Source organism: Rattus norvegicus, chromosome 20, assembly GCF_021556685.1.
Source record: "Rattus norvegicus strain SHRSP/BbbUtx chromosome 20, alternate assembly SHRSP_T2T, whole genome shotgun sequence".
NCBI classification, from domain to species: Eukaryota; Metazoa; Chordata; class Mammalia; order Rodentia; family Muridae; genus Rattus; species Rattus norvegicus.
In genome coordinates, this window is record NC_141553.1 from 6,236,380 (window position 1) to 6,378,611 (window position 142,232).

The 142,232-nt window shown below is 54.7% G+C and overlaps 2 protein-coding genes across 16 annotated transcripts in view; both read right to left on the reverse strand.

Annotated features, from left to right (window-relative positions):
- Positions 1 to 30,124: 30,124 nt before the first annotated feature.
- Positions 30,125 to 119,159, reverse strand: Grm4 (glutamate metabotropic receptor 4). Of its 3 annotated transcripts, none has more exons than XM_087596828.1 (11): positions 118,517 to 119,159; positions 108,361 to 109,230; positions 76,805 to 77,021; positions 59,778 to 59,913; positions 57,422 to 57,576; positions 55,567 to 55,707; positions 43,050 to 43,250; positions 42,723 to 42,859; positions 38,772 to 39,707; positions 35,382 to 35,628; positions 30,125 to 31,074 (listed from the first exon to the last, which is right to left on the reverse strand). In XM_087596828.1, exons 2-11 carry the CDS (start codon positions 108,877 to 108,879, stop codon positions 31,025 to 31,027), a joined length of 2,739 nt encoding a protein of 912 aa, XP_087452954.1. In that variant the 5' UTR covers positions 108,880 to 109,230; positions 118,517 to 119,159; the 3' UTR covers positions 30,125 to 31,024.
- A 14,400-nt stretch (positions 119,160 to 133,559) lies between these two features.
- LOC120098859 (uncharacterized) overlaps positions 133,560 to 142,232 on the reverse strand; it is a 14,359-nt gene continuing 5,686 nt past the window's right edge. For 8 of the 13 annotated variants that reach the window (XR_015645604.1, XR_015645601.1, XR_015645603.1 and 5 more), the window contains exons 4-5: positions 138,298 to 138,400; positions 133,560 to 136,185 (exon numbers count right to left, since the gene is read on the reverse strand). Coding sequence is in view for 4 of the 13 variants with exons in the window: in XM_087598678.1 (XP_087454804.1) it covers positions 136,124 to 136,185; positions 138,298 to 138,400 (165 nt within the window). In the remaining 9 variants the exon portion in view is untranslated. Of the gene's footprint in view, positions 136,233 to 138,297; positions 138,401 to 142,232 lie in introns of all 13 variants that reach the window. The other 5 variants (XR_015645606.1, XR_015645605.1, XR_015645599.1 and 2 more) reach the window with 1 other exon arrangement.

The window sequence follows — 142,232 nt, forward strand, 5'->3', positions numbered from 1 at the left end:
AGAGGCTCAGCGGGTAGTGGCGCTTGCTGCTGCCAGGTTTAATCCCTGGGCCCGTGTGGTGGAATGAGAGAGCCTCAGGCTGTCCTCTGACCTCCACACTCTCACTGTGGTACACGTACAACTAGATAGAGAATGTAATTTTAAAAAATTTAAATGCCTGGTGCTGGAGCTGGCTCAAAAGTGCACTGCTCACACACGGTTGGTAGGAAGCAAACTGCTCGGTCCCTCTGGGTATAGTATCCTGGTTTTCTTTCAATAGTTATTGGTTGGTTAGTTGGTTAGTTAGTTGGTTAGTTAGTTAGTTGGTTAGTTAGTCTCTCTCACCCTGTAGCCTGTGCTGTCCTGGAACTCATATAGACCAGCCTGGCTGTGAACTCACAGAGATCCACCTGCCTCTGCTCCCTGAGTGCTGGGACTTCCAGGGTAAGCCACCATGCCCAGCTCCACTTTCCTGTAAAGTAAAAAGTATGTATCTGCAAACCCTCTCCAGGTGTTGACCCCGGAGAAAGGAGAGTATGTGTTCTGTGTGGTTGGGGGAAAAAAAAAACCCACCCACCTACAGACAAAGATGTCAACAGCAGCTCTATCCGGGATCAGCCACACTCGGGGAAATCAGCAGGAAGCACTCGCTGTGGAACACTGCTCAGCCACAAAGAGGGAGCTCCGACACATCGACCTTCATGACTCTCTTTTTTTTTTTTTCCGGAGCTGGGGACCGAACCCAGGGCCTTGCGCTTCCTAGGTAAGCGCTCTACCACTGAGCTAAATCCCCAGCCCCATGACCTTCATGACTCTCAAAGGCGCGCCGAGAGATGGGAGCCGATCTCAAAATGTTTTAGACCTCACGGTTTCCTTCGCGTTGCATTCTGAGAAAGGCTTTTGAGAACGGATTTTTGGTTCCCCAGGATGAGTGTGGGAGACAGAGTATAAATGACCTGCAACAGGGGACTCCCTGGGCAGCTCGAGGCAGCATCGTCTCCTGGGGCAGGGATTGGGCAGTCACGTGACCATCTCATCAAGGTCACTGGCTGCTTCCCCGGCTTTGGAAACAGACCGAGAAGCTAAGTCGCAGGCTCGAAAAGTATGGGGGAGTGACATCCTCACCCAGGGCTGTGGTTCCTGGGGACTCTTGCTGACGCCCCACACCTAAATCCCAGGAGCCTACCCAATCATGGACCCTAGTCACCCCTGGGGTCATGCGTGACTACACTCAAGCGACACTGTGGGGAAGAGGAGAGAATGCTACCTACCGGTGATCTTCAGTCCCAGGGTCCCTCACGTGACCCTGCCCTGACCCCATCTTGCTGGTCAGAGGGCAGAGGCTGCCAAGGTGTCCCTTCTCATTCAGCTAATCAGGGTAGCGGACCTAGGGTCCTCAGGTCACTGTCAAGGTCCCCAGATTTTTCAACCTTACCATGGGCCACCGCCACTGACCCTGTGGGAAACCCAGGAGAGGCAGTCGGAAGGCGGTGGCATTTATTAATATCCTACCGATGTGTGTCTGCAGCCCCAAGCGGGGCCCTAGAGTCTCAGTCCAGTGTATTAAACAATGCTGTCTGGGAAAGGGCTGGCATGCGCGGTGATGGGGCTTTAAAATTTAATTCCTGCCAAACAAGATTACAGCGGGGAGGTGGGCAGGTGGAGCGGGAGTGGGGACTGAGGGGGGAACTGCTGTCACTGAGCCAGGGAGGAGGTAGAGAGTGAAACCCTGTCAGCCATAGAGCACACAGCCTGAGCAGCCCTCACGGGGGCCAGGCTCCCAGAGGCCTCTGCGCCTCTCACCAGCAACTCCTCCCTATACCAGCGCGGCCTCCTAAGACCTTCAGGTACAACCCGCCGCCATCCTCAATTGAAGCCCCAGGAACAGAAAATCAGACATCACCACGGCTGGGTAGGATTCTCAGATGGCATCTCCCGCACTGTTCTGAGACGCGTGCAACCCTGGTTAGCCTTCCACTTGTAGCCACTCTCCTGCCCTCGAGTGCTGGGGTTGTAGGTGTATGCTCCCAGGCCCCCAAACCTTTTGCAGGCAGGAGAAATCTCTTATAGATTATTCCCTTCCCAACAAAATAACTAATCCGGACCTCCAGTTCAGCAAGGAGCCACTGTCTGCAGAGACGGGCTGAGAGGATCACACAGGCAGTGGGCAGAGTCAGGTCTGCGTTCTCTCCTGCTTTGGTTCTCACTCATGACCCCCACCCCCTTCAGTCTGGCTTCAAACAAACAAACAAACAAACAGAAAAACAAACAGAAAAACCAACCAGGATCAGTCTCCAGGTTCTTCAGGCCTCCCACACACTTGGGCCCCTCTGCCTCCTTCCCCCTCCTCGTGGCTTTCTCTGTGTCCTGTTCAGGGTCCATTGCTACCCTTAAAACTAAGCCTGGCCACTGCTTGCTGCTCTAGTTGGCAGTATGAACCTGGCAGAGTAGGGCCTTAAAAATTTTTTAATTTAATTTAATTCAAAATAAACAAACAAACAAACAAACAAAAAGAAAAAAAACCCAGACCGATTACAGTCTCACCGAAACAGCCAACTTTAGCCAAAGTGGCAGACGGTTTGTACACTCTGAGGGTTAAGACTCATTAAGCAAAGTACCCATTCACGAGGTAAAGATGCGTGTGGCAGGCAAATAGCACGTGGCAAAAACGTGTTTTTCCTCAGAGGCGTGTGAGCAAATGACAGCCCGCCGTAACCGATAATCCGAAGTAAACTCACTCCCGTCTGCTACACCTGGGAGAGCACGGAAGCACATCGCAAAGACAGCTCTGTGGTTTTGAAGAAATGGAGGCCACGAGACTCTTGTCTTGTTTCCTCACAAGCACTCAGAGTTCCCCTCACATGGATCCCCTCTTGGACTGTGTTAGGGCAGCCCTTCTCTCCGCCAAACACCGTGGAAAGACATTCACGCTTCCAAACAAACCCCAGATCCCACTAATCTCTGTGGAGACCCCGCTACGTGCAGGTATGGCGCTAGGGACAGCGGACACAGCAAAGAGGACAAGGTCCGTTTCCTCCGGTTGTTATTTTGGATGTGAAGGGGCAAACAGTATGGTCCGTGGGCAGAGACGAGAACCCTGGAGGGGTAGGGTCACTGGCCAAGGTTGTTCAAGGGAGTGACACCTGAGGCTAAGACTGGTGCCTGCCGCTGTGCCTGAGGAGATGTTCCAATAAAGGTCTTAGCATGGTGTGCAAACGCAGGAAGTACCCGGCTAGCTGGAGAGGCTTGCAGAGGCTTGAGAGATGGCTGAGTGACAGGAACTATGCCTGGCATTCTGACCCCTTAACCCTTTGGCCCAGGCAGGGTCAGCCCTAGGCCAGTTGGAGGAGGGCTCTTGAGTTTGCTGGGGGTTGGGGGGCCAGACAGATTCTTTCAGTGTCAAGCTAACAGACACCTTCACAGCCCAGAAATTGCCTTAGCTGCCCTGCACCCTGGTGGTAGGGAAGGTTCAGGTCCCAGGTCACACTTAGCCTCTGGGTCACTTTGTCAGGGCATAGGACAAGACCGCAGTCCCATTCTGGAGACTGGCGCATCTGCCCATTTAATCCCAGGGTTGACCAAATGAGCCCTTCAGGGCCTCGGTCTTTATTCTGTTACATGAGTGGCTTCCTGGGTCTGGGGCCATAGCTGGCCTTGGTGGACCACTGGCCATCCCCATCATGGAGGAGTCATGAGCTCCTGTCTCCTGCTCCTCTACTGGAGGAAGAGTGGGGCCTCTCCAGCCATGAACTACAAACTGGACCTGAGTGTGAAGACCGAATGCTGTGAACGCCGCCAATCTCTCCCTATTCCCCCTCCCCACTTCCTTAGAAGAAGCCTAGGGGTGGCAACCTGGATCACCCACCATGGTGGTGTCTGACACCCTCAACTTGAGCTCTCTCACAAAGAAAATCCAAAGAGAGGCGCATGCGGTGCGCGCCACGAATCAAAGCCACGTTCCTCGAGGACGGATGCCCTTGGCATGTTCACGCGTGTGCCGCGTCCTTCTTATAATGGGCGAGAGCAATTACGAACACATCAGATAAGATGGGGACAGGGCTGCTTCGGGGAATATAAAACAGAAACACAGATTAGCGGAGACAGCTCCCTCCCACGTTCCCTGCAGTCTCCATGCTTCTACTCTACATCTGTGCTGGGCATCGCAGCTCACTCGTGTAGATAACTGCTTGCAAGCTAGAGGGGGGCTTCCCATTTCTTCGATCTATCCCTTCTCGAAACGCTTTCCAATCAAAGACAGGCGCAAGAGGGCTGCGGGTGGGGGCGGGGGCGGGGATCAGTATACTGCGCCTGCCTAGAATCTAGGAAGGAAGGGTTGGGGGCGTGGCTCAGAAGTAGGGCACCTCCTAGTGTCCCCCAGGGATCTCTGCAGTACAGCTCTGGTCTAGAATCCCCCCCCCCCCCAGTGAGGGACTGGGAGCAGGCCTCAGCACCCTGAGGCCCCTGGCTCATCTCCAGCGATGCAAAGAGAACAAAGAAAAATCAGCGATGGGATGCTCTTAGCCTGGGACCCTCCCGCTGGCCCTCGTAGCGGTTTCCAGTGCACCGAGCGCGCCATGCAGTCCCCGCGCGCTGTGCTTGTCTCAAACACCAGCGTCAACAATGAACTTGGGGCCAACAATGTGGACTCCGAGCTGCACCCAGAGGGGCCCAGGGAAGCCATATCTCACTCAGCGAGTTTCCCTTGACGACTGGGCCCTGTCACGTCTCCTGGGGCTTATTTCTGCCTCCCTGGAGACTATGGCAGACACAGAGGATGTGGCCATGCAGTTAAGCCCACCTTCTGCACAACTCTTCATTTCCCTCTGACAGCGAGCCCCTTGGCTCTGCTTGAATACCTACCGTGACCGCGCTCTCACCACCACAGGGGGCCACCCAGCCTGGTCCGTACTTGGGTGACTCCCAGACATTTATTCTCATGGTAACTAACCTAGTTTGTGGGAGACCTTGATAAGGCTGACTAAGCCAACTGTGGAGTCAAGAAGGCCTCCTACTATGCATGAAGCCCTGGGTTTGATCCCAAGAACCATAAGCCAGCAAATCTGCAATCCCAATTAGTGGGGAAAATGGGGGTTCCGTTACCAGGCTGGGGGTCACAGGTAGGGACCGTGAGGTAGAGAAAAGGGTCAGGGAAAGATGGAGAACCAGGAAATGGTGAATCCAGCACAGACAGGATGACTGGTAAGTAATTTGGGGAGTGTAGTTGGGAAACAGCCAGTCTAGTATAGAAAATAATTGTGGGGTAATCGCCCAGTTCCTGTTGTGCCGAAACTGATTATATAAATCGATAGGACTCTGCCTCAGTTATTGGGGGGCTGGTCAGCTGATAGGGTTATTAAATAGATATAGATATAGACAACTCTGTCTAATAGAGTTATTGAATAGGCAATAACCACAGGGGGTCAAGAGTTCAAGGCCACCCTCTGCTGATTCGTAAGAATCCAAAGGTGCTTGGAGAGTCAGGTCAGCAGTTAGAGCGCAGCTGCTCTCGCAGGGGACCCAGGCTTGGTTCCCAGCACCCGTGTGGTGGCTCACAATCACCAGTAACTCTAGTTCCAGGGGACCTACTGCCATCCTCTGCCCTCCACGGGCACCAGGCACGCGTTAGCACACAGACATGCATGCAGATAAAGCAGTCATACACATAAATAAAAACTTTAAGTAGTTCCAAAAAGGATGTTCAAAGTCCCCAGGCGCAGTTCAACAACGTTCAGACCCCGTCCCCAGCCCTGTGCCATGCTCTGTCCTGTCACAGGTTTCACAGAGTTTCATGCCCATGGAGTTGAACGTGAGGTGGGGGGCGTACTGTGCCTTTGTGGACAGCGCTGAGGGGAGCTTGTGTCCTTGGGTACCTGAGAGAGCTGCTGAGGAGGCAAAACTGGACCAAAGCCTTAAAGACAGACGCAGCGGGACCCAGTGAGCTCCCCCACTCCACAGTCCTCTCCCTCCCACGCCTTGGTGCCTCGCCCATCCATCTTCCCTCCTCCTCTCCTGTCACAAAGCCTGTGGAGGTGGTGAGGGGATTAAGTCCAGGCTGGCCTGCGCCCCCGCTGAGGAGCTGGGACTTCATTACGGGGCCTGCCCAGCTGTCTGCAGCCATCGATTGGCCCTGGCCCTGGTGACCTCCCGATCAATGGATAGCATGTTATTTACTGGATTCTGTCCTGAGCTGCAGAAGGGGAAGGGGCCTGGACAGCGCAATCCAGAACCGGCTCTAAAGGCCTCGCTCTTAAGGCAGAAGAGGAGGACGAGATCTGAATCCTTGAGTTGGGGGAGGGGGAAGGGGAAGGGGAGCAATGGCAGGTGGTGCTGGTCTGACCTGCACAGCTGTGGGACCTTGGCTATGGTTGCATGGCCTCAGAGCCCTCTGAAAGGTGTGTGTGTGTGTGTGTGTGTGTGTGTCTGTCTGTCTGTCTGTCTGTCTGTCTGTCTGTGTCTGTGTCTGTGTGTGTCTGTCTGTCTGTGTCTGTGTCTTTGCGTGTGTGTCTCTGTGTGTGTCTGTGTGTGTGTCTGTGTGTATGTGTGTCTTCTGTGTGTCTGTGTGTGGGTCTGTATGTGTGTGTGTCTGTCTGTGTGTGTATGTCTGTATGTATGTCTGTATGTGTGTCTGTGTGTGTCTGTATGTGTGTCTGTGTGTGTCTGTATGTCTGTATGTGTGTCTGTGTGTGTCTGTATGTGTGTCTGTACGTGTGTCTGTGTGTGTGTCTGTGTGTGTGTGTCTGTGTGTGTGTGTCTGTCTGTGTGTCTGTATGTGTGTCTGTCTCTGTGTCTGTGTATGTGTATGTGTGTGTGATTGCTACATAGGGACTGTGGTAAATGCAGAAGAGACACAGCTGGGAGGAACCCCTTGAATCTGCAGGGTCTCTCCCAAAAGACAGAAGCAGCAACCACTCCTGAATGGCTGCTACTGGAAGCTGAGGCTGGGCGGGAGTCCGAGGTGAGTGTCCATCTCCGTGTTCCATTTCCTGCCTCAGGACTTCAGTCAGCCCTTTTCTGGGCAGCCAGGGGAGTCCAGAGCCAGGCCATGCCCTGGCTGCCCACAGCCAGTGGGTCCACAGCCACAACTTCTTACTTCCGGGAGACAGTTCTGAGGTCCGTCTCCTCAGGCTCCCAGGAGACGGAGCCACAGCGCCCACAGCAGGAAGCTTAGCTCTGCACTGACTGGCTTTTCCTCTTCCTGCTCAATCTGTCCAACCCTGGACCCTGGAGTTCACCTCAGAAAGAGCAAATCCTTTCTCAACTCAGGCTCTGCTCCAAGGGACCCCAAACTATCATGCACGAGAAGCCACCCAGCATGAGGGCTGGGGCCGTTCCCCAAGAGAATGATGTTACCCATACTAGGGTGCGGGAAGATGATGTCACATCCACCAGCATCCTCTATGTTCACCTGTACCATCCCACTGCAGCGCAGGTGGGCTGTGTGGGGTAGTGGGCCATGCCACCAGACAGAAGAACTGGTAAGGTGGTTATCAGAGTTCAGAACCCTGATAAGAGTTTTAATCGATAACAGCAGGGGTTTGTACTGGCTCTGACCAGGTTCCTGTCCTGGAGCAGGTGACCATGACAACCAGTCAGGTAGCATAGAACCTAGAGTTCTCCATGCTAATAAGGTATCTAGATAGGCCCTGAGCAGTTAGCCGATAAGCCTCCCTGCTTGACCATCCCTTCCTGCAAAAGGTATTTAATCTGTAGTCCATCCTGAGTAAGTTGTATGCCTCTCCATCCACCACGAATTAAAGCAGTTTGAACAAGCAAGGACTGCCTCCTTCATCGGGGACCGTCATGGTGGGAGGCCTTTGTCGTAGAGGGCTGCTCCTTCAGCCCCACCACACTCTTGGCCCTCACCCTGAGCTAAGCTAGATTGTCCCACCCAGGCTCATCACAGGCCCCTGGGCCCCATTCCCAACTCTGCGGTCCCCAGTGGCATCTGGTTACACAGGAGGATGGGAACCTCCACTCTCAACTCTTAGCGGTTCGCACTGGCCTCTGGGTGCAACAGGAGAACTGCAGCCTCTGTCCTAGCCCCTGGCATTTCTCACCAGAGATGCACAATGGGCTGTGGGACCCAATCTTAGATAAGATTTTGCCTCCCCTGAGCCATGTGTCCATAGAGCCAGCACCCAGCAGAAAGGAAGAAACGCAGCCTAGTGCCCCTGCGTTTCACCTCAGGCAGCGTATCAGTGGTGTGCCAAGACCCCAATAGTGAGGTGGAAACGGAGACCCACCAGCTGAGCAAGATGTCCTGATATGTGTGTGGTGAGACCCAGTGATGGCCTCCAGGCCTCTGGAGGGTAGAGGTAGCCAGTGCTGTTTCCTAGGAGTACTTGAATGGCTCTCAAGAGAGTGGGGTCTTTGAGAGATGGGACGATTGCAAAGATTACTGGAAGAGCAGCCACTAGCCCCCAGCCTGTCCCAGCCCGTTGGAAGCAGGTATAGCAAGAATACCTCATGCCCTTGGTCGTGGTGATGGGCGCTGGGCAGGTACCACGAGTGACTTGAGTGATAAGGGACCCTGAGTGAGGACAGCTGGGCCCAGAATGGAGCTATGGGGCAGAGCAGGTGGGCAGGATGTGTGCCAGGCCCCTTGGAGGTTTGGAGACTAAAGGATTGACGTATCGGGCTGCTAAGAGGCCACGGAGCCCCAACTGTCTACAGTCCCGAGTCAGAGTTTTAGAGGGATGGGGCCCAGTGTGAGGAGAGGCTGCGGGGAAGGGACTAGGGGCAGAGAGGTTGACACACACCTTCTCTGAACAGGAGCCTGAGAGAGGCAGGCCTAGAGGTACAACAGAGGCACAGGGTGATGTGGGGAAGGCGGGGGTTGTTTGCGCATCAGGCAGCTGAGGGACAGGGAAATGAAGGTAGGGTTGAGCTGGAGCTTGAAGGGAAGGGGACACTGGACCAGGCCATGCAGTGTCATTTCCAGCCCCGACATGGCGGCTTGAACCAATGTAAGAGAAGTCAGCATTGGAGGGGATCCCAGGACAGAGTTCTCCAAAAGCTGTCCCCCACCCACCACCCATCTTGGGTATTAACCACACTGAGGCCTCTGGACCTGACACAAGGGACAAGGGGGACACGGCTCCTGGGACGCAGGATTTTGTCTGCCTGTTGTACAGGTTCCCATGGCCTTTGCCTCTCCTGCAGTTCCTGGGAGTCTCCCTCTTATATGGGAGGCTCTGCCGTGTGGGAGTCTCCCTGCTGCTGGGGGGTCCCCTGCTGTTGGGGGATCTTCCTGAATATGGGCGGGTCTTCCTGTGTATGGGGGGTCTCCCTGTGTATGTGGGCTCTCCCTGCTGTTGGGGGCCTCCCTGCTATTGGGGGTCTCTGCTGTATGGAGCCCTCCCTGCTGTATGAGGGTCTCCCTGTGTATGGGGGTTCTCCCTGCTGTTGAGGGTCTCTGCTGTATGGAGCCCTCCCTGCTCTATGAGGGTCTCCCTGTGTATGGGGGGTCTCCCTGTGTAGGGGAGTCTCCCTGTGTAGGGGGGTCTCTGCTATATGGAGCCCTCCCTGCTGTATGAGGGTCACCCTGTGTATGGGGGGGGTCTCCCTGCTTTTAGAGTCTTCCTGACAGTCTTTCAGACACAGTGCTAGGGACAAGCTCCTGTCAGTCATGTTTCTCGATGTTACCAGGACACCTCCTCGGGGCCAGAGGCCCTCACCTGCCTTTACCAGGCTACAATACGCCTGTTTTCTTCCTTCTCTACATGCACAGCTAGCCAGGGCGATGGACTGTGTCCCCTCCTACTGTGAGCCAACCTGGCAAATCCTCCTCCCTTAAGTTGTTTCCATCTGGGAATTTTTTTTTTCACGGCACCGAAAAAAGTGACCAACCAGCGTGCTGCACATGGCTTTAAGTTTTATAGTTTTTGTGGCGGTCGAGCGTCTGGCTTGAGAGCAGGTTCTTACCTGCTTCGACATGAACCCTCCCGCAATATGTTGTTTTGGTTGAAGGAGATTAGGAAACTCGAACCTCTCCGGCATCGGGAGCGCATCAGTGGCTGGGGCATTCGATGCCAAACCTTAACATACAGTAGACCCTGGAGGGCTGCTTAGAGCCCAAAACCTTATGAATGCAACCACGGGCTCCACACTCCATAATATCAATGTCCTCATGTGGCTCACATGTGCCATTGCTTCCTATGGTAACCATGCATGCCTGGCCACTGGTGAGAAAGGCCCAGCTGGTCCCTGAATTCAAGTGATAGCTTGAAAACTCAAACCTGTACCATTGGCTGCAAATCCTAGTGGTATTTTATTTTTACTCAAAGAAACATACTTGTTTAATTCTGTCAGGAACGGAGGTGCCAAACATCCGACATGGAGGGACTCTGTCTGTGCAGTGTCGGGGTGGGGTGGAGGCTGGGGGTACTGCAGAGGGCATAAGGTCAGAGGGCAGCTTGCTAGAGTTGTTTCTCTTTCACCACATGGGTTCCAGTGGTTATTGGGCTTGGCCACAGGTGCCCTTAATCCCTGAGTCATCTCACAGGCCCTGCCTCGTCCCTCACCCTGTGAAAATGGTGTCCACAGGGAGGGTAGTTCCATCTCCCTTCTTCTGTTCAGCGAGGGCCTCCCCATGGCCTCGTGGTTTTTAGAATTTAAAAGACCCAGCTACCAAAGGAGAGAGATTTAATCAAGTCTGTGTTTTGAGTCAGCTCATCAGAGTCATCTTTTGTAGGATTGTCCTTTCTTCCTTGCAAATGTGTTGTTGTGAGACCGCATGGCCATCAGCACTGCCTGCCCCATGCTCCCTTCATGCCAAGCCACCAGCTTTTGGGGTAAGGATGGAGTTACATGAGCTACTGACAATACTGAGAGCATCTGTTTTCCCTCGAGACGCTGTCTGAGGTGGGCACATTATGATCACACAGTCCACATATGAGGGCCTGGCCCATCTACTCTGAGAGGAAAAGTCATACTGACCCCCAGAAGGGAGGACATGCGCTGCCCCTAATCTAAGAGGTTTAAGGCGGAGAATGAGCCTTCTGGTAGCCTGTGCCCTTCTGTGGTGGTTTGAATAAAAACGGACCCCGTGGGCTCATAGGTTTGAATGCTGGGTTCCTAGCTGATGGCACTCTTTGGGAAGGATTAGGAGGCGTGGCCTTGTGGGAGGAGGTATGTCACTGAGGACAGACTTTAGGTTTCAAAAATCCCACACCATTCCCAGTTAGCTCCCTGCTTTGTGCTTGTGAATCAGATGTAAGCTCACAGCTACCGCTCCAGCACCACGTCCGACTGTCTGTCTATCTGTCTGTCTGCCTGTCTTCAGCCATGCTCCCTGCTAGGAGAGTCATGGCCCCCAACCCTTTGGAATCATGAACTGCAAATAAACTCTTCTATAAGTTGCCTTAGTCATGGTGTCTATTCACAGCAATAGAAAAGACAGACACTTGCACTGTGGTCAGAGAGACAGAAACTCAAAACGTTAGGAGCTCGGTAGGGAGAGAACCGGGATCCACTGAGTCTCGGACCCCGGAAGTCCCAGATCACTGGGGAGTAGCTGGTATTCCTAGCAGGGTTCAGCCTGGCCCTGACTTGCATGACCCTGGGGGCTAGTCACCTCTTCTGCCTTGTTCTCTCTCCTGGTACTGGTCCTTGGGCCTTGTGAAAGGGCCTCACCTGACTGGACTAGTCACTGGGTGGTGTGGTTTCTCTACTCTGTGCTAGAGAGCTCCACCCTTGTGCTGGAACCAATTCCCCTCCAGGCCCCTGCTCCCTTCCCCTTCCCAGCATCGCAGAAAACAACACTTGGGTGCAAAGCCCAGGGGTAAACAGCCTGGAATTTGCTCTGAAGTGGCTATGGTCCCACCCCCAGGCTGCGGCTGAGACAGCAGATTCCTCTGTGGTTCCTTTTTCTCCTTCCCACTTCCTAGAGGTCTGCCAGCTGCCATACCCCAGGGCAGGCAGGGTCCAGGGTACTGAAGAGGCTCCGGCCAGACTCCTGACGCAGTCAGAAGCTTCCTGAGGCCTGAAGAGAGTGGGACCAGTGCCCAGAGAAGCAAGCAGGCAGGCCTTGAGGTATACAATGGGGACAGATGTGACTAGAGCCAGCCAGTACTGGGGAGCTTCTGCCAGGAGGCGTTCCAACAGTGCCAAATCCTGCTGTCACCCCGGGTCTTGTCTTTTTACTGCACACTGTGCCCTGCAGGTCCCCTCTCTGCTGCCTGACTCTACCCAACCTCCCTGACTCTACCCACCACCACCTCAAACTACCTTGGCTGGTGCTGTCTAGGGTCCTGGAGGCCCTGGGGCAAGGCCAGGACCCAAGGGGTACAGGAAAGACTCAGGTCATAGCACTGTGGGAAAGGACTCCATGTGTCCCCATGCAGGGTGATGCAATGACCACACTGGGACACTGAACTCCAGATCTTTGAAGACTGAAGGAGTCAGGCCTCAGCTGGGCTGTGTGGTCTCAGGACCGACTAACAACCCTGAGCCTCAGTTTCTTCATCGTTTCTTCATTCTTGTGCACTGTGTATTCAGATGCAGAGTTCTGTGCCCAGAGATCTGTCTACAGTCCAGATGATGGTGTGGCCAAGCATCTCCAGTTCCCATGTCGTGTAAAAATTGTTTTCTGTCATCTCTGATTGGTCGATAAAGGCCTGACTCAGCGCATGACTCGGCGGAGCTAGGAAGGCTAGCTTCACATCCCAGCCGGGGTCTCAGGGGGAGAGAGTGAGAAAAGGACCGAGAGAAGGAGGGGGTGTGGAGAGACCATGTGGATGGGCCAGGAGGATTTACCATGAGGCCACGATGAGAGAGTAGTCATAAGGACACACAGGGACCAGAGCAAGCCAGGGTCCACGTGGTTGGGAACTAGGCAGCCTTAGAGGTTAGAATAGCTCAGAACCTGCCCAGCATAGTGCCAGCAGCTCGTTAATAAAACTACAAGGTCTCTGTGTCTGTTTTAGCTAAAATGGGCTAAATAGGGCGTAGAAACACCCTGTAGTTATGTAATGGCAAAGGAGGGAACCCCTCTGAAAATGTACATTGCCTCCAAAGCGGGGCGGGGGTGGGGGGTACACACCTGTGCTAAGATTCTAAAGGTGTGATTGTAGAGGGGGTTGGGATGTTGGAGGTTCAGAGCCTAATACCACTCGATTTTGCCTGTTATTGTCCCTTTTATAGCTATGCTACCTTAGAGCACGGTTTTCGGGTAGCATAAATCTGCGCTCCTGGGTGTGGCCACTCACATTTCCAGAATAAGCTGGCATTTACTCCCCCCACCCCCGCCACCTTGAGCTGAGAGTCGGTTTTCTGCTTTTGCAGACGCAGAGAACCGTAAGGACACCTGTCACGCAGCAGGTGCCAGAAGGCAGAAGTCCCGTGCCACAGGGACTGCCACACCGATGCCAGTGTGGTATTGGCTAGTGGCGGTCCCAAATCCAAACACCCCTGGACCCCAGTTGTGAGCAGAGGGCCACACTGGAAATGTGACAGCTGGGATCAGAGTCACCGTGGCAAACGCCCAAAGCGAGCCCAGCCTAAGAGGATTAAGACGCAGAGTGTCAAGTTGTGATTTCACCTAGGGAGTAAAAGGCCATGTGTCTCCTGCTGCAGACCCAGATAAGAGCTTGTCTCTAAATCCCCAGGTCCCCAAGGGGCCCCGAGGGCTAGAGCGGGCTGTGTGGACACAGAGATGACGACTCGCATCATGTGTGGACAGCTCTGTCTTGGGATAGAGAAAACCCTTAAGTGTTCACAGCTCAGTGCCCCCAGCCATGACCAGAGGCTGTCATTGCCCCTGACCAGTCTTAAGTGAGGCCCGGGTCCGGAATCATATTCAGAAACTGTTCACAGAACAGCCTCTGGTTGAGCTGGGAGCTGAGTGACTAAGTTGTGGCGTAGCTGGCCTGGCTCCCACGGATGTTTCAGTCACTGTTAATGTGGGTCCCCGTCATGTGGCACAGACCCTATGCCAGCCAGCAGTTCATGCCATGGTGTTACCGCAGCCCCTGGATGGTGACAGTAAGCACAAGTCCCCGCCAAGACATATTATTTTTGTTGAATCTTTTAAAACTTATATCTAGAGTGTGTGTGTGTGCACATGAGTGTGCACGTATGCTCGTGGACACTCACATGCTGCAGCAAGAACGTGGGTTCTAGGTTCTTTCCTTCCTTCACATGAGTCCATGTCCTCCTGTCCTCGGGCTGGAGCAAACTCCAGGTTCAGTGAGAGATGCTGACTCCCGAGGCAATGGGGAGCTTTTGGGATGGCTCAGTGGGTAAGGCACTTGCAGCCAAGCCTGACCTCCCCGAGTTCAATCCCCAGCACCCATGTGGTGAGAGGGGAGAGCCGACTCCCCAAGTCCTCTTACCCCTGTACATGTCCCGTGGCATGTACACACATGGATACACACATGCGAGAACACACGAGATGCACAGGAATACTTCCTTAGCAGGTGATGTGAAAGAAATTTCTAGAACATGAGTGACGTTCTGCACTTTGGCACTGGGTTATCCAGATGTGTCATTCTTCAGAGCTCCCAGAACACTCCACGTAAGTTCTGTGAATTTCACTTTGTACAAACACATCTCTAAGCAAGCACACAGAGAGCCCTGGCAACCAATCCTCGAGGTGAGGTCTGGGGCTCCGTGTGAACTTCATCAAGGAGCCAGAGCGGGAAAACCTCAAGGGACAGAAGATGGCTTCTTTAACCAGCTCATTTGGAATTATGTGGTAAAATGAGTTTGGGGGAAAGAACTCCTCTCTATTTCTCCTCTGAGCCTCTGATGTCACTGGCTGATGACATTGTTGGTATCAAAGTGTTAAAGAACAGTACACAGGCCACCTTTGTCTTCCAGGACCCATGTGGCCATGCGCTTCCTGCACTTCTTGTCCCTCCACTGAGCGAGCTCTTGATCCTACCCTCCAGGATTCCACAGTGGAGGAGCTGTCCCAGTCACTGACTGGATGGTGGCTCCACTGCCCTTCTCTCCCCTCCACTCAGCTGCCCATGAACAAGATTGGGACTGCAAGAGTTTGACCCCCAAACCCTCCCCAATGGTACGTGTGATCCCCAGACCCCAGTGCTGCTGGCAAAGAAACAGTGAGAAGTTAGAGAGGCAGGACAACCTCGAGGAGGAGATGGGGACCATAGTCCTTCCTCCTTTGCGCTGCTTCCTGCCAGCCACAATGGGAGCAGCTTCTTCTTCCACAAGCTCCCAGCATGCTCTGCTGCCCTGCCACAGAAGGACCAGCAGACTCTGAACAGACACCTACAATGTGAGTGTCCTTTTACAGTGATCTCAGGGATGCTGCTGCCCATGTTCAGGATGGGTGTTTCCAGTCCGATCCTGACACACACGTTCTGCGGGAGCACCCTCACAGACACACACGTTCTGCGGGAGCACCCTCACAGAGACCCATGTCCTGTGGGAGCGTGCGTGCACACACACACACATACACACACACACACACACACACACACACACACAGAGCAAGGTGCACTCACCAATTGTCTAGTGACTCTAAATCCAGTCATATTGACCATGAAGACAAGACATCACAGAGCACTGACTCCCCCCTCCCCCCAACACACACACCTTTGTTCCTTTTGAGTTCTCTGTCCTCGGGAGACCTCCCAGGCCACCTTTCTGGGTGGCCCTGTGGTGACCCACTCTCCACAGAAGAGGGTGCTGAGGCTCTGCTGGGGCCCTGGTGATGTCTTGAAAGATGAACTGGATCCTGAAAGCTGTGGGTGGAACCAGTGTTGGAGGCTAGGTAGCAGCTAGGAGTGGGAGGGAGCAGGCAAGCGAGGATGGGGGCCCATTTCTATTACCTCTAGCGAAACCTCCAACTCTGCTTAGAGCAGGATCCGCCTGTAATTCTTTTCTACATTAAAACCACAAATCCTGATTTTCCTGAGCTGAGGCCCCCTCAGGAACGTGGTTAGAGGAAGCCCTCAGGCTTGTGAGAGCTTTGGGCAGAGAGCCTTGGCGACAGGACAGCGCATAGGCCTGGAGACACTCCCCATTAGTCAAGGGCTCAGCACCCAACTGCTGTGTGGGAAGGGGCTCAGGGCACAGTGACATCAAAGTCTCACCCTTATGGACTGGGAAGGAGACAGACGGCTGGGGACTTGAGCAGCAGACAGGCGAGTTCAGGAGCTCTGGGAGTGTGTGCTCTCTTAAAGGGACCAGCAAAGAGGAGGAGACAAGTCTTAGACTGGAAGGGAGGGACAGGGTGAGCCACAGGGTTCCCCTCCCCCCACAAATCTCTCCCAGCACCACAGAAAAACTACTGAGTGGTGTACCCGGGACCTCCTCTTGAAGGCTCCCAACTGCAGTTTCTCTCTCTCTCTCTCTCTCTCTCTCTCTCTCTCTCTCTCTCTCTCTCTCTCTCTCATGCACACATGCATGTGCCCATACCCCATGCCAGGCCTGGCACCTTTCTACTTAGCAGGTAACCAGGCAGCCAGAACATCACTGCATTCCATAACCAAGTCCCAAAGCGAGGACTCAAAACCCGAACAATGCCAGACTTGCCTGAGCTCAGACCCAAGGTTGGGGCTGCCCTCAGTAGTGGTAGGAGAGGGCCTTGCCCACCCCTCTGCAGATGCTCTGCCCGAAGCTGCCCAAATGAGGGCCCTGCAGCCCCAGGCCACCAGCATAGCCAGGCTGCTCAGCTGGGCTCCAAGGCCCACCAGCCAGCTCTGTCGTTCTGGAGGGCCTGTCACCCCTGGTGGTCATGGTGACCTGGTTAGTGTGTGAACGAGATGAAATGCCTGACAAGCACCATCCGAATGTCTTTAAATAAAAAGGAAAGTGCTTAGTAAAGTGTGCTCTAGAGTCACTGTCGCCCCTGTAATTGTATTTAAAACGTTCACCAGGAAAGGGCCTGCCTCTTTAAGAATGACTGAGAAGAACCTGCCTCTGTCAGCACAAAGTCAAGATTGGGAGACAAAGCTGGAGTGGCCAAGGATTTAATTAGCTTGGCCAAGAAGCCTGAGCAGGCGGCTCTCTCCCCTACCCCAGGCTGGCCCTCCCAAGCTGAGGAAGTTGGTGAGGTGGGGGTGGGGTGGGGTACGGCAAGAGTTTCAGCCTTGGCCTGTCGGCATCTGACCGAACACAGTTTAGGGCACAAGTGACCAAGGTTAGAAAGCAAAAAGGGTAGAGAAAATGCCAGGCCACTGGAAGAAAGGACAGGTGAGTGCCAGCAGGGACAGTTTAAAGTCAGCAGGCGGCTAGCAAGCACAGTGGATCACACCTGTCACCCCCTGCTCAGGAGACACAGGCAAGAGAATCATGGGAGTTTGAGGCGTGGGGTACATAATGAACTCTAGACTGGCTTGGGCTACAAAACAAGAAGCCTGCTCAAAAGAAGAGGAGGAAGAGGAGGAGGAAAGGAGGAGGAGGAGGAAAGGGAAGAAGGAAGGAAGGAAGGAAGGAAGGATGGAAGGAAGGAAGGATGGATGGATAGATGGATTGGGGTGGGGCACAGGGAGACATCTCAGTAAAGGCAGGCTTGATAATGTGACCTCCATCCTCAGGCCCCACTGGGTGGAAGGAAAGAGCTAACTCTGCATGCTACCTTCCGACCCCCACATCTGGGCTGCTGCTTGAACGTGCCCACCCACCACAACCACAAAATAAATAAAAAGAATTCAAATCTTTTTGAAATGTTAGTTATGGTAGTGCATGTCTAAAATCCAAGCTTGGGTGACAGAGGGAGTGTCGGTCTCAAACGAAACCAAACAGGAAGGGAAGAGAAGAGAGGGGTCTACTCTCCTCCCAGATCACAAGAGTCAGTATCGAAAGGGCGTCAGGTCTCACCCAAATGATCCGTATGTAGCCAGATGAGGTATGAGCTCTCCACTCCTGTGACCCCCCCCCCCCCAGGACTCTGGGAGCTGAGGCAAGGGGATGGCTGCAAGTTCCAGGACAGCCAAAGCTAAGTAACAAGACCAGTGCCACAGAAACCTAGCCAGGAGAATAAGTGTCTGGAGAGTTTCCAGCAGCGGCTGAAATGACCAGCAGCACCCTGTGTCCACTGGGCAGCCTGTTTGCCGTCGGGGTAGTGTGGGCAAAGAGGTAGAGTAACTGCTTAGCATGGAGGGCGGGGGCGGCCGGGCTGCATAATCAAACCAGCCTGGAAGGGCGGCAGAGAGTCAAGACAACCGCAGAAAGGCCAGCAAGATGACTGGGCCAGCAGAGCCCCCGGGTTCCATCCCCAGCATACCACGGAAACCCATGTAACCCCAGACGTGGGGGTGGGCACCAAAAAACCCCCAGAAGTATTAAATAATCCTTGGTTACATAGAGAGTTTAGGGCCAGCCTGGGATACCTAAGAGCCTGTCAACAAACCAACAAACCCCCCAGCATGGGACAGCCCCGGCGCTCTAACACTGTATAGTCCGGCCCCTCTCACCCCAGCTTTCTGACTCTAAGTGACAGGCCCAAGCTCCCATTCCTCCTCACCTTCAGACCCCATAACAGGCAGCCCTAGGTACATCTGCCATCGGAAGTGGCTGAGGATGCTCACCCTGGGACCACAGTGACAAGCTGTACAGAACGGGGATCTGGAGTCCTGCAGTGACCTCTCTCATCCCTGACCACTGGCCCAGGGGTCTCCTTCCAAAGACTGGAATCTGTCTTCCCGCCAGGGGGCAGCTGCTAGAGCCCCCACATTGGGAATCTGCAGACACCAGGCACTCAGAGTAGGGGCTCCCAATATTGAGAGGTGGGGAAGCCACTGACTTCCATGGAAGGGATTCAGGCAAAACCCCCAGAAAAACCCCGAGCTCAAGTATCGACCTCTGCCAATTCAAACGGGACCTCCCAACCTCACCCAGTCCTGCAAGGAGGTGTCAGCATTTTGGTTAAGAGCACAGGTACAAAGATGTTGCCATGAGGGTTCGAACCCTGGCCCTACTGTCCCCCTCAACACAATTGCCAAGTATATGCTGAGCATGCGCGGAACTGCAGCAAGTCGAAGATAGATCTTAAGCCACACAATGAGCGGCACACCTACCTCGGGAGCCTGAGGTTCGTGGGCGCTTGGAAGAGGATTCATGTGGGGATGTAGATGAGCCAAGCTACGCTGTAGATGAGAGTCACTCTGTGAGCAGGGAGCGGGATCCTCCCAGGGTCGAATGGTGCTGTGAGCAGGGAGTGGGATCCTCCCAGGGTCGAACCGTGCCCTGTGGGGTCTGCCGCGAGCGGCATCGCAGTCTCCATGACTACGTGCAAGGGCGGTGGGAGCATCTGCGGATTGATCCGGCTCAGTCAGATTCAATCCCGAGCGAAAATGGATTTTTTAATGCGTCTATTAGCTGCTTTGAAAACGCAAATTGAGTTCAAGAAAAGACAGATGCCACCATCAGAAAACAATTTGGCGTCGGAAGACCCAGTGGGCCAGGGCGGCCAGCGCAGGCAACACCCCGTGAGCCTGAGGTCATCCTAGGATGGGTCAAGGAGGGTCAGTAGGCCACGCTGCGGAGTTGTGGAGCGCTCCGCTACAGAAATGAGCAAACCTCCCACCCAGAAGAAAGCAGGCTCCAGGGACAGGGCAATTCCAGAAGGCGTCCCGGAGTTGGCAAAGCCTTTGGGAAAAGACCCTCATCTCCCCTCCAAAGGGTCGGTGCAGAAAAGTTGAATCCTTGTAGTGGAGGTGCAGTCAGGCCATGGTGGCACATTGCCCTGTGTTTGGGACATCTCTTGCCCAGGGCCAATCAGACGCGGCTAAAGCCAGACACTCTAGTCCACATTTTGAGAGCCCCTTCCTCTGGAGGAACTGACTGAGGACCTCTGCAGCCCTCGAGGGAGGCTGAGGCTGGGAGGCCAGCCAGCCTCTACAGGGATGAGGTCAGATGACAGCCTTCCCTCCATTGTCACTCTCTCTGTCTGCAGCCTTCTTTGCATATGCAAATGAGTTCATCCTCCCGCAATTACACAGTAATCAGGAGCAAATTACCTTCTTGCTGTTTACTTTCAGCGTCCTTAATTAATCCGGTTATTAGACGATTAATGGAGCTTGTTTGGTGAGAAACTCGTAGCAAGAATGGAGAACAGGGTGGCATCGTGTAGCTGGTCTTAGCTACTTTGTGGGTTCTTTCTCCCACCCTTTATCCCCCAGTCTCACCCCCTATCACTAGATAGGAGAGAAAGGAGAGTGGGGTGAGGGAGAGATCCTGGAGTCTAATTTCTTTCCTCTCATTTCTTCTTTGACTGTGGCCACAGCCAACTTCTCTATCCTCACACACACACCCTGACTACTACCTACCCCAACTCTCCGGGCCCTGGCATTTATCGATCCTCTGAAAAGTTCCCAGAATTCCAAACGTCACACAGCTGAGAAACTGTCTGCAGCTGGCAAAACCACACCTCTGCTAGAGCTCGAGGCAAATTACAGTCAGCTGCCATGGACAGTCCTACACTGCCTCACATCCCACACCTGGGATTAAAATGAAAGCACGTTCTTATAATAGTTCTGTGGTTTAAAAAGACACCAAAATTGCAAAATTGTCATTAAGGAGTATGTTTGTGGCTGTGTGAGTGTGCTCATGGGAGTGTGTGTGTGTGAGTGTGTGTGCTCATGGGAGTGTATGAGTGTGAGTGTGTGTGTGTATACATGGGAGTGTGTGTGTATGTGAATGACTGTGAGTGTGCTCATGGGAGTGTGTGTGTGTGTGTGTGAATGACTGTGAGTGTGCTCATGGGAGTGTGTATGTGAGTGTGTGTGCTCATGGGAGTGTATGAGTGTGTGTGTGTGTACATGGGAGTGTGTGTGTGTGTGAATGACTGTGAGTGTGCTCATGGGAGTGTGTGTGTGTGAATGACTGTGAGTGTGCTCATGGGAGTGTATGAGTGTGAGTGTGTGTGTGTACATGGGAGTGTGTGTATGTGTGTGAATGACTGTGAGTGTGCTCATGGGAGTGTGTGTGTGAGTGTGTGTGCTCATGGGAGTGTATGAGTGTGTGTGTGTACATGGGAGTGTGTGTATGTGTGTGAATGACTGTGAGTGTGCTCATGGGAGTGTGTGTGTGAGTGTGTGTGCTCATGGGAGTGTGTGTGTGAATGACTGTGAGTGTGCTCATGGGAGTGTATGAGTGTGAGTGTGTGTACATGGGAGTGTGTGTGTGTGAATGACTGTGAGTGTGCTCATGGGAGTGTGTGTGTGAGTGTGTGTGCTCATGGGAGTGTGTGTATGTGTGTGAATGACTGTGAGTGTGCTCATGGGAGTGTATGAGTGTGTGTGCGTGTACATGGGAGTGTGTGTGTGTGAATGACTGTGAGTGTGCTCATGGGAGTGTGTGTGTGAGTGTGTGTGCTCATGGGAGTGTATAAGTGTGTGTGTGTGTACATGGGAGTGTGTTGTGTGAATGACTGTGAGTGTGCTCATGGGAGTGTATGAGTGTGTGTGCGTGTACATGGGAGTGTGTGTGTGTGAATGACTGTGAGTGTGCTCATGGGAGTGTGTGTGTGAGTGTGTGTGCTCATGGGAGTGTATAAGTGTGTGTGTGTACATGGGAGTGTGTGTGTGTGAATGACTGTGAGTGTGCTCATGGGAGTGTGTGTGTGTGTGTGTGTGTGTGTGTGTGTGTGTGTGTGTTGGGGACAGGAGACCCTGTCCATACCCAGAAGTAAGGGATTGTCCTAGGTTTTCCCCTTCTCTGTTCCCTTCTCCACCTCTCTCCTCTCCCCACCCCCATACCACCCTCTTCTCCAAACCCTTAACAGCTTTCTCCCTTATCTGTTCCTTGGAGCCTTTGAGGATCAGGCCGGAGGCCCCATGGTCCTTCAGAGTCCCTGGACAGCAGAGGTCCCAAGAGACCTCAGGTCCTGGAGTCAGACTTCCTCTGCCCACCAGAGGCTACTCTGGTACCCAGAGTGGTGTGGCAGTGCTGGGTAGGTGGCCCTGCTCTGCACAAGGCGACCAGGCCCTGTGTGCACTGACTTGAGAACTATTAACCCAGGGTGAACTTAAACTTCTGATATTCCTGTGAGGCGTGACTCGATGCCTGATTTGTCTGACTCCCCCCCCCCCCACCCCCTGAGTGCTTTTAAGATTCTCTTCGTGGGGGCCTGTGAGTTGGCTCAGTGGGTAAGAGGTGTTTACCACTAAGTCTAACAATCTTCTTTCTCAGTGTACATCATTAAATATAAACTTTCTTGATTCTCTTGGGGTCTCCTTGGAACTCCTCGTTCTCTGCCCCCATGCCTCCCCCTCATTTCTATTTCTCTCTGTGTGCTCTGTTACACCTAATCTTCGGATCTATTTTCCAGTCCACCAGCTCTCTCTCTGACTGTGTCTAATATGCAGTTTAAAACCCTTTGGCTGAGTTTTCAGTCATATTTGTTTCTGAGCCTCTTGGTTCCTTTTCGGATTTGCCTAGCATCGAAATCCACATTTATCAACCTGGGCGGGGTTTGGGATTACCTAGGAGACCTGTCTCTGAGTTTATCTGCCATGATGGCATTTCTAGAGAGGGTGAACTGAGACCCGCACCACCCCAGAAGCCAGGGTCTGAATAAATACAGACAAGGAGAGGGTGAGAAGAGCAACATTCATCTACCGCTTCTCCCTGACCACCGGGGTGCAGTGTGACCGGCCGCCCCACACCCCCTCCTCCACCAGGGGTGCAGTGTGAGCCCTGAACAGGCAGAAAAAAAATCCCCTCCTTCCACAGATTGCTTTGGTCAGTGTGGTGGCTTGAATGAGAATCCCCACCCCCGCTCCCACCCCCACCCCTGGTAAGCTCATAGGTTTTGTTTTGTTTTTTTTTTTTTTTTTCTTTTCTTTTTTTCGGAGCTGGGGACCGAACCCAGGGCCTTGTGCTTGCTAGGCAAGCGCTCTACCACTGAGCTAAATCCCCAACCCCAAGCTCATAGGTTTGAAGGCTTGGTCCGAGCTGATCTGAGAAGGATTAGGCGGTGTGGCCTTGTCAAGGAGATGTGTCGCTGAGGGTGGACTTTGAGGTTTCAAAGCCCCATACCAAGTGTAGTCTGTCTGAGTTGCTCTCAGCCCCTCCCCCACCTCGTCTCTCTGCCTAGGGGTCAGGTTGTAAAGCTCTGAGCCGCTCCAGCTCCATGCCATAATACCGAAGGCTGGCCCCCAATTAAATGCTTTCCTTGCGAGAGTTCCCTTGGTCAAGGTGTCTCTTCATAGCAATGGAGCAGTGCTAAACCAGCTGTGGTTCTTCTAACAGCGCTGTAAGAAAAGTCATTCACGCACCCAGCCATCGTTAGAGCAGGACTTATTTGTGCTTTAAACGTGGGATTTTTAAGTAAATATGCACATTATTTGGACTTGGAAGTAAATCTTCCCTCTTTTTAAAAACCTCTTAAAAGGTAGCTTATTGTCATCGTATGGGTTTTATGTTTTAGCTGCGCGTGTGTCTGCACACCACGTGCGTACCTCGTACCCTCTGAGGGCAGAGGCCCTGGAACTGGAGTTGTAAATGGTTGTGAGCTGCCATGTGGGCGCTGGGAACTGAACCTGGGTCTTCTGGAAGGGCAACCAGTGCTCATAACCACAGAGCCATCTCTCCCGCCCCCACTCATTCTTTTTTTAAATATTTATTTTATTTTTATTTGTGTGTGTGTGCGCGCGCCTGTGTGTGTGTGTGTAACTGCAGGGTTACCTGGGGAAGTCAGAAGAGGGCCTTAGGGGGCTGGGGATTTAGCTCAGTGGTAGAGCGCTTACCTAGGAAGCGCAAAGCCCTGGGTTCGGTCCCCAGCTCAAAAAAAAAAAAAAAAAAAAAAAAAAGAAGAGGGCCTTAGATCCCCCTGCAGCTGGACTTACAAGCACGTGTTCCCTGCCTGACACAGGCTCTGGGAACTGAACCCAGGACCTCTGCAAGAGCAGTCCAAGTTCTTAACTGCCGAGCCATCTCTCCAGCCTCTTGGTTCCAGGTGTTGTTGTTGTCTTGTTTTGTTTTTTTTTGCAATACGTTTCATGTAGGTAAGGACAGCCTCAAACTCACTACCTAGGAGAGGCTGGCCTTGAACCCCTGTATCTGAACACATATTACATCCATAACCAGGGACCGGATTTCTCTTCTGAGATAACTAAATAGTGGGAATATAAAATACAAGAAGCCACAGCTCCTGGGACTTTGAGACACCCACGCCAGGCATCCTTCAAAGGGATACAACTGCAGAGCTTACAGTGGTCCCACGAAGAACTCAGGGGCACTCTGGCCCTCAGAAACCCTCCTGGAGCCCAGTGAGGCCACAAGCTTGGGGAGGGAGCACAGAGGAAGGGTCCAGAGAAGGGCTAGTAGAATGGAGAGAAGCTGGCTCCCCACAAGATGAGAACACGACCTGTAGCTCCCTTGGGTCCCAGGGACTGTCCGGCATGTGGGCACAGTTGGGTACAAACGGCCCTGGTCTCCCTGCCTGCTGAACAGGAGCCTGGGCAGGCTGCTGCCCCCGGCATCTTCTGGAGCTCTGAAGGCTGACTTGAAAGCATCTGGCTGTTTCCAAGTAACCACGCAGACCCATAAAGTCAGATGACTTCTTTGTAGACAAAAATACCTGGTACTGGGAGGAGGCCATCCGCCGTGTCTGGATCTGGGGTCATGGCTGGCATCAGGAGACAAAGGCAGGGAAGGTTTGGCCGTGATGAGAGAACATCACAGTAGAGATAGCCAACAATAGCCAAACGGTCAGATTCATCACACACGTGTGCTCAGAAAGGTCGGAGATGGATCTGTAACTGGAGCCATGGAGGACATTAAAGGGACCCACCGAGCTCCTACACTGAAGCTGTTAACGTGCAGGGCGTGAATCACAGCAAACCGGGGAGCCAAAGTTAACCCAAAGGCCAGTGTCCCTGATGACGACAACAGGGACCACAAGGGAACCAGCTGTGTGATACATGTCTGAAGATGAGCAGGAGGTCATCCTTGGCTACATAGTAGGAGTCCAGCCTGGGCTAAATGAGACTGTGTCTGAAAGACAGACAGACAGACAGACAAAACACAGAAAGATAGACAAAGAATCAAGAAGATACCAGGTTTGCTCTGAGGGAGAGCAGACTCCCACAAGTTGTCCGGTCATCTTCACAAGCACATCCTCCCCAAATAAATAAAGCAATAGAAAGAAAAGATTTTAAAAAGAAACTCCACAGCATGGGGGACAGTCAGGGCCTGGGGATAGGACAGAGGTCTCCAGAACAGAGGACATGAAAGAGACCACTGAAACGTTTTTGAAGAGATAATGGCCTCAGACTTTTCAAGGATAACGGCAGCTATAAAACCCCAGAGACTGGGTTGGCAAGATGGCTTATGGGGTAAAGGAGTTTACTGTGCAAGCCGGCAACCCGAGTTTTATCCCCGGAACCACATAAAGGTGGATGGGGAAAAACTCCACAAAGCTGTCCTCTGACCTCCACACATGTGCCTGTGCACACGAGCAATATTTAAAATGTCTGAGAAGCTCAGCAAGTGCAAACGACATGAAGAACGCTGCCCCGTGAGACCAAACTGTTCAAAACTAGAGGGGACACCTCACTAGAGGGGGAGCATCGCACTAGAGGGGGAGCACCACACTAGAGGAGGGGAGCACCGCACTAGAGGAGGGGAGCACCAGGCTAGAGGAGGGGAGCACCAGGCTAGAGGAGGGGAGCACCAGGCTAGAGGAGGGGAGCACCGCACTAGAGGAGGGGAGCACCGCACTAGAGGAGCTCTGTGCAGAGTGAAGTAAAGACTGAGCACAGGGGCTGCCGACATGGTTCATCCAGTAAAGGAGCTTGCCACCAAGCTTAAGGACCTAGGTTCAATCCCCAGAACCTACACAGTGGAAGGCCCAACTTCGACAAGTTGTCTGTAGACCGCCACACATATGCTATGGCACATGTACAACCTCAGTAGATAAATAGATATTGAAAGAAAATTAAAACTTAAAAAGCAAAATCTGGGAACCCCAGTCTTATTCCTGTGTGTGATGAGCAATGGATGGGTCTAGCAGCCTGGTCCAGCTCAGCCTTCAAGGCCCTCAAGGGCAAGCAAAGCATCTCCCTGGGCAGATCTTCTCTGGGCCACATGAAACTAATCTATCCCCTTCTTCCACCCACTTCTGTGGCTCCCCCTTCCGTGGCTCCCTCTTTCGTGGCTCCCCCTTCAATGGCTCCCTCCCTCTCACTAAAAAGTCCTCTTCCTGCCTCAGCCAATCCACCACAGCTGGGGAAGAGGATGGTCTCATTTGTATATTCAGGCTCCTCCCCTGCCCCTTATTAGGGGTCACAGTTACCATAGTAACCGTCCCCCAAAACCTTTTTGGTCTCTTCCTCCGCGGAGCCTTAGTAGGAATCCTGGTGTCCTGACTCCCAGTGCATCCTGGGAAGAAGCTGGGCATTGGTGCTGCTCCATGCTTTCCCCAGCTCCCCCACCCTGAACCTGAAAGAACCCTGAGAAGGAGGGGAGGGGGTGGGAATGTCCCTGGAATGGCCTCTTTAAACAGAAGCCGTTCCCTGTCCTTACCATCCTGGCTGAGGAGGCACCATGCTGGAATCCGGCACAGTTGCCAGATGACCAGAATGATTTGGGTGAATGGTGGGGCACCTGAGACGCTGTTTGGGGGTGGGGGATGGGAGCGTCTGCTTCCAGGCAGGCAGTCCCACCAGGAGGAACCGTGGCTCTCTGTGTTAGGACAGCCCCTCACCACACAGTGAGAGAGAGAGAGAGAGAGAGAGAGAGAGAGAGAGAGAGAGAGAGAGAGAGAGAGAGAGAGAGAGAGAGAGAGAGAGAGAGAGCAAAGCCTGCCCAGAAGCAATCAGCAGGCTCCTTCCTGGGAGCAGAGTTTTCATTTAACTTTTTATCTGGAACATTCCCAACATCTGCGGAAGATGCAGGGGCTCCCACGTGACTGCTCCCAACTTAGGAGTCGTCGGTTCGGACACAGTGACTGCTCTCCCCCGGGCAGGCCATCGGGAAGGGCTAGAGGGAGTTCCCAGGGAAGCTCAGGGGGAAGTGGCCCCCCAAGAGGCAGGGAGGCCCCGACTAAGGAAGCCTAGCTCGGGTTCCTGCCCCAGCCCCGCCTCTCTCTGTTTCCTTTCCCCCTGCTTTCCCCCTTCACTTGCAATAAAAACATAATTATGGCTTTGTAAGGGGGGGAAAAAAGGCAAATTATGGTGACATGCTTTAATTATGTGCCAGCAATGGCGGGCTGAATTCCATGGGCAGGGCCTCAGAGGTTACCTAAAAATAAAGCAAGAAGGCTCATTAGATGCTAATTGCTACTTTTGCCAACTGAAGTGAGAGCCTGGCGCGTGTGCTGTTCAGCACGGAGCTGTCTGGGGAACAGGCCTGGGGATGCTCTGGGGCCCCGGGCTGAGGCTTGAGGCACGGCCTGGGTACTACAGAGAGGCTGGCAGAAGCCAGGGAGGCACTTGAGTCAACTCTGGATGCTCAGTGGACATCTGGGCTCTGAGACCCTCATGAGACTTTAAAGGGGCCCAGGCCCTTCCTTCAGATTCCTTCCGTAGGGCTCCATAGCTCCTTGGTGGTCCTGAGGGCAGAGGTGGTTCATGGACTGCTGGCATGGTGCTAATTGGCGTGCCCTCTGTCCTAGCTCTGGGATTCCTGGCCCTCTGGCCTCCAATTGCCAGGGCCTGAGAAGTGCTAAGAGGACAGAGTCAGCCCTGGAGCTGGGAGGACCAGGAGCTGGCTTCACCAGGTCCTGAAAAGGAGCAGGCGGCATGTGTCTGTTCGTGTCACCTGACAGCTCTTGGCCCTGGCCAGGGCAGGAGCAGCCATCTTGTCTGTGGGCCATAGGCAAGCTTGTAGGTGGGCACCGCTGGTCTCCCTTGCTTCACTGACCCCAAGGCTGGGTTCATAACTGACCCACAGCACCTCAGTCATCCCTGGCAGTTCTGAGAGTCGCTCAGCCTCCCCAGGCTAGGGCAGATCTATGGTCTGGGGAGTTCCTTGGTGTAAGCAAGGATAGAGAGGGTGACCTCCTCAAGACTGAGACCCCGGGGGGTTGTTTCAGGCCCTAAGGGGATTCCACCTTCCTATTTTACTGAAATATAAAATCCCAGCATCTCCAGCACCTATCCGTGTGGCTCAGTGCCCCTTATGTACTAGGGGGTGGGGTGCACACCTGTCTGTGTGGCTGGGGGTGCATGCACACCTGTCCGTTACCCCGAGTAGCTCAGTGGTAGAGTGTGTGCCTACTGTGCAAGAGGCCCGAGATCCCAATCCCCAACAGAGCAATAGGAAATGACAATAAAATTCCACTTGTAGGGCTGGAGAGATGGCTCAGTGGTTAAGAGCACCGACTGCTCTTCCAGAGGTCCTGAGTTCAAATCCCAGCAACCACATGGTGGCTCACAACCATCTGTAATGGGATCCGATGCCCTCTTCTGGTGTGTCAGAAGACAGCTACAGTGTACTCATATATAATAAATAAATAAATCTTAAAAAAAAAGAAATAAATCACAAAAGAATTGAGAATAATTCTAAAAAAAAAAAAAAAATTCCACTTGTAACTTAGGAGGGGGCTGAGGCTGCCCAGAAGACCTCCCCTCACCCTCTCAGAGCAGCTCGCTAACACCAGCGCTCCACCCACTCCAGTCTTCTAGCAGTCACCTCAGGCACTAGTCAGCCCCGACTTGCAGGTTACTTCCTGCTAGCCTTAGGGACCCGTGGGACCCCTGCTTTTCAGTACCCACATTCTGGTTCAGGGGTTCAGTGCACCCAGCCCAAGGCTCCCTACTTAGCAATATGTGATCATCACCTGCCCTCCAGAATCCGTGTTTCAGGGTTAGCATGGCTTCCCCAGGGTGGCTCTCTGGCAGCTGGGTTTTCTCAGCCTTCACCCACTCATGAAGGGGAAGACCAGGGACTGACCTACCATCCCTTCCTGAGTGCCCGAGAACAAACGTGGGGTCACCACACACAATGGGAATGGCTGCGGACCGTGGCATTATAGCTCTGGGCCAGGCCTTCCACCTGGGAAGCCTTGAGCCTCAGAGCTGAGGAGGGGCAAGGCAGGGCTCTGTAGGAATCCTCCAGAGGATGCTTTCTCCCTTGAAATCAATCCTTCCCCCCAAGCCCCCTACCCCGTATACCTATTCGCCTGGAAGCTTCCAGAAATCTTAAGATCTAGTGCTCTAGCTTTGCCTGCCTGAGCCTGGTTCTAGCACAGTGCTGGGCAAAACCTAATCAGAGAGGTCTTGGGACCATCCTACCAGACAGCCAGTAGGATGTCTTCCTAACACATCCTGGGTACCACTCAGAAACCCGGTGATGTGAGGGGCTGAGCAGAGCTGGCCCCAGGAGTAAGGGCTGGCACAGGGGGACCTCGGCACCTCATACCACACAGTGATGTCATCTGCGTCTCACACTTGGTCCCTGATGCCTCCCTGCCCAGGGTCCCTCTGTCACCTTTGGCTATGGTGTCCCACTGCTCTGTCATTTGCTGTTGGGGTAGAAGAATGAGGGGAGGGGCGGTACCAAGAACCAGGGTCAGGTCCCACTGCCAGCTGTGGCCAATCCTGACAGAGCCCAGCCTCTTAGCCACGCCCCCTGCCTACCTCCCACCTGCCGAGGGAGCCAGCTGCCAACAGCACAGGTTTGCACACCTGCCACATACACTTGGCGCTAGCTAGGACAGATGCTAGACAGATGCCCGCACACACAACAGACATACATGCACAGAGGAGTTGGATGCACATGTTAGACACACAGGCCCACAAGGAGTCATACCCCTACCGTGTCATGTGCTGACACATGGGTTCCAGGTACCCCAGCACCTGAAGATAGAGGATCAGGACTGGACTAGGGACCCTGGTGTCCTGAGCCAAATTCTGTAAGGGATGCCCTCGGCTGGAGAGATGCTGGTTTGTTTCTTTAAAGATTTATTTTTAATTATATGTGTGTGTGGGTGTGTGCACAGGTGAACACAGATACCCAAGAATCCCAGAAGAGAGAGAAGATCCCCTGGAGCTACCCCTGGAGATGCTGGGAGTCACACTTGGGTCTTCTGTAAGACACATTTAACCACCAAGCCATCTCTCCGATCCCCATGGGCACTGGAATATCCTGTGGTGTCCTGCTCACTTCCCTTGAGATACCAGCAATTCAAGTCAAAAGCCTCCACAGAGCCCCAGCCCCCAAGGAACCTTCGGAAGTTCACAGCCCTCCTGCCCCTGCGTGGGAGGGCCCTCAGTGGACACGCAGGCCAGGTGCAAAACCATGTGTTTATCTTTATTAGAAATGTTCTCGGTATAAAAACAGACATGCTACACATCAGAGACCATCACCAAACACCCAGGCACTGAACTCCGTGTCGTTAGCAGGAAGGGCAAGGCGGGCAGGCGGGCGGGCAGGACACACGGCAGACGGGTAGGGCGGGCGAGCAGGCTGCAGGCCACAGGGACACACAGGCCACCAGGAGGACGCAGCACTTCGAAACACACTCAAGATTAGTTTTTGTTTGGGCTTTTTTGTAGGGGGTGATTCCCCCCCCCTTTTTTTTTCTCTTTTGCAACGTGGTGAAAGAGTTGGTGGATGAAGCCAAGTAGGGGGAAGGCTGGTAGGAAATGAGATCGAGGGGGAACAGAAGAGAAAATGATGGCGGGGATGGGGCAGCTCAGGGAGGAGGGGCAGGGGGCAGGGCAGATGGCAGGGGAAGGCCAGGAGCAGAATGGAAAAATATGGAAGCAGAGGGCCCAAACAGACAACACATGCAGAGCAAAGACGGAAGAGAAACGTAAAGACGGGGCAGGGACCAACCGGGGTCACCCACAGGACAGACGGAGGCAGGAGGAAGGAGAGGAAGCCAGGGCTGGGCTCTGGAGACCGAGCCCCTGTGCTTTGGGGCTGGGCCCAACAGTGGTCCAGAAGGAAGACCTGTGTGTGGCATAACCTGGAACTGCCCCAGCCACTCGGCCTCCTCTGGTTGCCCACCACGGCTTGCCCAGCAGTGATGGCCGGGGTCTCTACTGTCCTCAGCACCAAGCCACATTCGTGGATGCCCGGGAGGCGGGCAGACATCGGCAGGGCCCTCGGGAACGGCCCTGGCCCAATGTGCCATCCTCAGAGGTTGTGGCTCCTTAGCCTGCTTGGCTCCGCGGCCCGGCTAGATGGCATGGTTGGTGTAGGTGACGTAGGTCTGTTTGGTAGCCAGCGCTGGAGAGAGACCAGAAGATTTGGGGAATCAGCACTACCTCCTCCAGGACCTTCCCCCCCCCCAGAGGTGCTGCACAGCACAGAACTCCATTAGGGCCCCCAGCCCAGGGTACCCCAGCTGGGTGCAGGACCCACCTCCCCGAAGCTGCCTCTCTTGCAGTCCCCAGACCCCAAGTCCCACACAGAATTCCCACCGCCACATCTTTGCTCCTGTGAAACATCACCTGAAACGTCCCTCCTCCTCTCAATGTTACCAAGATGCGACGCCCCCCCCATCTTGGAGCACCTCCCCTTGTCACCTTCTAAATCTTTCAATGCCTTAAATAGGTCTTTGGATGTACGATACAATCGTAGAATCCTAAAACACTCTCCAAGGGAAACCTTTCAGAGGTTCAACCCTGATATTTTGAAAGAGAAAGCACTCAGCATGTTAGAATGGTGACCTGGCAGAGGAGGTAATAGCATCAGCTCTCGTAGGCAAAGTGAGCTCCCCTACCCACCAGAGTGCAGACCTTCTGTACTGTAGTCCAGTAAGACCAAACGGGAGGTGCCCCCAGCTGTCAGGGATCTGAGACCAGAGTCGTGAGGAGGCTGGCCACACCCTTAGTTCTATCCCGCCTTGACAGGTTTGGGGGTCTCCCTCAGTGGCAGTGACAGGGTGGGGCATAGAGGGGTTGGATGAGGAAAAATGCTGTCCCCATCTGGAACTGCCTTGTTTCCCTTGGGGGGGGGTCCTTCAGTTCTGAAAAAGAGGCACACGCATTGGGTTGGGCCAGGGACGTGTGACCTAGAAGAGAGGAGGTGGCATGGAGGTCCACAGGCTACCTCCCTGACCCCTCCCTGTTACACTGGGCACACGGCTGCCACGTTAAAGACAACACCTCCCAGCCTCTCCTGCAGCCGAGCAGGCTCTATGGTAAATCTTGTTAATTAAATCCAAGGGAGGGATGGTGGCCTAGTTAGGGTCAGTTATCAACCTGGAGTCATTTGAAGCAGTCTCGATTGGGGGATTAGCCAGATCAGATTGGCCTGCGGTCACCTCTGTGAGGAATTGTCTTAATGAGTGATGTGGAAGGGCCCAGCCCACTGCAGGCTCCGCCATCTCCACGCAGGTGAGTCTGAGCTGTGTAGAAAAGCTAACCCATCATGAGCTGGAGAACAAGGCAGTGAGGAGCCATCCTCTGTGACTTCTGCTGTGAAATTCCGCATCTATTCCCCTACATCTATTCATCCTAACCTTTAGGATGAAACAAACACCTCCCCCACGGGCCCAAGCTGCTTTTGGCCACGGCGTTTATCTTAGCAACAGAAAGTAAAGTAGGAGAGATGCCATCCGCCACAGTCTAAGTAAGACAGTTGTTTCCCTTGCACGACACTGGAGATAGCCAGCCTCAATCCTTAGGGAATCAAAGGAGCAACTAGATGGAAGGAACCTGGGCCCATACCCCTCCCCATTCCTGTCCATCTATCATCTTCTTTGATGTTGGAGAGGGACAAATGACCATCTGATTTGAGCCTCTTGGTTTCCTTCTGGGAACTCAGGAGGTACCGAGACCAGAGTTCAGCTAAGCTAAAGAAATAACTGTCTCCTGGCCAGTGGAGGGGGTGGGCAAGGGTGGATGTTATGTGGTAGTGAGCTCCCTGTCCACAGAGGTATTCAAGGCGCAGCTGGGTGCAATGGGAAGAAGTGTGCCCTAACGTTCAGGGAAAGATAGAAACGGCAGTATCTGTCTATCCCTGCATCTCGGGTAACCGAGAGGATGGAGGAATCCTGGGCCTATAGGATGGACTGGGTGAACTCAGAAGAGGCTGGACACGGGATGGTGGGTGTGGGGGATGAGATGCATTCTCGTAGGTGGGAGTCTCCTTTTTCCTGGGTGACTTCGGGTAGCTTCCTAATTTCCTACTGGGCCTCAGTTTCCCTACCTATAGTTAGAATATGCAAGCAAGGTGACCTAGACTTCTTTCCCCAAAGGACTGCCAAAACTCTCAACACCTCCGTCAGCTAAACCCCAGCGCCTTTGCAGAGCCCTGCAGATGGCTACCCAAACTGCCACAAACCAATTCCCCAGACTCCATCATCCCCTGTGTAAACCAAGGAGAGCTGTTTCCCAGCTGCAAGACCCTCCAGTGGGTTGGGGTCAGGAAATGGAAAGAAACCTCAGTCTTGGTAAAAGCCAGCTCCCTGCAGGAGAACATCAGCCCCAGGGCCTTCTGCCTCAGGAGCTATCAGGGGACAAGAAAGAAGCACGTGGCAGGGGAATGTCTGGGTCCGGTGCCACCAGCCCAGCGGGAGCTGTTTGTTTCCTCTAAACCATCTGGAGCTCGTGGGATGGGAGTCTCGGGCCTCAGCTGTAAACCAGGAAACCCCCAAGCCTTTTGTCAAAGCCTGTGTCACCATCTGGAAAATGGGCACAACAAGCTGACTAGCACACCTGAAAGCACCAGCCAGCCAGGAGGGGGCCTGGGACTGCAATCTGTGCCTCCTCACCAGTAATCTGCTAACAGATGAGCCCTTCTCAGAACAAAGGCTCTCCCTCCCTGTAAACTGGGTGACTGCAAACACCGTTCCCCCTCCCTGTAAACAGCACAGCAGCTGGCTCTCAGCAGGCCGGAGGCAACTGAAAACCTCTGAGAAGCTGGGCAGAAAGGGGCTCGATAGGCAGGGTGGGACTTGGCATTGTTCTCTTTGTGAGTAGAGGCATGAAGATGTGGCAGAGCCCTCCCCAGGGGTTCCCAGTCACCAGCCAACCACACAGCAATTTGCGAGACAGCTTGAGGCACAAGGCTAATGGTCACCGCTTGTCGCCCCTGTGATTCCGCACCAATCCACCAATCGGCCTGCAATCAGCCCTCTAAATTATTTATTCTGTTGTTTGTTTAAAGATATGTGGCCTGAACTTGACAGGGTGAAAAATGTTTCTGTTCTACGGGAGTGACACCTCCCCACTCCTCTCTCTCACACCCCCTCCGCTGGGCTGTCCCTAGAATTGATCACCATGGAGCCCTGTCACTGAGAGAGACAGGGGACAAAGGAGCTGCCACCTCTGCCTCTGGCTGCAGGGGGTGCTGGGCCCACCCTTGCAGGAACAGGGTTGAGGACCTGTCTCCCGTTGACCTACTCCACTTCCTTTTCTGACCCTGTGATCAGTCTGAACAGGACAGAGGGACAATGTCAGTGGGGCCATAAAAACTCTGCAAAGCTCCTCACCCTGAGGTCCCCACTGGTTGATGAGTGTAATCGTAATATAGTGATAACCCTCCTGGGTTATATCATGAATACATCCTACTCTCAGCATGTGCATGTGTGTCATGAGTGTACATGTATGTGCATGTGTGTGCATGCATGTGGATATATGTCATACTCATCTATTTGTGTGTGGAACTATGTGCAGAGCTGGAATGAACACATGTCCGTAGGAAGGAACAAGGGGTCCTAGTGCTCAAGCCAGACAAATACAGCTACCCTGAAGATCCCTGACATTCGAGTGAACATGGAAGACCGAGGGGGTGTCCCATGAGGACCCTCTGCCTCTATTCATGCTAAGGCAGTACCTGAAGGAAGGGCCAGGGTTGGAGGACAGGGCTCACATGACTTTCCGGGAGGGGGAACAAGAACAGGGAAATAGATTGTGCAGGAAGCTGTTGACGGAAGGTTGAACCACGTCAGAAGTCAGACATATAGCACCCCACATAGAGGATGGGCACCCCAGGGACAGGGAAGCCATTGCACGGAGAAAGTCACCAAGTTGAAGTCAGTGCTGCCATATAATATCAGGAGGAGCCCTTGCTTCCTCTGGGTCTCAACTGGGATCCAGCCCAGGTCAAGCCTGTCCCTGCTGCCACCAACTGACTTTGGACGCCAAGTCTGCAGACTATGACGTAGGGCAAATGGTGCTCCACGGAGACATCAGCCAATGTTCCAGCCCACTCTATCCTCACCCCAGGACAGCCATGTCCTAGGGTCCCCATCTTTCAGACTCGTTAGAGACAAAGCCAAAGGTTCCTCCTGGGGTTCCTCCTACCCCAGGAACAGGGCCTCTGTGGTTGCCCCTTCCCCCAGAACTGACAGACCGGAACAGTGATATGATGGGGTCTCGACACCCTGCGGGAACCAGGTCTGAGGCACTGGCCACTCTCAGGGTCTCTGATGTTCTCTCCAGCCACCAGGAAGGGCCTAACAGGACAACTGTGGTGATCTGCAACCTACTGTCTCCTACCAGAAGTCTGGTAATGAGACCTTCAGCTGCCTATGCAAAGGGGTGGGGCGGGGCCTGGGAGACAAAGGAAAGCGGCCATGCACTCACCTGGGGTCTCCAGGTTCTCACACAGCTCTGATTTGGCTTCCCCATTGGGCCTGAAGTTGCCCTTCTGTGTGAACTTGTTGGACATGGTGGCGGCGGTGACCACGGCTTTGAGACTGCGCTTGCGCTTGGGCACGTTCTGCTCCGGGTGGAAGAGGATGATGTAGACTTTGGGCATGTAGAGCATCCCCAGGGACACTGAAGCGCTCAGACTCACGGAGACCGTCAGTGTGGTTGTCTGGATGTACAGCTGTGGGTGGCCGCAGGTGGGGGTCAGAGCCAGCTCCGCCTTCATTCCTCTCAGCTCCGCCCCATTCTGCCAGACTCCACCCACCTGGCCCTGCCCTTGTCCCCTCTGGCTCCACCCCTCTGGCCAGCCTGGCTGCTCTGGCTTCACACTGGCTCCACCCCTCTGGCTCCACCCCTCTGGCGCCACCCACCTCTGCTGAGCGAATTCTCATCCTAGAGAGCCCTAATCTATCCAGCCCCCATCTAGGAACACACACAGCTGGTACCAATCCATTCTGCACCTGATGGCTTCCAGCAGGAGGAAGTCAGAATTCCTGACACATCCTAGCATTATGAACTTGGGCAGGTCAGTCCTTGTGCCTCAGTTTCCTTATGTACAAAGCAGGCCTAAAAAAACGTCAGTACCTACCTCACAGAGTTGTGGCTAGGGACAAGTTAACAGTGTTAAGTGTACAGGAAGCACTGTCTGTGTGTGGTAGTGTCGTGGAACACCCCTCTACATCCAACCTCTGGAGAAATGTCTCCAACACAGTCCTCGGGGACCAGAGCTGACCTTCCTAGGAGCAGAATCTCTACCCCAGGCTGCTGGGAGTCACATGAGCCTCCACCGGTGCCTTGGAGCGGCTCCCAGCAGCCCCTCGTCCAGTGACTCTCTCCCCTTGTGCTTCTCACATACAGCAGGCCCCTACTGGGGACCCAAGGCACCCGGCGGAAGATGGCTGTGGCAGCAACGCTGTCAGATTCATTTCATGCTCGCTCGCCAGCACTAACGGTGACAGATGCTTAGCAAAATGGGAGCCCATTAATCTGGGTGTCGGATAATCCATTCTTCAATGGCGGAAGCCCTCTAAACAGAGCCCAGCAATTGCCAATGCTCTGCCCAGGTTCCCTCCCACCTTCTTCTTTGTGACAGGTGAGCCAGGCCCCAACTGCCCCTCTCCATTCAGCTGGGGCTCCAGGTACCGACCTGGAGGAGACAGGAAATGCCCCTAAGCCTAGGTTCCTGCCCTAGAGTGTGGCTGCCGTCCCATTATTCTAAGAAGGACCTCCTGACTCCCACTGGCATCCTGTACTTCTGTCTGCAGTGTGGGGTGGAAGTCTATGCTTCTTTCTGAAGACCCATTGGGTCCTAAAAGAGTAGAGAGAGACCATCTACCCTGGCCCGTAGTGAGATGCTGCGCAGGCCAGCTCGCCTCTTTGGGAGAGCATTAACCCAGGCAGAATGTATAGCACCTTCATCTCTCTCTCTCTCTCTCTCTCTCTCTCTCTCTCTCTCTCTCTCTCTCTTTCTCTCTCTCTCTCTCCCTCCTTCCCTCTCTCTCTCTCTCTCTCTCTCTCTCTCTCTCTCTCTCTCTCTCCACACACACACACACACACACACACACAGAGCCCTGTGTGTATCTTTGCTCCAGGTTATAAATGGTGCCCAGCGCTCAACACAGTCACTGTTTCTGGGTTTCCCTTTTACAGCCCAGAAGCCTTTCTGAAGACAGAAGGGTTAAGGGAGGCTCAGACTAGAGTTAAAGTTGCTGAAGATCAGCTCTGAAGCTCTCTGGGGTCCCTAACCACCTCGAGGTAGAAGAGTGACTGCCCACTTGGATCTTCTCCTTGGCTCAGGACTGACCCAGAGTTCCCCTCCAACTCTTTAGCTGGTCTCTGGGTCCAGCACCTCCTGGTGTCCCCTGTGTGCAGGTACGTGTGACTCCCAGGAGTGGTGAACCCTTCTAGAGAAGCCATGATCCTCTAGACCTCAGTGGCACTCCAAGGTGAGGAGTATGGGAGGGAGGGACGGAGGTCTTGGGACAGGCTGAGATTTAAGTGAGGACCAGCCTGCAATGTGACCTCACTGCCCAACCACCTGGCCTTGGGGTCAGCCCGCCACCATCCTGTTCTCAGGTAGACCACACCAGCCAGCACTGCAGCTTCTTTGTGGAGTCCTCTCTGAAGCCCTGTCAGCCATGGCCACCACTGTCCAGTAATGACTAGAGTTTGACTGGGGACAAAGCATAGAGAACAGCAGTTGTACGCATCGACCAGAGTCCCCTGCCTCTGTACCAGGGCTGTGAGAAGCCCTGGGGACCTGAGTTCCACCCACTTTGGTTTTCCCTCAGGCAGGGGCTGTGGTACAAACCCAGGAACCTCCTCTATCCTGGCTGAGCCTACAGCCACATCCTGTCCAAGGCTGGCTGAGCAGTGACCTCGCACAAAAGAGAATTACCATGTTAGATGGCTCACAGCAATACCTCGCAGCTGTTAAGCCCTGAGAATCCTGGGTAAGGCAGGAGAGCCATCGCTTGCTTTCCAGAACAGCCAGTCTGCCTCACACAACACCCAGGGGAGCCATGAGCTCCCGCTAACACCTGCACACGTGTACCTGACGTCATGCACACACCTGGCTTACATCCTGCCCTTATGCTGCTGCATACGAATACACACAGATCCATTCAGACAACTGCATGGCCACCTGTATATGCCCACCTGCACCTGAACCCCTGTGTACACACACTCACCCATGCGGGCAGCTGCGAACCCCTCAGCACACTGGTCCCTCACGTCCACTGTCCCTGTGTACCACACACATAGCTCATTTATCACTAAACGTGCACACGTGCAAAAGGCCACGTTTACATCTGTGTACACGCATGCATGCATTCATTTATATACACTCTCTCTCTAGGGAGGCTGGTGTCCCAAGTGACTCAAAACTCAATCTCTCTTCTCTGACTCCATCTGAGGCTGGGAGAGGGCTAGCACTGGGTAACAGGGCCACACATTGGTGAGGGTAGCTCGTTTTGGAGTGCGGGATTTGCCCTTACTCCTCTCTGGATTCTGAAGGGACTGTCTCCGAGGGGGATACACTTCAACAGCTCCTTCCAGTTCCCAAGGAGAGCCCCTTAGAGGGCAGGAATCTAGGTTGGGAGGGCCTCGGCTGCCATATTGTGGCCTAGCAGCTACGACCCAGATGCTCTCTAAGACACTCAGGAGGGACGCCTAAGGGTGACCCCCTGGTGAGGGCAAAAGCAATTTCTCAAGCTGCCAGCCTTTAAAGAAGGCTTCTCCTGGCTCCAGGGCCGCCACGCCCCACTCCACCACGCCCCCTGCTCCGCCACGCCCCCCGCTCCGCCACGCCCCCTGCCCACCCACCTTGTCGGCTGACTGTGAGGTGCCAAAAAAGATGGGGATGAAGGCCAGCCAGACAATGCAGGTGGTGTACATGGTGAAGCCGATGGGCTTGGCCTCGTTGAAGGTCTCGGGCACGCCTCGGGTCTTGATGGCGTACACAGTACACGTGACCATCAGCAGCATGCTGTAGCCCAGCAGGCAGATGAGGGACAGGTCCGAGATGTCGCACTTGAGCACGCCCCTGGCAAAGCGGGGGTCAAGTGTCCGTTGGTCCTGGAAGTCCACCACCGAGTGGGAGGGGTCCACCACGAACCACACGCAGATGCCGAGCAGCTGCAGGGAGATGAGGATGAAGGTGATGGCCAGCTGCGAGGCCGGGCTGATGAAACGCGGGGCACTGACCGACCGTTTGCCCTGCTCAAAGATGCGGTAAATGCGGTTGGTCTTGGTCAGCAGGGCCGCGTAGCTGATGCTCATGCCGAGCCCTAGGAAGATGCGGCGGAGCGAACAGGTCCCCAGGTCCGGCTCTGCGATCATGAGGAAGGTAGTGGCGTAGCACAGAAAGATGCCCGCCAGCAGCACGTAGCTCAGCTCCCGGCCCGAGGCCTTGACGATGGGGGTATCGTTGTAGCGCACAAACGTGACCACCACGAACAGCGTGGCGGCGATGCCCACCACGGCCAGGAAGAGGGGCAGCACGGCCCACGGCGAGTCCCACTCCAACTTGACGATGGGGATGGGCTGGCAGCTCGTGCGGTTCTCTGTGGGCCGCATGTCGTAGGGGCAGGTCTTACAGGTGTAGCGGTCCACTTGGTACTGGTACCCGGTGCAGGGCTCGCAGTGCCAGCAGCAAGCCATGCCCTTCACAGTCTTCTTTCGCTCCCCGGGCTGGCAGGGCAGACTGCAGATGGAGCGCGGCAGCTGCTGGCCACTCCCTGGCCACTGCATCCGCTCTATCTGGCAATGACAATCGCAGAGCTGACCTCAGGACAAGCCGGCAGCGCCCAGGCCTTAGTCCAGAGATCTCTCTGGCTCCACACCTGAATAGGACCGATAAGTTGGACAAAAGCCCAGCTACCTGGGCCTCACCAGAGCTGACTGACTGAGAGTTGTTATCAGACAACTTACCATGTGACCCAAACACCAGTGACCTGTGAGGATTCCGAACTCATCACTCATCTGGAGAAACTGAGTCTAGAGAACATGGAGATGACTCCTAGAGTCAAACTAACCCATGCAGAGCAAAGGCCCAGGAATCCAAACCCTGAGGCTAGAGACTGTGTCGCCAGGAGATTTAGAAATGCCCATTTCAACCGGCCTAGACCTCGCCTGTGTGAACAAACCCCTCCCGTGTGGTTCTCATGCACTAGAGTGGGAGAACCCCTCCTCACCCCACCACACACACACACACACACACACACACACACACACACACACACACACACACACACACACAGAGCTTCTGCCCAGCGACTCTGGAGTCCTGCTCTGCTGAAAGAAAGGAACAAAAATTTAATCAGAAGGCACTTAATGAGTGCCTGGGAGTTAGCATTCCTTTACATCTGGCTCAGAATGAGAGCGAGCGCTGCTCCAGGGCTCTGAAGATGCAGTTGGTGGGAGTAAAGCCGGCCGGGGAGTTATCATCACGCTCTACAGAATTCTGTACATTATGGGAACTAACCCAGTGGCCCAGAGAGCTGCAGGTGCTGGACCGGGGAGCCTGGTTAACCTGGGGAGCCCTGGTTAAGGGAGTGTGCTAAGGAAGAGTCACAAGGTAGTCAGTTTGTTCTCAAAGCAGCAAGCCTGGCCTAATGGGACAGAGTGTGTGTGTCTGTGTACCTGTGTGTGTGTATGTATGTGTGTCTGTGTACCTGTGTGTATGTATGTATGTGTGTCTGTGTACCTGTGTGTGCGTGTATGTATGTGTGTCTGTGTACCTGTGTATGTGTGTATGTGTGTCTGTGTACCCGTGTGTGCGTGTATGGTTGTGTGTCTGTGTACCTGTGTATGTGTATGGTTGTGTGTCTGTGTCTGTGTCTCTGTATGTGTATGTCTGTTTGTATCTATATGTGTATGTCTCTTTATGTTTCTCTGTGTGTGTGTCTGTACATTTCTGTGAATATCTGTTTCTAAGTCACTGTCTTTGTGTGTCTGTGTACCTGTGTGCATCTGTGTCTCTGTGTGTGTCTCTGTGTGTGTCTGTGTCTCTGTCTGTGTGTGTCTGTGTCTGTGTGTCTGTATGTCTGTGTCTATGTGTATCTGTGTGTATCTTGGTCTGTATGTAATGTCTGTGTCTATGTGAGTCCGTGTATCTCTGTATGTTTTTGTGTGTGTCTGTATGTGTACCTGTGTGTGTCTGTTTCTGTGTCTCTGTGTTGTGTCTGCCTATGTGTCTTTGTGTGTGTCTGTGTGTCTGTCTTTGTCTCTGTGTCTCTGTGTGTGTCTATGTGTTGGATTACGTGTTTCCCGAGTTCCCTCTCCTGCAGGAATGTGCCTGGCTGGTTGAAGCTGTCCAGATTGCCCCTGAACTGAGAAGAGGGGAGTAAGGAAGGATGGGGTATAGAGGGAGCCTCATGGGGAGGTTGTCTTAGGCCCTGTGTATTATGGGATGTGTCACCTTAGCAGCCAAAGGGAACAGTGGCTGTGCAGCGGTCCTGAAGGAAGATGGTGGATATTCTGGAAACCTTGCACCCCCCACCATGAAGATAGTCCAGTCCTAAAGTCACCGCTATGACTAGGGGACTTGAGAAAAAGCCTGACCTATCGAACCTCTGTTCCCCGTGTTCCAAGGGCAGCCGGTATGAAGCTACCTTGGCTCTTGTTACCACCTGTGGTTCCCACAAGGAATGCTGTAGACCTCACTAGGACAGCTTCCTTTGCTTGCAGATCCCCTCAGGTAGCCTGGTACTCTGCATCTCTCCCTCAGCTCCCGGAAGCCTGCTGAGTGGCTTCTTAGAAAACCTGTCCCTTTCTGTGCTGAGGTCTTCCACAGCACTTGTCAAAACACAGCCTATGGGTTGGGGATTTAGCTCAGTGGTAGAGTGCTTGCCTAGGAAACGCAAAGCCCTGGGTTTGGTCCCCAACTCAAAAAAAAAAAAAAAAAAAAAAAAAAAAAAAAAAAAAAAGAAGAAGAAAAAGAAAACCTAAAGTCAGTCGGTCATCCAGGGAGCAAACTGGAAGGCCCGGCCCTCACCTCACCTCACCATTGTGACTTAGTCCCTTATAGATCCGGGCTGGGGCAAGTGGGATGTGGGAACAAGGAGGGAAGAGAGAACCTTTGAAACCACACACACACCTACCCAGCCTTCAGGCCCTGCGTCTCTGAAAGCAGGACAGGACAATGTCTGCCTCACAGAGCTACCAGCCCCTCAGCAAGACAGAGGGGTGTACGCATGCTGGCCTGCAGCCCTGAACGGGCCTCTGTCTCCTGCGTGGAACGAACCCCGATCCGGCTCCCCTCCACCCAGCATCTGGAAAACCTTCTTACAAGATCAGGTTCTGTCCCTCCACGCTGTATGACCTCAGAGAGATCCCTCCCTAGGGATGGTGTCCTGGGATGTTTGCTCCACTGAGAAGGCTCTGGAACAGGGAATAAGGGGACCCATGCTGGGCAGGGCTGCTGGGGCTCCTTGCCTGGAGATGGCGCCTGAATGAGAACAGATGTCTCCCCTTCATCCTTGCAATGCAGAGACCAAGCCCCCAACGACCCACTGTGGGTGTTTTCTCTCAACAACAGCAACAAATGTCTCAACGCTTGGGGGTACTACCGAAAGAGCAGGAAGCCATGGCCTCTCTTGGGTAAGCCGGGAGGGTATGACAGGGACAAGAAACACCTGGAAAAGTGACTGTCTTCTCTAGAGAAGCCTAAGCAGCCAGAGACTCACTCTCAGCTAGCCTGGCGTCAGCCAGTGACCTCCAGCCCAGCCGGGTGTCTGAGCTGTCCCCCAGTCCCCTCCCTGCCCTCGTGCTTACTCTGAGGTGCAGGTGGTCTGTCCACGAGCCGATGACCTTGTACTCGGCCGAGCCATTGCGCAGTTGGTACTGGTAGATGTCGTAGCGCCCCGGTGCGTCTCCGTTCTCATTGAAGGTTACAGGGTTCCCCGCAATGCCTGCACGGGAGGGCTTCGCTGAGCCTTTACCCAGGCACAGGGAGGTTTACGAACCAAAGGTGGAGGCATCTCTGGGAAGATTAATACCTGTAGAGCCCACCATTCCCGCCCCAAGGGCCCAGATCTTTATACCCTGCGATTGCACTGCCCGGGGCCACCCCAGAGTTAGTGTCCTGTTCCACACCCCCACCTGAGAAGTTGACGTTCCTGATGTACTTAAGCAGCTGGGTGCCATCCACGGGGTCCATGCGAGGGCAGAGTCCTACGCGGCCGGGACACAGGTCACGGTGCATGGCGTGCAGCGCGTGGCCCATGGCGTACACAGCGTCAATCACGAACTGCACCTTCCCCTCCTGCTCATAGGCCGAGTCCTGCCCGATGCGCTCTCGGTCTGTGAGAGAACAGCACGCCGGGTACCCATGAGGCCCTCTGAGCTCAGCAGGGCAGTGTGAGCTGGAGCCTACCCCATCTAGGCACAGCCAGGTCTCCTGACTCGAAGCTCTGTGACTGCTTCACCCACCTGATGTGTTTATGGAGATGGTGAGCCCAGAGCATTAAAGGGAGAGGCCTTGGCCCTACACTATAATCCACGAGGCTCCAGAACAGCCTGGACAAGCCCCTCGGTTCGGCCACGGTCGGCAGGCAGAGACCTGCTAACATCCTTAGGACTGTGGTATCTGCCAGCCCCCTCTTGGCTGACAGGCAATCACCAAGGACACAGTTGCCCCCATAGGCTTGGGAACAGCCACAGCAGGAGCTGTGTCTCTCCCGAGGGTTGTGGTGTCCCGAAACCCTCACCATGGGTTCACCACTCCAGAATGGGACACCCTCTTCCTGGGAAACAGATGAAGAAGGCACAAAGAAGCAAAATCTGGCCTCCTGAGGCCCTCAGTGGCTTTTAGTCTCTCTCTCTCTCTCTTTTTTTTTTTAAGAGAAAGGGGGGCAGAAAGGTCTGCCTTTTAGGGCCTTGCGCTTGCTAGGCAAGTGCTCTACCACTGAGCTAAATCCCCAACCCCAGCTTTTAGTCTCTTGACGCCAGAGTTACCGCTGCTTCGGTAACAGCCTTCCCAATAGCCCAGGGTGAGTGAACTCCCCTAGTAGTCTTCTCACTACTGACTGAAGTGTCCCCCACCCCCTCCATACACCTCCTGTTGTGGGGTACTGCCCTCCCAGCAAACATCTGCCTTCGCTAACAGACCAGCTATGCCATGTGCAACAGTTGGATCCTTTCGCAGAAGGGAGGGATGCCAGGGTCACTGGACCCTCACGCGTGTTTCTAGCCACTCTTCCCAGCCACTTGGATGCACTTCTTCCCTCGTTACACGTGGCCTGTGGTTACATACAGGGAGGTTCTAGAGAATACGAACTGGGAGGACATCAATAGAAGGAGGCTCCACTGGTGTGGTCAAGGAGCAGCCATCACTCAGTCACTCTGAGCGCAGACCTTCCAGCATGGCGAAGTTTAAGGTCACCCACACTCCTGCCTGTAACCCCTCACCCACGCTCTACAACTAACGTAGTCCACCTGGTCTCCGTACGTGATCTCCCTGTCACCCCAGGGCTGTCCTTCACAGCACGGCTAATGTCCTTGGCTGAGACGCTGAGACAGAGTATTTAGAACTCACGCCGGACAAACTGCGGTGGATTCAAACGTCAGCTGGTCACTGGGACCTTATGAGGAGGCAGATGCTCGGACGTTCCAGGAAAGACTTCTTATGACACTCACCTGGATGGCCACCCGCCCCTGTTCAGCAGCCCTGTACAGGTTCCTGGGCTTCCAGGGGTCTGGGTGTCCTCAGCTGGCAAGGGTCTACCAACCCTGCTCCAAAGGTTGTGAGACTGTGGGGCGCTAAGGCACAGGTTGGTGGCCAACCAGTGTCACCTACGTACGGGTGGCCAGAATGGGGGCTTGTGAAGTGGCAGCACTAGACTGTGACATCCAGGAAGTCTCCCTGGAGGCGGCAGCTCTTGGCCGGGGTCCTATGTGATAGTGAGGATTCTTGACGTCTTCCAATATTTGCTGAGCCCCCATAAGCAAGGTACTAACCATGCCGAGCCCTGTATGTGCTGGGCTTTGCAGATCAGCTCAGTGAATTCTTTATGCCTTTTTTAAAAGATTTATTTATTTTATGTGTGTGAGTGTCTTGTCTGCATGTATGGATCGCATGGGCGTGCCAGTGGATCCGGGAAGGAATCGCATCCCCTGGAGTTAGACATGGCTGGGAGCCGCTGTGTGGGAGCTAGAAGCTGGCCTGAGTTCTCTGCAAAAGCGAGAGTTCTTAACCACTGAGATCTCTCCAGTCCTCTCAGTTCTTTTTGAATTTTTTTTTTAAGTTACATTTGTTTATTATGTGTGTGAGTTCATGTGCCAGAGCCCACATGTGGAGATGGGGGGAGGGGGACTCTTGGGGGAGTCATTTCCACCATGTGGGTCTCAGGTCTTCAGGGACTCCTTGCCTCGCCGACAGGACTAGCCAGTTCCCCTGCAGTGATGGAGAGACTACAGCACGGCACGGAAGTGCCGGGCAATGAGCAGGATCCTAGCGGGAGTTAGATGTAGGCATCCTAACCCCAGGTTATCCTCAGAGCCCAGCACAAAAAGGAAGCAGGCAAGAGGGTCAGGGGCCCAGAGGTGTCAGTAGAAGGAGGGAGAAAATGGTCAGCGCTCAATGGGGAAGCCCCAAATGCTTGCAAGCCATAGTCCTACACGCCACCTTGTTGTAAAGTGGGAACACTGGCTATGTCTCAGCCACACTCCCTGACCCCTGCCTAAGGTCATCAGCCATGTTGTGAAGGACAGTCCTAAGGTGACCTGGAGATCGCATACCAAGACCAGGTGGACTGGGTTAGCACTCAGCCCCTGCTCCTTGGGAACTCAGGAAGACAACATGTCCATCCTCCTGCTTGCCCAGGCCACCCCAGGAGCACAGCTGAGGTAGGGAGAGCTCAGTGCCCATCTCTAGTGTGTGCCCTGCTAGCCAATCCCTTCACACCGGGAAAGACACTCACGGACCCCTCGACCTGGGAGGCAGGGCTGGTAGCTGTGGCAATTGTCACTGCGAGATGCCCTGTTGGCCAGGACTATCCAGGAGATGTCAAACAGTAATATCCTGTGACTGGGCTCGACCATCTTGTCACACATACAACAACAGAGGGCAGGAGAGGGGTACTCCAGCTACACAGACATGGTAGGGCAAGCATCCCAACCGGCAGCGCTAGCCTGAACACCTCTCCCACCACACTTGGCCTGTGCTGTCTCTGAGCCTCGAGGTCTAATTTCCTAACAGCCCTGTCAGTTCTAGGTCAAGACGAAAGCAGCTGGAGCAGCAGAATGCAGATTCTCCAGTTTGCCCATCCTGTCTTGTCAGAGCCTCCGCCACGGGGCGCTGAGAGCCAAGAAGGAGAGAAGTCAGCAGAGGGGGTTGGGCTCGGTTCCCGAACAGCCTGTCCTAGATATCCCAGTCAGGACCCCCTCCTGGGATCCCCACCCAGGCCCTGAACCCTGTTCTCTCACAGTCTCCACCCCGCCTCTGTTCATGGCACATCCGACAAGAAGTAAGGGTACAGAATGAAGCCGGAAGCTGCTACAGCAGAGCCTGTGACTCAGAGGCTGACCGCCCCTGGCCTCTCCTGGCCCTCGCTTCCCACGGAATCTCTTCACAGAGCCCTGATGGAGCACGGGCTCCCAGGCCACCGGGGGCTATCAGCCACTGTGGGCTTCCACTGGGGTCCTAAGTCACTGGGGAGAGAGATGCTAAGGACGAAGACTCCTCCAGAAGCTGCCTCAGCAGGAAAACCTGTCCCTACTAGAGTGTCTGTGGAAGGGATCTAAACGCAGACTCATGCCCCACCCTCCTGACTTTCCAGCTAGCAAGTCACAAGGCTGGCCATGGAATCAACACGCTAGCCCAGGTAGAGATGACATATAGCAAGCTTCCTTACCAAGTGAGCTAGACTGGGAGTGAGCCTTCTATGTCTTTATCGTCTATATCTCTCCCTTTCTCTCTCTCCCTTCCCTTCCAGGCCTGTACCCCCAGAAGGCAATAATGACAGGCCAAAGAACCCTTCAATCAGTGGTGATCTGAACCCTAACCTCCTGCTCCAGGGGTCTCCATAATGTTCTTTCTCCTTGCCCCCAGCCCAAGACAACATTAGGGATTCCCTGTCTGCAGTTCTAAAGCAGGGAGGTGGTGGAGGGGGGATATGGGGGTCAATGTCCCCTTTCACAGGTGAGTGGAACCCCAGGCCCGGCAGAAGCCTCCCAACTCTGGGAGGAGGTGAGGCACGTGTGCTTGCGAGGAGCCTCGGGAGGAGATAAATCCCAGACGCATGGTGCAGTGACAGCAGCAACAGTTTGAAGATGTCCTAATTGTGTCCCGGGGCACCGTGAGGCAGACATGCATTTGGCTCAGCCACGGGTGACAGGCAGCTGGGAACGCAGGGAGGATTTTCTCTCTCAGCGCCCTGAGCGGTAGTTACTGCAGAGACTGCAGCCTTTGTCGCCAGGTTGTAAATTGTAACCGGAATGAGTTTTCAAGGTTGAAATAATCAGAGTCCGAAGTTCTCTCCCCTCCCCACGTGCCCCACCCCGCCACCTGAACTCCACTTCTAGAGACGCCTTCAGGATTGAGCCAGTCCCCTTGCCAGCCCCAGACATGCAGACACACACACACAAACACACACACACAGACACACATTCACACACACACAGACACACATTCACACACACAACTCACACACACATACCCATACACACACACACTCACACACACATACACACACACACTCACACAGACACACATTCACACACACATATACACATACATTCACACACACTCACACGGACACACACATACACACACATACACACACACTCTCACACACATATTCACACACACACATTCACACACACAGACACACACACACTCACACATTCACAGACACACAGACACACATTCACACACACACAACTCACACACACATACCCATACACACCCACACACACACACTCACACCCATACACACACTCACACAGACACACATTCACATACATACACACACATACACACATACACACACACATTCACACACACAGACACACACATACTTACACACACAGAGACACACATTCACACACACACAACTCACACGCACACACAACTCACATGCATACATACCCATACACACCCACACATCCACATACACACACACACACACACACACTTATATCAGCACTGCTACACACACTGCTACAAGACAGCACCTATGGGCTGACCCATCCCACATGGGGTGCTAATAAGACTCACTTCCGTGTTCCCCTCAGTCCTCCCAGGTTGACCGGGTCTCACACCTGCCCCTGTACCTGTGTTTCTGTTTGGTTAGTTGTGGGGTTTTGGGTTGGTTTTGGGGGAATAGGGTCTTACTCTAGAGCCCAAGTGCGTCTTTGAAACTAGGGTGATTGTCCTGCCTCTGTCTCTGAAGTGCTGAAATACAGAGGTTCTCCGCCAGGCCAGGCAGGTGCAGGTTTTTTCTTGTAGAGAAGGATTCCCTGAGAGGGTGAGGAAGAACTAGAGCAGGCAGGAGAGAGAGAGAGAGAGAGAGAGAGAGAGAGAGAGAGAGAGAGAGAGAGTGTGTGTGTGTGTGTGTGTGTGTGTGTGTAAGCAGGGGAGGGGTACACAAAGGCACAGCAGCTCAAAGTAAAAGTGTGGGGCCTGTCTCCCTGGAGGCCCCCCCAGGACACTGCGGGGGGCAGGGGGAGGTGCCTGCTAAAGCTGGCTGAGTTCAGTGGTTGTTGCACCCCAAGACACCCCACTTCGAGGCCACTCCCTCCCAGGGCTCCCCCCCATTCCCTCCCAGGGCTCCCCCCACTCCCTCCCAGGGCTCCCCCCCATTCCCTCCCAGGGCTCCCCCCCACTCCCTCCCAGGGCTCCCCCCTACTCCCTCCCAGGGCTCCCCCCCACTCCCTCCCAGGGGCTCCCCCCTACTCCCTCCCAGGGGCTCCCCCCCACTTCCTGACAGGGCTCCCCCCCATTCCCTCCCAGGGCTCCCCCCCACTTCCTGACAGGGCTCCCCCCCACTCCCTCCCAGGGCTCCCCCCTACTCCCTCCCAGGGCTCCCCCCCACTCCCTCCCAGGGGCTCCCCCCTACTCCCTCCCAGGGGCTCCCCCCCACTTCCTGACAGGGCTCCCCCCCACTTCCTGACAGGGCTCACCTCTCTCCTTTGCATCACCAACCATGCTCACTCCTGATGCTCAGAGCTGTCTATGCGGACCCCTCCCTGCACCTGAGCCCCGGCCCACTCCTCCTCCACCCTGCCCCTCCTAGATGAGGGGAAATCAGCCATTGGAGTTCGGGTTCCCTCTCACCTTCTTGTCCTCCTTCCCTGGCCTGAGGTCCCTCAGCAAGTTCTCCAGCCATACCAAAAGACTGCCAACAGCCTGACTCCTACATGACCCTGGCTCCACACTGACATGCCTCTGACCCAGACCCTGTCACCATCTTCCTGGGTTTCAGCCATCTCTGCCATCCGTCCAGCAGCCTCCTTCCCAGACAGCAGACAGAGGGGGCAGTTAGAGCACCAGGTGGGTCCCTCCACTCTCCTGGTCAAGGCTTTGCTAGTCACCAAGGGACCCAGGCCACCCCTCCTCACCTCTGGAGCCTCATCCCCTCCTCTTGCCCTGCCTCACACTGTGGGAGAGTCTCATGCATGGGTGGGACTTGAACCCACCTCAGGACCTTTGCACACACTGCCCCCTCCCTGGCATGGGCTTTCCAGTTCTCCACGCGGTGCCGCCCTTTCTCCCCTCCTTAGGTATGTGCCTGAGCGTCACCGCAGTCTCAGGGACAACTTCCCAGTTAAGTGTGCAACCTACCTAGTCTCCCAGAACTCCTAATTCCCTCCAAAGTCCCCTCGGGATGGACTCTCTCCTCTCAGGAGCTGTCAGGCTGCACCACTGCTCTAGCCAGGCTGCCAGGGAACTCCGAGGCAGGTCTGCTTCCAGTGGAACTAGCACAGGCCAGACGCACACTCAGCCTCTCCGTCTCCGTCTCCGTCTCCGTCTCCGTCTCCGTCTCCGTCTCCGTCTCCGTCTCCGTCTCCGTCTCCGTCTCCGTCTCCGTCTCTGTCTCCCTCTCCTCTGTTTCTCCTCTTTCCCACCCAGCATGTGTGTGTGTGTCTATGCATGTGTCTGAGTGTGTGTGTCTGTGTTTGTGTTTGTGAATGTGTGTATGTCTGTGTATCTGTGTGAGTGTCTCTGTGTGTATATCTATGTGTGTATGTGTCTGGTGTGTATTTGTGTGTATGTGTGTGTCTGTTTGTCTGTGTGTAGGCCAGCGATCAACTCCAGATGTCATCTACATTGGGAGGGTTTTTTTGTTTGTTTGTTTGTTTTAAAGATTTATTTACTATATATAAGCACACTGTAGTTATCTTCAGACACACAGAAGAGGGCATCAGATCTCATTGCAGATGGCTGTGAGCCACCATGTGGTTGCTGGGATTTGAACTCAGGACCTCTGGAAGAGCAGTCAGTGCTCTAACCACTGAGCCATCTCTCCAGCACCCGGGGGTTTTTATTATTGTTTCTGTTTTGAGATGGGGTCCCTGCTGGCCTGAGTTCACTGAGTAGACAGGCCAGGCTGACTGGTCACTGAGCACAGGACCTGCCTGCTGGTCTCCACCTCTCTAGACCTGGGGTTATGGGCACTCATCTGGCTTGTTTATATGGGTTCTAGATCAAACTCAGTTCCTCATGCTGGCAAGGCGTGGGCTTTACCAACTAAGCCATCTCCCAGCCTACACTCAGCCTCTAAATAAAAGCCATGATTTCCTGGTAGAGAAACCGAGAAAAGGATTTGGAGAAGGGACCCAGCATCCCCTGGCTACCAAAATACCTGAACAACTAGGAGTCACTAATGGGTGCAAGGCTGGTACGCAGTAGGTGCTCCCAAAATATTGAAACCCTTTTCCAGAAGGAAAACTTCCTTGGTCCCTCTATGGAGGAGATGGCAGACCTATAAGAAGGCCAAGGAAGCCCGGGGCAGGACAGCTCTAGAGCCCTGGGTCCAAATCCTAGCTCTGTCAGCTACTACCTGTATGACCTTAAGTAAAATCTTTAACCTCCTTCAGCCTCAGTTCCTCATCTGTAAAATGGGTTACCATAAAGATAAAATGCAAAATCCTAGGACAGATCTTGATAATACACAAATGAATGCAGTTCAAACTAGCTGCTGAGAGAGCTGTGGTTGTTCTAACTGCAGCCAGCACAGTGGGTAACTAGCCCTCCCTACACAGCCCCAGCCATCCCATCCTGCCCTCCCTCTCCGGACTTCCAGCCCCTGGGAGCAGCCAACAGTAAATTTTTCCTATCTCCTCATAAACCGAGCCTTCCTCCGCTCAGCCATCACCTGGCTGGCAGCGCTGTCAAAAAGACGGATGCCACATCTGCTTTGTTTATGACTTTAATTCCCAAGCCTGCTCGGCGTGCTCTTGGGGAGGGGCTGGGCGCGCAGGAGGCAGGTGGCAGGCATTGCCCTCCTGGGTCTGACAGCCTCAGAGCTGCCCCTCTCTGTGACCCTTCTCACTCCGTGTGAACAGCCCACAGGCCAACAGCAAAGCAGCTCCCGTCATCCCCAGGGAGGCCATGAGAGAGAGCCATTCCCGTCCCGGAGCTCTGGAGGCTGAGCAGGGTGGCAGGGTGCCACTTACAAATGAGGACCTGCTCAAGGTCACACTGGCAAGTGCTGGCAGCATAATGCACACCCAGGTCTCGCTCCCACAGCTGTGCCGGGAATACCAGACCACATGGCTTACTTACCTGCATCCTCACACAGCCCTGTCCCCGGCCCTGCATGCTGGCCCTCTCTGCACAGCCTTGAGGGATGGTGTCACTGAGACCTCTGAGGACCCTGCCCCTCGACCCCCACCACTTTGACAGACGCCCAGGCATTGAGGGGTGCTTCTCTCGGTCCTCCAAGTACCCAGGACTGAGCTCCACGGTTCCCAGGGAGCCTCTTCTCCATCTTATCCCAAACAAAGCTGCCCCCACCCCGAAGCCACAACGACTGGCTCGCCCGTAAGCCTCGGGACGAAGCATCCTCCAGCAGCTGTTTACCCATCATCCAGGCTGGCCAGGAAAGGAAGGACATAGACTGGACACGGCAAGAAGGGTCCACGTTCCCTGTGAGATCGGGGCAGGCCAGGCAGGGCCATGGAACCCAGGCAGGTAGAAGCTGCTGTGGGGTCCCACTTCCAGGAGCAGAGCATTGCTGGTGAGGGAGAGTGCTAGAATCCAGGCTCCAGGGCACTGGGGACACAACTCCTGCCCAGCTTCAGGCTGCCTGGGCTAGATAAAGCAGAAGAGGCCCTGGGTTAGAGGAAGAAAAGGGAGGTATGGGGGAAGATAGGGCACCTGCTTCAGCTCCAAGGCCTTGATACTCGGAGGCAAACTGCATCCTGCCAACCTTAGCACTGGGATGCTTGAGAGGGACCTCAGTTTTCTCCTCTGCAAAATGGGTGCAAGCCCTGAGACAGTTTAGATGACCCACCCTTGGGATGGCACAGCTCTCGTCCCATCTTCTACAGCAGACAAATCAGTACCGAGACTCAGACTATTCGACTATTTAAAATCCCCAGTTCTCTCCACACCCTCAGCCCTGTCAGCACCCGGCAACCTCACAGTGTTTCCATTCCTCACATGGGGATGGGCAGGGTCTTCCTGAGGTGCTACCCCACCACCATCCCGACACCCTGCCCATCTGTTTGTGCCTAAGCCAACCACTGCCACCTTCTTCCCCTCTTAGCTACGAAGTCCCAGGTGCCTGCACAGAACAACTCCCTCAGGACTCTTAGCAAGCCCTAGCGTGCTGGGTACTGTGCTTCTTTCTAGTAGTCAAGAGGCTGAGGCAGGAGGATCGCTGCAAATGTAAAGCCAGCCAGGGCTACAGAGTGAGACTTGGTCTCAAAACAAACAAACAAACAAACAAACAAAAACAAGCGAACAGCAGGCCAGACCTGTGCTACATTAGCTATAATCCTAGCACTTGAGAGGTGGAGGCAGGAGGGTCAGGAGTTCAAGGTCACCCTCTGCTACATCTAAGACCAACCCAAGCTACGAGAGCCCCTACAAATAAGATAAAAGCTTTTGTGGTAGGGTGCCAGACTGCCCTGGTAGAGTCAGTGTGAGAACTCGTGGGTTTCCCCGGTTTATTACCTGTAGACTAAACCTCAGATTCAATGCCCCACCCCCAAGTTCCCATTAAAGTCACCAAGGGAGCTTTAAAAGGCCAATCCCACCCATGATGGGGCTCTGATCAGTGATGGGGACCCTGAGCACTCCCCAGGTGGCTCTAATGCACGGCCGGGCTGGAGAGATTCCGTTTCTCAGTTCAGAAAGTGTCTTTATTAGTGACCTCACCTCCTCCTGCAGACCCCCGGGGACAGCACACATCGATCCAACTTCTCAGAGGAGCAAGCAAAGGCCAGAGGGTCACAGAGCTGGCCCAGGCTCCCGTGAGGATCTCTGCCCGCCTGCTCCAACAGACAGCCGGTTCTGGGATTCCACCTTGAGTGGCCTCAGAGGTCTCTATCCAGCCTGAAGCCAGAGTCTGAGCTGAGCCTGTGACAGGAGGTGACTCCAGAAAGCTCTGGTCCTCCCCTAGACACTGGAGCAGGACGTCCCAACTGTCCCTCTCACCCCACTTCCTGTCTCTCCCACCCACCCTGGGAACCAGCTCAGGTAAGCCAGGATCAGGGTGTTCAGACATGTCACCCCATAGGGACACAGGGAGAGCACAAGGGTGGACAGGACTCATGATCAGCCTGCCCGTGAGCGTTCAGCCTTCGTTACTAGACATTCTGTATGTCTATGTATGTGTGTGTGGGGGGGTGTGTGTTTGCGGGGAGGTACACACATGCACATGTGTGTTCAGAGGTCACAAGACAACCTCTGCGTCCTCCCACAGCTACCTTTCACCTCTTGTTTGCAACAGGGCTCCTCACTTAGCCTCTCTGAATCTCCAGGGCCTCTTTTACACTTGAATTCTAGGGTTTGCTAGAGTTGGGAGGGTGAACATACATAGTCTGAGAAACAGGCTCATGCAGGACACGTGAGCCCCCACAGAGTCCAGCTCAGGCCCACCCCTCATGCACACACACACACACACACACACACACACACACACACACACACACACACACACACACAGCTGCACTCGCTGTCCCTTGACATGCCCACAAACACACTCTGCAGCCCAGACACTCAGGGTTTGGCTTCGAGGTTGGCTGGGACCCTGGAGGACCCCACTGGCCAGTGTCTGCTAGTTCATGTGGGCTGTGGCCACCAGGGGGCGGTATATTCCTCACTCACCCAGACCCCCCCACTCCCCTACTTCATCTGGCTATCTCTTGCCCTACCTTGGGGAACCTCAATCCGCCAAAGAGTCCTTGAAGTCTCCATCCTCGCTCTGCCCAAGCTGCCCACTCCAGAAAACACAGCAAACACAGGACAGAAGTCTTCCCCTCCCCACCCCCACCCAGGGGGAGGTGCCACATGGATACAGCATTGGAGCCCGGTGACATAGAGCTTTAACACCACTGACCCAGAGCACTCAGGACCTGGGTCCCAGGACATATGAAGCAAGTGCCAGGCCGAAAGCTCGGGGGGTCCTGAAGCTCAGGCCTTAGCCCCTGGCACCTGTGGGAAAAAAGACCCCTTCTCAGACGCCCCCACCGCCGACCTGATTCTTCCTTTGGGGAGCTCGTTTTCCCCACCAGCGCACTCCGGTGGCTGGGAAGGGTTGCTGCCCCTCCCCCGCAGCACTCCATTCCTTTTCAAATGGGTTTTGTTTCTAGCGCGCATCTCCCTCTGACATATCCTATGATTTATTTATTTTGTTTATCATCTGTCTTTCCATTAGAATAAAAACTCCATGAGGATTCAGGCTCTTTTGTTCTTCATCCTCCACAAGAACAGGCCCAGGCAGTCTGTAAGCCAGCCCAGTGCCTGCTGAGGAACCGAGGGAAGCCCCTGATGGGTCAGAGCTATGCTGTTCAATCAGGAGTGGGCACCGTCCATGCAGGGTCAGTCTACCGTGGTGACCCCCAAGGCAAGTCAGAACTGGACAGCCCCTCTGGCGAGACACCAGAGCATGTTCCTCCTCCAGCTCTGCTCTCTAGAGGGAACGAGGTGCAGCGCTCCCTCCAACTCTGTTCTCCCAGGGCCACTGCGGGCTGTACCCTACGCTAGCTATCAGCTGTCCCTTCAGCCCTACAAACTCCACTCTCAGACCAAGTCCACTGCACGTCCACAAATGTGAGATCGGAATATCAGTCCTTAATTAAGCCCCTCTAGCTAGACTCTTGGCCCTTCCAGAGTTGGCCGGAGAACTGGGCTGTGGCCAGAATTGGAGGGAGTTCAGGGGCCTGCGGGAGGTGGCCCCACTACTAGCAGGCAATACCTGCACCCCCACAGCCCCACCTCCTGCAGGGTCCGCTTCACACAGGCCCCGCCCCATTGGCCCCGTTCCCTCCCACCCACACTATCTTCTGCATGCTCCGCCTCCCTAAAGCCGGACTTCGCCAGGCCCATCCCTAAAGCCCCCACTTTCTGCAGGTACCACCTCCCGTAGCTCCTCCCCACAGGCCCCACCTCCTGCAGGCCCCACCTCCTGCAGACCCCACCTCCCAGACCCCACAGGCGCATGCTCACTGGTGCACTTCTTGATGTGGCTTCCCTTCTTGAGCGCGTGGCGGCTCAACTTGCAATGGAAGTTGTCCTCCCAGAACTCGGCAAACCAGATGTTGCGCCTGTTGTTGTCCAGCGTGCGGCTGGAGAAGTATCGGTCGAACCCTGGCAGGAAGTGAGAATGTCAGAGCCTCCTCTCCTGTCCTCCCGACATGCACCCAAACATGGAGAGAACCAGGGGCCGGGAAGGGAAGGGGCATCCTCTGACCTGGGGGCCCAGGCAGTTAAAAAAAAAAAAAAGAAGAACAAAAACAGAACACGGTGTCATTTTGTGCCATGCAAAGCAAAAAGAGCCGGGTTAGGTCCCAGGGGAGCACTATTATTTAGGGTCACAGCCTACTTGGCATGGACACCCCCGTGGATCAGGCTGAGCCTGTGCACATGGAAAGGAAACCTGGCTCGAATGGCAAGGGGTCAGAGAGCAAACAGCAAGACCTAGGCCTTGCTCCCTTAGCATACAGCATCTCCATTGCAGACAAATACTGCCTGTACCTCTGTGCTCGGCCCAGCCCCCTCATGGAGGCCCCAGATGGAAACTGGGGAAATGTCTAAGCTGTAGAGAGACAGTGACATAGCAGAGACGAAGTCTGGTCTATAGAGGAGCTGGGTAACTCTTTGTTGTAGGAACTATTATGGGATGCCGAATGGCGTCCCTGGCCTCCATGCAACAGACTCTCAGGACATCCCCCACTTACTACAGCAACCAACCATATCTCCAGAGGAGAACCAGTGGCCAGGTATGATGGCCGTGCCTTTAATCCCTGCACTAGGGAGGCAGAGGCAGGTGGGTCTCTAAATTCAAGGCCAGCCTGGTCTACATAATGAGTTCCAGACAGCCAGGGCTACTTAGTGAGACCCTGTGTCAAAAACAAAAAAAAACAGCAGATGAGAACCAGTGTCCTTCAAACTCCCCCGGTGTCCCAGAGAGGAAGGGTTCTTAAGTCTTAGGTTCAAATCCCAGCTGTGCCCATGGATATAGGCATGGATATAGGATGGACCACTCAGTGGAGAGCGGCTGGGAAGCCAAATGAGGAAGCCTGGCAGGCAGGGGCGGACATCTGCCGCACCACACTGGCCAGTCAGCCGCTAGGGTCGTTTTCGTGCTCATCCCGGCTGAGGTGGCACGGAATTTTCCACTGCCGGTGCTGGCATCAAGGTGAAGAGAGGACACTCCGTGTGACCTTCGGCAAGTGACGGGAAGTAGGGATGAAAGGCTGGCTCCTGAGCTCCCTTCCCCGCCTGTCAACTCAACCAGTAGAACACAGGCAACAGGAAGGCCCTGAGAGCCGGCTCCCTCCGCCAGACTGTGATGCCTGCTGAGTCAGGCGTTACCGGGACATTGACATCGTGCCTTACACCCTGCAAGCCTCTGACCGGAGAGGTTTATTCCCACCCAAGATGACTGTGCCCTTCGCCCCAGAGGAAGGGATGTGGGGCAAGGTGGAAAGGAAGAGGAGCAGGAGAGCAGGGAGGTCCAACCCTAGCTGTCTGTCGGCCCTGAGCTGGCCACACCCAAACATACTGCCCCTCTCTCTCTGCAGCCTCTTTGGGCTCTCTCTAGGGCAAGGAAGGGTCCCAGAGAGTTGAGGGGCTGGGGTAGGACCTTTCATGACCACAGGGTTCATGCATCCCAGAATCCAAAGCGCTGAGAAGCCAGGGGGCAATTTCGGGCCTACACTCTGCCATGCTAGGGCCCTCTGCATGCAGGAGGCGGTAGACAAATGAAGAGGCAAGACATGACGAGGAACAGGGGGAGGAAACGGACCATGAATTTGAGGGGTGTTGGGGGAGGGGCGCCGCCGCCCCCTGCTGGGCCTACCTCGAACAGACATCCTCTTGGGGAGAATGGTGACTGCGCCCTCGGCCACCTCCTCAAGGCGCAGCACAGGGGCACTCTTGGAGCCCCAGCTATCAGAACCCATCCAAAAGAAGTGGCCGGTCTGGTTGGCCCTGCGAGCTGCCTCCAACACCCTCCTGTGGGGACACAGCAACCCAGCCCAGACATGTAAGGCTACCCAGCTGCCCTAGTCTGTGTGCCGATGCCCCAGGCTGTATCTGAATTCCTCTCCCCTGACTCACAAGCCTTTAATCACTTCAGCTGGTGCTCCAGGCCGGAAGCTCCCCCACTGTTTGGCCTATGCCTGTCTACGGAGGCTACAGTGACCTCTCTCATCTAAGCCTCTCTTCCATGGGTCCCTTTGCCTCTGCAAAGACTACCACGTCTCCTTAAATCTATATGTTCCCCACTTGGGTTCCAGATGCTGACAACCCCTGTCCTCTCAGAGGCATTCTCGGGGTACCAGGCCACCCCCACACCAAAGCCATCTTCACACGGGTGCCCACAGGGCACCCATCCACCTGATCCTACTCCAGAGGGCAGCCCCTTCCTCCACTGCTTCAGAGCAGGCTGGGCCCGTCAGCGCTCACCTTTCTTCCCAATGGGAGTCTTGGTCAAAGAGTGCATGCTGGGCCCACCCCATGGCAGTCTGCTGTTCTAAGACAGCACTCAAGACCCCCTCTTATGACCTGCTCCCTTGGAGGGGAAGGAGAGCTTAGAAGAGTCAGAAACTCCTAAGCGGGAGACACAGGTACCACGGGCCATTCCTGTTCTTCCCTGGTGAGGAACGGGTTCCATGGCCCCAGAGGTGCTGGGCCTAGGCAGGCAGCAGCCTAGGGGAGGGCAGGGACTAAACTTCTGGAGAGAAACTACTATCCCCGAGCCCCAGAACCTGTTTCCAGAGCCAGCCTGTGGTCGCATTGGGCCCCTGCGCTCATCTCTCCACCACCCACCTTGGGCCACCGCTAATGGTAGCTGGGGACGGCACATGGAACCACGGTCCCGTTAATGCTTCCTGCATCTGAGAAGCCAAGAGGAGCCGGGATCTCATCCCACATCCAGCCAGCCACCTGTGTTTATTTATACCTCAGTCTGCTTCTGACAACGCAGAGCATTTCCAGAAACAGCCTTCCTCCTGCCAGGCTGGCCCTGTGGCTTGAGAGTCCCATCCAGCCCCTCCCCTAGGGATAAAGACCAGGACCTTCACCCTCCCTCCCAACCCGGGGCTTATCTGAACTAGGGTACCCTCCGTAGCAGAGGGCCCAAAGTGGGATGCACGACTGGACGTGGGCCTGGCTCCAGGGGGGCTGACAGAGCAGCCAGGAGGGGATAGCTCAGAGAAGCCTAGCCACCAGCAATCATTTCCTTGAAGGCATGAAGAGCTCTGGCAGCAGCATCTGGGGGGAGCTTCGAGCTGTGAGGAGGTTCATACCATCCCTGTGCATCCCGGAGGGACTCCATAGGAGGCTGTGTCTGCTTGGAACTCCCCATCCCCCACCTCCACACTCGCCCCTTTCTCCTCTATCCCTGCAGTGTGCACCCCCCGGGGGGGGGCTCTCTGTGTTTGTTGCAACACAGGACTCCAGGGTAGGGTGTGGGAGAAAGATTAAAAGAAGGAAGAGGGGCCAGCATTGGCCTTAGAGGGCACTGGCAAGGGGTTGCCCCTGGGTTGGCTTTCCTCTGTGAAAACAGTCCCACCGGTTCTGCTCTGATGTGGGCTTCTCTCTCAAACAGAAACCCAGGGGACCTGACACTTGAGTTCCCGGAGGGTGTGTAAAGCAAGTGGAACAGAGGGAAACAGGGACTGGGCTGCAGGGATGGAGCTTGTGACCTGTGACCCCTGTGCAGGGTCTTCACGGTCCGTGCGGGGTCTGGGGTCCAGGAAAGAACCTCTCACCATGAAAACATGCCTAACCCCAGTGTCCTGAGCTCACCAAAAGCAGAGTTCAGGGCTGAGCTGGGGCCTACAGGCACTGAGCCTCACTTCGTACTCAATCCTGCTCTGCGGCTTTGAGCACCTTCCTACGCTTGGCCCTCAAACACTACGGCTCAGGAACTGTTTCGTTCTGTTAAACAGCGAAGAGCCTCAGAGAGGGCTGGATTAGAACTCGGTACCCTGCCTTAAGTCCACGAGATAGCAGCCTTTCCCCTAAAATGGCCGTCTGTGGCTGGCAGAGTGGATGTAGGAAACAGGGGCGTGAAGGAACCCCATTATAGCAGCTGGGTCTAGCCTGGGAATCCCATCACTCTGATTCACCCCTTGCCCCTCCCCCTCCCCCTAGAAAGAAAGGCAACCAGTGGGACGTGCCTGGGCTACTGTCTGACATGGCCACCCTACCTGATGTCATCCTCGTTGGCAAAGATGATGATACCCCTGGCATTGGATGTTTCCAGTAGGCGTTTGATGATCTTGTCGAACTCCCCCGTCTTGGGTTCCCGTGGAATCTTCACCGACTGGGCAATGCACACACCTCCTGTGGAGAGGCCCGGCTGATGTCAGCTCAAGCCATGAGGTCTGAGAGAGTCCCTCTCCTCCAACGCACCCCAGGAGGCTGTGACCAGGGTCTCTCGCTCGACCCCAGTGTGTCACGCCGGGATCGCAAACACCAGCCGCAGCACGGATACGGAAGACCTTAGATGTGATACTGGCTCCGTGCCTCAGTTTCCCCAGTTGAGGCTAGCAAGAGCCAGACTGTTTGAAATCTTGGTTTTTACCAGTTGTTGGGTAACCTCAGGGCAGTCACGCAAGCTTTGTGTGTCTGAAACGTCGCATTTATAACGTGGAGACAAGAGGGCGACCTAGTTCACTGGCTTCTTGAGGGATCTGCGAACAAATGCGCTGTCTGGTGCACAGCGAGGATCTGGAAGCTCTGGCTATTTTTATCAGGATTACCTCAGAAGGTTCTTTGAAGGAGTAAATCTGAGAATGGCCATCCTGGTAGCTGGTGTCCCCACACCCGTGTCCCACACCTGTGTCCCCACAACCCCCCCCAAGCTCCTGCCCCAGAGACTGCACACCAAACATCCTGGTGGAGGGCTTCATGTGTGGCTGCTGGCGTGGGCCAGGGTGAACACAGTGTCCCACAATGCACCCCGAGCAGCAGACACCGGGGAGCATTTTGAAGCCAGACAGTCCCCAGTGACTCTCGACACCATCCTCAGGTGAGTACAGGTAGAACGCTGCCGTGCGCATATATTCATAGCCCACCTGCGCCCCCTCTCACGGGACCTCTGCCCTCCTATAGGTGCCGCTCAAAAGGGCCTCCTCTCCTTGGCCCAGCCCTCTCTCAAATTGTGGTCAATTCCATAGCTGCTACCCTGGATCCCCTGGGCTTCCACCTGCTCTCTGTACATACATGCAACACTCCCAGACACCTCTGCATGGTGCCCACAGCATGTGCTGGACATGAGTCACACTGGAGGGCCAGGATGTGGCAGCTCCAGGAAGCTTCCTCAGGAGAGCACACAGCTGAGTGTGAGAGGGCAGGAGGTGGCTTGCCAGATGATGAAACATACACAGGCAAAGGCACTCACTGAGGGTGGCTCCTTCTGCCGGGGCACACATGTATATGCACACATACACACAGACCATACATGCACTCACTGAGGGTGGCTCTTTCAGCCAGGACACACATATACGTGCACACACACACACACAGCCACACATGCACACACACCACACTCATACCACATACACATGTAACATACATAACACATACACATATCACACACAACACATATACAACACACAGACACCACGCACACATACAACACACACATGCAATACACACACAATATATAGACAACAACACAAACAAAACACACAACACACACATAGCACACATATAACACACATAGCACACATAAAACATACATACAACACACACATAGCATACATAACACATACAGACACCACACACACACGACATATACACATATATCTCATACATACACACAACACACACATACAACACACAACTCATACAGACACCACACACACATATAACACATACAAAACATGCACACAACACACACATAGCACATACAACATATACAGACAACACACACACAATATATACACATATACCTCATACATACAGCACACACACACGCACACACGCATACACACAGACACACACACGGGATGGCAGTGGAGATCCTTAGGGCACACACACAGACACACACACACACACAAAACATACACATATATCTCATACATACACACACCACACACACACATACACACATACACACACACACACACACACACACACACACACGGGATGGTAGGGGAGAACCTTAGAGCACTCCTAGATACCTAGTAAATCCCAAGCACGAAGCAGCGCAGGGCCTCTAAGAACTCGTGGACCAGGGAGCCAGGCTCGGGCCTTTGGTCAGGGCCTCACCCCTGCCAGCCCCAGGCCACGGGCAGAGTGGAATGGCTTGTTGCCCTCGATGGCTGGCAGCGTTCTAACAATGGCAGTGCTCAACTCCTGCCAAGTCACCATATGGTCTCTCTCCAGTCAGAAAAACGGGCCAATGGCGACACGTTCTCGTCCCCATCTGGGAAGGCAGATGGACAAGAGGAAGAGGCTGGCCCAGGCAGTGGGGCTGGGCCACCTGGCTCATGGAGGGAAGTGGGGAGTGTGTGGTTCTCCAGCAGGGAGAGAGTGTTAGGTTAAGTCACTCCTGGGCCAGCACATGCTGTCCTGCTGTGTACCGCACGCTTCACGTGGTTCAAGAGAGGGGTAGGTGGCAGTGGCTCAGCGAGGGGGACGTTAGTCACAGGAACTGAGCGTGGTGTGTGGCCTTTAGAGGTGTGATATTTATGGAATGTCCCACGTAACAAAGGCCACGCAAAGTCACCCCTCGGAGGACTCATACCACATCCCCAGGAGACAGATGGGGAAACTGAGGCTCTCGAAGGTGGAAAGTGACTTCCCTGGGTTATGAAGAGAATTAGGTGAGGGGCTGCGGAGGCTGCAGGGCCACCTGTCAGCCCATAGTGTGCGTAGCGGAGTTGGAGGGAAGGGGTTGGCTCTGGAGATGGGGTGTCTGGGAACAGGGGTGGGTGAATGTCCCATCACGTGACTCTGAGTCACAAGGGAACCAGTGCCCCTGGCCGGCATCCTGACTTTATGACCCATAGTCACATGGCGGTTGGGAGGGTGGGGCAGGGTCTCTCTTTAGAGACATGGCTCCTGAGATGGGCATGGCTCCCTGTCACAGCCAGAGAGGACCGGGTGGCCCCTGAGGTACAGCACTGACTGGGCACCTACCCTGTGTGTGGCACTGGCTAGGCCTGGCTTCCATGAGCCCCCATACCAACTCCAGGGCAAAAAGGAACGTCCCTACCTGACAGGCATGGAAGTGGAGGCTCAGAGCTGGCAAACAGCCTCATAGAGGTCAGGGGAAGGGAGTCAAGAGCCTCCATCAGACCAAGGTCCTCTCTCCTGAAATTCTCCTGACCCAGAAAGTCCCACCCTCAACAGCTACCCCTGGGAATGAGAGGAGAGCTTCCAACTGCCAGTCTCACCCGCCTCTGTGGAATCGGGAGAGATCACACACTTGTGCACATGCTCAGGAGTGCGCACACCAGACTGTGTGTGCACAATCACATGCCCTTCCTTTGGACACACAAACACATGCACGTGGTCCCAAACTATGCTGCTACAGGGTTCCTGTGCCCAGCCCCTGCCCTGTAGTCTGCACAGCACTCTTAACCTCCCTGGGGCACTGTCTCCTCCCCATACCCCATACCCTCCTCAGCCTCTTCGTGGACCTCATCAAGAACCACTGGTCCACACTAGTATAGAGCAGTGGAAGCTGGCAGACAGACAAGAAATAACCAATTCCAGCTCCAGGCAGACCCAGGACCAGGCGGGATGGAGGAAGCTAAGGTTCTGAAGCCCGGCCAAGCCCTCCTGGGTCCCCTTTAGGGTTCATTCACAGACCCTACCCAACCTCCTAAACAAGAACCTGGCTGCCAGATCGCAGTTCAGAACTCAACTGCCCTGTGCCAGCTGCAAGCCAGGAGTCCTCTGTGCTGGCCATAGTCAGATGCCACAAACCTGTCACCAGAGATACCTCTGATTACATGCATCCCAAGGGACCCCCGAGACCCCAGTTAACACCAGAGCAGAGGGTGTGAGACCAGCGAGGGGCTTTGCCTTACACATAGCAAAACACAGGAACATAGAGTAGCAGGGGTAAGCCTGGTATCCTCTGAATGCCTAGGGCCGGGGTCCGATCTCCCACACCTGCTCAGGCTCCTCCCACACCTGCTCAGGCTTCTCCCACACCTGCTCAGGCTCCTCCCACACACCTGTTCAGGCTCCTCCCACACCTGCTCAGGCTCCTCCCACACACCTGCTCAGGCTTCTCCCACACCTGCTCAGGCTCCTCCCACACCTGCTCAGACTCCTCCCACACACCTGTTCAGGCTCCTCCCACACCTGCTCAGGCTCCTCCCACACACCTGTTCAGGCTCCTCCCCACCTGCTCAGGCTCCTCCCACGCCTGCTTAGTCTCCTCCCCAGCCTCAGAGGCTCTACCTCAATTTCTCATAGCCCAAGTAGCAGCCCGTGGGCTCTTCCTCTCCCTCTCATTTTTTCCTTTTCTGAAAAACGCTTTTAAATGTAAAAACAGAGAAAAAAAATAATGAAAAGGCAAACCCTAGGAAGTCAAGTGGAAAAACCTATATTGCTGCAGAATATGGCAGACTGCAGAGAGGAAAGCACGGGAGGGGTCCCCCAGGCCATGCTAGGCTCCCTGCAGGAAGCAAGGCAGGCAGGAGATAGTGGGGAATCACAGACGCACACGTGCGCGTACACACACACACACGCAGATACACGCGCATATTCTCACACACTTGTGCACACAGCACACACACAAATATGCAGCGCACACACACGCACATACACATGGGCGCACGTGCACACATACACACACACAGATACACACGCATGCACACAGATACACACACGTTCTTTCACACTCAGGCACGCATGCAGCACACACACATGCATGCACAGACACACATGCACCCACACACCACTTTCTCTTCCCCTCTTTCTTTTCTGAGCCAGGCTGTCAGCAACCCCAGGCTCATGCCTGCTCCCTGGAAAAGAGAAGATATCTTTTTTTTTTTTTTTGGTTCTTTTTTTCCGGAGCTGGGGACCGAACCCAGGGCCTTGCGCTTCCTAGGCAAGCGCTCTACCACTGAGCTAAATCCCCAACCCCGAGAAGATATCTCTTGAGTGGGGTGGGTAGCTCAGGGTCCTGCCATGGAGCAAAACCGTGCCTAAGTGACTAAGCTTTGATGTGAAGTTTGGGGTGGGGAAGACTTCCAGGCCCCCAAAGCAGTCTCATCTTCCCCTGAGGATGCTCCAAGGGGAGGGGTAGGGAGAGCCAGGCTTGGTTCCCTCACCCTTACCTCAAGGCCCAACACTACACAGAGCTCTGGGTCTGGCAGGCTACAGCTCATTCAGGCCTGGCTTCCACCATCACTCTACCTGTTCCTGCCCCAGACTTCCTCTCCTCTAGGCCCAGTGCAGCCTGCCTTACTCTCTCACTCTCCTTATTCATGGTGTATCCGCACTGTGTGCGCGTGTACACACACCAACACGTGTGACAACTACGTCTGCAGTTGCTACCTCAGCACCAGCCTCCCAGGATCTGCCTCTCTGATGTCTGCCCCACGAGTGGCCTTGGGCAGATTGCCCCCAGCCAGGAGAACCCTGAACCAACTAGTCAGGTTGGTTTACCCACCAGCTCTTCCCTTGCTGGGTTCTGTCCCCACTGGGGACAGACAGCTGTCCATGTTTGCTAGACACACATAGGACAGGAGTGCAAAGGGACACTGGGGTGGGCACGGGTGACAGAGTCTCCACCTGCACATGCCCTTCCTGGAGTGTCTATACCCACAGAGCCTGCAGGGACCCCTCATAGCTGCGACTATGTCCTGCACAGGCTCTGGGCACCCCGTAGTGCCTGATGTCCATTCTGTGCCGGGAACGGTCTATGCCATGCGTTCTGGACACACTCATAGAGATACGTGCCCGGGGCCATCTTTCAACCCTGCCTTCTGCTCTGTCCACTCTCTCTGCCCAGCTCTGTTCCCTTGCAGCAAGCGCTGGGGGAGCAGGTACTCAGCATGAACAGGCAAGGACAGCAAGATGATGTGACACTAGCTTGTCCCAAAGCTCAGGGAGAGACAGCTGGGCCACGCAGAGGTGCATGCCACCATCCTCCCCCTTCTTGCAAGCGACTTGAGTTCTCTTTGGGCAGTAGGTCACTGGGAAGATACTAGTCAGGTTCCAGTGGACCTGGGTTTGCCCGCATTCCCCGTGTTCTCGTCCACTTGTGACAAGGAAACACAGAGAGATAAAGGGGGCGGGCGCCTGCTGCTGCTGCCTTCCTGTGCATTTTCGGACAGGTTACTAAGCCTCTCTGACCTGCCCTCCGTGAAACAAGGAAGAACTTAAACTCTCCCCTACCCCCAGTAGGGCTGGCGGAGCCCGGGAGTGTCTGTGACGGTCTGGTGCTGCCGCTGCAGCCACTGCTCAGAGGAGCGGGCAAAGCCTTCCCTGGAAGGGCCACTAAGCTGAGATGGAAACCATTGGTCCACTGTGGCAGAACCCAAGAGCTCTTGGGGCCTCAGCTCTGCAGAGCAGGGTCTGGGCTCTGCAAAAGCTGTATCCCTGAGACTCGGTACTGGGCAGTCCCCTGGCTGCAGCTCAGAAGCACAGGGACTGTGTGAGGCGATGTGATGTCTGCCATCAGCAACCAGCACGTATGTGCCCTCAACATGCTGCTCATAGCCCTTCATTCCAGGACCCCACAGAGACACACCCACAGCTCTCCCGGCCCAAAGAAAAGCCACGAGCCCTAAGCAGCCAATCCGCAGCTGTGCAAGCTCACATGGGAACCATACAGCAATGCAAGTGCAGGTACCCCAGACATCACCTCTGCTGCAGCTGCAACACACCACACAGCTGTGCATACCACGAGGAGACCAGCTGAGCCCACCAGGACAAATGCCTATAGTGACCTCAAGTGAGTTCCCGAGCCCAGAGCCCTATTCTCACACACATACAGCAGACACAAACACTGACAACAAGCCGTCCCATAAACCATGCAGACACACACGTCCCTAACACGTCAGGCAATAAGCCTGCTAACACGGGCTATGCCCTATGTCCACAAGGTTCACAGTTTGCTCCCCCCAAAAAGCTTCCCTAGGTCTCCCACACTCCTCTCCATGCACACTCACACCCCTCTCCATGCACGCTCAGCGACCCTGGTGGACCGTCTCTTATCAGGTGCCATGCAGCCCACACACCCTAAGCAGCTATCCCTTGGCCCATCCACAGCTGTGCAAGCTGCATGCCAAGGTCTGCTGAAACCTGGGGGTCACAGCAGCTCTCTGACCCCCGCCTGCACACTCACAGACCCCAGTCTTTCCCTTTGCTGACGACTTTGCACTTAGCTGGGAGCAAAGCTGGGCTGCTACACAGAGCACCAGGGACCAAAGCAAAGCCTTCGATCTTCACTGTGCCCTCTCTTGGCCCCAAACCTGTCTCTGTGGAGCTAGGGATACACAGGGAGGCAGGAAGGAACTCAGATATTAGAGAGCAGTGGGCCTCTATGACACAGGAGACCAAGAGGCCATCGATGGTCCTGGCCCCATCTCAGCCGCCCGCTGCTGCCCACCGGCAGGCAAGTCACCCAGTGGTAAGACTGTGACACAAACCCACCCTGCCCCAGGCCAAGTGCCTAGGGTGAGGTAGGACACAGGGGCCTCAGTACCAGCCCTGCTGTCCCTGGCTATTAGAGTTTCATTAGCCACCAGGTTGGGCTCTTGAGAGGAAATTCACTGAGCGATTGCCCTAATATCTTAGCACAGATGCATTTAGGCAAAACGGCTTCAAAGCAAGGAAGCCAGAAACATATGAAAAGGGGAAGTGCTACAGGCAGGTGACAGGCGGAGGCTAAGAGGACAGGATATTGGCAAAAATAAATTAGTGGGGACCCTGTGCAACCCCATATTCTCCCTCAGTAGCCTGACTGTTGATGAAGGAAACACCCCAGATTCACTGCAGACAGAGCCAGGGTTCCCCCAAGACCCCCACATATGCACAGATGCCAAATGCATTTCCAGGCCTACTGACCAGTCCGCTGGTCTGCTGTGGAAGAGGACGGGCCCTGAGGACAAAAGGGCCCTCACTCTGTCTCCATCAGCCACACTCAAGTACGCCAACACAGAACAAGACCTCCACGCCTCTCTCCACTCTTTCTGCCTACCTCTGCCCTGAGAAACAGGCAGACATGGGGCTAGCTACGTACGGGGTCTTCTGCGCCACCCCCACCCCAGCTGTTTAACCAGGACCACTTCCTCCAAATCATGCTACCACTGTAGCCTCAAGGCTTTGTCATCATGGTCCTGAAGCAAGAAACAGCCATCCCCTGCCTGCCTGCCTAGCCCAAGAAGCCTTGGGTCTGATCCCTCCTCCTTCTCCCAAATCTTGGCGCTGCCCAGTCCTGCCCACTGCTCTCCCTAATGGCCCTGTTTGCCCTACCTTGTGCTATGTAACTTGTCTGCCTCAGGGAGAGGGCTGAGCCTGGGAGACAGGGCTCAAGGCCCAGCTACCACTTCTTAGCTGTGTAACTCCAGACAAGGTAAACCTCTCGGGATTCTGTCCGTCACAAAGTATGGAGCATGGGGTGTATAGGCGAGTGTGGTACAATCCTATCGATCAGGAGGCTGGGGCAGGAGAATCACCTTGAGTTCAAAGCCAACCTGGTGTGCGTGATGAAACTGTACCTCAAAACAAACACACAAAACGGAGCAAGCGTACATAGGTAACAGAGGGCAGTATCTGATGCTCGAACACAGCAAAACTGCCCCTACCCCCAGGTTGTCCGGTGGTCAGCGTTCATCTGTGAGAGTCCCCCAAGAGCTGTATCTTCTGCCCTTCTGACCTCCCCCAGGTCCCAGCAGATAGGGGAGCTCATTTAACATTGGTTCAACGCATCTTAATTTCCAGATGCTTTTGATGGGGCGCCAATGGTGCCAGAAGTTTCCTGGGTGGGGAGAGACTTGAGGTGCCCCTGGCCTGCTCCACCCCCCTATAGGAAGAACATTCAGGCAGGAGAGAGCAGTGGGGAGTGAGGGGATGGCCAGCAGCGGCGAGCCTGTGATTTGGCCAGAGTGCGGAGGGCCGCTGCAGACAGGGATGAAATATTTAGAAGCCCACGTCCCCGGGAAGTGGAAACTGCCAAGCAAAATGAAATGTTGAGATGTAATTACGCAGGCGGCCCAAGCATGTCTCACTGCAGGCAGCTCAGCCCCTGAGCCCATCATACCAGCCACTGGTAAAGAAGTCTTCCAGGGCCCTCCCAGCCAGCCCCACTCTCTCCACAAGCCAGACTAGGGAGGGGTAGCCACAGATGTCCAGGGACTGTGACTGACCCTGCAGTTCTCTCACTCACTGTTAGCTTCTTCCTGGCAGTAAAGGGAGCTGTTGACCCATGCCCCAGAAAGGGAACCACTAAATAGCCTGGGTATGTGGCAGTGAGGGTGACATGGGCCCAAAGTGACAGAAACCAGTCTGACCCAGTTTGGGTGGGTGGTACCATGAAACCCAGCTGCCTGGGGCTCTGGTAATAAAAACAGATAGAACAGGTCAGAAACTGATCCATCAAAGTTGTCCCAGACCCTGCCGCTGTTAGAAGGCTGGGGGTTCCAAACAGAGCCACCAGCCCCGGGGGGAAGAGGGGGAGAGGAAGACAAGCCTGGCAGGGAGGAAGGTCTTCCAAGTCAGTCCTAGAGGGGTTGGGAGAGAGGTCCTTCCTAGATGCCCATCTTGCTGGGCAGTATGGCTTAGATCCGACACTTCTTCTGGTTTAGCATGGGACTTTTCCGGTGTTAGACCAACACAAGCTATGATACAAGGGGCTTTCCCAAGTTGTGATAATCGCTGGTGTCTCTAAGAATACCAAAAGATGGGACCACCCAACCTTGAGAGCTCCTTTATGATCTAAACCAGAATCCACAGTCGGGCTTCAGTTTGCCCCAAGCTGACCAGTGTGAGCCAGGAATGCACATCTAGTGCCCAAGGTCCTCACCAGGCTGCCTCAGGAGCTCAGATAACACCCGGGCATACCCAGATAGTTGACCACATCCATATTACATCCTTCTCCCGTGGGCCCACATCGCCTTGGCTGGCCAGTCAGCCCCTCCTATTCTCCAGCCCACTGTGATCACTCTCCTCCCCAAGAGTCCAAATTCTCCTTTAGGAGGCTAGCAAGACACCCCAGCTCCCTCTTCCTGTTCCCCACCATGAGGGGAATGTCTGCTCAAGAGCCCTGCCCACATAGCTCGGTCATCCCTCAAGTGAAGCTAGACGCTGAAGAACAGGCAAGCTCAGGTCGATGGCTGACACCTGGACTGGCTGGACGGTGGTCCAAAACCCCTTCCTCCACTCCTCCTGTGCTCCCTACTCATTCACTCACTGTCCTCCTCCCTCTCCCTTTCACCTCTTCACAACCCACAGCTCTCCTCCAACAGCACCTCCCAACCAGATCACATTCTGGGTATTGTGCCTATTTCACAGATGAGGAAACTGAGGCCACTGGTGAGCCAGATCCTGTCTGGCTGCTTCTGTCACTCTGATTCAGATCCTCCCTCCTCCCCTTCCCTCCTCTTCCTCCCCTCCCTCCTCTTCCTCCTCTTCCTCCTCCCTTTTCTCCTCTTCCTCCTCCTCCCCTTCCTTCTCTCCCTCCTCCTCCCCTTCCTCCTCCTCCTCCTCTCCCTCCTACCCTCCCTTTCCCCTTCCTCCTCTTTCTCCTCCTCCCCTTCCTTCTCCCCTTCCTTCTCTCCCTCCTCCTTCTCTTCCTCCATTTCCTGTCTTCTAGGTAGCTAGTAACTCATCCTGCCCATCTCCTCCCCACATTCCTAAATCTGACACAGGGCCAGGCAGGACATTCTCTGAAGTGTCAAGGGCCTCTGGGCCTTTCCAAGCCCTCCTGGTCCCCTCCCACCCCTCTTTCCTCCCCTGCTCTCTCCTTGCCTTGCTGCTTCCTACACACAGGTTTCCCTTGGGTCCCAAGGCATCGTTAGCTTCCTTCTGGCTCGTTAAAAATTTGCATAGAATTTGCATAGAATAGCCACATGATCACTCTGTCTATAGCAAAATAGAGCCAGATGTGGTGGGTCTGGGAGGGAAGAGACCAAGAAGAGGAGACTCCCCAGTCTATGAGGCCAAGTTCTCACCCTGGGTGGGTGTGCCCAGAGGAAGTCTTTGCCCTCCAAACCTCGCTGGGTCTCCTGGAGGCTGGTTCGCCTGTTTTTATCATTTTTCCAACAACTGCTCAAAACTAGAATCACCTCCGCTTCAGAGGAAGAGCCCAAGGACCTGCAGCTCATTCACACAGGGAAGTCACCGGGAGAGCCTGGACCACACACTCTGCCCGCTCCGTCTGCCCTGCTTCTAGGAGGGACATGGCTTTCTCTGGGCAACACCATTCATTCCAGGACACCCTCTGGGCCAGACCTAATCCTAGTTCTCCCAAAGGAAGCTCTTTCCTAGCCTGGCCTCCCCATTCTGCAATCTCTCTCTCTCTCTCTCTCTCTCTCTCTCTCTCTCTGCTGATTGCTGGAGACAAGCACCTCAACCCTTTCATCTCAGCTTTCTAGCTGAGCCGGACCTGCCTGGTCACAGCAGTGTCCAGGAATAAATGTGTTTGGATAAGAAAGAAATTGGTAACAAGGCGGAGGGGAAGGGGCCCGCGTTTCACAGAGGCTGGGCTGGCTCCAGGCCGTCCAGCAGGGCCTGGGGGCTACTCTCCAAGGTGCTGAAGCTCACACAGGACTCAGCAACCTCTGCCCACGCGGGAACCCGGGGCCAAGCACTGTGAGCTCACAACAACCGGACCTGGATCCAAACCCTTACCTCACGTGTGTGTGTGTGTGTGTGTGTGTGTGTGTGTGTGTGTGTGTGTGTGATATGTGTGTGAGTCTGTGCATGTGTGAGTGTAGGTGTGAGTGTGTATTGTATGTGAGTGTGAGTATGTACGGGGGAATGTGTGTGTACAGTATGCTTGTGTGGTGTGGGGGTGTGCATGTGTGTGTATGTGGGCTTGTGTGTGTGAGGTGTATATGCATGTATGGGGGAATGTGGGTGTGTATACACATATATTGTATTGTAGTGTGTGTGGTATATGTGTGTAGGGTGGGTATGCATATGTGTGTATTTGTGTGTGTGTGGCATGTGTGTGGAGGTGTGTATGTATGTATGTGTAAGTGTGTATGGCATATATATGGGGGAATGTGGGTATGTACAGTGTGTATGTGTAGTGTGTGTGAGTGCGAGTGTGTATGGTGTATATGTTGGTATATTGTATGTGTGATATATGTATGTGTGTATGTCTGTTTGATGTGTGTGTGGTATGTGTGGGTATGTGTATGCATGCATGTGTGTGTGTGCTTGTGTGTGTGTGTAAGAGAGTGTGTGTGGTGCACACAGTCAGAGAAGCCATCAGCTGTCTTTCCCTACTCTCTCACTCACCTCACTGGGCCTGTAGTGGAGCTGGTGACCAGTGTGCCCCCAGTAAGCCTCTTGCTCCCACTCCTTTTCTCTCTCTCTTTCCCTGTCCCCCTCCCTCCCTCTTTCCCACCATACACACACACACACACACACACACACACACACACACACACACACGGCTTATACCAGGGCTAAGGCCAGGCCTGGCACCTGGGGATTTCCATTACAGCTGTCAATGACCTGTGTGTCTGGAAATGAGTGTGTGCGGGGTGGGGCTCGGGGAGTCTCAGAAGACTGGAACAGGCAGGCTGGCTGGCGGAGGGGCTAGCCAGGGCAGCAGAGTCCGCTCATGTTCAAGTGCTCTGAAAGAGAAGTCTGTAGTGGACAGAACAAGGCAGAAATGGCTTCGGTCTCCACGTGCGAACATGTGGGGGAAGACACACAGCTTCTTGCTGTTCCCACACACAAAGAACTGAAAGGTCTGGGGAGGGACATGACGAGGGTCTCACACGTGTACCCTGGGTGGTAACTGAACAAAGCTGCCCACGTGCTGCACGGTGCCAGGCCTGGGCAGGGCCCCACAGAAGCCTGGCTAAGAAACTGGCAGCAAGCTCCTCCCCGGGGAACAAGGTGGTGGCTCAGGCTTAGCCACAGCTCCAGCACAGAGGACACGGTGGGGAGCAGCCAGATAGACCAACAGACAAGGGAGAAGCCATTAATCAGACAGGTCTGAAGCTTTAGTCAGATGGACAACCAGAAACAGCTAGGAGGAACCTTCTCCATTCCAGGGGTGTCTGGGAGACGCCACCCTGTGCTTCTCAGAGGAAAAAGATGAACGCGATGACTTTGGGTTTAAAGACCTGGTGCTCACGGAACGTTTGACTTCATGAGTAACAGTGACCTGGGGTCCGGGGCCAAGGGTCACTATGGGGCCTGGCCTCCAAACACTGAGGGAGATAGAAAGTCAAGAACCCGACCACGGGCATCCAGAGGTCCCCTTCACAGCCATGAGAAAACCAAGGTTCACGCCAGCGCCCCACAGCCAGGTCTAGAACTCAGCCTGACTGAGCCAACCAACCTCCAGGACTTCTGAGGAGGGGCTGGGCATGTGCTGTCTATTCATGCTGCTCTTAGGTTAATGAGGAGACCAAGCAGCACGCATGGATTAGAGCCCAGCCTCGTGTCGTGACACTTGGGCTCTGAACCACCTAGAACTGGGTTCCAAAGGTCAAAGCCACAAAGGGACTGCAGAAGGCAAAGGGGATTCTTTGTACCCCAAACCTCTTCAGGTATGGCCCTCAGAATGTGTACATGGCTTCCTGTGGAGGACAGAAGGCAGCAAATCAAGGCAGAACAGACAGCCTGATTGTTGTCCTACTGTTGTCAAGGTATACTCTAAGAGGCTGGCAGAGGGAGACAGGGAAAGTGGCAGCATGCACACACATGCACACACACAATCATACATGAACACACATGTGTGCATACACACCTGCTCAAGCACACACACATGCACATACACACACACGCACACATGCACATACACACACACGCACACACACCTGCTGAAGTACACACACACAAACACACACATGCATGAATACACACATATGCACGTAGGCATGCACATGCACATACACAGCTGCTCAAGTGCACACACACAAACACACACAGACACTCACATGCACACATACACACATGCACATGTGTATACACATGTGTGGGGACACACATGCACACATGCACCGGTGCAAGCACATGTACACACAGACTCACACACACACACACACACTCACACACACACGCATCAGGGCCTCACGACATCTAGCCCTAGGCACTCACCAACCTGAGAGGTGTCAGCACCCTGCCACAGGCCAGAGCATCAGAGAAATCAGAGCAGACAGGCAAAGTCCCCGAGGCGGGCCGTGCAAGCATGGGAGTTCATCTTCGTCACACAGGATTGACCTGGCCATCACTAGCAGTCACATTGATGCCAGCACCTTGCCAATCCCCAGTCTGGCAAAGACACCAGCTGGGGCCTGGTGGACCTCGCCACTCAGCAGGGCCACTCATGGTGGTCCAAGGGCAGTGTCAGGCCCCAGACACTGAGTGGGAGACCTGCTGGGTCTGAGGCTCAGGGCAGCCTGTGGGGGTTTCTGGGATTGGGAAGACAGGCCATGTGATAGGGCCCCCTCTTCTCCTCAACTCTCCAGGAAGGGCACAGCAGCTAGGCCTCAGGCTACCTCCCCAAGGAGAAGGCAGCCAGTGGGGGTGGGGTATCTAAAAGCTGCTGAAGACAAAAATAGGTGGACACCCTAAGTCCCTCCTGTCTCCCCCTACTTGATGGAACCTCCCAACATTGCAGCCAGAGCTGGCTCCCAAACACTGGCATAGCCTTCCTGAACCCAAAGAGGAGGCCCTACAGTGCCCTCCGGGTGCCCACTCCTGAGCCCCTCTGGGTGCCGCTCCTGCAGCCTTCAGTCCTTCCCAAGCCTCCTCTGAGGGAGGTGGGCCTAAGGACCTTTCAGCCAGCGTCTCTGTACACTTAAACGGTGTGAGGAAGGATTTGCAATGGTGGGTGTGGGGGTGGGGGCAGGATATGACTAGCACAGGCTGGGCTCCATCAACAATGGAGCCCACCCTGAGCATGAGTTAATAGGTGAGCGTCTCACGGCCTGATGGGGGCAACAGTCGCCACAACAGGACAAAGCTCCTGTCCCAGTTCCTTCCATCTGGCTGTGCAGCCTAGGGAAAGCCACATGCCCTCTCTGGTCTGTCTCTCCTTTCTTTCTTTGAAATGGCCAAAAATCATACTCCTCTGAAGGACCCAGAGCCGTGTCTGAGTAGAGGCCTGGCAGGCTCATCACCGTGGTGAGACTTCTCAGCCTGTAAGCAAGAGCAACGCAATCCCTCCCCCCTCCATCTCCCTCCCCCACAAGCCTCCCACCACCTCCCAGGTGACTTATACTTCAGAGGACAAATCAATACAGTATGCGGCCAAAAACATCTTTAATCTTTCTCGGGGATTAGGCTATAAGGTGCTGTGGCCTCTTTCTCCCAATGTTCAATTCTGATTTCAATTTGGCTGGAGCCGTTCTCTCTGTCCCCCTCCCTCCCTCCCTCCCTTCCTCCCTCCCTCCCCCTCCTCTCCCCTTGTGTCTCTCCTGCTTCACCCACCAAGCCCTGCCTTCCAAATCAAGTCCCATTTAGCAACAAGGCTAGATTGGGGACCCAGTGTTGAGGTAGTCTCAGGCTAACTGGGAGAATCAAAGGCCATGTAGACAGCTGGACCTCAGAGGCACGCACAGGACAGAATGCAGAGGTGGCCATGTAAGGGGCTCCTTGCCAGGCAGGAGGGCGGAGGAGCCAGGGCCCATGGTTTTCCTGCTTCTTTTGAGGTCCTCTCTAAGAATCTTTGGTACCCTCTTTTTCCCAGTCCCCTACATCTGATGAGGAACCGAAAAGAGCACTGCATGACCCTGCCATCCGCTAAGCACGCCATACACCAGCTTCTCCTGTGCCTCCTGTGTGGCCACACGCACATTCTTCCACGTGTCCTGGTCACGCCCCAGCTGGCCGTGGACCCCAGCAAAGGGGACAGCGTGGACAGAAGACAAAGTAGTCGTGGAGGACGGGAAGCCAGTTGACACCATTTGCCCTGGAACTTGAGCTCAAACCCCACCCCCTGCCCCTCTGTACTGTATGACGGGGTCTGAGTTCCTAGGGGAAGCCTCTGAGGTTGGCCTGCTCATATAAATGGTGTCGCCTCCACATAAGACAGGGCCACCCAGACAGCGGGGGCAACACATGATCTGGCACCTCCAGGCCCCCTAAGCAGCACCTTGTTCTGAGCCTCAGAGAGGACAGTTTGTGCTTTTAATAGAACGCTTGTTCAGGGCAGGAACAACCCCTGAGGTTATAGGAGCCCACAGTGCAGCATGACGTCTGTCATCCCGGGAAAGGAGAGAAAGACAGGAGAGAGGCCATGGCTCCCCCGGCTCTGACAAGGTCTCAACATCACATCCCTCAAAAGTCCAGAACCCTGGAAAGTCTGCACAGCCGGGCCTCCCTCCGGCATTTGCTGCAGAGTTAGTGAGGACCCTACTTCCCGTTTTCCTAGTACAATTAAAGGGCTTATCAGAGAATTGTAAACTATGCCTGCAGGCCACCACCACCCTCAACCTCAGGCCACTCTGCAGTTTTAGGAAAAGCAATTAGAGGTCTGGGCCCTGCATGGTATAAATATATACCGGCCAAGGTCGGGAGCAGCAGTGAGCTACTTAGAGCCGGCAGGATGAGGCTCTCAGGGGCACCAAGGTCTCCCCTGTCCTCTGTTCAGGGGACCTAGGAAGCCACAGGATCCAGAGTCCCTCCAGCCCAGGGGCCACCTCTGAACTCTCCTGATAGCCCTTCAGGACCCTATTGATGGATAGCTGGAGTCCCCATCCTGATGTTAGTGCTTATTGTGACTGTGCCTTGCCACTGAAACCTCCAGACTCACAGGGACAAGTGAGAACAGCCCTCTGCACACTGGGTAGGGCAGCACAGGGACATAGACTACCCCAGCCCTGAATATTCCCTGCTTCAAGACCCGCTGATCACCCATGCAACTGAGTCCCCGATCCCCACCCTAAATAAAACCCTCTGGTTTCCTCCCTCCCCCGTCCACAAGAGGACAGGGGTGTCTACAGATGTTCCTCACGGCCTTCACCCACGATGAGAGCATACAGCATGCTGGGGTTCCGGGAGGGGACAACAGACAAACCCAGCTCAGAGAAGAGCAGCAGGAGAGCAGGGCTCACCCCCACGTGGCACTCACCGTTCTCTCGGGACTTCTGGATAAAGGCCTCCACACCACTCTCACCGTAGCTGCCCTCTGAGGCCAGTGTGGACACATAGTTCCACTTGAGGGCTCGGACAATATCCACCATGGCCTGGGCCTGGTATGTGTCTGAGGGCACCACCCGGGAGAAGAAGTCATAGCGGCTGTTGTCACTCAAGTCAGGGGCCGTGGAGGCATAGCTGATCTGAGGGATCTGGAGGTAAGAGGACACGCAGGTCGATGGGCGAATGCACAAATGGGGAACTTGCTTCCTACCCACCCACAGCTGTAGGACCCCTAAACCCAGAGTCACCCCTCCTGCGTATACTGCCTCCCAGCATCCGGGGGAGATCCTGGGACAGATCCCAGAAATGAGAGGAAAGGGAACAACAGGAAGTAGGCCACCCCTCCCTCCAGCTCCAGTCAGAATCTGAGGCTGCCTACTTCTCACATAATTCTACCTGATAGGGGCAAGGCCTGGCTGGCAAGTCAGCAAAGAGCTTGCCTGTGACCCAAGGAAGACTCCCAGATGGCATCATGGGATCTACGACTAACGGTCCCCAGGGATATTACCAAACATGCACGAGTGTGCACACACATGGCGGGGAAGGGACACTTGAGTGTGCACACACATGGCGGGGGAGCGCACCTGGAGCCTCCGTTTCCAAGCCCCTCTAGTCACTACCCAGAAGGCTTCACCTCTATGGTTCCCAGTGGCCTCCTTTCTCCTGCCCAGTTGGACAGCACAGGGGAGCAGTCATGTGACCCTCCTCACCAACACCATGGAAACCACAGCCCTCCCACCCCCACCCCTCCTCACTCATAGGGGCTTTCAACCACCACACCAACAAGCTAGGGAAGGGAGGCTCCTAGACCAAGCTGTTCTGTGTCCTGTGGGAGTCCTCCATAGCCAGCCTGCACCCCTTATGCCAGAAGCACGTCTACCCACGGTGACCAGGGTTCTATCTCCAGACATGGCCAGAGGTCCCATAGGAGTGACTCACCCAGCTGACGGTCAGTGTTTAGAGATTGGCACTGAGAAACGAGAGAGGAAGGTGGTGGTGGCACCCACCATTAATCCCCGCATTTGGGAGACAGAGGCAGGTGGATCTCTGAGTTCAAGGCCAGTCAGGGCTACACAGAGAAACCCTGACTTGAAGACGCTAGAGAGGAGATAACAAGGTGACATCATCTAGGGTCTGCCTCATAGGAACTTTATGGAACCGGAAGAACAAACCCATTAGAAGAGAGCTAGTCATCGTTCAGTGACAGCAGATCTGTGGGCCTTGCTGCCCTACTCCCTACGAGGCCTTTGTATGTCTAAAATGACCATTTTCCTAAAAAGATCGTTATACAGAATAAAATCAAATCCCTGCCACCCATCACCAACCCAACAGAAGGCCGTGAGTCTGGGCTAGACTGGAGTGCAGGCAGCTGGGACCCGTCCACCCATGCTTCCTCCAGGTGAGCATCGCCTGGGACCCCACTCTTTCCTCATGTCTGCCCAGCTAGACTGATGCTCACACCCTCCCAACCAGGCTATGAGCGACAGACCCCCAAATAACCTGCTGTTAGGCTGGGGGACACCTCCCCCCAGGGAGCCCCTCTCCCAGAGTCTACAGTTTCACACCAGGCAGGGTTGGTCCTCGAGTGTGGCCTCTATTACCTGTGTGCACCCCATGCCCACAAGGGGGGGATCAGCATGGGGCTCCTGCATGGTGTACAGCAGGAAACCCAAGTGCTGAACTGCCCCAACAGTCCCCACAGCCCTGGGAGAGACACCCCCTTGTGACCAGGCCAATATATGGAACAGGAGACCAATCCCTTCTCCACCCCAGGCCTCAGTCTTACAGAATGGACGATTAAGAGATGCTGGTAATGTGGGGAGTCCCTGGGACCCCAGGGGCAGGCCTGCGGCTCTCTGCAGTGCTCCTTGTGACCCCCGACCTGCTGTACCCCCTGTACCCCAGTTCCCTCTGTCTTCCTTTACCCTCCCAGATCTGCCCTCTCTACCTGTACTCACCCAGCTCCCTCCACTGCCCACCACTCTTGAGTGCCTGTGCCCTCTGAAGCTCCCTCCCTCCACTAGGCCCAGCCTGGGGTTGGGGAGGGGCGGGGGCACCGTGGGACAAAGGACCCTGTCAGAGTCCGAGAGGCCAGGTGATTCATGTATGCTGGTTCACAGGCTGTGTGCCCTCACCCTTAGCTCCCTCTGCCTCAGCCCGGAGAGGGAGAGGATGCTCAATTAGAATTCTCCTCACAGGTGACCCTTGGCAGCCCAAAGAGACTCCAGCCAGTCCCCTCAGACTCCCCCTGCCCTGGCCATACACAAAATCCCCACTGGCTATGAGGCTGGCCCAGCTCTGTGTGCTGAGGATGCTGCTCTGGGGTGGGGGCCAGCATCACAGCCACCAGACTCACTAGGTCTCCACTCCCAGGGCTCAGTCACTGTCGCTCATGGACGGTCTCACAGACCCCTCTCCACTGTCTGCACAGTCAGCCCTCCCGGCTCCTCCAGGTTCCCCTCAGCCTCCCACAGCGCCAAGTGTTCTCTGTCCAAGTCACCGGTTGTGCAGTGCCATCAGAAATACAAAAAGGTGGGTGGCCACCCAGCCCTGAGCTCTGGTGGATACCCCTGCTCCCTGGGAAACAGGAAGTGTCCACAGCCAAGTGCTGCTTAGCCGGGACTTGAGAGGGCAGCACACAGTGTGTCTGCCTCTGGCTCCCAGGAACGTTCTAATTTACGCAGGCAATTTGACCAACCACCACCGAAAAGGGAGAGGGTGAAAATTCTCTCCTCTGCCCTCTCTGCATTCTTGGAGCGACTAGGATGTCCAGCCACAAGACGATTAAAAGAGCAACGATCAAGCAGGAATCCCAGTGCTTCCGTGCGTGCATGCATGCGTGTTCCAGAACACGTGCTGAGTCACCTGAGCGCATGGGCATGTCACGCTGCCTCACACGGCCACTGCACTGTAGCCTGCGGAGTGCCACTAGGTCAGTGGACACCTGTCCCTGGGTCACCTGCCTAGCCAGGGGAGTGACAGGCAGGTCTGGAGTAGGAGGAGCTGGGATCCCCAGCACTACTTGGGAGGCAGAGGCAGGAGGACTGCTATGAGTTCCAGGTTAGTCTAGGCTACATAGTGACACCCTGTTGAAGAGGAGGAAGAAAAAGAAGAAGGAGGAGGAGGAGAGGAGGAGAGGAGGAAGAAGAAGAAGAAGAGGAAGAGGAAGAGGAGGAGGAGAGGAGGAGGAAGAAGAAAAGGAAGAGGAAGAGGAAGAAGAAGAAGAGGAGGAGGAGGGGGAGGATGAAGAGGAGGGAGAAGAGGAGGAGGAGGGGGAGACAGCAGCAGAAGGCAGGGTATAAGGAGAAGAGACTGAGGCCCCTGCTAGGGTGACACTGGTGTCAAATCCTAGGGAGCTGTGGTGTATTTGAAGGAGGGTGATCTACCTAGGGGACCAAAGTTGGTATTCATGCTATGTGCCTGCACTGGGGTGCTTCTGTGTCCTCAGGACTACAGCAGGCTCTCACTCCAATAGATAGGCAAGCCAACCCTGGCCGGCACACAGTGGGGCTCGGCACACCACTGCTCAGGCCCAAGAGAAAAAAGGCTCCAATATGTCGGAATCAGAGGCCCAGGGAAGCGTCCATTAGTGGCCGGAGGGCTGCTGAATCAGGACATGCCTCATCTTAGAGCCCAACTAAGGTGCAGTCCCCAGAGTCTCTGAAACCTTGGAGCAGTTAGGGTGAAATCTTTGCCCAAGGCTAGCTCCACAGGGGGCTGATCTGCTGCAACAGGCCTGGAGGGCAGAGACCAAAGACTTTCATTTCCATTGGGTGTCCCCTGAAGCACCTGTGGTGAGGATCTTGTACGGCTGGTCAACTTGGCTCTGGCACACCAGGTTACATGGAGGTTTTTTTTTCTTTGAACCTCCACAGACATAGGCTAGCCCCAGCTCTGGTCACACTGAGTCCAGTTACACACTCTGCCTGGCCCAGACTGTTCTGCCTGACCTCTCTCCAAGGCGCTTTTCCTGGGAGCCAAAGCTCTCCTGCTCAGCGCGCTAGTGCAAACTCCAAGGTATCCTGGTCCTTCTCTGCCTCTGGAACTGGAAACTGTAACACCCGGGTGCCTTTCGCTCCTCTGGGCCTGCAGAGTAGCCCCACTGTGACCGGGAGCACGCGTGAGAACTTTCAAACTGCCACAGTGTCATGGAAAGTAAATTTCGTCCACAAGGGCCAAGCCGTTCCTTTGCCTGTGTGGCTGCCATGCTCTCTCGCACACCCTGGTGGCCTCTTCATTAACCCACTCACTCAGTAATGGCTTCCTGAGCCCCTGCTGTGTGCTTTACCTGCCAAACTCTGGGAGACAAGGAGACCTCAGTGAAGCTGATCCCAGCACGGGAGACAGAGATAATTACTCGAGCAATAAACACACAGGTATCTAACGCCAGGGGCTGCTCACAAGCCACTGCCCACGGTGCCAACTCTCACCCTGTGGTAACACGTTACCTTTACAACTCCCTGACCCTGTGTTGGCCAGGTCACATGACACGCCCTGCCCACTGAGTCAAGCAGGGGATGTATGTGTCCTCTGGGCCAGAGTGAGTCACTGCAGGTAGGGGACACCCCATGGTATATGCACTCCCTGCTATTGACACTAGCAAGGTTCCAGCCTGACATGGGTTCCTGAGACAGGACAAAGCGCCCCACATGACGTGGCACTCCACGTGACGTGAGCCTATGTCCTTGCAAATCCCAGAGGTTGGCAGAATGGTTGCCACTGCAGCATCCTCTCTCGCTTGTGCTGACTGATACAGGGGATGGATGGGAAGGCTGGTTTTTACCATAGCATCCCCTTTACTTGAAACAGGTCTGCGGGCTGGTGGCTAGTGAAGCACCGCCTCCCTGTGTTGCCGTGTACGGCCCAGCACTGACATGGTTCTCCGACTCTCAGACGCTAATAGTGGCTGGCGTTTATCTCTGCTTCAGAACATGTATGTGTCAGACTCGCTCTTGGCACACTTCTGGCTAGTAGGGGACAGGCTAGATCGAATTAGAATCATTCCGGTTCAAAAGGACTCTCAGAACCAACGCCGCTTAGACGCCTACTGTATGTCTTCCTGTTTTAAGTTGGCTCCTAAGTGCAACGTCTTCAGCCTTAACTTATCTAAAACTAATACAGAAAGGTCAAGTTACTTATCCAACATCCCACAGCTCTTGACAGGCCCAGGCAGGATTTGAACCCAAGGAGGCTTACTCCGGAACACCTAACGGTAATTGCCATGCAAAACTTCAATCTCCTCTGTACAATGTACCAATACACATGTACCCGCACAGCAAACACGCATGTAGAATCTGAGGCTGGGGCTGGAGAAGTAACTCAGCAGTTAAGAACACCGGCTGTGGGCTGGAGAGATGGCTCAGCGGTTAAGAGCACCCGACTGCTCTTCCAGAGGTCATGAGTTCAATTCCCAGCAACCACATGGTGGCTCACAACCATCTGTAAAGAGATCTGATGCCCTCTTCTGGTGTATCTGAAGACAGCTACAGTGTACTTATATATAATAAATGAATAAATAAAAAAAATTAAAAAAATTGTTTAAAAAAAAAAAAAAAAAAGAACACCGGCTGCTCTTCCCTGGGAGCCTGGTTCGGTTCCCAGCACCCACACGGTGGCTCACAACTCTCTGTAACTCCAGTTCCAGGGGGTTCTGGAGCCCTCTTCTGGCCTCCATGGGCACTGTGCACCCGGAATACACAGGCGTGCAGGCAGGCAAACACCCATGCACAAAAAGCGAAAATGAGTAATTTGCAAAGTAAGTAAAATAGAGTTTAGCAAGGTGGTACATGCCTTTAATCCCAGCGCTTGGGAGGCAGAGGCAGGCAGATCTCTATGAGTCTCAGGCCAACCTGGTTTACACAACTAGTGAGACCTTGCCTCAATAAACCGAAAATAAAAGACTGATTAATTAGTTAGAAATTGGTGGTGATGCCCATAGCCTCCAGTGACAAGTGGCGGCCTGAATCTCCCATGGGATAGAGTGGGCCTCAGAAGCGAGAGGCTGTGTCTCCTGTGCTCACCCACTCATCAATCTACCGGCTAAAGTGGTCCATCTGTCTCTAACACGAAGGACAGGGCAAGGCTGGCCCGGGGGCCCCAGAGGGCTGTGCAAATGGCCCTGCTTCGAGCAACAGCTAATTTCTAAACGTAATTATTAATTTCATGCTTATCGTATGCAAACCTCTGCTTCCCAGACGAGATGAAATTGATTTAATTAGGAATTCCACCATCAAGCCATTTGGATCTGAGCTTTTAATTAGGATCTCTAGAAGTACCCCACCCCACGCCCAGGCTGCCAGAGGGGACTGCTCCCTCCGAGGACACAGTCCTGCCTGACGTGTGGGGCTACCTCTGCAGCTTCCAGTGTCCCACAGGTACCCCGTCCCTCACGGCACAGCCCAAGTCAGGGGTGGGCCTCTCCTTTCTCTTAGCAACTGTCTTAGTTACTTTTCTATTGCTGTGCTGAGACGCCATAACCAAGGCAACTTCTAAAAGAGTTTAGTTGGGGATTACAATTCAGAAGGTTAGAATCTATGACTATCCTAGCAGGAAGGTGGCAGCAGGCACGCAGGGACACGGGCATGGCGCGGGAGCGGTGGCTGAGAGCGGACATCTCGGCCGCGAGCATGAGGCAGAGAGAGTTAACTTTGAATGAATGGCGTTGGATGTTCCTTTTGTCTTTTTGAGACAGGGTTTCTCTGTGTAGCCCTGGCTGTCCTGGAACTCGCTCTACACACCAGGCTGGCCTTGAACTCAGAGATCCATCCGCCTGCCTCCGCCTCCCAAGTGCTGGATTAAAGGCATGGGCCACCTTGCCTGGTTCAGGGCTTGAACAGTTGAAATCTCAAAGTCCACCTCCAGTGGCATGGGTCCTCCAAGAAGGCCACGCCTCCTAACCCTTCTCAAACAGTTTTCAAGTATTCTCAAACCCAGTATTCAAATACACGAGCTCATGGGGACCATTCACATTCAAACCTCCATGTACTGAGGGTACGTCTAGGCAACAGTTGACACCATCCGCACAACTTTAATCCCAGCACTTGGGAGGGCAGTGGGAAGTGGATTTCTGTGAGGCCAGCCTGGTCTACGTAGTGAGTTCCGGGGCAGCCTGAGCTACACACACACACACACACACACACACACACACACACACCCTGTCTGAGGTCTGGGTGCTCACGTGGGCGTCAAGCCACATATCCCAAAGCCCACACTGGCTTTCCTCTGTGAGTCGTACCAGGTACCCTTCCAGCTAGGGCAAGGCAGTCCATCAAAATAACTAACTCGGAGTGTTTTCACATGCATGACCTCGGACCCCATTTCTTCCCACACCCACCTTGGCCTCCCAACAGCTCCTGCCACGCCAGCCCCCTCTGTACCTTGAGCCCTGTAGGGCGCATCGTGCCTCAGGACCTCAGAGGGGTCATTCCTGCTGCAGGACGCTCTCCCCAGAGCAGCGCACGTGACCTGCTCTATTCCTCCTCACTGCACAGCCAGTCTGCCTGGGAGGCCTCACTCAGCCCGGAGCCCAGTCAGGGCAGTAAGTGGGCCACCCGTGACAGCACCCACAAAAGGGCAATCCTGACTGCCCCCACCTCCCAGGATGCCTCTAGCCTCCAGCGCTCTGCCGGACCTTGTCCCTCTGGTCCCACGGTGACACTGTATGACACCCCTGCCTCGGCTCTGGCTGCCCACGTCCTATCCATGTGGGAAACTATGCTTGGATTAATTTCCTGTTCTGAATTGTTTTCCTGGATGGAACCAGGCAAGACAGGCAACCAACCGGCCCTGGGCGGATATGTCCCTGGAAGGCGCGTGCCGGGTCCCCGATTGCCCTTTAAAACAGTATTTTCATAGGAACCCAGCACACACCCCCACCGCGAGGCTGGGAGCTGGAGAAAAACGGGGTGCGGAGGGAGGAGGGAGCCGGGCTCTCCTGGCAGCAGCTGACAAAGGAGCCGCACCAGTGCCTTGGAGGAAGGGCCTGGAGACAGATAAGACTATTCCAGCAGGCGGGGAGCGGGCCCTGGGCCGAGATCCTCAAATGAGCACTTGTCGTACTTCATAAGCAAAAATGTAGATCGATAAATCACACTGCATGCAGGTTTGCACGCTGGCTGTGCCCCTCGTCACTGTCACTCCTAGGGGAGGTGGGTGGCGGCTGAGGCCTGGGCGGGGAGGGCCCAAGAGAAGCTCAGCACACCCAGGACCGGGGCTCTTGTGATCTGTACAAGGAGGGCTAGAACCGAGTTCCCAGGGAGGAGATGCGGGTAACAGAGCCTCAGTCTCTTTACCTGCGAAGTGAGCGTCGTAATGAGATGGCATCTTTGTGGAGGTCACAGTGAGGGGCACCCAGGAGGATGGACAGGAAGGAAGCTGGGGAAAGGCACAGGACGTAGGTGCCTGGAGTGGATGCCCGAGTGTGGATGGCCGAGTGCCGGCCCTCTCTTGTTTTAATCCCCACAAACTGAGGACAGAAGGCTTTGCCCAGTTTGGAGATGTGGAAGGGCTCACCCAGAGCCCTGCTGAGGTGGCCTCAGGACTCCAGGGCCCGAGCTAGGAGTGGGAAGAATAGGAGGAAAGGACAGGGATAGCCTTGGCTACACCTGGCCCTGGCAGCCCTGGGAACAGGTGAGCAATGGAGGGTGTTGCGGTGACTCAGGTCTCGGGGTTTGTGATACACTAAGAATCAACTCTGTCCTGCACACACACACGCGCGTGCGCACACACACGCACGTGCACACACACATGCACATACACACACGTACATACACACACACGCACACACACAAAGACATGTACATACACACACGCACACACAGACACACGCACACACACACACACACACGCACACACACAGGCACACACACAAAGACACATGTACATATACACAGGCACACACACACGCACACACATAGACACATACATATACACACAAGTACATACACACACACAAAAGCAGGCGCACACACCCATACACATGCATACACACATCCATGCACACACACACACACACACACTCACAAACACACATTCTATCTTAATACTTCCTCACAAAATACGACCACTGTTTATCAACTCCCTTTGTCAGATGCAGAACTATATCCTGAGTTCAAACAGCAAATTGTAAGGCAGGATTTGAACCCAGGTCTGCTGGCTTCACCTGGGCACTCTCAACCCACAGACCCTACCTGGCAGCATCCAGGTTCATACACAGCCTTCAGCCCTTTACCTACCCTGTGTCCCCAGCCTGGGAGGCAGCTTAAATAAGGGTCAGGATTGCTCTTGCGCTGTCCAGCACGCGAGGCAGTCGGCTTCACGCCACTGCGCCTGCTCTGTTTAGTGAGAATTTAATGAGTGGTCTGGCTCTCATCCAGAACAGAGGGAGGGGCTCTCCAGTAAGCAGTATCTCATGAAAACCTGTCCCAAACCTGGTGACCGTTCACAAGCTACAGGAGTGAGGGCAGGACCTGGAGGACCTCTTGCTTCAATGCCCAAAGAGGTTGTCATTGCACAGGTGCCCTGAGGTCCTCTAAGCTGCACAGCCCAAGTGACGGGGGCGTGGCTGGCCTTCAGGGGGCGTGACTGGCCTTCAAGGAAATAAGCCACTCTGCTGCCCACTACTCTTCGGCTTGGCTTGGCTCAAGCGCGCTCGCGCTCAAGCTCGCTCTCTCGCTCTCTCTCTCTCTCTCTCTCTCTCTCTCTCTCTCTCTCTCTCGACTGCACCATATTAATATAAGATGATATAATGGGATGTATTAACATCATTGAACACACGAGACGATAAAAGTCACACCACCAACACTCCCCGTGATTTATATCCACAGCCAGGCCTGAGTCAGACTGGCCAGGCAGCCAGGAGGAAACCCCACTGGGGTTTGTCTGGGAGAAGGGGCTGGGGGTGCAGCCAGAAACAGAAAAGCACTGCAGGCCCAACCCGGGGGTTCCCAGGCCAGGTGCCCAGCTGGAGCCCCTAGCAGCTCCCCCCAGACTGGACTCTATTGTGTGCTTGTCCCCACCACTGCCGGCATCTCACTGTGTGGTCTCCTGGGTCCTGTGCCCGGCCCCTGCCCTGGTCAGCCTCCTCAGCTAGCACAGCCTCCCTTTCCTGCCTGAGCCCTGCACCCAGGGGTCAGAGCACTCCCCCTACTCCTCCCCAGCTGCCTGTCTCTATGCTCACCCTCTGATGATCCTTGAAGGCCAGGATCCCACCCAGCTGACCACCTCTGGAGACACCAATGAGCGTCCAGACAGGAGCAGCCTCAGAACAGCCACTAAGTCCTTCCTGCCGTTCAGGCCAAAGAATCTTCAAGACCTTGCTTGAGTCTTCCTTACTGCCCTAGCCTGGCTTACCATCTGGTGTTCCCAGCTTTATTCTGGAAACATCCAGAACCCACACATGCTCACACACCCCACACACACGCACACGCATGAGCACATATACTTACTGCACACTTTCACACACAAACACACACACTCACATACACTCACCCACACACTCAGATACACTCACCCCACACACTCACTGCACACGTTTTCACACATTCACCCCACACACTTGCACACTCACACACTCATCCCACACACTTGCACACACTCACCCCACACAGCTGCACACACACTCACCCCACACACTCATACTCATCCCACACACTCACACACTCACCCCCTTGCACACATAAGCATTCCCACCCACAGCTGAAGGACATAACCAAACCTAAGCTCACTCAGACCTAAGTCTTCCTCCGCAGACCTGCCCAGGTCTGACCTCGCCTTTCTCCCCAGCTCTGGTCCATGCTTCCCCACATCCCTAAGCCTCGTTCCTGGTGTTCCCTTACTTTACTGACGTCACCCACTTCCCTCAGACCCTGAGGAGAACATTTTACCTGCCTCCCCCTGCCTCCCATAGCCCCAGGATGTAGACCATGGATACTGAACGACTATTGACCAGTAAGGACCAGCCGTTTGCTTTACTGACTCTCCCACACAGGTCCTGTCAAGGTTCTGTCGGAGGACAGTTTAGGCAGGGGTCCTCGAGGTGGTCTGATGGGTAAAGGCGCCTGCTGTGAAGACTGTCAGCCCAAGTTTGATCCCTGAGATGGGGGGGGGGGGTGCCTTGACCTCCACCCACAGAAGAACTGGAATCCTTCTGTTGCCCTCAGGACACCCATGCCCTTGGCCTTCCTCACCCAGGTTCATTCAGTAATCAAAACCGGTTGCTGCCAGCTCTCCAAGGGGACAGGTGCTCCCCACCCCTCCAAGGGGACAGGTGCTCCCCATCCCTCCAGGGTGCGGGATCATGTTTAATGTCACCCAGGTGGCGAGCGGCTGAGCCAATTCCACTCCTAGTCCAATCTGCCACCTCCACAGGGAATGAGCTTGAGTCTCTGTCACCTCTGAACCCCTGGGACCCAGGGAGGGACAGTCTCCAAAGATCCTCAGCCCAGAAATGCCAAGGAGGCCACTTCTGCTGCCGGACAGCAGGTGCCATAGGGAGTGGGCAGCCCCAGCCTTTTGCTGTCAGCCCCTTGCTGCAGAAACCTCCATAGGTGCCACTGAACCCTGCCACCACATTCCATGCACCCACCATGCCCCAGACACTGGGATGTAGTACAGGACAGCTCCTCTCTAGTGCTGAGAAGGACTTAGTGGACAGTCTGATGCCCACAAAGGGATTCGCTCATTAAGACCTTGGGCAGCCATTTCCCTTGACACTCTTCTCCACAAGCATCCAGAGGTCACCGCCCAAGGAAAGCAACACAATTTCATCTCAGGCCTGCCCCAGAGACCCACCCTGCTATAGCTGATGCTATCTCCCCTGATAGCCCCAAGGCAAGTCTCCTAGGCTGCCATTTAGCAGCTGCCAGTGAAATCTGGGCCCACAGGCCCCAAATATAGAGGTGCAGTCCCTAACCCTGCTCCCCCCGCCAAGTCTATGAGGACCACCAGCACATCTGAGTCTTGTCCAAACCTCCCGGGAGTGGACTCGGCACCCAGCCAGGCATCGACAATCAGAGATATGAGCTGACACCTCCTGCAGAAAGGGGAGCCTCTTCCACCCTGCAGACCCCCAGAATCTCCATACGGTTCAAGTGAGGGTCCAAGGCCAGCTCAAGAAGCAGAGCTGAGAGGAGCCTGCCACCACAGCAGGCAGGACAAAGTCTCCCAGGGAGAGCAGACAGGGGGCACCTTCAAAAGATAACCACAGGAGAGTGAGAGCTAAATACAGCACTCGGGCAGAGACAAAAGCATCATGTGTTTGAGGCCAGCCTGAGCTACATGGCCAGCCCCTCAAAAACAAGAGCCTGTAGCTTAGTAGTAAATGCCTGCTTTGCATGCACAGGGCCCTGAGTTCAGTCCCAACACAGGAAAAGCTAGGGTAGCCAAGGCCCTGCCCAGCCCCTCTGCTCTTGCTAGCATCTGCAGCCAGTCTAAGTTCCCATCCTGGTGTCAGACCTATCCACGTCCCTAGAAAGAACCTCTCACCCTTGGCCATGGACTCTGTCTCCACCACTGTGCCCAACAGGGTCTTCTAAGCAGGTGGCTTATAGGTGTCATAAGCCTTCATGGAGCGGAGTCCCCCTTAGGTTCAGAAGTTCTAGATCTGACATTGACATGGTGGTGCTCCTGGGCATGGGACACCTGGGCACACACAGTTCTGATGGGCAGGGGATTCCCTAGCTGGGCTGCATGTTCACCTCTCTTCAGTCTGGCCAGTACCCACGGCCACGTGAACCAGTGCCTGCCTGTCTACCGCCCCGTGAACCAGGCCTGTACATGTGACACAAGAGCATGCTGAGGACATAGTGGCACCTGAGACGCCATCCCCATACGTTCAACAATACAGGGGTTCATGCACACAGGTCACCCAAGACTCTGCCCCCCAAGGCGTGTACACACACAGCACTCTGAGTCCCACACATGATGCCCTCTACACAGGGCTCAGGGCTCACCGTGAGGCGCACTTGACTATAACAAGACAATCTATGCACACAAACACACCTCTGCTCTGCCTATGTGCTGTACATGCACACACACACATACATGCACGCACACACACACACACACACACTCAGGGTAGCCAGGCAGCTTGGCAATGCATCTGAAGATATACAGGCCTGCTCATAAGCTGTCATCCCAGGTACTCAGGAGGCTGAGGCAGAAGGGACTCCAAGATCAAGTGCTGTGCAAGCAGCAGACCAAGTTCAAGGCCGGTCTGTGCAGATTGCTGAGATCTTGTCTCAAAACAGGGAAATGGGGGGCCTGGGTATGCAGCTCAATAGAAGAGAAACTGCCTAGTGTGAGCAGTTCCCGAAGGCCGGTCTGTGCAGATTGCTGAGATCTTGTCTCAAAACAGGGAAATGGGGGGCCTGGGTATGCAGCTCAATAGAAGAGAAACTGCCTAGTGTGAGCAGTTCCCGAAGATAGAGGGAGATAGAGGGAAGATGTGTATGTGTGTGTGTGTGTGTGTGTGTGTGTGTGTGTGTGTGTGAGAGAGAGAGAGAGAGAGAGAGGACAGACAGACAGACAGACAGAGAGAAACGGAGACAAAGAGAGACAGAGACAGACAGAGACAGACAAAGAGATAGAGACAGAGACAGAGAGAGATAGAGATGGAGAGAGACAGACAGAAAGAGAGAGACAGAGAGAGAAAGACAGAAAGAGAAACAGACAAAGAGAGACAGGCAGAGAGAGAGTCAGAGACAGAGAGAGACAGAGACAGAGAGACAGAGACAGATAGGGACAGAGAGAGACAGACAGAGACAAAGAGAGACAGAGAGAGAGTCAGAGAGAGAGAGATAAAGATGGAGAGAGACAGACAGAAAGAGAGAGACAGGGAAAGACAGAAAGAGAAACAGACAAAGAGAGACAGAGACAGACAAAGAGAGACAGAGAGTCAGAGACAGAGAGAGACAGAGACAGAGAGACAGAGACAGAGAAACAGAGACAGATAGGGACAGAGAGAGAGACAGACAGAGACAAAGAGAGACAGAGAGAGTCAGAGAGAGAGATATAAAGATGGAGAGAGAGAGAGAGAGTGAGAAACAGAGACAGAGACAGAGACAGAGGATTGAGATGCTAATTTCCCCATCTCCTCTCCCAGCCTAGCAGCTGACAACCTGCTGTCTCCCATGATCACCACAGCAGGGGACAGCAGAACTTGGGGTGGAAGCAGGGGAGGGGTGGACTCCAGCAGCTGGGGAGAGGGCAGTGACCAGAGGCAGCAGGGTGGGCTCTGGGGCAGCCTAGACTGTGTAACTGCCCTGCCTCACCAGCGACCTCTCCATCCCAGCCCCGAATACTGCATGAGGAACACGGGGACCGGCACCAGCAAATGGGATGGGGGAGCCGCCTTTCTTGCCCCAAGTTGCCCTTAAATAACCAAGGTAGAGAAAGGAGTCAGAACCCTCCCTGAGGGCCACAGTCGGGCAGGGTGAAGAAGGGGACGGCAATGTCTGTAATTTGTTTAAATAATCCTGCTGAACTGGAAGAAAATTAACAGATGAGAAACCAGCTCGAAATTAATCAAACTTCTCCCTGTCCACGTCCCCCCCCGCCCGCCCCACGCTTTTCCGTCTTAATGAAGGTTATTTATCCAACGAGCAATAAAACAGGGGATTAAATTAAACAGGCTCTCTGTTCCCGCCTCTCCCCACCCCAGGGAGGCCATGGCTCTTCGACAGCTTTATAACTGTACGGGCTGCCAACTACCGGGGACAGCGATACCAGACAGGAGTCGGGGCTCCCAAGTCAGGGCTCCCAGCTCAGATATTCCCATTTTCTCTAATGCTTAGCCGGAACTAAAAACAAAACAAAACAAGACTCAAGTATCCCACAGAGGAAGGCCTTGCTGCTGCTGTGTATGTCAGAGGGGGCAGGAGGGGGGTGAGGGTCCCGATGCTGGGATATCAGAGGCAGGGCTGGCGCTCACCAAGGTCCCAGGGAGGGAGAAATACCTGAACCACCACCTTGGGCCCCAGCCCCATGGTGGAAACTGCTGGGAGGCATTGCCTGTGGAAACCAGAACCCACGCCCTGCCTTGTCTCCCCTGCCCAGAGTACCCGGTCCCTCACAGTGTCACCCTCTGAGCCTTGGATGCCACCGTCCCACCCACCTCCTCTGACCTCACAAACCTCTCCTCCCACCAATTTGGAACTCCATGAGATTTGCTAAATCTGAGGGAGCCAGGGCAGCAACAGGGCCTGAAGAGTGTGGCCGTTAAGAGGGGAGCTGATTCCTGACAGCTCAGGCTGTCGGAGGACAGCACGCAGGAGCAATGGCCTGCCCTAACAGACCACTAACCTGTCTTCAAGGGCTACCTGGAAAGAAACCACTGCTCTAAAGGTGAGAGCTGGCTGGTGCCCAGTTAACATGGAAATGTTCTGCCTCCAGTCCAGCCACTGACCCCTAACAACAGCTTTGCCTACTCCTGGAGCTCGCTCTCTCTGTCTCTCTGTCTCTCTGTCTCTGTCTCTCTCTCTCTCTCTCTGTGTGTGTGTGTGTGTGTCTATACCCACGCTCTCATGTGTGGCCACCCCCATGGGCGAGGACGGCAGGCAAAACACAGCCATGGTTGAATTATTTATTCCGTACATTGTTCGCACAGTAGAGAGAGCAACTGTGTCTCCAGGCTTCAATTAAAATATCAAGGCACCCACACCGTCTGCCTAGCCACATGCCCACCGACACAGGCAGGAGGGAGCTTCCATCGCTGCCAGAGGCCCAGCCCCGTGCGAGGCCCTGCCTCCACCTCCCAGCATAGCTCGTCTCCATAGCTTGTCCGGGAGCATAGAGCGTTTCTGGACAACATTCTCAGGGGTCGTCCTGGACTCAGCTCACCGGCTGCCGAAACATTTCTGCCTTCTCCCTCCAGGAGCGGTCGGTCACCCGTGGCCTTACAGAGCCTTTCTCATCTCCCAAAGGGGCCTGGGACCAGCCTTGCTGCCCAGCTGATCCAACTCTCAGTCGCTCGACCTCCTAAAGCATTGTTGCATGTGGTGGGGGGGGGGGGGCAGGGACTCTAGGAGGCATTCAGACACAACACACCAACCCCAGACACTAGAAGGAGTGAGTGACAATGGCCGGGCTGCGGCATCCCTGCACCAGTGATGGTCACAGTCGATGGAAATTAACTTTAAAAAACTAAACGAGATTTTCCTCTGTCCTTTAAATGGCTCTTTCTTATGGGTCTGTGCTATTCCAGTGAGCACTGAGGCACAATTCAGATAGTTCCCAACCCCTGTACCTGCAGGCTTACAGTCAGAACGAGCTTGGATTTCTGATCCCCCTGTCTTCTGAGTGTTGGGGTTACAGCCGTGCACCGCTGACCCTGGTTTGTGTGGTGTAGGGAATCGAGCCCCGGGATTCATTCTGTTAAGCAACCGCTTTACCAGCTGAGCCACATCCCAGACCCCTGGAAAGGGACTTTGAAAAAGTTAAAAAAAAAAAAAAAAAAAAAAAAACCAATCAGGACGATGTCCGCCTCGGTGGAGAAGTGAACTTACACACAGCGGGGTTTCTGCACCTTCATCACCTACCCCTGATTCTGGGGTGGAGACTCAGACGAGATAAGCCAGTGCGGACTCAGGCAGCTGCACTCACGCTAACTGGGTCGCCCACCAGATCCCACTTACCAGCCGTCAGATCAGAACCTGAGGCCGAGCGGAGTCAGAGTGGGCGTGCTGAGAAAGAGCAGTATGGCCGCCACATGCCCAGGGAGACCACAGAGCATGGAGAGCCTTTCCGTGAGCCCTGCTTGACTCCCCCTACCCCCTTCACACGTGTACGTGTACGTGTGTGTGTGTGTGTGTGTGTGTGTGTGGTGTGTGCATGAATGTATTTGAGCACGTTGTGCACGTGCGTGAGAGTGCACAAGCACATGTGTGTGCCCGTGTGTGGAGACCCAAGATTGAAGTCAGCTGTCTTCCTCCATCCCCTTCTCTGCCTATCGGAGGCAGGCCTTCCCAATCAAACCCAGAGCTCACCAATATGGCTGCTCCTGGTAGCTAACTTGCTCTGGGGGATTTACCATTCTGACTATTCAGCACTAATGTGAAGTTTGGGGATTTGAGCTCAGATGGGCACAAGCACTCTAACCACTGAGCCACCTCCCGGCCTTGGGATGGTTCTATATTAACATATCCAGCCCAGAAACCCAATCCCCTCTACTAAGATGCTGCCTCCCAGACAGTAGCAGTTAGAACTGGGGAAAACAGATTCAACGCCGCAGAGCTGACTTCAGAGACCAGTGCTGCCTGCAGGGCATGCACAGGCTGGCCCTTCAGATGGGCCTCTGCACACGAGAGGAAGTCAAAAGGTGGTTGGTGAGGGGACAGCCGTCCTCACAGGCCGGCATGAGCAGCTCTGATGACCGCATTTCCAGCAACTTAACCAGTCTAGGAAAGGAGTCTTGAAGTCCAAAGAAACACGTTCAGGGCTCTTCACGAGAGACAAACATTGGGCTCACCCCAAATGTTCAGAAGCAGCAGAATGGGTAATAAATTATGAATTATCCAAATAAAGACACAGTGAAATAGTACAGAGCCATTAAAAAAAAAAAAAAAAAGAGGGAACTCCTTACACACCCTGCCCTGTGGATGGATCTCGGATCACACACGCGCGTGCGCGCGCGCACACACACACACACACACACACACACACACACACATACACACACACCAGAGGCCCTACTGTGTACATGTGCTGAGGTCAGCAGAGGCCCCACTGTGTGACGCTAAGGTGAAGCTTGGAGACAAGTGCCCCAGAAGATGGGTCTCACAGAGAGAGACAAGGGCCAAGCGGGAGGGAGGAGCTAGAGGCAGGGTGCCCAGACACATTAGCCCAATCAGAGAGACTTCCCGTGGGGCTTCACTTCCTCCTCACTGGTCCTGCCAAGCAAGACATCCTGCCCTCAGATCATCTCCCTAGCTTGCTCAACACCAGCCTAAGGTCAGCCCCCATGTTGCAAGAGAGCTGAGTATGTCCCTCACCCAGCTCACTGGCCCTCATCCCTCACCCCCACCCCCACCCCCACCCCCACCCCCGGTACCTGGCCCCATCACCCTCCCCATCCCCCACCAGAAACCATGCTCCACCCACCATTTCAATCTGCCTTTCCATTTCAATCACCCACCATTTCAAGCTCCTGAGCTCGCCAAGCACCTGTCCTTCCCAGACTCACTGCTCCCATGAGGCAAGTGCCCTCTGTTAGCCACTTTCCCCGGCCACCTGGGAGCCACTGTCATGTTTCCTTGTAGAGGGAGAGTTGTCCCACTGGAGAAACAGACATGTGTAGCAACCCCCAAATGAAACATCAAACCAGCCAGCAGTAGGATTCCCACAAGAAATGGCCAGGGCCCCCAGTAGATGGCAACTATGTAGCCAGCCGACAAGTTTCAAAGATTAGTTAAGGACATTAGGAAATGCTCACCACCGTGGTCTGTGCAAACACGAGCCACAGACTTGAGCTCAACCTGCTAAACGAACTGAGGGCTGTGGGAAATACAGGTTACCGCCTGGCAAGAGAAAACGGCAATTTCTATTTGCCTATTTTATCTCTTCTAATGTATAAGAGTGCTTTGTCTGCCCAGATATCAGTACATGCTGGCTTGGCCAAACCAGCGTGTTGGGTCCCCTGGTGCTGGAGTTACGGATGGCCAGATGGCCATGAGCTGCCATGCTGGGAACCAAGCCCTCTGGAAGAGCAGCCAGGGTTCTAAACCAATCAGCCACCTCTCCAGCCCTTTTTTTGCCTCTCTCTGTTATTTTTGTGTGTGCATGCATGTGTGCATGCCTGCTGTGTGAGTCCATATTTGTGTGAATGTGTGTGTGCTTGTGTGTGTGTGTCCACTTGCGAATGTCAGAGGTCATTATCAGGTGTCTTCCTCAATCACTCTCTACCAAATTTGTAAAAGTTTTTTTAAGCTTTGTTTTTATTTTATGTATCTAAGTGTTTTATGTATGTATGTATGTATGTATATGTGTATGTATGTATTGCACCATTGCTCACAATGACCAGAGGAGGGCATCAGATCCTCTGAAACTGGATTTATGGATCATTCTAGGTCACCATTAAGTGCTGGGACTCGAACCTGCGTCTTCTGAAAGGGCAACCGGAGCTCTGCTGACCATGCCCCGAGACATGCCACCTAGACAGGGTTTCCCACTGAGTCCATAGCTCACTGATTCAGCTTGACAAGTTGGCCAGCCAGCCAGGGCACCTCCTGCCCCTGCCTCCCCAGGGCGAGGATCACAGATGGACGACAGATGTGCACAGTTTTTTACATGGGTGCTAGCAGTCCAAGCCCAGGTCCTCACACTCTGCTTCACCAACGGCGTCTCCCCCCCCTCCATGTTGTTTCCTCTGTGCTCCTTCCTACAACGAACATGTCCCAGCAAAAAGGAGACAGGTGACATTGGCCATGCTCCAACATGGGGTTCTAAGTTGGCTGTCCTGTCTCCCGGTCAGGGAGAGGACACTCCTACACAGAGCTGCTTGACTTCTGGGCTTGCAGAAGCAGGGCAGCTGGAAAGGACCCAACTCAGCCCAGCTGTGGCTGTAACTAGCTGTACGGCCTCCTCATTTCCTACAGGCCTCTGTTTTCTTATCTGTAAAATGGGGCCAGTGTCTTGGTGGCTCTGCAGGTTGTGGGAATGATCAAGAGGTGACCGTGCCAGGCTGGGATGTGACTCAGATGGTGGCAACGCTCAGCTGGGCTCTGTCCTCAGCACTGCACACACAGGCACACACCTGTGATCTCAGCGCTTGGGCGGTGGGGGCAGAAAGCTCAGAAAGTCAGGGTTATCCTTAACTAAACAATGCATTTGAGGCCAGCCTGGGGTAGGTGAGGTCCTGCCTCAAACAATTTTTCCAAGCATGGTGGCTGCACATCTTCAATCCTAGCACGCTGGAGGGCCGCTGAGTTTGAGGCCAACCTGATCTACATGGCAAATTCCAGGATACCTAGAACTAGATAGAGACCCTGTCTCAATATAAATAAATACACGAATGAATGAATGAATGAATGAATGAATGAATGAATGAACGAACGCCCTATGTATTCCCAGGTGTCAACAAAAGCAGCCATTAGCAATCAATCCCCGAGCAGCCCTGGGCTGAAGAGATGGCTCAGCAAATACAAGCACATACTCTTCTTACTGAGAACCTGAGTTCGGGTTTCAGCACCCACATTGGGCAGCACACACACCCTATAACTCCAGTTCCTGGGGATCCAACGCCTCTAGATGATTCTCTAGTGTGCACAGACCCAGACACACATACACACGATTAACAGTTAAATAATGACTTTTTAAAAAAAATACTCGCTGGCTGGAGAGATGGCTCAGGGGTCGAGAGCGAGGCTCCATTGCCAGCACCCATATGAGGCTTACGGCCGTGACTAACGTCAGTCCCAGGGACCCTGACATGTTCTCCTGTGGCTCCCTGGACACCAGGCACACACACGGTAAACAGAAATACAGACATAACGCTCGAGGGCATACAAAATAAAATTAAAATAAATTTTTAAAAATGGTAGGTTTCAGGGGTTGGGGATTTAGCTCAGCGGTAGAGCGCTTGCCTAAGAAGCGCAAGGCCCTGGGTTCGGTCCCCAGATCTGAAAAAAAGAACCAAAAAAAAAAAAAATGGTAGGTTTCTTTTTATTTTCTTTTAGAAAACCGTGAACCCCAGGGTCCTGGTAGGGCTTGTGTGCTGTGTCTGAGCTCTACATGACAGCAAGCGCGAGCTCTGTGGACAGCTTCAGAGACTTACGGGAGAGCAACTGTGCTCTTCCGAGGACAGGCAAGATTCCTCCGCGCTGGCCGGTCTGCTAAAATGTCTCCCTTTCATCTCTCTAGTTTCTATAAGGACCTGGCCAAACAGAGGCCAGGCTAGGATGGCTCATGTGGCCTACGGAAGCAGCTAGCTGGGCACAGACCTGAGACCCACCGAAGAGCATCTCTTCTGGTCTAGCCTGGACCCTGTGTAGAGGAGCCTGCCCCACAAAAGTAGGCACAGCTGTAGAGACAGGGCCACCCTATTACACGTGACCAAAAATCTTGCTCAGAGAAGCCACAGAAGCCACGAGTATCACGTTGCCACACAAAGAAAGGGGGCCTATCACACCCAGTGCCCAGAAACCACACCAGTGAAAGGGGCAATGCCCAGACTCCTTGGGCTCTGACAACACAGAAAAACTCCATGCAATCCCCCAGGTGCCGGAGATCTTTGAGCAAGGGGCCAGGGGGCCAGCCCCGCCTGTGGAGTCTGGAATACTGAAGTAACAGCGCCCTCTAAGAGACAGCCAGGCCAGTCTGCGGCAAACTGCCTGGGATGGTGGCCGGATAGTCTTTAAGGAGACCCTCCAGGCTACCCCAGTAGCCTGCCCGCCATGCTGCAGCCAGAAGCAGAAGCAGAGGCCAGCAGAGACCAAGGCAGGGCTGAGGAAGAGACAGGACTGGGAGGGTTTGGGGGTGGGGACAGAGGGGCGGGGCAGCTGAAGGCTCCCGCTAGCTCTGTTGTACTTTCCTAATTGATTTTGTGTCTGTGTCCCCAGGCTCTCGGGCTTCTCAGGGCCATCTTAGCCACTTAAGCAATTTAAAATAATCAAAGCACTTAGAAAGTACTCAACAAGTCTTCACACTTCAGACTCCACAAGCCCTTGGTAGGAGCAGGGTTGCCCGTAGTGTCCCCGAGTTCCCCACACACCACTGCCAGAGACGCCCCAAGCCTGAGCAGCCTCCCACAGGTGGGACACATTGGCTGTGACCTTCGAGCTCTGTGCTCACTGACTGTCTCTTCAGTCCATACCCTCCCGTTAGTCAACAGGGACCTCAAGTGTCCGCTCTCGTTAGCTTCCTACCGGAAGCCTCTCGTCACCAGAGTCACACATGAGGACAGCTAGGCTCAAAGAGATAGAGCAGAAACCTGATGGTAGCGTACGTCTTTAGTCCCAGTACACGAGAGGCAGAGGCAGGCTTGTCTCTGTGAGTTCAAAGCCGGTTTGGTCTACATGGTGAGTTCTAAGACAGCTAGGACTATGTAGAGAGACCCTGTTCTCTGGGGGGAGATCTAGAAGCACCCATGCCATGCCCTCCCAGGCCCTAGCAGAGGTTGGTGCTGCCCCTTCCCCACTGAGACCACCTTGGGAGACATAAGAGGTAAGTGTTGTCTACAGGCCCATAGTCCCTACTAGACCCTGTCACTCCTCCAGGTTGGGCCTCCTACTCCTACAATAAGGTTCAGATCTCCCCCACTCACCCTGTGGGCCACTGCTGCCACTGGCCTGTCCCACCCTTCCTAAGCAGGATCAGAGTGGGCAGGACAGAGAGCATCTGCCACAGGAGAACTGAGGCCTGGAAGGACTGAGATCCAGGAACTCTAAAAGGAGCAAGTCAGGGGAACACGCCTCCTGACCTTTCAGACAGGATGATCCCTGAGCCCCTGGTGCTGCCGGGCCTGTCCCTCTGCTGCCCAGTGAGCTACAACATCCTTCCCAGCCCACGGCCCTGAACACTGGAATTCAAACCCAGGCTGTAACTCAGCCTGGTCACCCCACAGTCATCCAGACTGCCTGAAAGTCACTGGCCAGGAGAACCTTCTGGAGCTACAGGAAGGGGAGGTGTCCTGAGCCACAGAAGGGGGTCCAGGTGAGACAGGTGCCCCCCCACACCAGAAAGGGCTTAGAACTGGGAGGGAGGGGTGGCTGGCAGGAGTGGGCATGAGACCTGGACACACAGAAGAGGGGGTGAGGCTAAGGGAGTCCCTGCCCCTCCCAAACATCTCCCAGATGCTCTCAGAGCAGCTCCCTCACCCCGCCAGGCCCCCAGGGGCACACACGGAAAGGTCAAGTATTAGGTCAAGCAGACTTTTCCTTCTTATTGTTTCCAGCATGGGTGGGTCATCAAAGCGCGAGCCTAATAAACCGGGGGGGGGGGGGGGGCATGGATCATTCGGAGCTCATTAGAGGGAGGCAGGCGGGGAAGGCGCTGGACCTAACCTTGAAGACCCAGGCAAGGCACTGACCCGTCCACCAGCTCCACACTGCCTGCTCCCGGATCTCTTGTCATGTGCTCGAACACGAGGAACAGCCGAGAAAAGCGGCCTAATGTGCTGGGTCAGAAGAGTCAGGAAAATTCTAGCAGGTTGACGAACCTTGAAAAGCCTCAGGCAGAAGAGACAACCACCAAGGTCGGTTCTGGGAAACCCCGACCCTGATTAACTAAGGAGCGAGGTTAATAGCCCACCTCGACCGGCACCCTCACTTAGTGAGACAGCAGCTGACCCACCAGAGGCCCCGCAGTGAGGTGGACACCCAAAAGTCCTCAGCTTGCACAGCCTGCCCCACCCACCCCTAAACTGCCAGTTTTCCTGTTCAGACCACATGCTTACCTGAATGGGAGCATCATGTAGCCCACTTGAGAGCCATGAGCAGGAGACTAAAGACCAGTGTCACTAAACCCATTGTCCATCCCACCCACCAGCCCCCACTGGTTCCCATCAGCCCCCTGAAGAGACAGGGACCTCGGTGGGGCTTCCCATGTACCCCACTCTGCCCTTCAGGAACAAGGAGAATGAGGAGCAGAGAGACCTGCCAGGCATCAGAGGCACAGCTGGGGTACAAGACGGCAAGATGGCCAGACCGCCAGACAGACTTACTGCTGCATTTTGTCAGTGAGAGAACAGAAGCTTAGAGACTAGACCCTGCTCACCAGACTCCTCCTCAGCCAAAAGGAGCCAAGGTGGATTTCCGAGGGGCCCTGCTCCGGGCGGGGTCTCAGTCACCATCCCCCGGTCACCACCCTTCAAGTCTGAGGGACAGGGGCCTTTCCAGAACTTTTTCCCCCACCTGCCTACAGAAACGTCCCCTCTCTAAAATGGCCATCCCCCTGCCCACTGTAGCCTCCATGATACTTCCCTGCTTTGCTCTCCCATGGGGCATACCACCCGACATAACTTGTTTGAGCATCTCCTCTTTCCCTTGCCTGCTTCCACCCTGACGAGGCTTCACCTGCTTGGCTCCGGGTTGATGCCATATGCTCACCCGGAGTACACATCAGACCACAGGGCGGGGCCTAGGCGTCAGGTGCCAGCAAGGTGCCAAAGCCCAGCTAAGGGAGACAACGGCCACCACGGCCTACTAGATAAGACATTATAACAAAGACGGTGTGTGGGTGAATGCTCACACATGAGTAAACTGGGGCCAGCTGGCAGACCAGGAGCTAGAAGCCAGAAGCAGGGGCCCTGAGTACCTCTACTGGGCTCCAGCATGTCCTGACCCTGATAGCTCCCCATGTGGATTCCCCTAAGAGCCTCTCCAGGAGGCCTTGCTTCCTCCTCCCTTGGCCAAACTGAGCTCAGAGCACACGGGAACTGAAACTACACGTGCTCAGTCTACAGATGCCCACAGCACCGGGGTCTGAGAGGAGGCTGTTGCAATGACCCCCAAAACAGGGCTACAGCCTCTGGGAAGCAGAGCTGAAATCTCCCCAGGCTACACCATGCCTGTGCTGCCCACCAGGCGTCCTCCCAACAGAGCAAAGCCACTAAGCCTCTCAGCTCTTGGGTGTCAAGGAGAGGGAGCAGGAGAAGTGTTGGTGTCCTGAGCCCCTCAGGGCTACAGCCGCACCCCAGTGCCACATACTGTACACCTGGTTCAGAGATCACATGTCCCAGTCTTGCCCCAGCCCAAGTGACTCCCTGGTTCCTGGGAGTAAGAGAGTAACATGCATCAGAACTTTAGAAGAACAGTCGTCAGGCCAGCTCGGTCTACACCCAACGCTCTGCTCCTGCAGTAACTTATAAGTTCTCTAGCACCCACTGTGGCTTGAATGAGAATAGCTCCCTGGGCTCATAGAGTTGAATGCCAGGTGGCCAGTTGGTGGAACTGTTTGGGAAGGATTAGGAGGTGTGGCCTGGTTGGAGGAGGTGTGTCACTGGGAGTGGCCTTTGAGGTTTCTGCCTCCTGTTTGTGGCTCAGATGTGAAGTCTCAGGTACTACTCCAGAGCCACGCCTACCTGCTGCCACGTTTCCTGCGATGAAGGAAGCGTGTGGACTCTGTGCACACACTGTAGGTTCCCCCAGTGAGCAGCCCCACGCCCACTTCGAGAGACAGGAGGAAGGTGGATTGGGTCCAGGCGCCCGATTCACACTCAGACTCTACATCTCACCTGTGTGGCTCTGAGCAAATGGAGGGGACATGAGCCCTGCTGCTAGGGGTGCAGGGAGAATGTCGGGGAGAAGGGCCCGGTTGAGGCTAGTGTGCCTGCTGCCGAATCATTCCACTCCCCACTCTAGAAGCTCCCTTCATCTACCTCGTTCACCCTGGGCTAAGGCTGCGCAGACTCTATCAAAACAAACCTCCAATGGCGGATGGTCACTGGTCCCTTTCACAGGGAGGAGGTATTAGATGAGACACTAAGAATTCAAAGACAGTAACCGGAGGTGGAGGCAGGCATGCATCAAGATGGTGGCACTGGGGGCTGGAGAGATGGCTCAGTGGTTAGAGCACTGACTGCTCTTTCAGAGGTCCTGAGTTCAAATCCCAGCAACCACATGGTGGCTCACAACCATCTATAATGAGATGCAATGCCCTCTTCTGGTGTGTCGGAAGACAGTGACAGTGTACTTATACATAATAAATAAATCTTAAAAAAAAAAAAAAAAAAGATGGTGACACTGGTTTGACCCACTGAGGTGACCTCGGCCATTCTCTCCTGTTGCAGAAACTTACAGGGGAGCCCAAGACCTCAGCTGTATCAGCTGCCCCGTCCCTCAGGTGGGCCGGCCATTCTGGCCTCCCCATGAGCCCTGCGGATAGAAAGTCAAACCCCAGCAGGATGGGTGCTATCCCCGGATCGGTTCTTGAAGCTGTAGGTCAACAGCAGGAACCAGGCAGGCATGGCTGTGTCCCCCACGGACTTTCCCACGTCAAGACACATTGTATTTTGAGGACCCACCCCCCAAAACCATTTTAAAGTTGCAGGTATATCCAAAATTTTGACATGGTAACACAACAGAACCCACACTCGGGGAACTGAGCAATCTTTTTAAGCCTCGTAATTTACCAAAACAAAAAAAAAAATTGTTATACTAATTTATTGTGTATGTGTGTGTTTGTGTGCATGTGTGATAGTGTGTATGTGGGATAGTATGTGTATGTGTATTAGTGTGTACCATAATTGTTAACAGTTTATTTTTATTACTTAGTTATGTGTCAGTGGTGTGTGGTGTGCGTGTGTGTGTGTGTGTGTGTGTGTGTGTGTGTGTGTTCCCACGGAGGCCAGAGGAGGACGTCCGGTACCTGGAAGGGGTTGATATGGGTGCTAGGAACTGAGCCGTGTCCTCTGCAGCAACAGCAAATGCTCTCCTGCACTGGCATCTCTGCGGCCCCTCACTAGGTCTAAGCAAGCTTATTGTTTTGTGTTTGGCTAAATTCATATCTGTCCCAGGGGATGCACAGCGCACAGGCCCGGACCAGACACGTCTGGACCCTAGAGGCCTTCTGTAACTCATAGACCATAGGATAACAGGAGCGGACTAGATATGACATCTGGTCTAGAAGGGGAGCCAAGGGTGAGAGAAGACAGATACGTCCACATGTATGTGAGCGACAGGAACAGTGAAAGCAGCTTCAAAGAGTGCCATGAGGAGAAACTGATCTCAGGTCAGAGAGGAGCCCCAGGCTGAGGGCCCAGAAGAGCCTTTAATCCCAGACTCAGGAGACTAAGACAGGAAGATCTTTGTGAGTTTGAAACCAGGCAGGACGACATAGAGGGGGCTGCTTATCTAAATAAGTAAGTGAGAGGAGATTCCAGGCAGGGGGGATGTTAGGCACAAAAGCTCTTGGTTTGAAAACAGCTCGATGTCCTCAGGGGCATGACGAGGACAGTGTGGCTGGTGTGAGTGCACCCTCAGAGAGCAGGGGTAGGGGTATCGGAGGGCACAGGCCTCCGGCGGCAGTAACTGACCCTGCCGTGCACGGTGCGAAGTCTGGGTTCTAGAAAGGTGTCTCCAGGGGTTGGGGTGTGGTCCAGTGTAGGGTTGCGGTCTACCATCCAGAAAGCCCAGATTCCATGCTCAGCACTAGGTAAGCTGGGTACCGTGGTGTGACTTGGGTTTCCAGTGCTGTGATAAAGACCGTGACCAAAAGGGACTTGGCAGGGGTGCTTTTCACCTTAAACTTCCAGGTAACAAGAGCCCATCACTGAGGGAAGCCAGGGCATGAACTCAAGGCTCCCCAGAGCTTACTCAGCCTGCTTTCTTAAACACCCCAGGACCACCAGCCCAGGGGTAGCTCTGCTCACCGTGCGCTACACCCCCCAAGCACACATCAATCATCAATCAAGAAAATTCCCCAAAGACTTGACAACAGATGGAGACATTTCCTCAATCGAGCTTCCTCTTGCCAGACAACTAACTTGTGTCAAGTTGACCAACAAACAAACAAACAACAAACAAACAAACAAAAGACATCATGAATGCCTGCCCTTTCCCAGAGCTGGGGAGGTGGAGGCAAGAGAATCAGAAGTCCAGACACACAGCAAGTTTGAGGCCAGCCTGAGCCACATGAGACCTTGCAGGAGGAAAGAAGAACTGAGGGAGGAAGCGGGGGGAAAGGTGGTTCCAGACACTGAGCAGTCTGTGGAGAAGCATAAGGCAGGGCCCAGCAAGAGGCTGGGAGGGAGGACTGGAGAGAGGCTGAGCCCAGGATGAGCTCAGAATGAACTCGAGCAGCTGCTCGCTAGAGAGGAAGGAAGGGCCCCATGTCTTAAGTCCTAACTTTGGGCCTTGAAGTCAACGTCTTCCGGGGCCATGAACTGCTGTGGGAAGGTGGGGGACTTTCAAAATGCCTCTCCTCCATACCTGAAACACCAAGGCCATTTCTTCCACAGGAAATCTGGTCTCAACTCTGCTACGATACTCCCAAGAGTCCTGGGGACAGGTCATGAGGGCAGCAGCCGGGCTGGGGAAACTCAAAGGCCCTTCCTGTTTCACCAGGCCCAACAAGAGCCGTGTCACTCCCTGTGGAGACACTGGCTGCTCAGCCGGGACTGAGCTCGAAGCCCCCACAGGAAGGAAGAACGGCCCAGCAGATGGCGGGAACTCTCCGGGATCAGCCTCAAAGGTCACCGTCTGTTGCAGCCTGCCTGCTCCCGGGTCTTCTGCCTTAGTGGAGTGTCTCACGCTGACTTGAGGCCTGGCTCCAAGCTGGGTGTGACATTCCTGCGGGCTGACTGTGTACCAGGCACTGAGCTGCCCTCCCTCAGACCCCACCCTCCTAATTCCACCCGGCTGGCCAAGGAGGTTGCATTCGGTAGCCGTTCGTCTTGCCAACGAAGACAGTAAGAGAGGATAGGGCTGCCCACATGGTCAGCCCAAATCCATCAAGGACTCTGGCTGGCCTCTCTTCCAGGCCTCAGCTTTCTCCCATGCAAAAGGATTAGTAATTCAGGAAGTCTGTCTTCCTCGGAGTTCTTACAAGGGCACAGGTCACGGCCTCACATCACTCGGGCAATCAGCCCCACATGGGACATTCAGTCTGTCCTGGCCACCTGCTCTCAGAAGATCCTACCGATTCATTTACACACGAATGCAAACGCCTGACACAGTAAGTGGCCTTAACGACTCTGGAGGCACCAGGACTAAACCTCAGGCCTTGACCCCGCCCAGAGCTGTCACCACCACATGGCGTGCACAGCCACATCCTCCTTAGCAACTCTGCACCCTCAACTCAGCAAGGTGTTCTCCACACACTCAGACTTCCTCTCAGGCGAGGACAGGCCAGGCTAAGGCGATAAACAGGGTCGGGATGGATGAGAATGCTAGGATGAGGACGAACGGATCCCCAGAGACATCTTCTTGGTTCACTGTGTGATTGTGTGAGCTCACAGTCTAGAGGGAGCAAGGAGACCTGGCCCCTTACAGGAAAACGTGTCCCCAGATATACGCGCTCCTGTGAGTATGCTTTGAAGTCTAACATCAAGACAGGCCATTCTGTGGCCTCAACGCCCAGAGCACGCAGTTCTAGCCCTGACTGCACCCCAGTAGCACCCTCCAGGCAGGCTGCCCCCCTGGAATCCCCTCAAACGGAAGGAAAGCAGCCATCACAACATCAGAACCCCCGCAAGAATTAGTCTCTGTCAGGGCTGGGAGGCAGAGCCCGGAAGTGACCCCACCCCCACCCCCCACACACACAGGGGAACAGATATCCACACACCACTGAGCTGGCTCTCCAGCTCTCCTTCTGCCCTCCCCAAGTTAACCTTCTTGCTTCCGTAAATGGCTTTTGAGTTTCCAGTCCACTCTCTCATCTCCCTCTCGGTTTCATTAGTGAAGAAGAAGCCTCTTGTCCCCAGCTTGAACCATTAACTTCACTAAAAGGAACCCAGGGAACACAGGCCACAGCCTTCTGCCTCCCCGCCCTCCCCCCATCTCTCTAGACCATCAGTCAATGTAGCCTGCCTACCTCACAACACACACCAATCCCTGCCGTCCTAGCAGGCACAGATCTGGCAGCCAAGCCACCTCACATCTGACCAGAGGGACAGAGGGACAGAGGAAAAGGACCCCCTGAGCTCTGGCTCATACCATGGCAACTGTGTCTGCCCTTGGGTAAAATATCACCAGAACCCTAGCCAACCCCTTGTCCCCGGATATATCCTTCTGAGTATACTTTGAAGTCTAACATCGAGACAGGCCATTCTGTGGCCTCAACATCCCGAATGTCAGGGAGCCAGTGATACTCCCATATGAAGAACCATAAGGGTTCTCCCCATATGAAGGAGACGCCGAGAAGCCCTCCATTCTAGAGCATTGGGAAGAGAGTCTCAGGAATCCATGTAAAGCTCACCCGCCACGAGCTGGAGGCCAAACATCACTGGGAACACACTGGGGTGGCCCAGGCTGCCTCCCTCCCAGGCAGGGCTTGAGTGACTCAGCAGTCCCAACCATCACAGAAGCAGGCCTGGGACAGCCAGCCCCAGTTTTCCCATTGTCCCCTCCTCTTCATGGGAGGACCCAACGAGGCTGCTCACTCCGGGGCAGCACTGTGAGAGCCCACGAGAGAGGATCAGGATCATGGGGCTCCAGAGGCTCCTTGAAATGTCCACGACAGGGACAGCATCTCCTCAGAGGTTCCCTGCTGCTCCTGCACCCAAATCAAGTCAGACCAACGGCCCAGGAGTAGGCCATCCTAGGGCCGCAGCAGGAGTACACACACACTTACAATGGCTGAAGATGCTGCCAGGGTACACTCTGCAGTGGGGGTGGGGAGGGCACGGTTACTTGAGACTCGCCATGACTTAACTGTACCCCATCAGACAGGGACCTTCCCCTTTTTCCTTAGAGGCACACATACCGCCCCCAGCACTGACGCATCCTCGGAGTTAAGCAAATGAGCTTCAGGTGAGAGGGATCCGCTCCTCTCCTCCTACCCCTAGTGGCTCAGACAGCCACTTCCAGACCTCAGCAAGCTCTGGAGACCACAACAAAGGGGCCCCGGAGGTCAGAGTCAGAGGGAAGGAGGGGACCAGCGGGCTCTTCAGATCCCTTCCGCTTCCTCCCACTCCCCCACCACCACCACCACCACCACTCAGACCACGTACAGAGCAAAAGAGGCAGGCTTGGGGGTGGGGCAGCTGGTGCATAATTATTGGTAAAATGCTTGTAACGTTTTTTTTTTCCCTTCTCCCCAGTAGCTTTCAGTTGTTTTAGCAGCTTAGCAAGCACTTGGCTCCAATTGAATTGCAAATCAGCAGCTCTTGCCCCGGGAAGAGAAGAAAGGGAGGTGGTGGAGGGGGCAGGGAGGGGCTAGGAAGGGAGAGGAGAAAGGTGTGGAGGGCAGAGGACAGAGGGCAGAGGGCAGAGGGCAGAGGGGAGGATGGGAGGGAGGCCAGGTCTAGATTCAGGTAGCCTGGCTGGCTCTGGAGTTTAGCTGAACCCCCTTCTCTCTTCACGCTCCTGACCCACAACCCCGCCCCCATCTGAAAACCAGGACACTTTCCTCCAGCTGGAACTGAAGGGCGGGCTGGGAGGGCCACCAGGGGCTTCCTCAACTAACCAGAAGAAAACACATCTTTCTTGGGAATTGCCAATTATTTGAAAACAATGTCAAAACAAACGTTTTGCTTTTTTTTTCTTACCCCCAACAATCTGTAACACTGTGGTTTCCATTCTATATCTTGTCTGTCTGCCTTCCCATCCATCCGCCTGTCTTCTGTCTGTCTGTCTGTCTGCCTGCCTATCTGTCTGTCTGTCTCTGTCTGCCTGCCTGCCTGCCTGCCTCTCAATAATGTTCTTTCACATACTTCCAATCCCCTCCGGGTTCAGGGTCTAAAGGAGGTGCCCGGGCAGGTTCTGGTTCAGGACCATGGACAGCACCGAGCCCCTGTTCCTCATCCCACGCTGCCGCGTTCGTGGTCTCTCCCACAGTCGGGAAGAGGGGGAGAAAGGAGTCATCCACCAGGCACCCTGGGCCACGGAGGACACTAACCTTGAAGAGGCGGAGGATGTTGGCCACCATGATCGAGACGGAGCTCCCCGAAGCTCCAATGACACCCACCACTCGTTCGGGCTTGGTGATGATGGGCGGGCCCCCGCTGCCGCAGCGGACCTCCGTGCCGTCCTTCTCGATGAGCGCCTGCACAAAGGTCAGTGACTGCTCCAGGGCGTGGGTGTCCCTCGAGCAGGTGTCCAGAATGCGGGCGCCCAACGTGATGTTGGGCAGTAGGTCCGGGTCATTGTTGATGCGGTCCAGGGCAAACAGCATGGCCTCCAGGCGGTGGATGCCTTTCTCCTTCTTCAGCTCCCCGCAGGCCTTACCCTCAGAGCCACGGCCGTGGACGGGAAACAGGCCTCCCAGTGTGATGTCCCCGTCAATTCGGATAGAGTTCATGTGGGGGTGACCCTTGGGCTTTCCCAAGGATGAAGGCACCCAGGGGGCATAAAGGCTGAGGAGTAGGCAGAGGGGCAGCCGGGCCCACCACCAGGCCCAGCCTCCCTTCCCGGACATTTCGGAAAGGCCTAGAGACCCATGAATACTGGGCCCCGCTCCTAGCCCTAGCAGGCCCTGGGTCCCATGATCTGGGCGCGTGTGGACAGCGCAGGTTCAGTAATGCAGCAGGCCAACGGGGTGGCCCATTCCACAGATCTCCCCTCCTCCTCTTTAATGTTTGAGTAGAGCTCAGTGGCCCACACAGGCCAGAGCCACAGATGACAGCCAGTGGTCAGAGCTCCGGGAGGTCTCAGATCCTTTTCCCAAAGTACTGAAGGCCAGATTTCTGTGTCCTGCTGTGGAAAGGGAGATAGGCTCCTATCCTGGTAGGGAATCTTATCAACGAGGAGAGAATGGCTCGGGTCACTCCTACCAACCTGGGAAGGAAGGAGAAAGAGAGAGAGAGAGAGAGAGACGATCAACCCAGCCCAAAGCAGACATTAACTATTGTGACTTCTCATCAGGAGCCTGGGAGAGGGAACTCAGAGGTTATCTCGGAAGCTGCCATAAATCTCTTCTTGATTTTCAGCGCTGCACGGCCCAGCTCCTGGGGAAATGCAGAGCTCGAAGCAGAAACTGGGTCACGTTTGAAGACCTTCGCTGGCCAGGGCCCACTGTCCCCAGAGGCCGGGCCTCGGAGAGAATACTCCTAGGGACAGCAGACATAGCTGGGAAGGAACAGGCCCCCCGACCCTCAGAAGCTATGGGAAAATACCAACCCTGCCAGTCGAACCTCATGATAGAATTAAAGAAAACCCAGGCCCTGGGAGACCTCTATTCCACAGATATTTCCTAGCTCGTGGCTCTGACCAGAAACAGCTGTTTGGGAAACCCAGGATCCAGGCCTGCCCAGTAAGGCTGAGATGCTGGCTGAACCCAGGCCATGAGCTGTAACTCCAAAGGCTGGGAAAAAGTGGGAATCTGGGATCCAGAGGTTGCAACCCACTTCCACATGTTCACCCCAGCCACAAAAGTGCCCAGGCAGAGGGCAAAGCCAGGCTCCTTCCTCCTGTCCCTCGGGTCTCCCTGCCTCGGCCTCCTCCTCCTCTGGCCCCCCTCCATCTCTGTCTGCCCCGGTGGGGCTCAGGTTGTGGCCTGGGCCTCAGCACTTTGCTTCTATCAGAGTTGTTTATTGTTGTTGTGATTAAATATTTATCTGCATTGGGAGAGAAGAAAACAAAACCCTTCCTCATTCTCACAGCTAATCTGGGCTAATTTCCCCTGGGGATTCTGCCTCCCCCCACCCAACTTCCCCGACTGAAGCCAGCAGCCGCCTCCCTCTGCTTCAGAGGCCACCAGGAGAATGGCTGATAGCTGAGTCAGGGCTGGGATAAGAGGTGACCCCATGGCCCCTTCTTCATGGGTTTCTCAAGGGAAGGCTGCTCTGTGCCTGTTTCCTGTGCACCTAGAAACGGAGCTGGAGCCTGGATTGAAAACAAAAACCTCCCCCTAGAAATGGGGGGCCTCCATCAAGGCCCAGCAAGGTTCTAGAAAACATCTCTCCCCAACTTGCCAGTCCTAGTGAAGCCCAAGGAGAGGGAAAGAGGCCAGACCGATGACAGCGTTGGGTCTTGGTTTCTCTGGCCCCCAGGGTCCTCACACTAAGTGTTGCAGGGGCTGGGGGGTTGAACCCAAGTTCTAGCACAGCCTAAGCAAGCTCTCCACCACTGAGCTGTAAGGCCAGACCTCAAACGCTCCATCTGCAACAGCCCCTCAACAACCAAGGCTCTAGCGGACGGACGACGAATGAATTCCACTTAGCCTGGTTCCACCAGCAAACAGTAGCCTGAGGAATCCCGTAACTCTCCCAGAGACACCCAGCAGATCAAGATGTGTCAGGTCTAGAAACAGAGTGAATGGCCAACCTGGAAGAACCACCTTCTCCAAGACCCAGGGACCTGGCACTGGAGCTACAGCCAGTGTCCTAGGGGCGGTCTTAAGGCTACCTCTGTTCGGTGGCCTGTCATCACTTGCCCCTGGAGAGAATGGCTTTATGGTATCCACTCTCTGGGAATTGCTGGATTGGGCAGTAGGCAGTTGGGAAGAGATTGGGGTCACCATGAGGGTCCCAGAGCTGAACCCTGCCCTTCTAGGTGAGCGCATCTCCTCTGGGTTTCTTGTTCAGATGCGTAAGTTGGGGGAGGTTCCAGTCTAGGCCTCTCCGGCACAACTGTTGCCATCACTGAAATGGCTTGCGTATGGACTCTAGGACACGCCATACACGCCAAGAGGTTCCTGAATGGTTCAAACAACTAAGGGGGCAGGAGAGAAACATGACACACACCCCTGGGATTGGGTGGAATGTTCAGCCCTGTCCCACAGTCCCACAGAGGGAGCAGTTACAGCACTAAGTGGCTCAACCACACAGGGCTCAAAGAGCCAGTGTATACGTGGGCTGCCCTGAGGTCACCCCCACTGCTGTGGTGGGCCTTGCTTAGGCCTTCTGGGTTCACAGCTGTGTCTGTGGGTGTCACACGGCGGGGGTGGGGTTTGCACCCTGACAGAGTGTGAACTGCCCAAGGCCAGCTGGTACAAGCTTACACGAGACAGCTTATGACAGTGGACCCACACAGCCTACAGCCCTTTCCAGGGGTTCGCTGACAGCTTCTCCCACAGCCCACGTGTGGGAACCGTCAGGGCATGGAGGGAAGGAAGCCCAACACAAGCAGAGCCAGAATCAGAAACCCTGAAGGCACTTCCGCTGCCAAACCTCCCACGTGCCTCCCCCTGGGGTTGGACCCCAGTCCTTGACCATAACAGGTCCCCTGGTTCCCCTGACAGGCCCGACTCCTCCAAAGGGTTTGGTGGACAAGCCTCCTCAGCGCACCCCCCAACCCCGTCTTTTGATGCTGTAATAGGAACAAGAAGAAGTAAAAACACCCAGAAAGGAGGCAGACGGAGGCCCTGGGGATTCCGGTCTCTACCTGTGCAGGGATGGGGGAGGAGAGGGGAGCTCTTTGAAGTCCATGAAGTCCATTCCCCAGGCTCCAGACTCTCTCCCTCCACTAATTTCAAAATAGCCAGGGAAACTCAAATAGGGCAACTAGGGGCGCCTCTCCCCAGAAGGAGCCCCCAGGATGGCTGCCTCTCTCTCCTTTCCTCCTGCTCCCCTCCCACTGCCCCTGCCCTGACCCGCCTCCCAAATCCCGCTGGCTTCAGGGTGGATAGCATCACCTCATGAGCCAACCGGCACCTTCCAGAGTCTAATCTTCCCTGGTGAGCTTGTGAAGGGAACTTGAGATGAGCTACAGTCTGTGAAGGGTAGAGCCCCAGAGAGCCTGGGTCACCCAAGGGTGGTGTGGGAGGGCTCGGGAACCTGTCACATTGGCAATGTCCTCTCAAGCAGGTCCTTCACGCCTTTCCGACCTCAACTGCTCCTCCCCAGGCGTGGCCCAATCCAGAAGGAACCGGAAAACCATGATTCACCAAAACCCCAGTCATCTTTCTCCGAGCTGACTTTGATTCTTCTAAAACCGACCCAATGATATATAAACCCAAACACCAGGACTGAGGGCAGAACACAAGGAGTGGCCTTGTCCCTCCTCACTGGATGAGGTAGGAGCCACTAACTGGATCCTCTGAGCCTGTGCCATGGGAAAGGTGTGGGTACTCTGGGGTGGGGTGGGGGGTACCAGCCATCACTGGGATGCTGTAGGGAGAGCCAGCACCCAGACCTCAGTCCTTCTGAGCCTCACTCCAGATCTTCAGTTTAGTGGCCTGTGCCATCTTGGATACCTTGTGCTTCCGGCCAGCCCGGTGTTCATGGAGCAGGAGACTGAATGGCTGAGTGGGGACTGTTCTATAGCTCAGCTGTACAGACACCTCTTGGCCCACATCTCACACCCTCAAAGGCAAGAGGAAAGGGAACCAGGGACCTCTTCCCTCTTCGTGCCTGAGTATCTCCCTACCACCCCCAGGACCACACTACCCAGCAAAGGATGAGTTTGTGAGCCAGTGTCCTACCAAAGGGACCCGGCCAGTGCCCGAACACGGGAAGCAGGTCACTCAAAACCTCCCCTGACCCACAGTGAGCAAGTCTACAACAACCTCGCCTGCCTGAGACCAGCACTGCAGACCCACGGGCATATGGCCTCTCACCGGGCAGTGGGCTGTGTCCTCGGTGGCCTCTGCACCCTGGCATGCCATCCGTACTTCGTCAGCCTGATGTGGAGAGTAGATGTCAGGGAGGGGCAAAGGGGGCCGTGCCCCTCCACAGGGGCCCGCACTGCACTCATAAGGCGCTATAAACACAGAGTGGTTCTGAAGGTGGAACTTGGGGTCTCAGGCTGTAAACAGGGCTGCCTGGCAGGACCAAGGCATCGAGGCATCTAGAACATTCCCGCCCAGCCGATCAGACTTACTAAACAGCTGGAACAGAGGGTGTGGTGCTAGTACCCAGCTCTGGAAACACCACAAACCAAGTAGCTAAAGATCCCAGACTGGGAACCCACGGAATCCTGAAACCCACATCCCATACCCCGAGGCACACCTTCAGGTTCTACCAGAGCCCAGCCCTGATCCAGGGGTGACTGGAGAAATGTGTATGGAGCTCCCATACACAGGGAACAGGAGGTAGGGAAGACACAGGGAGTAATGTCCCAGCTCAATACTGATGGAAACCAGGAAGTAGAAAACATGGCACCCATTGCCCTGTATCCCTGCCCTTCCAGTGATGGCAGAGACCCTTCCTCCCCCCAGGAAATCTGCCCTGGCTGTTCCAGTTCCTACAACAAATATTGGTCTCGCTGATGCTGGGGGGTGGGGGTGGGAGTGGCCCATGAGTTGGCCCATGTGACCAGCTCTTTTACATCTCCCGTGCTTCATCCACGGTTCAGAACACAAAATAACACGCTCAATCAATGACAGGCAGAGACAGGTCCCGCCCAGCCAGAGCCAGTCCTGCAGCTCCACTGAGGCAGATCGAGGACAGACAATCAGTAGCAGTGTCTGCGGTCCACAGGGAAGGACTCAGCCCTCAACTCAAACTCCTGAGACCCTTGTGTGTGCTTGAGCGCGGGACACGCGCTTCCTTTTGCATGACCGTTCAATCAAATATGGCTGTGGTCCTACGCTGTCCCCTGCCCTGCTGTGCCTCAGAGACACACACCTGTGCGGCTGACACTGGGGGTGAAGGAAGGCCCAAAAGCCATGTAGTACTGCAGGGGGGTCGGGGAAGGTACCCAGAGGGGTCTTGGGGATGGCTTCTCTGAGGAGTTGCTATGAAACAGAAAGGGAAGCTGGGAAGGATACCCTCTGAGATTCCGGGACAGAAGCCAGGAGGGGACCACAGGGCAAAGGCCCTGAGGTTGGTGATTAACCTTTGTGTCTGGACAGCAGGTCCAGAGGACAGGGAGGGAGCAGAGGGGTTGCTGAGGGGAAAGGTCAGAGGGTAACTGGCTAAGGTCAAGTCTGACCCCATGGCCGCTGTGCAGACAAAGAAATGGGAGCTTTGAGCTCGGCAACAAGACAAACAGAAGCCCAGAAGGACAGGCACCTGCATAGGCCACAGGTCAGCAGAACGTCTCCTCAGGGCCTCAGCCATCCATCTTACCAACTCTAGGCCAGAAACACCCGCTGCCCACCTTCTCTAGGGCCATCAAAGCTTACACTGCCTGTTCCCAACCTTCAGGCCCGGAGTCCAACAGCCCAGACCTCTCCCTCTTCTCCCTATCCCTCGACACTGCCATGGTCACCAGCTTCCCTGCACAAGACCCAAGCCCAGGAGTGTCGGACAGCTGGTGTTGCTATAGCCTCCTCCTCCACTGTTGCTCCCTCCCTGTCCTGCCCTCCTCCTAAATCCAACACCTCACCCCACCCCCACCCCAGCACTGCCAGAACCAGAAACCCGGTGCTTAGCCCTATCCAATTCATTCTGCTGTGGACAAGCCACAGCTGAGGACAGGACTCCATCCCTACACTGGCCACATAAAGGCCATGGGCCAGAAGTCGCTGTGGTGTCTGTGACCGACAGTGCCTGCCTGGAGCTGCGGAATTCAAGTCCCCGATTCTCATCTCTGTATTTGAACCTGAAGACAGCCCTGCATCGGGGCAGTGGCTTTGTTTTAACTAGAAGTCCTACTCTGACCCAGTAGGCACAAGAGCTGATTTCTGTTACTCATGAATGTGGAGGGTAGCCCAGAGAGCCCAAAAATCTGGCCCATGCCCCCCCCCCGAATGTCTTGCTAAGGTTCACAGGAGCAGCTGGGCTCTCCTGGTCCTACAGTTACCACAATGACCCTGGCCCTGCCTTCTCCAGGAGAGCGGTGGCTTAACTAGATTGTCTCACTTGGGCCTAAAATGGCACAGGCTGTCATTATGAGCTGTCATTTCCCAATTACTGCAGATAATATCTACTTTAATTGAACAGGGTCCCGATAATGCCATTATGCACCGAGTTACCCAATTCATTTAATATATGCATGCACACACATTAGCACCTGACTGCCACCAGGAGACTGCCGTACAGGGACATTCATGAAATGATACTTCACTGGAGGGGGGGCATCAGCTTTCATTTAAGGGGTGACCAGCACTGTCCTCGGGTGCCACTTCTACCAAGAAACTGGAGGCACTAGAATTGCCTTTAGGCCTGTGAGCTCATGGGACTCAGAGGTGGGGGAAGCTTTGGACTAGGCCAGCTAGGAGCGGGTGTTTGCTTCTCTGCAGGAGCAAAAGCTGGCTGGGGAAGGGGAACCACGGACTCAGGAGGGAGGAGTGAGAGGGCAGAGAGAGGTGTTGCTGCACAGGGAGCAGCTAAGGGGGACGGAGGAGCCAGTCTGCTCCCCGAGGGCCGAGGGCCGCAGGCAGGGACATGCATGCATGGGATGGGGGTGTGATCTTTGTGTGTGTGTGTGTGTGTGTGTGTGTGTGGTGCACACACACATGCCTGCTTGTGCACACACACGGAGACCAGAAGAAGACAGGTGTCTCCCTCAGTTTCTCCTCCTTGTTCGTTGAGGTAGGTCTACTCACTAAATAGGAAGCTCATTCACGAGACTAGGCTGGCTGAGGGCTAGGCTGGCTGAGGGCTAGGCTGGCTGAGGGCTAGGCTGGCTGAGGGCTAGGCTGGCTGAGGGCTAGGCTGGCTGAGGGCTAGGCTGGCCGAGACTCCCCAGCATCGGCTCACAGGCACGTCTGTCCCCTCCTCACACCGGTGCTGCTGGCACCCAAACTCAGACCCTGGTGAACCAGCTTCTAGCTTCCTCTCAGTGCATTTCTGGTAACCCTGGCTGACTAGGGCAGAGCTGACATTCTTGGAAATATAGAGGTCTTGTCTCTACGCCAAGCCCCTCTGCTTCTTCTTGGGGTGGGCCTGCTCAACTTACAGGTCTTCTGTCAGACCAGGAGCAGGGCTGAGAGGCCTGGCTGCCAGCTCCCTCATGCCTTCTCCAGGTGGCAGAAGGTGCCGTTCTGCAGGAGCTGACAGCCCAGCTGCCCGGTCCCCTGGCAGGGCCTGCCCACTGGAAAGTTGGGTTCCGGGCCGGGAGGAGGACAGCAGGGTGGGCAGATGTCTTGGGGTGGGTGTTAATTAGGGGCTGCTGCTCCAAGCTTGTAGGGAGAGGATGGGTCTGTCAGCTATAATTACAAGGCGCTGGAGTCCGTAGGCTCTGCTCCGCGTCTTCTCACCAGCTGTGGGGCCCTCAGGACAGGGAGGGCCAAGACTGCATAGATAGCCTTTCAGGCTCCTCTGACCAGCAAACTATTCACTCACAGGCTGACTGCCAAGCTCCTGAGAAATCGCACCTCGGACAGAAACAGAGCATGCAGAAGCCACTCACACGGGTCACAGGAGGAGGGGAAGGCCAGACTAGAGACCAGGCAGGCTGCTCAGCTCCGGGCCCGGTCCTATCTTGCGGCCTGCTCACAGACTTTTCTGTATGAAGCAGAGTAGCCCCACTGCCCACTCTGAACATGCCTGAAAATCCACCATTCATGGAACTCTTCTCTAGGCTAAACACAATCAGCTTCCAGGGCAAAGAACTGTTTCTGGGGATGTTCTGTCCCTGAATGGTTAAGGCAAGGAGAACAGTATTCTCTGGAAGGGCAGGCGTGCAGCTCAGGGCTGAGCAGAGACTCAGGGGCACAGAGCCCAAAGATCCCACCAAAGACAAGAATCTGACCAAGGCTGAGGGCTCCTCCAGGAAGCAATCTTCTCCTCAGAACTAACACCCACAGCGCGCTGCCGCCTGCCCAGGGCCTGCAATGGCCCTGTGTGATGGTCCCCCGCAACTCCCGTGACCGTCTCTGAGCTTCCACAGGAGCAGCTGAGGAAACTTCCCAAGTTCTCAGCTCTTCACCAAAGGGCTGCCACCTCCTCCCGTGTGCAGGGAACTGAGCCCAGGGGAAAGAAGGCCAAGACCAAACCATCCGAGAGGTAGGGAGCTGGCATGTGAAGGGAAGACGTCTACCCGGGGCTGCTTGGGTGCTAGGCTGAGCGTGAGAGTCGCTCTAGCAACCGGAGGTGCTCAGCAGGGTCACCCTCAGAGTCCTGGCCCCTCTCTGCCTGCCCTAAGTCCCATCCAGAATCCAGAGCAGAGGGGGGTGGCTGGGTTGTAAGAGCGAACACACACACACACACACACACACACACACACACACACACACACACACACCTCCAGCCAGACTCACAGCAAGGGTGGCATCACACTGCCACACATGTGGCTTGTGGCACCCTAGCCCTGAAAGCCAGTTCAAAGGGTGTCCCCAAAAGCCAGTTTCCCCCTAGCTGGGGGCAGGGACAGCTAGGAGAGCAAGGAGAAGAAACCAGATACCCCCTGCAGAAAGGATCGTCGGATAGTGTCTGTCGCTCAGGGCCTAAGGGGCAGAGGGCGCTCGTCCTTTGGGCTCAGGACTCCCCGCCGCTGTGCCGCTGCCCCAGCTCAGCACAAACAGCCACGCAGCGCCGGGTGCGGGGTGCGGGGGCGCAGCGCACAGTCAGGCCTCCACCTCGGCCCCGCCCCCGCGCGGGGAGGGGACACGGTTGCCCGCGGGCTCCGGGAACCGACCCGAGAGCAGGGACCTCCCCCGCCACACGCGTGCTCACATAGAGCCCTTAGAGACGCTCAGTTCACCAGGGTTTCAGAGAGGGTATGGTCCCAAGTGTCCAGAGAAAGCCTGACCTCCGGTCCCGGGGCTGCAGAGAGACCCCAGACCTGCAGCGCCACCGCAAACCACGGCGGCGGCTGCGGGCGGGAGGCGCTTCGGCTCCAGCCAGTGGCGAAGGTGGTGCCCCGGCTGGACGCGGTTCTCAGAGCAGGGAGCCTCAACGCGGAGCTGGCGTTGCCCTCTGGCCGAGGACCACGGGGCAAAGGCTCACACCACGATCCGCGCCCCCACAGCCTAGCCTCTCCGCAGAGGGGGCGCGCGGGTGTCACCGTCCCCATCGGGGCCAACTCCACCTGTCATCAGTGCAGCACCGTCAGAGCCCCCATCCCACTTTCCCCCAGACCCGCAGACAGCAGTGCCCCATCCCCGAGGGGGCAGCGGAGGGGCGACCCCAGCCCGGTGGGAAGCCTCTTTCCTCGAGTCCTGCGCCCTCCTCCCGGAACTAGGGAGCTCACGGAGGCCACCTCCTCAAACGCCGGGGTCCCTGCCGCAGCCCGCGCTCCCGGAGGCCGGAGGGCATCGTCCCCTCCGCCCGTACCCCTCGGGCCACAACTCACCGCGCATCGGCGAGGTGAACGCCGCGACCAGGGGTCGGCTGCGCCGGGGGAGCTCAGGGAGGCGGCGGCCAGCCCTTAGCTGCTCGCACTGCCGGGAGCCCGGGCCGCGGCGGGCGGCGCTGACGCTGCGGACCAAGCGGGGCGCCGAGCCGCCGGCGGTCCCGGGCGCGGCGGGGAGGAGCTGGCGGCCAAGCGGCCGGAGTCTCGGAGCAGCGAGCGGCGCTCGGCGGCTGCTCCCGGGAAGCTGGAGCTGGGAGCGGCCGCCACGGTGCCCGTGCTGCTGATGCTGCTGCTGCTGCCGCCGCCGCCGCCGCCGCCGCCGCCGCGGAGCCCGAGAGCGCGGGCGAGGCGGTGCGGGGCGCTGCGTGCGCCGAGGCTCGGGGCTGGGGAGCGAGCGCAGCCGGCCGGGGTGCAGGCACCTGACGGCGGCGGCGGCGGCGGCGGCGGCGGCGGCAGAGGCTGAGACAGCGGCGGGGAGAAAATGAGAGCGTGCGAGCCTGGCACGGGGAGCCGAGCGGCGCGGGAGGGGCGCGAGCGCCGGGAGCGCGGGCCGAGGGCCGAGGGGGCCGCACGGCTCCCGGCGCCCACCGCCCTGCCGCACCGCACGCGCGAGCCCAGCCCGCAAGTTTGCGCCGCGAGTGCGGGGCGAGCGCGCCACGCTTCCGCCGGCCTTTTAAAGAGCGAGAGCCCGGGTCCACCCCCACACACCCGCACCTCCACCTCCGGAAGCTGGGACTCGCCACCCCTCCACGCCCTCCCTGCTGGCGGCTCCCGCTCCCTCCGCACCCTGTTGTCGCCCGCTTCGGGAACCCTCCCCTCTTACACCTCCCCATCAGCCCCGTGCGCGCGCCAGCTCACTAACCCGGGCACCCCAAAGACGTGGCGGAGACCCTTCCTCACCCCCACAAGTCGAGGGTCAGGGAACCCAGCTTCCCGTCGCATACCCTGCAAAGTACAGCAGAGCTCGGGGACCCTTAGGGGCGAGCTGTACCCACCCGGTGCGTCACTAGAGCCCCCCACCCGCGGGGCCGCTTCTCAGAGCCGCGCACACACGTGGCGTGTGCCCCCCTGCGGCATACTCATTCGCACACTTCTGTCGCAAGCTTGCAGAGGAAGGAAACTGAGGCCCCGAAAGGCGAATCCACCTGCCCCAGGTCTCACGGTCTGTGGGGAAGAGCGCACTTACCCTGAAGCTCTAACTCCCCGCGTCCCCCAAACTAGGGGAGCAATTCCCCCTTAGGACCCACTGAATACAATGTAACAGGTGGCCTGGAACTAGCCCCAAGAAGAGTTCCTCAGCCCAAGAGCTTGGCAGCTAGCTGTCCCCTTCCCCTCGCGTGGACTTTGGTGATCCCGGAAGGGCGCCTTCGAGGCAGGCCATGAGGAAGGCAGGGGCAGACCACGCAATCCTTTTAGAGCTGTAAACAGGCCCACACTGCAGAAGCGGCTTCCCTGGGAACCCCGAGGAGTAGCCAGCCTCGTCCTAGGGAGATGCTACAGTGCCGGGGAAACAGGGGAGAGGGTGGCTGATAACAGCTGGGGAACGGTCCAGGGCGTAGAGTGCCACCTGGTGTTCACTGTGCCCAGGCCTGAGACACTCAGCCATCCTGGTCGCTAGACCCACCCCCTGATTTCCAAAGACTCTAGAGGAATGCTTGGGAGAGTGGGGGGGGGGGGCTGGGGGGAGATAGCAAGGACTGCGCTATGCGCTATCTCCGTCTGCTTCTCTCCCTGGTCCCCACCAGGCCCCCATCGCCAGCTCTCCAGACCATGAAGGCCAGCGCGGCGACTGTTGACGGTCTTTCACGGAGTGCCTGGCACGGTGCCTGGACCACAGTGAGCTTAGAAGTGTTTGATGAATGAATATCCGTTGGCAAACTGTGTACTCTCGCTGCTGTCACATGTAATGACCCATAGACATGTCGTCCTTTACCAAGTCAGCCTGCGGTTTCGGACGGGAGTGTGCGGGCTGTTCCGTTCACCTGTGCTTTGTCCTGTGTAACGGACACCACGGGCCAGCCCCACTCACAGCGCTGAGGGGACAGAGACAGGGCCATATCCACACTGTGGCTCCACCGCTAGCTGTCCAGCCCCTAGGTCCTCATAATGGAATTGGGCTGCCGTTCTGGGCTCCTGTAAGTGGGAGCCACGGCACTTCCCATACAGAACATAATTCCCAGCATCCTCTGGTTGGTCGGATAGATGGGGCTGAAAATTACACAGGCCATGGTTTATTGAGAACCAAAACGACCACATCCGGCACTCCCTACCCCTGCCCCTCAGTAGCGACTCTACTCTGGCCTTACTCATCCCCCACCCCCCAGCAGCTGCCTTTCTGAAGGCTGTGTTTTTCAGTGATTAAAAAAAGAAACTGTTGCCAACAGATGCTGAGCCTGTGGCTAGGCCTGAGAGCCTGTAGGTCCCAAGCAGAGGCCTAGTTCTGTCAGGTAGCCATGACACCCCAGACCACGGGAGCCCAGAATATGGGGTCCCCAACCTTTGTGAGCATGGGGTTCTCCATCTGTCAGACTAGGTTGGGCCAAGGTGCATCTCAAGATTCCAGAGTGAGTAAAGCCTCCTTCCAACACCGTCTGAGGAGAAGGGAAAGCCACAAGGACCCTTTCCAGGAGGCTACCCTCTGGTAAAGGAGGTTCCAGGGACCAAGTCCTCTGTATGCTGAGGAAGGGTGCCCAGCTCTGCCTTGCAGGCCCAGGACTGTGCCCTGGAAGTTGTTCCTGAGATCTGACTTAACTCCCTCCTGCTGCAGCATATCCTTCTTCGAGTGAGCTTGTATTTTGTGGTTTTGGGTTTTTTTTTTTCTTTTTTAATATATTTGTGTATGTGTCTATCCGTCTGTACCTGTGATTGTGGGGTGCAGTCATACCTCTGCACACTGACAGACGTCTGGTGATCAGCTGACAGGGGTTGGTTCTCAGCGACTCAGGGTGGCAAGTTCGGTGCCAAGCCCCTTACCCACTAAGCCATCTCACCAACTGTCCCTGGGTTTGGTGTTTTAAGGAGAGTGTCCTACTATGGAGCCCAGGCTATCCTTGAGCTCATAGCAATTCTCCTGGCCCAGTCACCTGAGTACTGTATCCATTCCCACTATCTCATTTTGGTTTTGAGACAGAAATGGCATTGAACTCCTGACCTTCTGTCTCCAGCTCCTGAGTAGTGGTGTTGCAAGCATTCACTGGTGTTTGTGCAGCACCGGGGATGAACCCAGGTCTGATGCATGCTAAGCCAATGCTCTACTAACTGCGCCCCATCCCCAGCACGACGCCTGATGTTTTCAGCTGGATTTTGCAGTACTGGGATTTGAACCTAGGACCTCGTGCCAACCAACTAGGCTGGCCTCAAACTCTGAGATCTGCCTGCCTCTGTCTCCCTCCCCAGTACCAGGATTAAAGTCCTGTGCCACCACACCCAGCTCATGGCTCTTTTTTTAAAAAATGTATTTTAAGGGGTTGGAGAGATGGTTCAGCGCTTAAGAGAACCGACTGCTCTTCCAGAGACCCACACAATGCCACACAACTGGAGCTTGAGTCACAGGGGATCTGACACCCTCTTCTAGCCTCCTGGGTAGCTATGTATACACAAAATATACCTAAAAGTGATTCTTTTAATATCTGTAAATCATATGTGTAACACTCTGTGTGCAGCAGTCAGGGGAAGTCAGTTCTCCTCCCATGGTTGGGTCCTGATCAGACGGTAGGGCTCAGTCTTGGTAGAAAGCACCTTTGTCCACTGAGTATTCTAGCTGGCCTGTCCCCAACTCTTTCTTCATGCTTGTATCTTGACCTCCCTCAAAAGAAAAAAGAGTTTGTCCACTGTGCTAGCCACTCCAGTTGGAGCTGCAAAGCTGTCCTGTGACTTCTGCATTCAGAGGAATCTAATGGAAGAGCGCAATTGTCTTTGAAAGTCCTGCATTACAGGGTCATTACAATAAGTCACGGTGAGCTTGAATGGGCTCCTGGGAGAATGGACGGACAGACAGACTCGACTATCTGACAAGTGGCAGAGGGCACAGCCTTGCCTCACCCTCTGCACCCGAGGGTTTCCATCCTGTTTTCCCCTAGACCAGCCATTCAGGTAGAAATGTCTATTTAAACACAGCTGTCCCTGGGAATGCAGAGAGCCAAGTCACCATGCAGGCACCCGGGGAGTCAGAGGTCACCTTGGCTTGGGTTGCAAGATCAGGTTAGGGAGCCCCACACAGCCCTTTCGTGTAGGTGCAGAAACCAAGTCTCAAGGCCATAAACTCTGGCAAATTTTCTCACTCGGTCTTAGGGACAGGAAGGGACAAGGCTTACCTATCTCTCTGGATCCATACTGTCCATCTGTCCTGACTGGCAAGCAGCACAAGGTGAGGGGAGGTGTCAAGCATGACTCAGCTAAGCCATGCCTCCCAGAACCACAGTGCTGTGCCGGCCACAGGAGGATTCAGAGTGGAGTACATTCAGCAGTGTCCCAGGAACCCCTTGGCACCCTGCATGGGAAGAGGATATGGGTCAAGAGGTCAGGAGTGACAGGGGGTCTCTCTCTGCCTCTTGCCACTAGCATGAAGACTGCACACAGGGGGCCAGGGCAGGAGGAACATCAGACAGGGAGATGGAAGGGAGCAAGGGGACTCCCAGGCCAACATTACTTCCAAACTGTTGCTCCAGAGTTGCCAGGTCTGAGAAAGCGATTTCCTTGGTCAGTCTCAGTCTCCCAGTAGAGAGGAAGGAAAAGCAGGGGAGGCTGGGAAACTGTCTGCTCCAACGGCCATACCTAGAGAAGACAGAGACCCCTCCTGCCCCTGAGCTAGAGAGCAGGAAGTGGTCCCATGCACCCGAAGACCAGGAAGGCTAATTTGTGGAGTGCCAGCTGCCTGGAACCTCAGGAAGTCTCGGAATGGGGACTGCCAAGACAGTCAGACCTCCGGAGCAGGAAGCTTTGGAACAAGGGCCTTGAAAGAAGCAAAAGTTTAAAAGTCAAAAGATCCAGATGTGAGGGAAGTAGCATAGTTGGACACACCTGAATCTTCCAAAGGTCTCAGCTCTGAGAGGATGCACGGCGCATACAGCTGGCGCTCAGCACATACACTGGTGCTCAGCGCATACAGTTGGCGCTCAGCGCATACACTGGTGCTCAATGCATACAGCTGGCGCTCGGCACATACAACTGGCACTCAGCGTGTACACTGGTGCTCAATGCATACAGCTGGCGCTCAGCGCATACAGCTGGCGCTCAGCGCGTACACTGGTGCTCAATGCATACAGCTGGCGCTCAGCGCATACACTGGTGCTCAGCGCATACAGTTGGCGCTCAGCGCATACACTGGTGCTCAATGCATACAGCTGGCGCTCGGCACATACAACTGGCACTCAGCGTGTACACTGGTGCTCAGCGCATACAGCTGGCGCTCAGCGCATACAGCTGGCGCTCAGCGCGTACACTGGTGCTCAATGCATACAGCTGGCGCTCAGCGCGTACACTGGTGCTCAATGCATACAGCTGGCGCTCAGCGCATACACTGGTGCTCAGCGCATACAGTTGGCGCTCAGCGCATACACTGGTGCTCAGCGCATAAAGCTGGTGCTCAGCACATACAGTTGGCGCTCAGCACATACACTGGTGCTCAATGCATACAGCTGGCGCTCAGCACGTACACTGGTGCTCAGCGCATACAGCTGGCGCTCAGCGCATACACTGGTGCTCAGCTTGTACAGCTGGCGCTCAGCGCATACACTGGTGCTCAGCGCATACAGCTGGCGCTCAGCGCGTACACTGGTGCTCAGCGCATACAGCTGGCGCTCAGCGCATACACTGGTGCTCAGCTTGTACAGCTGGTGCTCATCGACCAGCGAGCGGCTGATTTCCCTGACAGGAAAGGCTGCCTCCTATCCTGCTCGTTTCTTCTCTCTCCTCCGCCTTCCCTGTCTCTTTTTTTTCTCAAGACTCAGGGTTTTTCCGGCTTCTTTGCCACTCTGCAATTTAAAACTACTTATCATCTCTCCCGCTCTCCCCACACGTCCAGGGGCTGTCAGCCGGGAGCCAAATGTCGTTAGGATGGATGTCACAGGCCCAGATGTCAAAATACAATTAACATTTAAAAGCTCCTCCCGCCCTCAGCCTGGTGGCCAGCCACTCCGAAGCTCCTTCAGCTGAGTGGCAGGGCCCCTGAGCACCAGGAAGAGCCTGCCAGGTGACAGGCACAAGAGAGGACCCCATCCGGCCACCTAGTTGGACTGATGCACAGGCCTACCAGAGGGGCCAGGAAGAAGAGGGGAGGAGACCTGGAACAATGTCAGGTCACACACACACACACACACACACACACACACACACACACACACACACACACACACTGTCTGCTGCCCACACCTCAGGACATACTGCTTCTGCCTTGTCATCAATCTCCTAGACCTGCTGTCCTAACTGGTGATGTCCCAGCCTGGCCATCAACTGTGAATCGTAAGATGGCCTGCCACTCATTCTGGCCTGCATGGGGCAAAAAGGAAGGACCAGAAGTAAGAGACCACCATGGCTGGGGCTGGTGACCTTTGTCCTTAAGCCACACGGCCCAGCTAACAGATGATCGGGGTACCCCTCTGTCAGCCTCCCCCACCACACCAAAGCCCTGGCCTGTTTAGGGAGCCGCAGCACAGTGACCTCGGAACTCAATCTAACAGAGGCTCCCTTCCTGTAGGGGACCAGGATGGACAGGAAACATAGGACAACCCCCTGCCATCGGCCAGAGAGGGCCATCGATCCAAGGCATCTCTGAGGTTATCTCCAGACAAAACACACAAAACCACGAAGGCTGGACTGACCCAAAACAAAACAAAACAAAACAAAACAAAACAAAACAAAACAAAAAACCCATGGAGGTAGTGTAGGAGGGGTAGCGGGGTCTTGTGCCTTGGCAGGGGGGCAGAAGTCACAGCGGCAAGGACACAGCCCCGTCCCCACCAGTCCCTGGTTACCTGTCTCCGCCCTGCAGGTGCTGCCTCTCAGCCACCTCGCCCCTGTGCAGACCCCCAAAGAGGACAAAGCAGGCTGGGGAAGAGAAGCTTATACAACCAGCTCCTACCCTCGTGGGCTGCATCCTAATGGCGTTTGATTGGATCGGATGCGCTCTTAATTCCCTCCTGGGACCTCAGAAGGAGGGTAGGGAAGAATCTTTAATTCATCAAACTGAAATATTAATAGACTTTCCACCAGATGGATCGGGGTGTGAGGCCCCCACAATGGGAAAAAGAGGGGGACAGGCAGGAGAAGGTGGGAACGAGGCTGAGGAGGAGAGGAGCTGCCCCCAGGGTGAGGTGCCTCGATGGGTGGGTGTAGGAAGAGAAAGTTTGTGAACTGCTAAGACTCGTGAGTCAGCCACTCCCCTAACAAACCGAAACGGGGGGGGGGGGACCCACGTAAAGACCCTCTGTAAGATGGGGACACTTAGAAGCCAAGTCACTAGGCCAGTGTGGCGTGCAGATCCCTAGACCCTGATGAGGGGGTCCAAGTCGAGCACCGGGGCCTTCCCTCCCACACCACACTTGGCTCATCCCTGGCTTCCCACACCTGAGCTAGCCACAACTCTCCTGCCTCTGAGCCTCCTTCAGAGAAGTGACTGGACCCAGAGAAGCCAAGCCAGCTTCGCTCAGTGCTCAGACCACCCAGCGCCCTGGGAATAGTGCAGGAGTCTCAGAGACCCCAAGGCAGGATCCCCACCTGATATGATAAGATGCCGTTCCAAAGTAGCCGCTCTCCCTCCACACTGCCCAGGAGCAGGCTGCCACAGGCTTCCTCCTAAGAGCAGGTGAGAGGAGAGACACCCCATGGCCCTGAGGACAGAGAGCAAGGAGACTGGTAGCACCATTTAGCACACATCTGTGGGCTCAGGGCTCAGGAGCACCTAGTTTGAGGCCAGCCTGGGCTACATAAGGAAACCCTATCTCAAAACAGCACAGTCCAGGACACAAGTGGGCGTGGTCACCCCGAGCTAACGTGCCACAAGGTTCAAAGCTACACATTCCTCACCAAAGCCACAGTCACAGTGCCCTCAGGTCAACCCTCCTGTGTCTCTTCCTGCCCTCTCAGACCTTAGTCTCCTCTTTGAAGAGAATCAATGCTTCACAGCTCAGGTTGGGCCCACAGACTCCCAAACCCCCACAGTCCTCCAGCGCAACATTAGTTCCCCCTCTGTCCAGACCCATTCTCTACCCCCAATTCCTCCCAACCTTCAAAGGCCAAGTGGAGAATTTTAGGGTACACAGGTTCCTAGTCCTCCTGTCAAAGATGAAGGAGCTATATGCCTCCCCCATTTCTGTGGCTTGTAGTGTGTAACTAACATTATCTGGGCACACGATCGGTGGGTTTAGACTTCAGAACGTGTAGAAATGAACCAAAAGCAGCAACTGTAAGGCAAAGAACATTAAGAGGCCTGGGGTGGAGTGGGGGGACCTTGCAGAGCCCCAATCCTCCCCCGCGCCTGTAGCAGCGTATGTGAATTATCCTAAGGGTCCTCTGCAGGATGAAGTTCCATTTGGCTACGGATCACCACCCTCAAATAGGACTCTCAGGAGCCGGCGAGCAGAGCCTGGGTGCGCTCCCATCGCGGGCCTGCAGCGCCGCCCCGTGGCCGAACGCCCTCACTGCACGCGCTGGCCGGCCGCTAGTGCAGTCGCACATCCGAGTGGGACCCGGGCTCAGGTGTGAGCTGGCAGGAGCCGGAGGAGGGGGAAACGCCCGGATGCAGAAACTTGTTTTCACCTGAACAGATTCTGGGAGGAGGCAGCGGGGGTGGCAGGGGGCCTATTTCAGGACCATTTTCCAGCTGGGCCGCCGCCCTCAGATTCGTGCGCAGCCACTCACCTGCAGTGACGACAGCCTTTTCTAGTCCACATGCGCCCTTTGAAAGAGACCCGTGCGGGTCCCCAGTTTCTTTCTTTCTTTCTTTCTTTCTTTCTTTCTTTCTTTCTTTCTTTCTTTCTTTCTTTCTTTCTTTCTTTCTTTCTTTCTTTCTTTCTTTCTTTCTTTCTTTCTTTCTTTCTTTCTTTCTTTTCTTCTTTTTTTTTCTTTCTTTTTTTCGGAGCTGAGGACTGAACCCCAGGGCCTTGCGCTTGCTAGGCAAGCGCTCTACCCCTGAGCTAAATCCCCAACCCCGGGTCCCCCGTTTCTTGAGTGGGCTGCGATGCCGAGGTGTGGAAGCCAGCAAGGACCGGCAGAAAGTTGCAACCTTCAGCCTTTACCAGTCCCCGTCCCCCTCCTGGGGCAAGATCCTGGTTTCCCACTCTTGCTACACATTCGAGCCACGAAGACTCTCACCTCAAACCAGCCGAACTCAGATCTGTGCAAAAGGTTCGTGATTTTCATTTTTGCAAACTTATCAGAAGTTGCAGTCGTTTGAAAACAAGCAAACTCGATTGGCCTGTAGGAAAGGCGGGTGGGGGTGGAGGATGAGTGGGGGCGGGGGCGACAGTCTCTTGATTAATGATTGATGTTGAGGGCCCAGCCCACAGTTTCATCCTGGGGCAAGTGCTCCAGATTGGCTCAGCGGTTAAGAGCACCGACTCTGACTGCTCTTCCAGAGATCCTGAGTTCAAATCCTAGCAACTATATGGTGGCTCACAGCCATCTGTAATGGGATCTGATGCCCTCTTCTGGTGTGTCTGAAGACTGCGACAGTGTACTCATATATAATAAATAAATAAATCTTTCACAAAAAAGGATGTATGCTGGATCCAGGCATGATAGCATGATAGCAAGCGCAGGTTCAATCCCAGCGCTCTGGAGGCAGAGACAGGGAACTCAAAGATCTCCAGGCCAGCCAGGGCTACCCCCGTGAGACATGTCTAAAAAGAAAAGGCAGCCTGCAGTGACTCTCTGGGCATGGACAGCAAGCAGCACTTCTCTTCCGTGTCTCTGTGCTGACTCCTGCCTCGGTTTCCATCAGCAATGGGCTGTGATCAGGGTGTGTTCTCCAGGTCGGTCACAGAGCAGAGACCGAGTGCACACAGCTGTGCTCTCAGTGTAGGGAAGGTGGGTTGTCGTGAGGTAGCCCCCTCCTCAGCAGGGTGACAGGAGAGGTGGCAGAGAACTCAGCCCCCTGGACACTGTCAGTCCCAGGCTGATATTCACGAGAAAGGTGTGACATTTGTGCCTCTGTGCGTACAAGTGTGCATCTCTAAAGCCATAGGTTCAATATGTCTTCCTTAATTGCTCTCTCCCCTTGGTGTGTGTGGGGTGGGGGGAGATTCGAGACAGGGTTTCTCTGTGTAGCCCTCCAGGCTGGCTTTGAACTCACAGAGATCCGCCTGCCTCTACCTCCCAAGTGCTGGGATTAAAGGTGTGCGCCACCATCTGGGCAACCCTTTCCTCTGGAAATTTTTTCTATCCAGCATTTTGTTACCCCAACAAGAAGGCATGGAGAAGTGTCAGTCTGATGGGAGACTATGGAGGAGACGCTGAGGCCCAGGAGCTGGAGAACAACGTGGGTAACAGAGTGGGAGCCTAGCTGAGGAGAAAGAGGGGGAGACAGAACAAAGATGGGAGCCCCTGGGTTCCAGGTCTCAGCGTGTCCTCACCTCCCACATCAGGGCCGTACTTCTGTGTCTGACTGAGGCGGACACCTGGAGTATCAGGGAGCCGTCCTCTCAGCCTACCTCAGGGCAGAACAGACAAGTCAGGGCTTACCGTGTGGTCACATCTCACGTGAGGAGAATTCTTCTCAGGTAAAGGAGTGAACGCAGCACTCAGACCTGGCCTGCGTCCCCCTCAGGCCACTGTTCCAGATGTGGCTTCATGAGGGTTAATATTAACATCAGTTTGCCAACATCCAGAATCACCTAGGAGACGAACCTGTGGGTGTGCCTGTGAGGGACCATCTAGATTAGGTTAGATTAGGAGGTGCCATCCCTTGGGAGGTCCTGGTCACATGACTCTGCCTCCTCACTGTAGTTACAGTGTGAGCCTCACGTTGCTGCCACCGCCCTCCTGCCCCTGTGGAATGACCCCCTTCAACTGTGAGCCAAGCAAGCCCTTCTTCCCTGAAGTTGCCTCTGTCTGAACCTTCTGTCTTGGTTGTGAGTGAGCCAGGCCTAGCAGCTGAGTGTCTCTGCAGCCCTGAGTATTTTGTCCCAGTAACCAGACAAGTAAATGCGGACTTCGAGCAGAAGACAGCTCTCTGTGTGTGCTGCTGGGGTCAAGCCTGAGTCTTTGCAGGTGTCACGGGCACGTGGCCGTTAAGCCACATCCCCAGCCCTCTTGAGTTTCATGTTTTAATGTGTGTAGGTGTTTCGTGTGCACGTCTGTCTGTGTAGTAAATGCAAGCCAGGTGCCCTTGGAAGCCAGAAGATTGGTGTTGGATTCCCTGGAACTGGAGTTACATACAGGCTGTCTTAAGCCATCACATGGGAGCCTGGTATTGAACCCAGGTCCTGTGCAACAGCACTCTGTGCGCTAACCACTTAGCCACCTCTTCAGCACCACCGCCTGAAACTTTAATTTTTTCCAAGCATTTTTAAATGATGGTTCTTAAACACTTTAACCTCCTTTCTAGCCCACCACCTATCAGAGGTAGTGGGAAAGAAAGGATACGAGGAAATGGACTTGCTTAGAAATTGTTCTTCAGAGCAAATCTCTGAACAAAGCAAATCCCATCTGTGTTGTCTGGAAACCAGCAGTTCAGTTCATAGGTCAGCAGCTGCAGCTCGATACACTCACAATCACTGCACGGACACACTAGCAGTCCAGTTCAGTTATGTCGGGATAGCAGCAGCGGTGGCATGACCTAGCAGAGACAGCCAGGCCTCAGGCAAATCATCACAAGTCAGCAGGAGGGACCAAGGGGACGCCAGGAGAAGTTCTCTGCTATGCCTCTCTCAGCATGGGGAAGATCAGCAAAGACTCAAGACTAACAAGCATTGCACAGCCAGCTCTGCAGGCAAACCCAAGGCGAGCCTCTGTCACTCCATTGAGTCCTTTTTATACACCCTCCACTGGTCTTGCCTCAGCACAAGTCTTGGGAAAACTCCACAGGTCTGTGTCAGCTGACATCACTCGACCAATCCGCCCACTCCGAAGAAACGGCAAGAGACTGCAGCACACCCCCAGAAGACTTTTGGTGTATTTCTCTCTATAGAGTCCTGACTGATGGAGCTCAACTATGCAGTGTAAGGTAGATCGATACATGTGTGTCATTAGCAAAGAATCCTTCATCACGTGTCCTTTCACGTGCTTGCTGCTTCGGTGAAACGTCCCTTCATGTGTTTTGCCCCAGCAAAATGCCATCCGACACAACTGACTTTCCAAAGAAACCCCTAAGTTTCCACTCCGGCCACCCTCTTTTTGAATGGCTTCTCGCTATGTAGAGCAGGATGAGCCCAGACTCAGAGATCTGCCTGCCTCTTGCAAGTGATGGGTTTAAAGGTATGTGGCACCTTCTACTGTGCCAGCCGTAGAAGTCACTCTTGATCACGGAGCCCCCCCGCGCCCCCCTCCAGCCCAAGGCTGGATCCCGAATAGTCATAGGGACAATACTGAAACACCTTTCAGGATGAACGACCTTTTCAGCAATATGGCTGAGGAGACAGCTGAAAGGTAGCAGGATTCCAGTGCTGGTGACAGGCATGGGGTGGCTCACTGCAGTTTGCTGGATACTACCCCAGCTGGGAAAACAGTTCCCAGTTCAGTGAGAGATTCTGTGTTAAGGATGCAGCACACAAGGGCTGGAGAGGTGGCTCCGTGGTTAAGAGCACTGGCTGCTCTTCCAGAGGACCTGAGTTCAAATCCCAGCAACCACATAGTGGCTCACAACCATCTGTAATGGGATCGGATTCCCTCTTCTGGTGTGTCTGAAGACAGCTACGGTGTACTTAAATAAATCTTTAAATAAAGAATAAAGCACAAAGCTGTTATTCCTAACACTTAGGAGACAGACGGACGGACCTCTGAGTCTGAGGCCAGCCCGGTCTACAGAGTCAGTTCCAGGACAGCCAGGGCTACATGAAGAAGCCCTGTCTCAAACAACAGGAAAAATGAGGCAGAAAGTGATAGAGAAATATGCCTGTTGTTTCCCCCAAGGGATGCATGAATGCATACCCTGCACATGAGATGTTGATGATGATATGTTTGTGTAATAAATTTATAGAGAGGGCTGGAGAGGTGGCTCAGTGGTTAAGAGCACTGACTGCTCTCCCAGAGGTCCTGAATTCAATTCCAACAACCACATGGTGGCTCACAACCATGTGTAATGGGATCTGATCCCTCTTCTGGTATACAGTGTACTCATATAAATAAAATAAAATAAATCTAAAAAGATTAAAAAAAAACAATGTATAGAGAATATGGCAAGCATCTCTCAAGTCACCTTGACTCCCGGGGAAGCTCTGATTGGCCGTCCAGCTGATTGAGTGGGTCCCTGAATCTGGGCTCTGTGACAGTTTTGTGTATGGACAGAGTGTCTCCACGCCAGTGCTAGGGGCCAGGCCTGATGAACTGACACTTCCCCTTCCTGCTTCTTGGAAAGCAGCTGCAGGCTGAGAGAAACCCCCAGCCACAGGGTGAGTGACTCAAATATGCTCTGGCCAGAGGCCAGCTATTGCCCCAGATCGCAGTCAGCCATGGTGTGTGAAAGAGGCAAACACATGAGACAGAAAGCCCTCAGCCACCTGCCTGCAGCCGTGAGAGACCCTGCCAGAGCCACCAGCGAGGCCATAGGATTGAAATATCATTGGCCCGTTGAGGACTGGAGCCACATGGTGGTTTTGAAAAGAAGCAGCTGTGTTCTCAGGAGAATCTGCTAAAGGACTCAGGGATGAGGTATTATTGTTTACACATAATTCAAAGAAGTTAAAGTGTGTGTGTGTGTGTGTGTGTGTGTGTGTGTGTGTGTGTGTGTCCATGTATGTCCGCACACCCCCACAGTGTTTGCTACACCCTCCTTCCAGTAGCTGCCACCGCTGAAACTTCAAGGGTGAGGAGCCCCAGCCATGCATCTCCATCTACCTCTGGGCAGAGTGCAAACTCCCAGGGAAGACTGTGATTGGTCAGCCTAGATGATTGACAGGCTCAGGCCTCCAAGAGTCTTAGGCAAGGAAAGGAAGAGAAGGGATATTGACCCAAAGAATATACGGAGGCTGCCACTTGAAGATGGGGCATCTGCCCCAGGCAACGTGCAGGGGCCACCGGGTGTTCTTTAAATCATACTGTTCGCTGGCCCAGTCACATGGGAGCAGCTCAGTGAATGGCTAAAGAAACGGCTGGATGTGTCGGAGCTGGACTTCGGCGCCCCTTGTCTGACTCCAGCCTCACTGTTCCAGCCACATCTGTGCTGCCAGCTGAGTCCCTAGGTATAAGAGTGTTGAAGTAGGAGGTGGCTTGGACAGGTCACATGAACACAGGCAGCTATGACATCCTTCCCCATGAGGACTGGAACCGTTCGCTCCTTCCTTGGTAAATACAACAGCTCTGCGCCCACTGTGGAACTGCCCACAGAGTGCGAGGTTTTTTGTTTTTTGTTTTTTGGTTTTTTTTCGGAGCTGGGGACCGAACCCAGGGCCTTGAGCTCGCTAGGCAAGCGCTCTACCACTGAGCTAAATCCCCAACCCCAGGGTGCGAGTTTTTTACAAGGTCCTGTCCTCCACTCGCCAGCAGAGGGCGCTCCCGCTGCCCTTTGGGTCATGGCCCTCCCCACCCCACCAACTCCGCCCCGCCCCCCCACAGTACTCCTCCTCCTCCTCCACCATCACCACCACCACCACCACCACCACCACCACCACCACCACCACCACCACCACCACCACCACCACCAACACCACCAACACCACCACCACCACCACCGGCTTTACCTTCCTTTGTGAAGGAGGGAAGAGAGGACAGGAAGAAGGGAAAAGGAGAGGGCCCCTTACAGTCCTGTCCCAGTCAGGTTTCCCCTACCATGATGGGGCAAGGGTTGGGGTCTCCCCAAAGGAGGCAGTCAGTTCCTGGGGAAGAGGCCACCCACACCCACTCTGCAAACCAGAGGCTGAACCCCTGGAAAACAAGAGAGCCAGGCCTGGTGCCACACCTTTAATCTCAGCACAGGTGAGCAGATGTCTGTGAGTTGGAAGCCACCTGGCCTACAGGAGAAAGAAAACAGACAAGTAACCCAAACCAGAGAGCCCGGAGGAACGGCTGTAGGCAGTTTCACGTGATCGGTCTGCTGCCACAAGGCTGTGGCCAGAGCCTGTGGGGGATCCTGGCCAGAAGGTGACTTGGGCCCGGTCCCAGCTTAACTCTCTCCAGGGCCATTCTGCGGCCTTTGATCCCGTGCCCTCAGCCACTTGGGGGACCTGCCCTGCCCTGGCCTCCAGACTCTAAGTCACCAAAGCCTGAAGCTGGCAACTGAACCTGGCTCCTGACCCCTCCAGAGGAGAATGTGGGGCGGCCTGGCGTCGGTCCAAGCCCAGCCAGTTCTATTTAATGGCGTCCCTCCAGTTCAGCACCCACAGTAGGGCTTGCTGAGTGGCACTGCCCTGAGTCACAGCTGGAGAGGGGGTCAAGGCATGACCTGAACTCCCAGTTCTGCAGGACCCAGGACATGTCGGGCAAGGACAGAAGGCTGACCCTTCGCCCTAGGGTCATTCACTGTGCCCCCTGGAGGGGCACCTGGGACAGAACACCCATGATGTTGGAGAAAGGCTCAGGTCTTGCTGGGGGCCAAGATTTGGCTCCTAACGCCCATGTCAGTTTGCCTCCTGTGACGTCAGCTCCAGGGGATCCAAGGTGCCCTTCTGGCCTCCTAGGACATTCACTTCACACCCACATGGCATACAGACAGACAGACAGACACACACACACACACACACACACACAGAGAGAGAGAGAGAGAGAGAGAGAGAGAGAGAGAGAGAGAGAATGTTCTGGAAATGCCTCAGGGAAGCTGCCCCGTCCTGGCCATTGTCACATACACAAAAGTTCCTTTGTCCCAGAAGTGCCAGCTTTAGCTCCAGCGGTGTCCACACACACACACACACACACACACACACACACACACACACACACAGAGAGCTACCCAATAGACACCTGGCCTGTGTCAGCCCTGAGTCCACACTTGGGGGGTGGAGAGGAGGAAGAGGGCCTGGCACTCCTGTCTCAGGTACCCTGGGGAGATCCTGATGTGGGTCTTCCCACAGCAGTCATCTGCTGCCCCGCCCCACCCACCTTCTCCTCTGTGCTTCAGCTCCAGAATGGAAGTGGCCGGGTGGGGGAGGGGAGCTGCTATGGTGCCCCACAGATTTTCTCGCTCCTGTCCATGGGCAGCGAGGGACTAGGGCGCCGGGGATATCAAAAGCACCAACAGCAGCAGCTCCTGGATCCCCATCACCGCCCTGGATGTGAGTCACCAGATCCCAGTGTCCCAGAGGCAGGCAGCGACAAAGCCCTCTCTGTGGGCCAGACACCTACACCCAGGACCTGAGGCACACCCCAGAGAGGCCTCATCCAACAACCCTCGAGACGCTGGCCGTACACCTTCGCTGTCCCCACAGCAGGTCACTGAACGCCCATGCTGTGGCACCAGAGGAGATCTCTTATCGTGCCCATCTTACAGAAAGGGAAACTGAGGCCCAGAGGAGCTCTTGCTCAAAGAACATGCAGCTCAGTTGTGTCCAAAGCTTCCACAAAGGGCATGAGACCTGGGCTCCCCATCTGACATAACTTACTTCATTAAAGCCGGTTCTTGCCAGTTCAGCACTGGGATCACAAACACTAAGTCAACTGTTGAAGTTGCTCGTCAACCAGTTCAGCTCTGACAGGCAGGTTGGGGCTGGCACCATCAGTGGCGCCATGACAAAGCCCTTCATGAGAAGGCACACCTCCGAGGCACTCCCATGGCACTGGGTCAAGGGATTAAGTCCTCAGCTTCCCCGGGCCTGTTGAGCAGATCCTCGCAGCCCACTGGTTGGTCTGCCTTAGACATCAAGAAAGGTCTTTCTTCACTTCTTGTCTTTTTCCGACAGGTCTCAGGTAGCCCAGGCTGGCCTCCAAACCACTAGGTAGCCCAGGATAACCTTAAACTTCTGATTCTCCTGCCTCCACCTCCCAAGTTCTGGGGTCACAGGCCAGCACCTCTCTGTTTACAGAGTGCTGGGTGCTGACTGAAGCCAGAGTTCATGCTGTCTAGGCAAGTGTTCTGCTAGCTAAGCTGCATCCTTAGCCCAGGACAGAAAAACATAATGCTACACTTGTATTTGCTTAATATAGCCAGATGTGGTGGCTCACGCCTTTAAGACAGCACTGGGGAGGCAGAGGGAGGCAGGGTTTCTGTGAGTTCAAGGTCAGCCTGGTCAACAACGCAAGTTCCAAACCAGCCAAGGCTACACGGTGAGACCCTGTTGAAGTGGAAACTTAGGGTTTCTTCGGAAAGTCAGTTGTGGCGGATGGTGTTTTACTGGGGCAAACGTGTGAAGGAGTGTTTCACTGAAGCAGACACAGTCGAAAGGATGTTCTGCTAAAGCAACGTGTAAGGACTCGTGATGAAGGATTCCTCACTAATAACACACTTGTTATTGGTCCGCCTTACAGCTGAGCTCCGTTGGTTGTGACTCCGTAGAGAGAAAGCACCAAAAAACTTCCAGTCATGTTCTGGCAGCTTCTCGCCGCTTCTGCAGGCTTGGGACGATAGGCAGAGTAATGTCGGCTGAAACAGACATGTGGGAAGCAAGACCCGTGAAGGACACGTGATGTCTGCAGGGAGTATAAATGGGATCCAGTGGTCAGTGACGGGGGCTTGCTGGCATGTCTAGCTTTGGTCTTACATCTTCCCTGATCTTCACTACTGAGAAAGTCAGGACAAAGAATTTCTCCTGCTTCCTGCTGCTGACTCTTGCCAATTCAGCTGAGGCCTGGCTGTCTCTGCTGGGTCGTGTCTGCTACCCCGACACTACTGAACTGGACCGCTGGTGTATACGTGAGCTGTTTGTGAGTGGATCGAGCTGCCGCTGCTGACCTGTGAACTGATCTGCTGATTTCCTGACAACACAGATGGGATTTGCTCCGAAGAACCATTTCTAAACAGGTCTACTTCCCCCATATCCTAATAACCTTTCTTTTCCACTACCTGTGGTGGGCGGTGGGCTAGAAGGGAGGTTAAAGTGTTTAAGAACCATCATTAAAAACAGGGTTGAGAAAAATATAAGACTACACCCTGTCTCAAACATTTTAATATTTGACATGTCACATATATACCATACACATATACACACCATATATACCATATGTAGTATATGTGTATGAGGGGGGTGGGGAGATCTGGGTATGGTAGTGCATGACTGTATCCTAGTCCAAGTACTCATGGAGTACACAGGAGAAGAAATAACTACAGTCTGGAGACTCTAGTCAAAAATCAAACTGTATATGTGTTTGTACAAACTATGTGTGTGAGCCAATGCACACATACACACACACTAAAATCTTTACACCATCACTTCATCGTATACACGACAAGATGCAAAGGTCAGGGCTGGGGAGATGGCTCAGTGGTTAGAGCACTGGCTGCTCTTCCAGAGGACCCTGGTTTGATTCCCAGCGCCCACATGGTGGCTCACAACCATTCGTAACTCCAGTTCCAGGATCTGATGACCTCTTCTGCTCTCTGCGGGCATCAGACAACCATGCAGACAAAACACCCATCGATTTTAAAAAGAAGGGAAACCCAGGAAGAGGGTCTGACTCCTGCTCTGGGTCCTTTATATGGGATGGCCCTCGCCTCCCTTACCAGACTGCAGGGGCTGCCCAGGAGCCTGCCCCCTTCTCAACGCTGAGTTGCTGGTTGCAGGCAGACTGCGGCAGGCCAGAGACCTTCGGGAAGGCTGCCCCCTAACACCCCCTTGTTCACCGGCCTTTCCTGTCTGCAGGAGTTGCTTTCCCCTATAAGCTGTAATGGGTGTACTTGAATGCCTGAAGGGCCTGTGACCCCAGAAGGGGCCTCACTGATCACCACACCTCCCTCCCTATGCCTCTCTGTGTTTATGACCAATCTAAACGTATCCTCAGCTAGCTTCGCAAATAAATGAGACTCTAATGGTTATTTTATTTGGCTTTGACAATGACTGGGGGCTAACCCCTTATCCACTAATTCCTGGCCTAGCTACCTCCCCAATGGTGCACCCCAACTGCTTGCTGTTTCTCCTGGCCGAGTTGCTCATGTATATCTCTCATGGCCCCTTTGCCCCCTCCTCTTCCCCATTCTTCCTCTTCTCCTCCTCACCTCCAACGAGGTAACTCAGAACCCACCTACCTCTAGTCCCTCCAGAAATTGGCTGTAGCCATTTCTGCTTAGCCAATAGCTTTAAACTAAGGAACAAGGTTTGTGCAGCAAACGCTGGTAAATGTGAGGATTCACTCAGGCCTAGGCCTTGGGGTACAGAATTTAACACTGCAATACATAGCAACAGAACAGACCTCATTATCTCCGTTCTTCCTCACCACCAAGTAAATCCAGTCCATCCCCAACACAGCCTGGAATCGCGCTTGCAGAGCAGGCACTGCAAGGCCAACCATGACCACGAGGTGGCGATGGCGCTCCTTGCTGGGACCAAAGCCAGCAGCATCGGAGCCTGATTCTAACAGACTCAGGAGGGCACCGTAAAAGAGGCTGGGAGGGTGGGGGTGAGCCACAGGGTTCCTGTGCACCCCTCCCCTCTGAGACCCAGCTCCTCCAGACTGTAAGGGACAGGCTGGGACATAGACAAGGGTCCCAGAAGACACTGGCAGGTCTTTCCGGGGATAACCCCTAATGGATACTTGTTACCTGCTGTCCGTCTGTAGAAGAAACCCAAGTCCGTCGGTGCCTTCGCTTTCGTCTCAAGTCCACCTTTGACCCTCGGGTCTCCCCGCCACTCTACAGTCTCTTCCTGAGGAGGAAAATGGAGTTAGGTACCCAAAGGGCAAGGACGTGGGATGGCCACAACTGTGGGCCACAGACGACTCTGAAAGTCCTGGCTATGTGACCTGGGACAAACCACTCAGCTTCCTCCTCCCCAGACGGACCCCTCACGGTGGACGGAGAGAACCGACTCCTGCCATTTGCCCTCTGACCACCACCCGTGTGTCATGACACAGGCACAGAAGTAAATGTAATATTTAAATTTTTTTTTTCGAATTGTTATGTGCATAGATGTTTACCCACACGTATGACTGTGTACCATGTCATGCCCGGTGCCTGGTCAGAGGTGTCAGATGTCCGGGACCTGGAGGTACAGGTTGTTGCACCCATGTAGGTGCTGGGACTTGAACCTGGGTCCTCCTCAAGAACAAGTGCTCTTGGAGCTGGAGGGGTGGCTCAGCGGTTAGAGCACTGACTGCTCTTCCAGAGGTCCTGAGTTCAAATCCCAGCAACCACATGGTGGCTCACAACCATCTGTAATGGAATCTGATACCCTCTTCTGGTGTGTCTGAAAAAAAAAACAGCTATAGTGTACTCATATAACTAAAATAAATAAATCTTTTTTTTAAAGATTTATTTATTTTATTTATATATTAGTATACTGTAGTTCTCTTCAGACACTTCAGAAGAGAGCATCCCATTACAGATGGTTGTGAGCCACCATGTGGTTGCTGGGAATTGAACTCAGGACCTCTGGAAGAGCAGTCAGTGCTCTAACCGCTGAGCCATCTCTCCAGCCCAAATAAATAAATCTTAAAAAAAAAAAAAAAAAAAAAAAAGAGTCCTTATTGCTCCTGCAGAGGACCTGGGTTCAGTTCCTAGCACCCACACCAGGTGGCTCCAGTTCAGGGGTTCACATCCCCCTAGGAGCTGACATCTTCTAAGCCCTTCAGGTACTTGGGCGTGTGCACACATAGACTTTGCACTTACAAACGCAAACACAGCAGTTTTTGTCTTTCTTATTGATTTTTTGTTTTTTGGGTTTTTTTTCTAGGGTGATGTTGTTGTTGTTGTCGTTTTGGTTTAGTTTGGTTTGGTTTGGTTTTGACACAGGTTTGCCCAGGAACAGTCGAGGCCAGTCCCCCGACCGAGCCTCATCTCAAAACCCAACCGGAAGAAGGCAGCCTGCTCTTCATTAGCCCAAACTGCCTCCCTCCCCGACCCTCTCCCAGGACTTGGAACCTCAGCCACTGGTCCTTGATGTCGGCTTTCAGTAGCGCACATGTCCGTTTCAAATTAATACACTTTTATGACGTGCCCTTTAATGAACACTACACCCTGCCAGGACGCGAGTCGGAGAGGTGTGGGCTTACTGCTGAGGTGGGGACTGGCAGGCACTGGGGACGGAGAACTGGCTCAGCTTGCTGGGGAGCCGCGTGTACTGAGGCCCTCTTGTCCAGTACCGTCCTCCGAGGGTCGGCACTCAGCCCTTTTGATTTGTTTTCTTTTTTTTTTTTTTTTTGTTTGTTTTTTTGTTTTTTTTTTTTTTTCAACTGAGCCATCAGGGCAAGAGAAAAAACGCCTTCAAACAAAAATTCAGTGTCCTCTGACCAGCTGGGGTTCGTAGTTCAGCCGGCAGTCTCGGCTGGGTGAAGCAGGAGGATGACCCGTGAGTTTGAGACCAGCCTGAGCTACATAGAAAAAAGTTAGAGACCCTGGGACAAAATAAGCACAAACTGGGGCTGGGGATTTAGCTCAGTGGTAGAGTGCTTACCTAGGAAGCGCAAGGCCCTGGGTTCGGTCCCCAGCTCCGAAAAAAAGAACCAAAATAATAATAATAATAATAATAATAATAATAATAATAATAAGCACAAACTGAATATCGTGGGACAGGGATACGACTCAGGTGGCAGAGCGTTTGCCCAGTGTGCAGCAAACCCCCGGTTAGATCCCAGCACCCCACAAACCAGCGATGGCCGAGACCAGACCGGTAAGATTACTCTTAACCTACAGGATCATGAGGAAATTCAAAACTGCCAACACTCTAGAACACAAAATGGTGGGCGTGGTGGATGGGCATTTTCTCTCCCTCCGTGATGCAGACACAGGCCAGGTTAGACCAGATTAAAAGTAGATAAAGGCAGGTTTAGTAGCAGGCAGCTCTCGGGTGGGTTCACTGATCTCACAGGTGGAGGTCAGCGAAGTCACACGGTAAGGTAAGGGGGGTTTATAGAGCTTAGGCGAGGAGCGTGATTGTCAGCTAGAAGGTGGGACGGTGTCCACACGTGGTCAGACTCTCAGCCATTCCACCCGCACTCTTGGGTGGGTCGCCGGAAACCGGAAATGGGGAGATGAGGTGCGATGTTAGCCCGGGAGTTTTCTGTACATGAATGGGGAGGTCTCTCTGTGCAGGCAGGGATGGGGCCGGTGTGGGGAGAGGGGAAGGGGGGAAGGGGGGAAGGGGGGAAGGGGGGAAGGGGAGAGGTGGGAGGGCAGATGGAGTTTCCCAGCTTGTGCAGGGAATGAGTAGGGGGCTCTAACCTGTGTACTTTAATCCCAGCACTTGGGAGGCCGAGGCAGGCGATCTCTCAGCTCGAGGCCAGCCTGGGCTACAGAGTGAGTTCTGGAACAGCCGGGGCTACTCAGAGACACCATCTCAAAAAAGAAAAAAGGCAAAAGGAAGGAAGGCACGAAGGAAAGAAGGAAGGAAGATGCAAATGAGGACAGCTGATTACAGAAGCCATCATTGGATCCCAGAGCCTGGGACATAAAAGAACACCTACCATTCGGGTAAGCTAGCGGGAGCGCGCCTTCTCCTGTGTGGTTTATAGGTTTCCCTGCGCTCTTTGAGATGAGTCTACCTCTAGCTTCAGGCTCAACCTGTCTTCCCACCTCAGCCTCCCATGGCCAGGGGCATGGCCTCCTGTTTATATTCTTTTTTTTTTTTTTTCTTTTTTTCGGAGCTGGGGACCGAACCCAGGGCCTTGTGCTTGCTAGGCAAGCGCTCTACCACTGAGCTAAATCCCCAACCCCTCCTGTTTATATTCTTACTATGAGGGTAACATGTCTGAAACCCATCTTTTAATTAATTACCGAATTATTAGTGGCCATTATCACTGATACCATGAGCGTTATTCAAATGGGTGTGTAGAGGAAGAGAGCTTAAGAAATGTATTTTGGGGGTTGGGGATTTGGCTCAGTGGAAGAGCGCTTGCCTAGTAAGCGCAAGGCCCTGGGTTCAGTCCCCAGCTCCGAAGAAAAGAAAAAAAAAAAAAAAGAGTATTTTGGGGGCTGGAGAGATGGCTCAGTGGTTAGAGCACTGACTGCTCTTCCAGAGGTCCTGAGTTCAAATCCCGGCAACCACATGGTGGCTCACACCTGCATCAGACAGTTTCTTCCCCTGCTCCTGCCCAGGGTCCAGTCAGCCACTTGGCTACCTGGCCCCGCCCGGCTACAGGCACATCTTTCTTAGAGGGCACTGTGCCCAGTTACACAAAAGAGTTTTCCTAAAAGAGAGAAGCGTGTTTTCTTAGTCATCGTTCTATTGCCGTGGAGAGGGAGCAGGGTGACTCAAAAGAGGAAGCATTTAATTCGGGCTTGCTAACAGTTTCACAGATTAGGTCCACTCCGCCAGCACGGCAGGAAGAATGTCACCAGAGCAAGGGTTGTGGGTTACATCCTGATCCATGGCAGACCTCCACATCTCCTAGTAGACCTCTGAGCTAACTGGGGGAGGGGCGGCATTGTGCCAAAGGCCCCCCCCAACCCCCCATCCCATTACACAGAGACAGGAATTTTAGACTACATTTCCCAGCCTCCTTTGCAGTGAGGCACAGTCATAGGATTGAAGGAAAGGCACC

Coding starts and splice junctions, on each gene's coding strand:
- Grm4 (XM_087596828.1), bottom strand. CDS start 108,879: ATGTCCGGGAAGGGAGGCTGGGCCTGGTGGTGGGCCCGGCTGCCCCTC. Junction 57,577..59,777: donor GCCAACGAGGATGACATCAG/GTAGGGTGGCCA, acceptor GTGTCCCCACAG/GAGGGTGTTGGAGGCAGCTC. Junction 42,860..43,049: donor CAGGAACGTCAACTTCTCAG/GTGGGGGTGTGG, acceptor CCTCCCGTGCAG/GCATTGCGGGGAACCCTGTA.